Source organism: Capricornis sumatraensis, chromosome 3, assembly GCF_032405125.1.
Source record: "Capricornis sumatraensis isolate serow.1 chromosome 3, serow.2, whole genome shotgun sequence".
In the NCBI taxonomy this organism is placed as follows: Eukaryota; Metazoa; Chordata; class Mammalia; order Artiodactyla; family Bovidae; genus Capricornis; species Capricornis sumatraensis.
Window position 1 is genome coordinate 105,751,180 of NC_091071.1, and position 144,179 is coordinate 105,895,358.

The 144,179-nt window shown below is 39.0% G+C and overlaps 1 protein-coding gene across 1 annotated transcript; it reads left to right on the top strand.

Moving 5' to 3' along the window:
- The first annotated feature begins 53,187 nt into the window (after positions 1 to 53,187).
- Positions 53,188 to 118,166, top strand: DARS1 (aspartyl-tRNA synthetase 1). Its single transcript, XM_068967393.1, has 16 exons — positions 53,188 to 53,343; positions 55,362 to 55,419; positions 59,604 to 59,696; positions 70,444 to 70,546; positions 93,440 to 93,542; positions 96,065 to 96,145; positions 97,133 to 97,192; positions 98,294 to 98,405; positions 99,274 to 99,408; positions 101,704 to 101,851; positions 111,337 to 111,483; positions 112,878 to 112,920; positions 114,049 to 114,129; positions 115,792 to 115,903; positions 116,098 to 116,169; positions 117,485 to 118,166. The coding sequence occupies exons 1-16, from the start codon at positions 53,278 to 53,280 to the stop codon at positions 117,574 to 117,576; spliced, it is 1,506 nt and encodes a 501-aa protein (XP_068823494.1). The 5' UTR covers positions 53,188 to 53,277; the 3' UTR covers positions 117,577 to 118,166.
- The last annotated feature ends 26,013 nt before the right edge of the window (positions 118,167 to 144,179 follow it).

A 144,179-nucleotide genomic window follows, 5' to 3' on the forward strand; every position in this document is an offset into this window, starting at 1 on the left:
TTTTGCAGCTGCTTAAAACAAGTGTGGTCTTCTATGGCTCTAAGAAAAGTAAATGAGCAAATATTACCCATTCCCTAAGACACTATCTGAATATCATGAGGTTCACTTTGTGTAACTATGTTTTAGATTCTGGGCATGTGATCCTTTACTTGTTTTCATAGCAGACTGAAGTTCCTTTGCAGTCTTTCCTTAGAGATCTGCTGATGACTTCTTTCATTATAGGATTCTCAACCAAAGGGCTGTTTACCAAACATTTAACTTGCTTCAGCCTGTCACCTCTACATAACATTAATTTAATCATGTTTGAGTAGGAAGAGAGGAAGATTAATATGCTTTTATAAACATTTAGTAAATAAGGTAATGATATTAAATAAAGCTATCCTTGTAAAAGTTTCTGTTTTTACAGATAACATGAATACCATTTCTCCAAAGAACCAGCTTCTTCATTTTCTCTCTTCCATGAGTTGTCTTTTCTTTCTTGGCACCTCTGAAATTAGTGTCCACTGAGAGGTACAATTAGAGCCTTGTAGACTCTGCCTAGGAGACTGAACACTCTTCACTCTGAACTTAGATTTAACATATAGTTAGAACAGCTCACATGGATGTTAGCAAAGTGTACTTAGCATCATTAGTTTTTTGTATTAATCCTTACTTTCCAACAAAAAATTGTGAATTAACTGTATTGCCACTTTGAGTCTTAATGTTGAACCTATCTAACTCTTGGTATTGTTACTTTTTAAAAATCTTCTTCAGAAGTTACATATAAAGGGGAGTAGAATTTGAGAATATTACATCATCTTACAACAACATGTATGGAGCACTGTCCTTGATGCCAAGAATTGTGCTAGACCTGTTGGGAATACCAGGATATGTCAAGTTGTCACAGAAGTCGAGTGAGATCAGATCGCAGAGGGTTCCCCAGTGCAAGGCGAAGGGGTTTGGACAGGATGCATGCTTAGTTGTTCAGTCCTGCCTGACTCTCTGTGATTCCATGGACTGTAGTCTGCCAGGATCCTCTGCCCATGGGATTCTCCAGGCAAGCATACTGGAGTGGGTTGCCATGCCCTGCTCCAGAGGATCTTCCCAACCTGGGGTTCGAACCTGTGTCTCCTGCACTGGCAGGTGGATTCTTTACCACTGGGCCACCTGGGGAACCATTAAAGGTTTTAAAGCAGGAGGAGGACAAAATGAAAGTCAGTTTTTAGGAAGTCTTATCTGATAGAATTATATAGGATGAATAAATTCAGGACAAACTAGAGGTAAAAAAACAAAACCTAATTAGTAGAGTAGGTAAGGATTGAAGTTGTCCAGCTATGGGATCAAGACAGAAAGAAGTGGAAGCAGTTCAGGGAGAAAGGAAGATAACTATGGGCTGAAGGCTTGATAATGAAAATACAACTTCTATTATTTAAGTCCTAAGTATTTTTCTCTATAATTTTTATTCTTTACTTATATATCTGTCTTCTTCCAAAATAGAATTTCAGAAAGTTTATAAAACTTCATGCAGGATAACATGAAATTTAAAATAAGTTGCTCACAAAATTAGAACAAAGGAACGATTCTGGTTAGAAAGTAAGGGAAATCAACCCTGAATACTCATTGGAAGGACTGATGCTGAAGCTGAAGCTCTAGTATTTTGGTCATCTGATGTGAACAGCTGACTCACTGGAAAAGTCCCTGATGCTGGAAAAGATTGAGAGCAGAAGGAGAAGAAGGTATTAGAGGATGAGAAGGCTGGTTGGCATCACTGATGCAATGGACATTAGCTTGGACAAGCTTCAGGAAATGGTGAGGGACATGGAGGCCTGGCATGCTGCAGTAATGGGGTCACAAACAGTTGGACACGACTAGGCAACTGAATGACAAAGACAAGGTTGTTATAGAAAATGCATGCTGAGAGGAGAACACAATTTGATACTTGAATCATTGTGCAAATAAATGTAAAAAATTAAGATGGAAAAAACCAATTTCTCGGTATAAGCCCAATAGTTTCTGATACCAAAAACAAATAGAAATGTCTCTCCAAGGTGTGCATACAGAAGATACTGTGCTCTTTGGTGAAAAATAACTGTCCTCAAAAAAAATTTTTTGTGTAACTGCACCACACAGCTTTCAGGATCTTAGTTCCCTCACCAGGGCTAGAATCTGCCCGCACCTCCCGGGGTGGGCAGGAGTTCTAACCATTGGACAACTAGGGATTTCCCCTCAGCAATATTCTCAGAGTAAAAACATCTAGTAATGTAGGCACCTGGTATAACACGAGGAGGAAAAAAGTCAAAATTAGTGAAAATAATAACAATGAGAGGCTCCAAAGCAGCAGGATCTCTTTTTGGCTAGTCTGACTGAACTTGGGGATGGATTTCTTTTTTAATCCCCAGATGTCATGTTTCCCAAAATATGACCTACATACCATCAATATAAACTGAGGTACTTGATAAAAAATGTAGACTCCTGGACCTCCCACAAGTTGTAATAAATCAGAATCTCTGGGGAAGGAGCCTCAGGAACTTAACTTTTTTTAAAAGATTCCCAAGTAATTCTGGTACACACTGATGACTGAGAACCTCTGACTAAAGCCAAGCTTTTCAATTCTATAGTTTTTCAGATCTATAGACTTGTTACAGGATGTGAATTCAGTGAGTCATGATAGACCTTTTAAAAAATGAGAACAGAGACTTCCCTGGTGGTCCAGTGATTAAGACTCTGAGCTCCCAATGCAGGGGACCCTGGTCAGGGAACTAGATCCCACAAGCCACAACTAAGAGTTTGCATGATGCAACTAAAGATCCTGCTTGCCATAACTAAGACCTGGCACAGCCAAATAAATAAGTAAATAGTAAAATAAGTAAATAATGAAATAAAAAAACACAATAGACTAGAATATATCACAGTGCCCCCAACTCATAAGGGTATGGAACAAGCATAAGTATTCTTCAGGGTAAATTTTGTGAATATATACATATTATTATATGAAATACATATAATTTAACATAAAAATACTTATAGAGTATATCCATATATATGTATATATAAAGCATGACTATTATATACATGTATGACATCATAACATATATAAAAGTCTTACAGTCATTATATATTTTTTCATGGCAATACTAGTTATAGGAATCCTTCAGAGGATATTTCCTCTGGCTTGTTTTCTCCACTCAGTTTTCATCAAGTTCTGAGCAGCAGTGTGTCTGAACTCAGACCTGAGGGAAGGACCCTGTAGGTAAGTGTCATGTGTCCTAAACCATCAGCCCAACTGGGCAGAAGCAAGTTATATTCATGAGGAGTTGAGAAGTTAAGACAAGAACTAGAAAATAAATAGAAGGCCAGAGATAGCAACTGTGCTCCCGAAGGCCAATCCAAGAATCTCCTCAAGATATAACGGGTTCACCTAATACAGAAGTGGAACAAGCAAGTTTACCTCTACAACTGAACAGTTCTTTTCCTTTTTGACCAGTTTTTTTTCTCTTTCTAAAAGCAACCTCCCCTTCTACTCAAGAAAGAGCTCATCTCTTTGAATACAGGGCCTTAAAGTTGAGGCATCTTTTCCCTGCCTTCTCTACCTAAGAAATATACGTATTTCAAGACCAAGCTGAAGTTCCACCTTCTCAATGGAAACATCACAAACCACAGTCAGGGTTCTTTGCTCTGAATTTCTATACTCATTTATTCATTATGACAATTTGTCTTGTATAAATTCATGCATTCACTCAGAACAAGTGTTTATTAAGCATCTATCATGTGTCAGGTTTCTGTAATGGTAGAAAATGTACTTGGCTTTGAACTCTTCACAGCACTCAGGTCAATGACTTGCATGTATTAAGTACTCAACACACATTGTTGACTAAAATGCATTTTTGCTTCCTACTTCTGTTTTTTTGTCATTTTCTTCTTTTAAAATAGTAACAGTAGATACACAAAAAATACATGAAAATGTGTAGCAAATTGAGTGGCAGCTAACTGTGTTCACATTTTCATGTCTTTACAATACAAGGCTGTTCTTGTGTGTGTAGATATGACTTTCTTAAGTTATATTTAGTTAAATTAAAAACATTTATCAGACTACATTTATCTGAATACATTCCAAGCATCATTTATCCTAAAAAGGCAAATCAATTTTGAATTCACGATAGAATCTTTAATTTGTTTCAATTTGTTCTACCTGAGATGCTTAAATGAATACATAATACTCTCACATCTCCCTGGGAATATCCTAAACCAAAAGCTAAGAGTGACTTGCTCCTTTCTTTGTTAAACAAGCTTTAGGAGTGAATGTATCATCTTATGCATTTTTAAGCAATAAAAATATCTTCATGGAAAAAAATTTTTTTACTCAGTTTCTATGGTTGAATAAATTGCAACAGCTCGGAAGCTAGGTACATTAAACCCACTTATAACAAAGCTTTTAAAATACACAATAATATGTATTAATTGTCGTAATTTTTAGACAATCACCTATAACCCTATTACCTAGGAATAAGTACTTGGAAAATATCCTGCTAGGTTTAAGAAGTCATTCAGTTCAGTTCAGTCGCTCAGTCGTGTCCGACTCTTTGCGACCCCATGAATTGCAGCACACCAGGCTTCCCTGTCCGTCACCAACTCCCGGAGTTCACCCAAACTCTTGTCCATCGAGTCGGTGATGCCATCCAGCCATCTCATCCTCTGTCGTCCCCTTCTCCTCCTGCTCCCAATCCCTCCCAGCATCAGGGTCTTTTCCAATGAGTCATTAGTTTATCAGTTATCTATGAGAAATCTTTGAATTTACTAGCCTTAAGGATAGAACTTTGTCATCCAGCCTTAGACAACAGTGGTAGAATCAAATAGGAGAAAACAATGTGGAATAGGTAGTTTTTTCAGAGAGAATTCATCATACATCTTTCTTCATGAAACTATTAAGATGGGGGACAAAAACAGTTAACAGAAGGTAACTTTATCTCTGAGACAAGATATGTTATTATTGCCTTAATAACCAAATTACTCTGCAATATTACTTTCACTCAAGAATGTTATATGCTTAATAAGAAGTACCAAGATGGGATGTGCTCAGCATTTTCACACTCATTTACTGCAGTACCTCAAAGCATTATAAAATGTTCAATTGAAATATCATTTTCCAGCTGAGTTACAGTTCTGCAAAGAGTTAGGGAAACTAAAACTCTAGATTCTGTCCTAGAGATTGTTAAATTTAATGTTATTATGACTATCTCACATGCCAAGGTAAAGCCAATAGTGTTAACTTACACCCAAGAGAATAGAGTGAAATTATAATCACTGACTGACAACTGACTTACAACAAAAAATCCTCACAGACTTAAATTGCTGCTTTAAAGGAGACATAACTAATGTCAGTACTAGAGAGAGGAAAGCAACTTGATGCCTGCGTATTCATGTCAGTATGTCAATGCATATCTATCTATGATCTCAACATAAAAATGGAAGAAGGTCAGGATATCTGAGCATGGTGTTAAAGTCTAGACCAAATTTGATCAAAGATCAAAGCTACTGCAACTACCAATCTTAACCACATTCTGTTAGGTTTAATTACAATTAAACTCATAATTCATTTCCAGGATCTCAACATCCTGGCTAGTACTCTGGAAATTTTTACCTAACCATACAGGGATTGAGATATTTTAAGATTCTAAGCCTATAATAGTATGTTGGTAGATAATTATATGCTATGGGATGCATAATATGATTCCCTGATCTTTAGATAACATGGGGACCGTTGAATGAGAGCCTGAGTAAAAGCAGTAATTCAAAATTTCCTTCCTTTGTAATTTGTTGGTCTAAATCTCACCATTACTTTTTCATTGTTTGGACCTTATTGTATTAAAGGCAGGGCAAGCCTGATAAGAGCAAAGGAAAGGCTTAACACAGTTTGGAGAAGGCAGCATGGATTTCCTCCAGAACAGGGACCCACCCTAGAGGCCTGGAACCATGGGAATTTCCTGAAGGATGTGCCAGTCTATAGCTTAATTTTCACCCTAAGATTAATGGACCTGGGTGGGTATGGAACATTCTCCAACTCTGGGTGAAATCAAATATCACAAGTGAGAAGTTCAGGTGAATTTCTCTTTTCTATGGATACCAGTATACTGTCAAGGAGACTCACAGACTACATGAAGGGAGAAAAATGTTTTTCCGGCAACTCCTATGAACTGTGAAGAATTGAAATTATATGCTTGAGGACAGCAACAGCACAAAGCCTAAGAAGAAAAAAAAATTTAAGCTACTTCTGAAAACTGATGAATGTCACATATTATGCTCACAGGATATCCTATCCAAAAGGATTTGCTTCTTTCAACTGTCCTGCAACTCACAGCTGTGACTGTCACATTCTTGAGGTGAAGTTATGCTCCATGTCCACTTAAGCATGATCTGCCTATGAAAACTGCCAACCACAAATATGCAGGCATTAGACCATCCTGCCCTCCCATCACTACCACAAACACTTGGGATAGTGCTGGATGTATTAAAGTGATTAAGTGATTCTACTACAGCAGTGGTTCTCAGCAGGGGGTGGTTTTGCCTCCTAGGGGACTTCTGGCAATGTCTAGAAACATTTTTGATGGTCACAACATGTGGGGCAGGGGTGGGTGTTGCTATTGTCATTGAGTGGGTAGAGACCTAAGATGTTGCTAAACCAGGCACACAACAGCCCTTCAACAGCAAAGAATTATTGTGCCCAACATGTCAATAGTACCTAGGTTGAGATACTCCGAACTAGAGTTTTCTTTTTCTCACAGTTGCTCTGTGGAGACGTGCATGGATGTGGGTATGTAAGGATGATAGAGCAATGTATTTGCTCCCTTATTTCTGCATCCTTCAAAATCCTCTTCTCTACCTTTGTGTAACTGCTTACCATTCTGCTTTCACCAAAATCTACAGCTTCTAAATGAAAGACACCAGAGGTCAGTTTTAGCACGAAACAAATGTTTCTCTCTTCCAGTAACCAAATGGTGCATCCTAACTTTTCAAGTGTCTTCAAATGTTTTGATGAATTGAGGTTCTTCTCTAGCTGGCAAAGAAAAACAACATAGATAATGGTCTCTGCAGCTGCAGGGAGGTTTGTGTGTTGTGTACTTTTTTTTGTCAAGGTTAGCTGCCCCGGCTACATTAATTTATGCACTTGACCAAGCAAAATGCCTCATTCCTAAAATAGGGTAGTCAAAGAAACCAGATCAACCTGGAAGGAAACATGAAACTGTGGAAAAGAAGATAAGGCTGACCACTCAATCACCTCATTTTCAGAAGAATCAAAGTCTTGCCATGCCAAGGCCACCTGCTAAAGCTCAGAAAAAGAAACATTGCAAGAAGAAAGAAATGCTGATGCAGATGCAATGATAGGCCAAACTAGAACTAGAGGTTGTGGGGCCAAGGGAGAGCACATTCTTTTCCCATAACTACTTCATAATCATGCTCCCAAGTAGAGGTATTTGCCTGCCTTATGTTAAAAGCATTAAAGGATAACCCATATCCTCTTTTGCTTACAGACCTCATAATCAAAAGGAAGATAACTATTTCCAGGAAAGTTTGAGTCTGCAAGAAGAGTGGTGTAAATAACTAAAAGTCCTTACCTGTTATCAGCCTTTAACATAGAACACATTTTCATTCTATGTGCCAGTGTTGCCGAGAATATAATGTAAGGAGGGGAAAGCCAAGACTTTATCAAAAATCTATTCCCCTTATGAGGAGAATAGATTTGAACTTATATTTAGGCAGAGTGACATAAAGGTGGATCCCTTTCTCAAACCAGGTTTTCCAGTGCCTATCACAAAGCCCATCAGTCATCCATCCTCCTTGCTAATTAAACTCCAGTTATGTAAGGAAGTGTGATTTTTCACACTTAAGGACAGTTTCCTGGCCTCTTTTCCTTTATCATACTCTTCCTCACCATTATCCCCACTTTTGTCTTCCCTTTCTTTAAGATTAGACTCAGGTGTCAGTTTTAGGGAAACTTCCTATGACCCTCTCTCTTCTTTTTCTGTGTTTCTATAATAGCCAATTAATATCAGCACTATTCTTTATGACATTTTCCCATCTACTCACATTTCCAATGGATATCAGATGTTTAGCATTCAAAATATTCACTTGAGGAATTTGCTAAAAATACAAATTCCCTTGCCCTGTGCAGAGATTTTTGAATCTGTAGGTGTGGGGTAGGCCCAGTGATCCTGATGCTGGTTATCCACCAACAACACTGGAGAACTGTCTTGTCTCCACCCAGAGCTCCTTGAAAACTGAGACTAAAAGCCATCTTTAATTATTCTTCATATTCCTAGCTCCAATCCAGGATCAATCCATGGCACAGGGAAAGTCCATGTTTCAAAAAGCTGTTGAATAAATGAGTCCTGAAATATCTCTGGTTGATAAAAAACATCAAATAAATTCTTTATGTAGAGTAGTTGTGAGTATGAGGCCAGGAAGAGAAATTAGATGACAAGAGTGATGGAAAATCTCTGAAGTCAAATTTCTAACTACCTCATATTTTCCCAAGAAACATTACTGAAAGTCTCTTCTTCACTTCGGAGAAGGTGATGGCACCCCACTCCAGTACTCTTGCCTGGAAAATCCCATGGATGGAGGAGCCTGGTAGGCTGAAGTCCACGGGGTCGCTAAGAGTCGGACACGACTGAGCGACTTCACTTTCACTTTTCACTTTCATGCACTGGAGAAGGAAATGGCAACCCACTCCAGTGTTCTTGCCTGAAGAATCCCAGGGATGGGGGAGCCTGGTGGGCTGCCGTCTATGGGGTCGCACAGAGTCGGACACAACTGAAACGACTTAGCAGCAGCAGCAGCTTCTTCACTTTCAGAATCAACTCCCATTACTGAGCCCACCATGCCTAGTATTACACCAATCAGCTACCTGTGGACTTTTATATCATCTTTATCCTGCATCCCGCATCCTTCTAGCATTGCATCAGGAAGATGTGCTTTATGCTAAATGCCCTCCTGTACTTTCTGATCATCCATTCTTAATCAGTAGTGCCCAACCTGAGATAGAAAGTTTTAAATCTCAATTTGAACAAAGATACGGAAAGGGTTTCATAATATTACACCACTTTTAGACAAAGATAAATAATACTCTGTATTCAAACAACAAGTAAAATCAGGACAGGAATAGAGAACCTGGATGTTAGCCATACTTGAAAAGTGTGTGTGTGTGTGTGTGTTGTGTGTGTACATATGTGGGTGTGCAGTTAAAAATGAGCTTTCCAGGAATTTTCAAATTTTCCATGAGAGAAAAATGGAGTTGATTCTTTGTCCTAGTGTCTCCCCATTCTGATTCAGAGGGAGCTGAAATATTCTTCACCCAACTCTTAGGGTCAAAGAGGTCTCCGTTATTGGAACGCTATTTTGTTTTCAAGCTATGTGACGTTAATGGCCTGATTGCCAATATGGTGGTATAGCAGGGGTTTCATTTTAGGAAATCTGCAGTGAAGAATCTGCGTGCCATTCAGGAGACTCAGGAGATGTGTATTTGATCCCTGGATCAGTAAGATCTCTTGGAGGAGGAAGTGGCTGTACACTCCAGTATTCTTACCTGAAAAATCCCATGGACAGAGGAGCTGGCAGGCTAGAGTTCAAAGGGTCACAAAGAGTCAGATATGACTGAATGACTGAGCATGTACCGTATGTCAATGAAACTTTAAAAAAATATTTCTTTATGGCTTCTACACACACACCCAACTCATTTACCCTCTCCCCATAACAAATCCCTTTCCAAACATTCTGTCTAAAAAGCTATGTCTGACGCAGGATACAGCATGCTTGGGGCTGGTGCATGGGGATGACCCACAGAGATGTTATGGGGAGGGAGGTGGGAGGGGGGTTCATGTTTGGGAACGCATGTAAGAATTAAAGATTTTAAAATTTTAAATAATTAATTAATTAATTAATTAAAATTAATAAATAAAAAGCTTGCCGTTTAAATATATTTAAATAAACTTTCAATTTTGGAATTTTAGGTTTACAGAAGAAATTACAAAGAAAGCCCAGAGAGTTCTCATATACCCTTAATCAAATTTTTTCTAATGTTAACATATTTTATAACTGTGGTCCATTTGTCTAAACCAGAGAATGACAAACTATAGCAGTCTACTGGCCAAATCCAGCCTGTTGCTTGTTTTTGTAGGACCTGCACGCAAAGAAGAGTTTTTATACTTTTAAGGGGTTGAAAAAAATCAAAAGAAGAACATTTCATGACACATGAATAGTAGATGAAACTCAAAATTCAGTACCCATAAATAAAATCTTACTGGAAGACAGCCACGCCCATTTTTGTACAAACTGTCTATAGCCCTTTATCACTATTATGGCTCAGTTGAGTGGTTGCAACAAGAGACCACAGAACCCTCAAAGCCTAGAGTTTTACTTTCTGATCTTTTACAGAAAAGTTTGCTGACTCCTGGTCAAATCTAAGAAATTTACAATGGTGCAATACTACTAAATAAACCATAGACTTTTAATGACCAGTTTTTCCACTAACGCTTCAGGATCCAATCCAGGACAGCACACTGCATTGCAGTGTAGCCATGTTTGCTCCACTTTTGTATGGTGAATATATTCACCCACCAGGTGTTATGCATGTATATATTCACCCACCAGGTGCTTGATCCAACTTTGGAAAATATTCCGGCCTAACAAATGGATTTCAGCTGGCCACTTGAACAGGGTTTGTTTTTGTTGTTTGTTTGGGATTGTTTACATGTTTTACACAATAGGCAGCCAATTTAATGCAACATCTGGGCTAGGAACGCTGTGAACTTGAAGATGGAGGAAGAGCTATATTTATTCAAGCAGTCCATGTGCTGGGCCAAGGCAGGGTACCAACTTGGGCCCTTCATAAGGAGGCTCCCAACGTCCACCCACCCTCGTACAGTGTGAGGCCTTCCCGCGGTCCCATGTAATCCCTGTCCTTTGTTTCCTCTTCCACCAGCCTGGCCTGTGAACAGCGCCGCTCTCCCTTTCACCCGGCGGCTTTCAATGGGCTCCGCAGGCACAGGCGGGCGGCGTCCGGTTGCTGGGCAACGGCCAGAAAGGCAGCGCACGTTGCCGCCAGGGCTGAGACACATCCGCACCAGCCCGTCTGCACTTCGAGACTGTGGCCTGATTTCTCCCTCTCCATTGTTGTAGCTCACACAAAAGACTACAACTCCAGTGTAGTCCCGGGTCCTGCATTAAATTACGCGCCAGGCCATTCTTTGAACCCCAGCCTTTGTGGACTGGGATGCGTCCCATTCCAGTGCCAGAACTCCAAGCCTGTCACTCACAAGCTGAAGCGCTTCCCCGAGTGTGGGCGAGTTGTCTCTCTCCCTCTTTCCTTTCGCCATATCCGCCCACCAACCGCCTTTGTTCCTTTCAGCTGGCAGCCAGGCTTCACGTTTGCCTTTTGACTGGTATGAGATCACTCCAGTGGCGCTCTTGGGCATTCCTCCCCACTTGCTTCCTTCTTTCTCAAACTTAAGCGTCGAGTATAAAAATCCCAGGCCTATGTGGTCATCTTTTCTTATCTCTTTCTCAACCATCCCCCTATCCCCCATACCTCACTCTCAAGTTTCTGAGGCTGCAGTTGCCAGGGCACTCAAACAACTTTAGAGATGAAGGGAGCTTTTCTCTAGTGTCTGCCAAAACTCCTCAAACTTCAGAGGCTGAAGTCATCGCTGAGCCCTTGGGATTTGCCAGCGCTCCTCTGTCCTCCAGTCTGAAGAGTTACCTTTTACTCACCACCTCTGTTCCCAATCCATTGTTCAGCACCGTGTTCTGATTTGGGGCAATTCGCTGGTGAACCGAAAAGAGAAATGTTAAATCACACTTAGGAGCAACTGCATGTAAAAGCTGAAAGGGGTCTACTCCCAAGGAAAAACATTCTGAGACAAATCTATTTTTCTTAAACGTGGACAAAGTGCATCCCATTAGATATTTGATACCAGTTCTTACTTGCTGAGGGAGAAGTACATGAAGATAACACTAACTTTTCTGGCTTTTTTTTATACTGTTTATGTGAAATGCTTGTTCAGCGGAGGTTCCCAAGTGTGGGCTCCACCCACAATGCCTTCACAGGCCAGGGGTGGAGGCAGGCACTCAGGTCTCAGCACGCTGGCTACTGGCAGTGCGGGAATGCAGGTGTACCTGCAGCCTCCTGCCATCTCTGTGTGCCTCGCATTAGTACTGCTCCCTTCCCCATCAGTTCATTCAGTTCGGTCAATCATTCGTGTCTGACTCTTTGCGACCCCATGAACTGCAGCACGCCAGGCCTCCCTGTCCATCACCACCTCCCGGAGTTCACTCAAACTCATGTCCATCCAGTCGGTGATGCCATCCAGCCATCTCATCCTCTGTCGTCCCCTCCTCCTCCTGCCCCCAATCCCTCCCAGCATCAGGGTCTTTTCCAACGAGTCAGTTCTTCACATCAGGTGGCCAAAGTATTGGAGTTGCAGCTTCAATATCAGTCCTTCCAATGAACACCCAGGACTGATCTCCTTGAGGATGGACTGGTTGTATCTCTTTGCAGTCCAAGTGACTTTCAAGAGTCTTCTCCAACACCACAGTTCAAAAGCATCAATTCTTCGGCGCTCAGCTTTCTTTATGGTCCAACTCTCACATCCATACATGCCTACTGGGAAAACCATAGCCTTGACTACACAGACCTTTGAGAACAAAGTAATGTCTCTGCTTTTTAATATGTTGTCTAGGTTGGTCATAACTTTCCTTCCAAGGAGTAAGTGTCTTTTAATTTCATGGCTGCAATCACCATCTGCAGTGATTTTGGAGCCCAGAAAAATAAAGTCAGCCACTGTTTCCCCATCTATTTCCCATGAAGTGATGGGACCGGATGCCATGATCTTAGTTTTCTGAATGTTGAGTTTAAGCCAACTTTTTTCACTCTCTTCTTTCACTTTCATCAAGAAGCTTTTTAGTTCCTCTTCACTTTCTGCCATAAGGGTGGTGTCATCTTCATATCTGAGGTTATTGATATTTCTCCTGGCAATCTTGATTCCAGCTTGTGCTTCCTCCAGCCCAGCGTTTCTCATGATGTACTCTGCATATAAGTTAAATAAGCACGGTGACAATATATAGCCTTGAGGTACTCCTTTTCCTATTTGGAATCAGTCTGTTGTTCCATGTCCAGTTCTAACTGTTGCTTCCTGGCCAGCATACAGATTTCTCAAGAGGCAGGTCAGGTGGTCTGGTATTCCCATCTCTTTCAGAATTTTCCACAGTTTGTTGTGATAAGATGCTGCTAAGATCCAGGCACAATGACACAAAATGGGTCACGAGAGGAATTCAACCTATACAATTAAAACTTACTTTCAATGCAGAATTCTTATTATGGGAGTGGGAGAGAGAGAGCAAAAGCCTGTATGTCTTTAGTATATTTTAGCTTTCAGTTGGCTAATGTCAAACTCCAGCTACCATAAATTAATCAAGCAGGGATGATATGCTACTATTTGTCAACTAATGTGTCACAAGCACTGACACAGAACAGATGCCCTAGTAGTGAGCATGGACCCTGGCCAGTAACTTGCGTGGGTATGAACCCACTGAACAGTACTGCTGTTCACCACAAGGATCACAAATCCACGCCAAGCAACTGAGTGAGGGGTGAGTAGAGTTCCAAAAGGTAAAACATTGTCTTTTCTTCGAGGTATTTATTATTTAGTTTTTTTAAAAAATGAAACTAGCATACACTAAATGATGAGATGGAGAAGGAAATGGCAACCCTCTCCAGTATTCTTGCCTGGAGAATCCTATGGGCAGAGGAGCCTAGCAGACTACAGTCCATGGCGTCACAAGTGTCAGACATGACTTAGCAACTAAACCCAATGATACCAATTGATAGAAGACAATAAAATTAACTATTCACAGCTTGGAATTTTTCTTGGTAATAATAATAGCTACATTTTTAAAGCAATCCTATGAAGTTATTGGTACTATTATTCTCCCCATTTTACATATATGGAAATATAAAGAAATATGAGAGACTTCCTCCTCTAGAAAAAGAAGAGTGAAGTCCTTATTAATTGCCTACAGGGTTTCAGGTACAGTTCCAGGCAAGATGGCCATGAATACAGATGACCACACTTTAGAAACCTGGATTTAGTAGCTCTGTGCAGGATGAATAAGAGGAAGAAAATGCTACAATCAAAGGTACTAGGTAGGAGAAGTTTGGAAGAATCTGGGTCAAAGACTGTAAAAAGGAAACCAGGGTGTTGGAGTAAACTATCTTCCGTTATCTAGCAAATTCAGGAGAGCAGATAAAAGATAATCATGTTTTGAAGAAAAAGAGAAGAGAGATGTCAGGGGTATAGAGGCTCTCTGTGAGAAGGGGCCCCAAGGTTCAACCACAGGTTAGAGGTGGCAGTTGTGTAACAGGGCCTTTAAGACAAGCAGAGGAAGAAAGAAAAGAAGTGATGTAAGAGGCACTTGGGAAAGAATTTTAGCCACTGATTTATGTGGGGGATATGAGACCAAGGAGTAAAAAGTGATGGAGGTTTCAAATTTGCAGAAGTTTGTTATAATAAACAGCTCTCGAGTGGTATCCAAGAGTTAACTCGGCAACTCCCAATGTCAAACTTGCCTCTGAGTAGTTTACTGACAGAAAATCTGAGCTAATAAATAAATATTAAATTACTTTACATCATGTAAAGTAGTCCTGGGCACCTAGTAGAAGCTAACTGAATATTTATTGATTGACTGACTCCTAAAATAAATTGAGAAACCAGGGTATGTGCAAATCCTAAGCTTTTCTTAAAATCAGCGTGCTTCTGAGTTTCTGCCCTTGGGACCATCCAAAGGCACCAAGGTGTGGAGGAGCAATGGAAAGGACCAGGAGACCTGGGCTCTGTCTCTAGCTTGGATGTAACCCCTTAACAGGTTATTTAGTTCCTCTGTACTTGGTCTCCTTGCCTGTTAAACATTAAGGCTCAACTAAATAATCGAAGGGATGAACATTCAAATTTTACAAGTGTATATCCATCCAAAGCATATGAAGAAAAGTAAAGCATTTGGCACTGATCAGAGCTTGATCATTTTCTCCAAAAGCAACAGAAATGCATCTTACAAAAGAGTAAAGGATGGTATTTCTAGGCTCTTTTCTCGCAAGAATCCTGGCAATTCTCTAAGTGTGGAAGGGCTTTCCCATCAGTTTTGATTTCCATGATTTCACACCCATGGAAAGTGCTTCCTCAGAGAAGCAGTTTCTCTTGCAGCCCTGTGTTCATGATCTGCTTAGTATCAATGGGAGTTCCGCAGACATGTCAGCAGGGGGATAGGCCTCTTCTGGGCAGTGGGAAAAAGGAGCTGTCTCCTTTTATTACCAAAAATAAATACAGAAGGCACAAAAGATTTTTACTACACTTGTCACATACGGTGGAGTAAGTTGAAGATGGAACTAAAGCCTCCACTATGAAATAAAAGGCTTTTTGTGCGTTTCAAAGGCATTTTATGTTGCGTAACATGGAATTAGCCCCAGCTCCAGCCCCTTGAGCTTTGCATATTTATATAAATATATTGTCTACAATGAAAGAATTTTTAATTCTTTCTTATATTTACCCTCCCAGGAAATTAGAACACCCTGGGGGTAAAAAAAAAAGCTGAAAGGAAACATTGTTTGGGGAGAACCTATCTATAAACAGTGAAGTACCTTCAACAGTAAACCCTTACAACAAATTGTTCCAGTGGTCAAACTCATGGTGTTTAGTACTTGCTATAATTTTCAAATCTAGACTTAGCTTTGATTCATGACTGTTTAGCCCCATGCTCTACACAGTGTGATCCACGGATCAGCACCAACAGCTTCACCTAGGTGTTTGGTAAAAATGTAGAATTTCAAACCCCACCCAGATCCACTGCACCACAATCTGCATTTTAACAATAGCCCAGGTGATTTTATGACCACTGGAAAAGACTACTCTAGTCTATAGCAACCCATCCAGTAGAAGTAATGTTTAAAAATTATTTGCTTGTTTTGAAATGAAGTTTTATTTTCTGGGGAAAAACTTGTAAAAAGTATTGGTTACATCTGTCAAAAATGGGACTAGACCCTCCCTAGAGACAGAGAACAATAAAATACAGAATGCTATCAGCAGTATAAAAAAAATGCCAAGAGACCTACTATCAGTGAGGCTTGCATTTGGGGGCTTGCATTAGGGCTCCTCTATATACACAACCTTCCTGTGACCAAATACACACTTTTGAAAGATGACTAAGGTTAACAGTGTAATCTGGCCACAGAAAGGAGAAAAGCTCGCTGACCCATGCTGGCCTCTGACCTTGACCTCATTAGCTAACCAAATGAGCTGACCAGCCATGGACATCAGAGAGCATTATGTGTTGATTAAGCCAAAGCATAAGAAGAACCAGCAAAAGATCAGTTACACAGATGTCTCTACCTTGATCAGCCATATTTATTAACACAATATACACATATTCTTCCATCCTCTGTTATTTTCCCCTTTGTAATACTGATCAAGCACCTGAAGATCTTCTTCTCTGAATCTTCTTCTCTTTCATAGCTCTCTAGTCTTTTCCTTCAAAGCACTTAAGACAAATTTTAATCAAAATTTTATTTTTGTGTTTATTTTTTTATAACAATTTCCACCAACAAACTCTCCAAGGGCAGAGACCTTCTCCCTCTGGTTCACCCAACACTTAGCAAGATCCCTGGCATCTAGTAGAAGCTCAAGGAACATTTGTTGAGTGACTAAGTAAATGAATAGTAAATATGGATCATATCTCTAAAACCAAACCTACGTAAGCTACCTTATAGCATTCAATAAATGTTGAATATTATATTATGCTAGGGATTAGACATACACATTTGCCCTGCCTTTGAAGATCTTATAGTCTAGTAGAAAAATAGATTTATTACCCACATTAATAGCTAACATTTTAGTCAGTATTCTAAGAATGTTATACTACTAATTTATTGATTTCCAATAATTTTAGGAGTTAGATATTATTATCTCCATTCTTCAAATGTAAAAACTGAGGCTCAGAGAAGTTAAGTTACTTTCGCAAGGTCACACATCTAGTACAGAATGGACCTGTATGTAAACACAGGTGATCTATCTCCAGAAGCCATACTCTTAATTAGGCATGTTGATAGCTGCCTTCTAATAAGCCATGAGAAATGATCAAAGAGGTATGCACAGAATCTAAGGAAGCAGAGAGGGATAACTAGTTCTGAAATCAGCCTGTGCTCTTCAAACAAATAACCAAAAGCAAGCACTTGCTGCCGATGAAGAGTTTCCTAGGCAGGTGTACGCAATGGATGCAGCCCAGTGTTCCTCGGGGGTTGACGTCAGCCTGAAGTCGATCTCATCTTCCCTCAGCTTGCTCTTTTCAGCCTTGGTAGTCACAGAGATCCCAGTTCAATAAAAACACATGTTAACCCTATACTGTGAGCTTGGTGCAGGAATTGAGCAGTGGCTTCAACAGTTTAATGGATTCAGAGGAAGACTGAACAAGGTATCAGTGAGGTCCAGATTCAGAACTTAGGACACAAGGTAATCACTTCCCCAGACACAATGCTTGTAACTGTTTCCCCTCTTGGTCATCTCTCTACTTTTATTCTTCCTTTCTCCCCACTCTGGAAAGGGCCCTACCTCCTCCAGTCTTGACATTAGGGTCTTTCAAGTGGAGTCACTTCCTCTAATTCCTGATAGGTTCTGAATGTGACCTCAGGTTCTGCTTCATGTGTTTCAAGCTGAGATACCATCAGAACTCACATTTCCCTTCCAGGGCTCCACAAATTACTCTGGTGTGCAGGTTACATAAAAATAAAACTCTCAGTTCCTCGAAGTAGTTTAACAGAATTTGGAATTTAGGGGAATTCATGCACTCTGAAGCAATCTTTAAATAATGTGATCAGACCAGTTAAGTTCTAAAAAGGAAGATGCCCTTTAATTCAAGTCTTCTCTGGGGCAGCTATGTATAATTAGCTCCTCGGCTACTGAATTGATTAAGTAGGTACCTTTTTTCTAAGGGATAAACCATAGGAAATAAAATAAACCTTCTACTACATTAAAAGTTACTTTGCACAATCTGCCTCTACCTTCTACCTCTGTTTTTGAATAACTGCATCTCTCAATATGTTTTTGTTTGTTTCTTTTCTTATTTCTTTTATACTTAGACGATGCCTCAGTGTTTTATTCAAAGAAAAATCTCTTCTTACAGTGATTCCACTTACGCTGTGGTGTTTGGTTGGGATTCCCTCTACTCCTCTTTTTTTACTGGCCCCTCCTAAACTCTTTTTCTTCTCTACTTCTCCCTGTCTGTAGGTTTTCCCATCACCACAATTTATCTTCTTTCTCCCCTTCTTACATACCTAGATAGTACAAAATCAACAGTACAAGCTGACTGTTTTTCTATGTGTCCTTCCATCTATCTGCCACTTCCCAGGTGGCACTAGTAGTAGTACAAGAATCCACCTGCCAATACAGGAGACGCACGAGATGCGGGTTGGATCCCTGGGTCAGGAAGATCCCCTGGAGGAGCAATTGGCAACCCACTCCAGTGTTCTTGCCTGGAAAATTCCACGGACAGAGTTGCTGGTGGTCTACAGTCCAATGGGCCGCAAAGAGTCAGACATGACTGAGCGACAGGGCACTGAGCACTGCACTTACACCTGTCTATATTCTTTCCTCTCTGTGGATATGTTATCAGAGAACTTGTCACTCCTTGGAAAACACAGCCAGTGGCTTGCAACTCAGCATTAATGATCCCTATGGTTTGTAACATACAGCCATATCAATTCGCAGCCAGATCAAATAGAACTGATGGCCAGTATGAAGGCCAGATAGTGGTGAGCGTGATCTCCTCACTGCTCAGAGCCCCTCCCTGCAGTGGCCTAGATGAAGGGGCCTATTAAGTGAGAAAACACCGAGTGGCAGTGGCTTGGGGGTAGGGGAGTTGCAGTGCAGCAGTGGCAAATATTCTTATTAGAAAGCATTCTGTTTCATTCGCTCTACATGGCCCACCAGGAGACCCTGAGAGCTTTAAACTTGACGTGAATAGCTAACCACTTATCTGTGATTTTCCAGCCTTGTCTACTTTCTGTGTACCTGAAATATTTTTTCTCTTCCTGATTTCAAACAAGCATTACTTTCAAAGCACAAAAGTTGAGTATGTAAACTCAGTGAAATTGGTAGAAATAATAGTGTAGTCACACTGTGTTTCATTATTAACATTTTGCAGCATTGCATTGTTTTTTAATACTTGAATAAGTATTAAATTTAACTTCCTAATTTTAACTTTCTTAGAATAAGTTCTTCCTAAATCTAGATTTAACGAACGCTTGTTAATAAGAGTAATCCTGAACTGCCTGGAGTTTTCATTAACTTCCTAGCCAAAAGTGATATGACCATGGTTTAACTCTTCAGCTCACCAAAAGCATAAACAAGAATATGCAGCAACTCTACTTTCATTGTGAAATATCAATTTCATTAATATCCAAAGAAAGTCTGGACAAAATAAATACAATTAAGGGGTTGGACTGAGGTGGTGTGGCTCTAATACATCATTTTCTGCTAACAGTATTTCTAAATCTATTACCTTGTTAGTATAAAATATAATTGACAATTTCCTATGTGTGCTATAACAATAGAAGTCAGGCTGGAAGCTTGTTTCTATCATAGGTCTTCTGCACTGTCACTGTGCAAAACAAGATCTCTTTCAACAAAGTGCCCACATCCGACGAGTGGTGTTGAAATGCTAAGTGATTTGTAATTCCTAATAACAACTTTCATTTGTTAATCTCTTTCTGCCCTTTAGCATCCTTCAAGGCTTTAATGATCCATATAATTAAATTATAACTCAGAAGGAGAACTTTCTAGATATATAATACTAGAAATATAGATTTTGTTTAAAATCAGAGCAATACAATATAAAGATAAAAGGCTATATGTGATTGAAATTGGAGGAGCATAGACCTGAAACAAGAAGTACTTCTAATAAAGAAGTGAGTTGAAAATGTGTGAGAGGACAGAGAACCACACCCAAGGGGCCAAGGTCAAGATTAATTCACTTTCTAACCAAGACAGATGAGAATCATTGCACACAGGCTCACAGAGATGAGGGCCATGCATCAAGCCCTGATGCCTATGGATTTCAAATGCTACAAATGGCCACTGAAAACTCATCAATTCCGTTTCAGAGGGGGGCAGTCTTAATGAACAGGGAGCAGGGCTCACACAATCTCCTAGTTCAGACCTGGGGGACTTACTGCCCAAAGAGTAAATGGTGTCAGATTCCTGCTACAAACAGAACTACAAGAAAAAGAGAAAACTGGGTTTCATCATCATAAAATGTGTTGCTATTTTGTCATCTGGAAAGAAATAACAGCGCAACTGCACAGCTGACACATTTGGATGAGGTTCTGCTATCCTGGGAGAAAAGGGATTGTCCCTTTGAAAAGTGTGGCAAGTTTCAATCTGGATTCACCACTTTCATATTTTAAGAAAGGTGAAAAAGGTGAAGGCATGAAGTGAATGTGAGCACAGGTGTGTGTGTGTGTGCATATGTGTGCACCAACCTCACAGTTGAAAGATTCTTATTTGCTAGACAAAGCAAATCAGCCATGCTGTTCCAGGTGGTCAGGGACAAAGAGATCCCCTCTCTACCCCCACTCCTACTGGCAATCAGAAAATGTCTCCTAGACATTACAGTGCAGGAGGCACCGGAGAGGATGATTAGCCTGGTCAGGTCCATTCTAGCATAGCATTTTAGCAGAGCACATCTGTTAGAATTTCTAGACTGGTGCCTCACTGTCTGCTCCCCAGACACTTAATTTTAGACACCTACCAGAGATCAGAATCTCTGGATATTAAGTGCTATCTACAGATCAAAATATTTGGCCATGTAACAGCTCTAGCTCCATCTATCAGTTTCCACAACATCCCAGCTCTGATCCATTATCTGTGGTGCCTAGAACTCAAATTATCTTGGAATTGTGAAGAAGTAGCCACAATTCAGATTAGGCAGAGACTGCCCATTGAGTTTCTCTTTCTATCCCTTGAGACTTTTACTGTATCTTTCTTATATCCTTTTAATCATATTTTTTGAAGTTATGACAGTTCATAGCTCTATGGCACTTTCAAAATATGAGAAAGGTGGTTTTCCTGGACAACTTTGCCAAGTGTGGAGAGTCCACACAGAGGGGCAAGTTAATTTACAAAGTACCAGCTCGATTTAAGCCTGTATTTAAGCCATGTGAGGTTCTCTTTCTTAGACTCAAAGCCCAGACTGAATCATTCTCTTCTGTTTTGATAACAGCAGTGCTGCCTACACAATTGGTCTTCCAAGACAACTTACATATTGGACTATCTGAGAATTATAGAAAGCAGGGCTTCCCAGGTGGTAACATGGTAAAGAATTCACCTCCCAGTGCAGGAAACACAGGTTGGATCTCTGGGTCAGGAAGATCCCCAGAGAAGGAAATGGCAACCCAATCCAGTCTTCTTACCTGCAGAGTCCTATGGACAGAGGAGCCTAGTGGGCCACAGTCCATGGGGTAGCAAAGAGTCGAATATGACTGAGCAGGTATGCACTCACTGAAAGCCAGTTCACTGAAATTCCATCCTGCCTGGAACTCAACCAGAATTGGAAACCCTCTGGCATCCTGACCTTGTTAGTGCCTTTTCCACACCTCCTAGATTTTCTCCCTTCCCTCAAGAGGGAAACATTGAAAGAGAAGTTCTGGGAAACAGCAGAGAGAGAGGTATGCATGTGCCTGGAGGAACTTGGTAAAGAAAACTCTCTCTGTGAAGTGGAATGCCAATAAAGAGCTTATACTGTGTTTGGAATGCCAACTGAACAGGGTCCTCAGGAGAAAGATTTTTAGAATAACATGTTTGTATTCATGTACCCACCATGTGATACTTAAAGTTCATAGGGAAATGCCAAGTGAAAGGCAAATTTGCCATACATTCCCCATACTCCAATTAAATATTCCCACTGCAACTTGTTTGCTCTCTACTTCATACAAAGGAATTTAGGACAATATAACCCCTTCCTTTAAAAACAAGCAGTTTTCCCTTTTGGCTACCACACTGTAATACAATTGCAAGCCTGGCTTGTGGGATAGGCCCCACACAGCCTGCACCCTCCCCTTCCTCAGGCTCTGGGAGCTTCCTCCACACACTGTGCATACTCTGAGAGTTTCTTTGACTTTGCCTGTTTATAGCACTGCGGGAGGAAGAAACAAAGCAATTGTGAAGCTTGTTAAGAGGCAGTTCATATGATATTAAAGGTGACCTTGTCACTTCCAGTTCTATTTATTCCACTTCCTTCCAAACCGGGGCAAATCCTTCCTTTCAGGGCAAGAGCATCACTCTGTGGATGCAGTCTGTGGGAACGGAGAAAAGTTCAAGCCCTCAGAGGTTATTCATTACCCAAATCGGGAAATATAGTATTTCCCATTGGCTCACATGTTAAGTCTTAAATCACTGCTACTTGGCAGAGGGAGTGAACCTTTGTTTGGTGAAAAGTAGTTTTTGTTGTTGTTTACTGATAAAAATAATTCAGTGAGGCTTGATTTTGCCACACTGGGAAGTTAAAACAAAGGAATGGTTCCCCCCTACACAAATTATAAATGTATACGTATACACATGCATAGATTCATGCATACATGTACCACAGAATCCAGAGTGTGGATTCTCCATATTCATAGGAATTTTTTAGATAAGAATTTCTTTTGCAAACTTGGCCATAGCATAACCTGCAAATACCAGTCACCCAAGTATCTAACCCTGCCCCGAGGGGAACCACAATTCACAGTTTGGTGTCAGCTGGCTGCAGTGATGTTTTGTGTTGTAGTTTGTGCATTCTTCAGAAAGTTAAAGGCATTTCCTGAAGGCCCACAAAACGCAGCAGGTGTATTGGTAAGTGCAATATAACATGTAGGCAGGGGTTCTACCAGGTGGATCAGAAAATGCCTTAGCAAGACTTAAGCTTGACTATTTTGAACAGTAGTTCAGCTGCTCAGATTATTAACTTCCTTACTGATAGTGTTCTCATCATCAACATGAATGGCATTTATGCTGTCTATTGAATCTAGAAATGCATAAATCAACGTGTATTCACTAAAACTCTTTCAAATTTCTTTTTCTCCCATGGAAAATATTTCATTTTTATTTTGCCTCTCAATTATCTGAATAATCCTCATTCCTTCATTTTGGTACAAATGTGCTGTCTTTAAGCCCTGCTGATTAAAGCAGATGTTATTGGGATGGTAAATGAACTGAAAGCTGATCAGAGGTGCTTACTTGACTTTGCAAAGGTCTTCATTAATTCCCCCTCTTCCACTTAATGGAGGGGGGATGCATGAGGATGGGGGAGATTGCAGTTTGCTTTATCATCCTGGTTTCCTCTCTCGACAGCTCCTCTCAGTCCTGGTCTTACTATTTTCATCATGGTTCGGATGGAATACATCAGCCCCCTGCCACACAAGAGGGAGGCACCAAAGAGCATCTTTTGTACTTGTGGAGCTCATCCTATGCCTGTGGAGATCCCTAGAATTCAACTCCAAGGGCACTTCTTTCACTCATTCATTGAACAACCATACCCATCATGCTTCATAACTATGGGGGATATAATTCTGAACATGACTGGCCCCTGTCCTCAAGCTGTTTGAAATCTTAACAGGGAAAATAAAATTTATATTCAGATCATTCTAATATAGGACAGAGGTAAAAAGGGCCACCTAACAGGAAGATAACCAAATTCCTATGAAAGGACAGAGAAGGGAATAAACACTCCATCTGAGTGATTTAGGAGAACATCATTGTAACATCATGTAGGGAGGCTTACAAAACTGAGTCTTCAAGACATGGATCTCAGAGATTAAGGTAAGACCTCAGACAGTGTGAAAGGCATGAACGAGAACAGGAAGACAAAAAAAGTGTGCAGGGTCAGTTAAGGACACAAAGAACAAGCGGTCCTGTTGGCCAGTGTACAGAATATCTAAGAGGAGGAAATGAGGGGAAAGGGTTGACCTTAGGGAGACTGACTGACACTCAGGAAGATTTTTTTTCCAGACCATGGTTTCTAGGTTTCCAGGTGAGTGGACCACCACTATTTCCTTCCTAGTATAATACCGTATATATATAACCCTATCGGGAAACATTTATTTCTTTACTGGTTCTTCCGAATAATAAAGCACTAAGGAATATTTTGGTACTTGAGTATCTGCACACATCTGTATTGTTTCCAAACGGTTTCCAGGTGGTTCAGTGGTAAAGAATCTGCCTGCCAATGCAGGAGACACAGGTTCAATCCCTGGGTTAGGAAGATCCCCTGGAGAAGGGAATGGCTACCCACTACAATATTCTTGCCTGGAAAATCCCATGGACTGAAGAGCCTGATGGGCTACTGTCCATAGTGTCAAAGGAGTTGGACACAACTGAGAGACTGAGCACACTTACTGTTTCCTTAGAAAAGATTCCTAGAATATTCATGAGCTGTAGGACATGGACTGTTCTCCAGCACTGATGAACCAGGAGGTACTTCACAGGGAGAAGGAGGGGGCCTGCTCCTCCCATCCTCCCTAACACTTCGGAGCTGTTTAAAATCTTTATCGATTTGATAAGCCAAAACACTTACGGTATTACAGTTTGATTTTCATATTCTTTCATCTTTAAATATTCATGAGGCTAAATATTTTTATCAAATATTAGTGGCCATAGAGCCAACATACAAAACCCTTTAACTTGGATTTTATTAGGAAGAAATGAACTAAAAAAATAAATCAGATTCATTTTCATTTTACTTCCTAAAGTAAAATTGTAAAACTCTTGATCTCGAGGGTACATCTCCAGGAAAATAAGGGAAGGTGCCCTGATTTTCCCATTGATCGAATCTACCCTCATCCTTGGGCTTCACCTGACTGGGAACAGCTGGCCTTTGAAAACTGGCCATGCAATAATGCACTGCACCAGAACCCCAGCTGCACTCCTGATCTTGGGCTTTTTGAACCTTGACCTCCTTTCCTTCCAGCTCTTTGAAGCTTCATTAAAATTTATTCTTCTCTAAAGGCATGTATCATATTTTGCTTCAAATAGGTACTTATATCTTTCCCTTCTACTAGATTACAATTTTCCTTGAGAGCAAGTTACTCTGTCATATTCAGTTTCTCCCACAGCACCGAAGATCCACCTCCAGTGTTTTTGAATGGAAAGAAATGTAACAGCTTAAAAAGTATTTATTTCCTTTTCTTGAAAACAATTTCTTTCGTTGTCATTGGAATCTCTTATTCTTGGAAAAACTCCTACAAACACACACACACACACACAAAATCTCAGGAAAGATATAACCAAATTATTAGCCACAGTGAATTAAACAATGCCTTTAATATGTAACACCTAAGGAGGATATTGTCTCCTTTCTAGAAACCTTCCCCTTCATGGGTCAGCTGCCATTGAATCATTAAATTATTTTGTATTCCAGTGGGTGTAAATAAGAACATATTTTTAAGGGACTTATCTTTTGATTCACAAATAAATTTGGATTTTTTTGTATATGTTTCAGGAATATTAGATTCTAAACAATGTATGTTTTATTTTTCCACTAAAAATATTCACCTCTGTTAAGCACAGGGTTTCTGGAAGGGAACCTTAATAGCATACTTAGCAAAGGAGTAGTTGCCAGCTGACTAGCTATTGATTTAATGTTCCATAATTTCCATGGTTCAATCACGCCTACCATGGTGAATCAGATGGAGCATCCTCAATGAACCAATAAATGAGCAATTTCCCCCACCAGAGGGATATGTTTCCTGTGTGGCAAAGGCATACATAACTTATCACAAACAATGTGAGGCTTCAGTGAAGCATTGATTTACCTTGGATCATCCAGCCTTCTGTTTTCAGTAATGGTTTATTCTTCTAATTAGCGCTCCCCACACACCAGCTTTTTGTTTAAATGTTTGGGTATGTGATCTATCTCTGCTTGAGGTCAGGGACCATTTCACAGACACTTTATCATTTTCTATGACATATATTGGGTGGTCAATAAATATATGTCAAGTGAAAATCATATGTGACCACAGAATAGGGCCAGAGTTTGCTGTATGTGTGTGGCTCTCAACCCTGGATTTCTATCAGGATCACCTCAGGATCTTTTTCGAAAAGACCCAGGCCCCACGCCAGAGCTGTGGAGGTATCTGGTTAGACGTAGGGTCTGAGCATCCTACCCAGAGCCTATGTTTTACAGGTTTTGTGGGTAATTCTAATGGACAGCAGAGCTGATAATCACTGCTGTCATTGTGATACAAGACAGGCAGGCAGATTAGCAAGTAGCCTAATAAATACGACCATTTTGCTTTTTCTCTCTCTTCTTAAAGCCTGGTACCCAGATCAGCAGCTTCAGCATCATCCCACAACTTGTTAGAAATGCAAATTCCCAGTTCCTCCCCAAACCTAGAGAATCAAAAGTTCTGTGAGTGAGGTTCAGCTCTCTATCCGACTCCAGTTTGGGAACCACCACAATAGAGAAATATGTTGAACTAAAAATGACAATGTTGTGGATGTCTTGGGGAAATTGATTTCAAGACTATTCAACTCAAAGCTTCAGATTATGCTTTATGAAACAACTCTCTGGTAGATAGTTTTTCTTAGTATTAGCCTTCTGGCACCTAAAAGAAAGTAAATTTTGGCATATATGGAAAACATTCTGTAAGGTTTGACAGTGGCAATGACTGCAGTTGACATCCCACACACAGTAACACTTGACCAGGAGGAGGGAAGCAATCACATCTCAATCAGCTCCCATCCCGTTTTATGCTGTGTGGTAGCCCTCAGTGCTTGGGCAAGAGATCTGTTACTCAACTTTAGGTTCTACTCAGTTGTAAAATCAAGACAGCAGGAAATTCAAACCACGGGCACAACTTTCCTACCAGGTTACAGAGCTCCTTAAGCAGCCAGGGTCAGAAGCAAGTGTTTCTTTGCTCCCAGACGTGGGGTTGTGAATGCAGGATGAGAAGGACCTCAGCCTGCCTTCCACAACATGCCTCCCTGTATGCTTCCTCAATAGCTCCACGATGGATCTGACTCAGCCTCAGAGGAGGAGGGGCCTGCAGGTGGTGGTGGTTGGTGGTGCCCAGGGGAAGTGGCAGAGGGAAGTTTGACAGTGAGCGGCAACAGCAGAAGTTGTGACTGGCAGCACATGATGTGGTGGGGTCTGACGCCTTGACTGTCACACCCTACAGTGACAGACACCTCCTCTACCACACCTTTATCTGGGACCCATCAGAGAGACAAGGCAGACCTGAGTTACTGGTGTTAAAAAATGATTAAAGGCCTAACATCAAGAAAGGTTGGTGATTCGGACTTGTGAGCAGATTTCTCCAAGGGCAGTCCCTGTGCTGCCCACGCTGAAATCATCCGGGGGACACTTGGTAAAGTTGTAGCTCCCTGGATCCCAGAACCTACTGAGTTGGCATTTCTGAAGGTGGGAGGTTCCAAAATCTTCACATTAAACAAGTCGGTCAGGTGGCTCAAGTTCTGACAAATCTGCCTGAATATAATTTTGTTGATTCAAAATTTGAAGTCACTTAACATTCATTGGGAGAAGGCAATGGCACCCTACTCCAGTACTTTTGCCTGGAAAATCCCATGGATGGAGGATCCTGGTAGTCTGCAGTCCATGGGGTCGCTAGAGTCGGACACGACTGAGCAAATCCACTTTCACTTTTCACTTTCATGCACTGGAGAAGGAAATGGCAACCCACTCCAGTGTTCTTGCCTGGAGAATCCCAGGGACGGGGGAGCCTGGTGGGCTGCCATCTCTGGGGTTGCACAGAGTCGGACACAACTGAAGCGACTTAGCAGCAGCAGCAGCAACATTCATTGATGACTCTGTGCAAGGAAATGCAGGAGATATAAAGATACAGTCCCTTACAAAGAAGAGTTAACCACAAAAAGTAGCAGTGGCAACAGTAGTGATAGATAAACAAATACGTGTTAAACCGTAGCAAGGTAGAGTGAGGTAGGAAAAAAGTGAAAAGGAAGACCTGCGAACATTCAAATTAGATCAAAACTCAGGGTTCAGGAAAGGTGGTAAGGAGATGGCATTTCAGATTTTAATACCTTTTTTCCTAAAACAGGAATACATATCTAATAGTAGTGTTACTTATAGATATCTCAGATCATTCTTGGGGGAATGGGGAAGATTTCATCGGGAAGGGGAAGGACAGCATTCCAGGTAAAGGGAACAGTGTAAGCAGTGCTGTGTATTGATCAGTATTTCTGCCTTCTCTGAATTTCCTCTTAGTAAGAGTCCTCAAGGTCCTTGGAGTTAGTCAGGAAGCTGAATTTCCTTTCTGGCTTACTGATGCTAATCTACATTTATTGTATCCAATGATATTTTTCCAGTAATTATTTCTGGTTCCATAATGTGTATACATTTGGGGTATCAAATAATTAGACAAATAATGATAAATAATAATTAAATAATGACAAAGCATAATGCTGATTTAAGGGAAGAGTGTAGATGTCTGCAGTTCACTTTAAAATGCTTCCAAAGGACTTCCCTGATAGTGCAATGGCTAAGAATCTGCCCACCAATGTAGGGGACATAGATTTGATCCCTGGTCCCAGGAGATTCCACATGCTATGGGGCAGCTAAGCCAGTGCGCCACAACTACTAAAGCCTATATGTCTCGAGCCTGTGCTCCATAATAAGAAAAGCCACCTTAATGAAAAGCCCTTGCACAACAATGCAGAGTAACCCCCACTCACTCAATGAAGACTGAGCACAACCAAAAATAAATAATAAAGTAATTTTTTAAAAAAAAGTAAAATACATCCAAGAAACATCCCTGATGATCCAGGGGTTAAAACTCCTCACTCCCAATGCAAAGAGTACAGGTTTAATCCCTGATGGGGGAACTAAGATCTCACATGCTACAGGGCTCAGCTGAAAAAATAAAATCCATCCAAATAATAAGGTAGGATGACAGGGAGATGGATAAATGAAAAGATACATGATGCAAGAGATGAATAAAGTGGTAATGGTAGAATCTAGGTAATGGGTGTATGGGTAGTCCCTGTAAAAATCATTCCAACTTTATTATGTGTTTGAAATTTTTCACGTCAAAACTGGAGGCAGGGCGGATGGTCTGCTTCCATAGGTCACGTGACCTTGAGCAAGTTTCTACTTGACTGTCTTGGCTTTACTTTGTTCAGTTATCCAGGGAGTTGAACTAGTTAATCTCTAAGTTCCCTTCTGGTTCCCAAATTCTCTCATTCCTTTTGCCTTTCTGACAGGGAACAGAAGGGTTACTACCACAGAGGGGCGGCCATCTAGCCTACCATGACTTAGCTCAACTAATAAAGGTAGATAATCTTCCTCCTAGCATGGCGGAGATGACTTAACTCAGACCCAGACAGTTACACTTCTGTCTGTGGTCCTAGAGCAGGTGCTGTAAGAGTCAGACCTTGAAATTTGTTTTGAAACCTACCACCTGTTACTGTGATTGTGTGGCTGTTTTCCTGGCTTATGGGATTTTACTTCAGCTGTTGTTCTCAGGCGAGAGTTTATTTCCTCTAGGAATCACCTCGTTCACTGGCCCTAAACTTAGCATTTGTGTGCAGGGATCTTCCGGAGACTGATTCAACTTTGCAACACTGAATATTTTGCCAAAAGTCCTGAAGTCACTCACAGACTTGAGTAACAGATTTTCAAGCCAGGGAAGGGGTGGGGATGGTGGAAGGGTGTTAGGAATTCTCTTTCAAGTCTTTTGTTACAGACAAACATCTTTTTGAATTTTGATTTGGGGGGAAGGATTGAAAGAATCAGATTAATAGTAGCTCCTGACTTTTTTTTTCCTGCTAACAATCAGCATTGTGCTGAGTCAGTACTTCCCTGGCCTTCATTGCGTCTCTGAAAATTCTTGTGCCTATAAAATTTTACTGCAAGTTAAAAACTTGGCAGATGAAAATTCAATTGCTCCCTGACAGTTTGAAGGGAATGATACAGTTTTGGAACTAGAATGGATTTTAGTGATTAACTAGTTTCAATCCTTCATTTTGACACTGAGGTACATGAACCTCAGTGACATTATTATAAAGAGACTTGCTCAAGGTCATAAACCTCATTAAGAACTGAGCTAGAAATCTACTTATATTACAGTGTGTGCTCTGTAAAGCAACAATAAAAAGCTTAAAAAGATACACTTACAAATATTGTTATTTTCTTATTAAAAAAAAAAAAGCCATGGTGTTCTAGTTTCCTATTGGTGCCTAACAAACCACTGCAAAACTGAGTGACTTCAAAGAACAACATATCTGTCATGGTTCCACGAGAGAGAACAACGCTTGGCTCTGCTAGGCAGTTCTCAACGGGAGTGTTTGGTGCTGTTGCCATCAGATGGTAGCTGAGGTCCGACACTAAGAGGGCTCTTTGATTACTAAGTCTGGTACCCGAACTGGGATAGCAGAGAAAGCTGGGGGCTGGTCAGACATCTCTCTCTCTCCATGAGGATAAGTTGGGCTTCTCACAACCTGGTGGTTCCAGGGAGGCAGATCTCTTACATGGCAGCTGGCTCCCTCCAGCACAAGTATTTCAGGAGGACATTGGGAGGCTTCTTATGACCCAACTTCTGCTACATTTTATTGGTAATACAGTACCAACCTAGATACATGGAATGTGGATTATAAAAAGGCATAAGGGACTTTCCTGGCGGTCCTGTGAATAAAATGTGACACTTCCACTGCAAGGGCACAGGTTTGATCCCTAGTGGGGGAATCAAGATCCCACATGCCACGTGGTGGGAGTCAAAGAAAGCAGGGAGTGGGGAAGGCATGAATTCATTAGGGACCATCTTTAGAGACTGCCTAATATACATGATTTCACCTCTACTCTTTAGAAATAAATATTTTAATATTCTAAAAACAAAGAGAAGTAATTCTAAAATCTATGGCTCTGCTCCGGAGAAGGCAATGGCACCCCACTCCAGTACTCTTGCCTGGAAAATCCCATGGACGGAGGAGCCTGGTAGGCTGCAGTCCATGGGGTCGCTAGAGTCGGACACGACTGAGCAAATTCACTTTCAGTTTTCACTTTCATACACTGGAGAAGGAAATGGTAACCCACTCCAGTATTCTTGCCTGGAGAATCCCGGGGACAGGGGAGCCTGGTGGGCTGCCATCTCTGGGGTCGCACAGAGTCGGACACGACTGAAGTGATTTAACAGCAGCAGCAGCAGCATGGCTCTGCTCAGGTAATACCAAGGACTGCAGGAGATGGTAAGAGTTTGGAGTTAGAAAAGCCTGAATTCAATTCCAACTATTATCATTTACGGAGACCTCAAGCAAGCAATTAATTGCTTAGAGTCTTGAGTTTCAACATTACATAATTAGAATGACATTGACTTCAAAGGATTCTCTTTAAAAACTAGATAAATAATGGGTGTTAAGCTCTTTGCACATAATAGTTGCTCAGTACATTTCAGTTCCTCTTACCCTAAGCCATCTTGGAATCCAGAAATCTAGCCAGGTATTCACTGAATATGTGTTTGTCCGATTGACCAGGTTCTGTCATTGAATTGTTATTGTATCATTGAATGCCTTATTCAAACATTACTAAGACAAATTTCCTTCCTTCAAGGAGCTCATACTTTGATGAAGGAGAAGAAAATATAAACACAGCTGTAACCTAGTGAGAGGGGTACTATCATGGAGGCTCCGATGGGAAGAGGGAAAGAGGGAAGAGTAGGGAAGAGTCCACACCCAAGAGGTCCTCAGGGAAAGCATCACAGAGAAGGGAATACAGAGCAGTATCATACAAATCGGGTAGGAGTTTGCCATACACAGGGGGTAGGAAGGGAAAATCCGAAGAACAGAAGTCACACGTGCAAAGGCACAGATGGGCGAGACAGCATGAAGAGTGAAAGCAGCTGGGGTACACTGAAGCAAGGAACAGTGGGAAATGAGGTCAGGTAGACGCCTAGGTAAGGGGGCCACCTTGAAAGCCATCATGGTGGCCTAAGGAAGAGACAGTGGAGGCCGGAGGTGGAGCTACAGAGGAGATGAAGAGGAGAGGAATCAGAGAGAGGGAAGACTGGCTATCCACGGGGAGGGAGAAAAGAATCCAGAGGCAATGCCTATATTTCTGGCTGGGATGATGCAAAGGATGGTACAGTCATCAGCTTATAGAGTGTATCCGGGAAGAACAGTGGGTGGAGTGGCAATGACTCTGGATTGGGACTCTCCAAGTCTGAGAAGTCTGTAGGACATTCAGAACAGAATTGTTCCACACACAGTGGAATTTAGGATTCTAGAGCTTATGGAGTGGGTTGGGCAGGAGAGAGAGATTTGGGAGTTACCTGACAACTTGGAGAAGTCTTCTTAAAAGTTAATCTTTTCTTACTAGCCAGGTAAATAAATGATGTCTGAGGTTTAAAAGATTGCTTAAACAGCTGTAGCTTTGGGCTTTTTTTCTTTTTCTACAGTTTTCTTCTTAGTTAGATGTATGCAAAGGGAAGGAAGCCTAGCGGTTGGTAAAGGACTGCAGGTCTACACTATCTTACAACTCCCATAGCAGGAAAAAAATTTTTTAATTCCTGTATCACAAGCTAACAAAATACATCAAACTTAAATTGATGGTCCATTTAGCTAATTCCATAATAATCACAACTAAATCATATACCAAAAATAGCCCATTTTCATTGGACTTGATTCTCCCTAGCTTTCAAGGGTAGCAAACAGAGTCAGGGTCTAGTGAAAGTGACAGAATTATTGAGACATTGGCTTAACTATTTTCACTAAAGGCTAACCATTTGTACTTATTCTTCTCAAGACCCTATAGCAGCAGCACATTAAACATGAGAGACTATATATTCTAATTCCCATTCTTCTATGTTCCAGCATAATCTGTTATCAAATTTTTGGAGCTTCAGATTCTCCCAGGAAGTTTTTTTTCCTTTTTAAATCCATGTTTCAGAGCCTCAGCCACAGTGATTCTCATTCAGTAGATCTGGGGGTAGAGCCAAGGTATCTGCAATTTTAACAAGTTTCCCAGATGATTCTGATAAAACTGTATGACCAGAGGCAAACTGAATTATTTCTTAGGGCCCAGTTTCCTAATCTATAAAATGGCAATGACACCTGCCTTAGCAGTATGGATCATGAACTGGGTGAGCCCTGGTGGCTTGGATGGTAAAGAATCTGCCAGCAATGTGGAAAACCTGGGCTCGAACCATGGGTTGGAAAGATCCCCTGGAGAAAAGAAGGGCAACCCATTCCAGTATTCTTGCCTGGAGAATTCCATGGACAGAGGAGGCTGGAGAGCTACAGTTCATGGAGGCGCAAAGAACTGGACAATATAGTCTAGCCCTTCCCAAATTTTAATTTGCATGCAAATCACTGGAGATCCCCTTAAATAGGGCCTGAGGCATTTCTACCAACCGAGCTGCTGCTGCTACTGCAATTGATATCCAGAACACACTTTGCATAGCAAGAGTATAGAAAATATTAGAAAGTAAAGAGAGAATGTTCTGTCATCCTTCATTGAGAGAGAAGTGATATTTTTCTTGAAAATACAGATGAAAGTTAAAGAGAATGGTAGAAGATGGGGGACTTAGGATAAATCATGATATTGGGGAATTCCAGATGTTGAATATTATTCAGAAGAATCTATTATGTTCCTTTTAGCATATAGATTTAAAAGTTAAAATATTGTCATCAAAATAATCTAGATAAAATCAGAATTCCTTTTGTAGTTTACTTAGAAGCAGCTTTAACAGATTTTACAGAACAAGTTTTTCTGCTCACAGCTAAGTGCTGCTGCTCTGCCCTAGGCCCCCACCAGCCCTGATTTCCCCCGCTTCCAAACATGAAACCGTTTCCACTTCCTCTGTGGCTCCTTGGGATTACTGCCCACAGCCAGAGCTCAGAGCTGCCTACCATGGCCTCTCTCGCGCTTTCTCTTCACTCTTGCTAACCGATGTTGCCAGCGTTCTCCCTCCATCCCCTTGAAAAGGACCCAGGACTTGGCTAGATTGACAGGGGAAGCAGATGACTAAGGACACCAGGGAGAAGGGGTATGGAAGATGCCTGTTGCCTCCATGATGCTGCCTGCTTTGAAGCCTTGGAAATAACAGACAGAATCTGCTTCCCCTACTCCCTACCACTCCCGGCTCTAGAGGCAGGGGTGGGAACTGAGTCGTTTTATGTTATAAACCATATGGCTTTTTCTTTTAAGGAATAATCTTCCTAGAATGCATCCAGAGTACACAGCAGAGTTAAAAAAAAATCTAAAAATCGGATGCCTCTTTGCGTAAACTGCTATACCACACGATAGATCCCTTGTTTGTTATCATAAGCACGTGTTTCCCCCAAATTTCCTGTTTTTTAGATGATTTGTGAATTGAAAATTTTGTGCATGGAAGGAAAGCCACATTATTGAAGCTGTAAACAATAGAATGACTATGGCTTTAATCCTTTGAATACGACTTTGTTTCCCATTGACCAAAAACTTCCTAAAGGAAGGAAAGCTAGAAACATTCAGGAAGGATTTGTATTTTATTTCATAACAGCTTTGTGAAGAGGGAAAATCATTTGGAAACCTTAGATTCCCTTTCCTGGTTGATGGGCATCAGAACACACAGCCGTACTGGGCTCTGTTTGCAGACGGTAGCTTCCCGCCCACCAAAGACTTCCTGACCTCAGTGCCAGCTTTGTTTTATTATTGTCACACTGACACCAACAGACGTTCATCCTGTGCCAGAGTTTCACATATTCCCTGGACACACTAGGAACAGGTGCACCCACCATTCATCTCAATTTATTTACGCAGATCAAAAAATGTTTCCCTAATATAGTCTATTGCATATTCCATAATTCATGGATTATCTGTTAATTAAAGGGATGTAATAATAACAATTGCAAAATTAGTCATCATCCATTGAAATATTATTAATAAATCACTTTAAATCCTCTCCCCTGAGGACTGTATTTTCATTTATTTTATGTACCAACAAACATGCTATTTAAAAATAAGATACAAACAGGGAACTGTACTCAGTATCTCATAATAACCTATAATGGAAAGAATCTGAATATATATATATTTAGTTGTAATATGTATGCATATGTATATACATATATATATAACTGAATCACTTTCTGTACACCCAAAACTAACATTGTAAATCAATTATACTCCAATAAATTATTTTTGAAAATGAGTATATATTACAAGAAACTAGAAAACATTAAACTTAGTAGTGAAATGTTGAAACTTTCCATATTTTTAAAAAAGTTATTAATTAGCTGAATTATCCTTATAATTTGGGAGACAAGGATCTGTGGATAAGAGAAACTAGCATTAAATCCCTAAATGCTGATGTGACCATCTCTGCTTTGTGTGTATTCTGTGCCGGAGGCATAAATTACAGACCCCAGTGCTCGAGCTGTCAGTCCCCACTGCAGAAGCCAAAAGGGCCCCTTGGACACCTGCCCCTTCCAAGATTCTAAGTGGTATCAGCCTCATTTAATAAGCCCCACTGAATGAAGAACACCACACACACTCCTTGTGGCCATCAGCCTTTAGAGCTTTGCCTCAGGTATGTGTCTAGAGATATAATTTAGATATTTGTCATCCTGAAAATTATGTTTCAGGTAGCAAATCCTCATTATCAATCTGCTCCATCAATGACTTCCCAGAGACAGAAGGTGCAGCTGAGGTTAGGCTTTGGTCTTGTCAGTGGTAATTAGGGAAGGCAACACCTCTTCATCCACAAGGTCTTGTCTTTATAGCATTACCTGAGCCAGCAGGAATAGCCAGCCTCCCACTCTGTTAGGGACATACTGGGGAAGAAAGACTGGTTTAAAGACAGGATTCGTTTCCACTGCTTTCCAGAGCAGTGTTTGCTTTGTTTTAAGTCAGGGAAGGCCTCCAAGTTACTTTCAGTAGAAGATTTAAGCAACTGTTTCTGTATGAGTTTTTTAGTCTTTTGTCTAACCACAGACCCTTCTGAGTGTCTGTTGCTAATTATGAACCATTTCCCCCCACCAAAAGTGCACATACATGTAGACACACAGTGTTGCATACCATTTCAAAGAGGTCAGGGACTCTTGGAGACCAGGAACCCTCAGATTAAGAACATGTGATTGAGACTGAGATACTTTTTAAACTTATACAAGTCAGTTTCATAACACATATCTCCAAAGCCTTTATGGGATGAAATTAAAATGAAAGCATCAAAAAAGATCATACTTTTTTAAAGTAGTTGTGACAGTTGTCTTTTTTCCTGAGCAAACATTGTATAGTTGAGCATGAAACACCAAGTCCAACCTTTGCATCTTACACTCTAAGGAAGCATGGTAATTCATGGTTATCTAGATGTCCATATATATTGTGTATAGAAATAATAGGTAGCCTGATTATAGCTTAGTTTACATGAAACCAAGAAGTTTGCCTATAGGATTTATTTAGTCCTCACAACAACCACACAAGGTAAATACCACTAACCCTTTCTACACCTAAGGACATTGATGCTCAGAGAAGAAAGCAATTTTTCCAAAGCCACACAATTAAGCAATTAAGCAGCAGAGACAGGACTCTGACCCCAGAACTGTTTGTCTCCAAAGACCTTGCTCTAAATACACATGAGAATGCAGATCTATCCAATTTTATAATTAGCTTTTTTTATATCCCCCAGAATTCTTGAGGCAGTTATCAGGCAGATAGGGAAGAGAAGGACTTTAAAGCTACTTGAAGCAAAATCACACCCTGTCTTCACAGTAATATCTCTAGAATGTCTGCCTAAGAGGGACCTGAAGGCAGTCATCCAGTTTGGCAAGTGGCACTGGGAGCTGATGTTAAGGCTGCAATTGCATAAGAAACACAGAGGCTACTCCCCGCTTTAAGTATGGCTGGCATCACTTTGGCTGCCCCTGGCTTCTGTTATGAGAAGTGGCAGCTCCCCTCCACTCTGATGAATGATGAGGGACTCTGCTGCACTCTCGCCTGGGTCTCCCTACCTAGCCCACAACGGCACTGCCTTGGTCCTCCCGCCAGCTCTGTTTCTCTACCCGCTTCTCCAGGTGGCTGCCTGCCTGTCACTCTGCTGCCCTCTCTGGTGGCCACATGGGGATGAGAAACCTGTGAAAACTGAGCAAGCGCTCCATACTACCCACTGTGAATGTAGAAATAGTCCAGCATTTAGACTCCTCTAACATTATGTTTTTCTAAATGTAAGTGGCAGCGTGAGACACAGTCCAGAGCCTAGTATTAATAAAAATGAGTGAAGCAGTCAAAGCCTGAAAGAACTTTCTTAAAATGTGAGGATCAAGTAACATAAGTGAAAGAAATTTCACCTGCCTAAGTCACTTTAGGGATAACCTGATGAGCATGAGGCATTTTTTGTGGGAAGCAGTTCGTGGCTGGTGATTCCTTCACTTGCTATTGGACTTCACACAAGTAGCTTCACTTCTCTGTGCCTTGGTTTTCCCATCTGTAAAATGGAGATAATAATAGCATCTAGCTCAAAGTTGTTCTGGGGGTTAAATATATTAATAAATATATTACATTTAAAACAGTGTCTGACACATGATAAGTATTCAAAAATTATTAAGACTACTTTGGTTTATCATTTGGCCATTTTCATAAACAAAGAAGGGTGAACTATTTAGTCCATAGAGCCAAAAGGATATTGTGAAGTCCCAGAAAGTAAGTTACACTTGTCCAGAAGTCTGGGGGTGGTAAGGTAAGCAAGTGAACTTGATGCAAGGCCTCAAAACAAGGTGAGTAGAGCCCCAGCAGTCCTGTTAGGTATTGGACTGTAGCCCGCCAGGCTCCTCTGTCCATGGGCTTCTCCAAGCAAGAATACTAGAGTGGGTTGCCATGTCCTTCTCCAGGGGATCTTTTCGACCCAGGGATGGAACCCATGTCTCTTATGTTTCTTGCATTGGCAGGCAGGTTCTTTACCACCAGCACCACCTGGGAAGCCCTTTACTGCATTACAAACCATCTGAAAAACATAGTGGTTTTAACAGCAGCAACTTATTATTTATCGTTTTTCTGTGAGTTGATCAGGCAGTTCAGAATGTTGGTTAGGGTCCTAAGATGGCCGAAATGTCCAAAAGGACCTCATTCACATCCCAACTGGGAGCTCAGCAACGGTTGCTGATCAATGTCTTCATTTTCCTCCATGAGGACTCTTCACGTGGCTTCTTGGGCTTTCTCACAGCTCACAGCATGGCAACTGGATCCAAGAAAGATCACTCCAAGACATGAAAGCAGAAGCTGCAGATTTCTTAAGACTCAGCCTTGAAAGTTGCAAGGCATCATTTTTTTTGCTGTATCCTATTGATCAGAATAAATCATTGGCCAGCTTAGATTCACAAGTAATGAAAATAACCTCTACTTATGTATAAGGGAATATAGCACAGTCACACTGCAAAAGAACATATGGGATGGGAGATCTTTTTTCTTGCCATTCTCAAAAACATTCCTAGCTCACAGAATAGGAACTAGATTTTCTTAACAACTTTTGGATTGAGTGACTCAATTAGGAAGACCAGTCTGAGTTTGGATCATTGAAAAGAGAAATACATGGAATTCAGTGTTTTAATTTAGCATGACTTGTTTATAAGTGACTAAAAGTTATTCTTCAGAATACAGAAAATAGTTCCTTTGGATCTAAAATTCATACTTAGAATCATTAATAAGAATAGATAAAGGACATTAGGCTGATGGAGAGAATGGATTTGTGGACACAGAGGAAGGAGAGGGTGGGATGATTGAGAGAGAAGCACTGAAACATATACATTACCACATGTGAAGTAATTAATAGATAGCTAGTGGGAAGTTACTGTATGGTACAGGGAGCTCAGCCTGGTGCTGTCTGATGACCTAGAGGAGTGCGATGGCGGTGAGGGGGATGGTGGGAGGAAGGTTCAAGAGGGAGAGGATATATGTATATAGCGTTAGCTGCGCTCAGTCATGTCCGACTGTTTGTGACCCCATAGACTGCCACCCACCAGGCTCCTCTGTCCAGGGGATTCTCCAGGCAAGAATACTGGAGTGGATTGCCATGCCCATCTCCAGTATATATGTATACTTATGACTGATCCACATTGTTGAACTGCAGAAACCAACACAACATTATAAAGTAATTATCTTTCAATTAAAAATAATTTTTTTTAAAAAAGGGCATTAGACTAGAGACCATAATTATCAGTTAAGAACATTTCTAAAAGTAAAACACTTTTCCTTCAAGAAGAGATAGATGGTAAAACTTCACATGCTCCCCGAATGGTGGCAACAGTGAATTTAGAGTGAAAAACTGTATTATGTTAAAGTGAACAAAGCAGAAAACAACAGAAGGGCACCTGAATAATGAATAAGAACAGTCAAACAGCGAGAGGCACATGAGATCCCCATAGTTGCTATTATGGAGAATTTGATAGTTTCCCCACTTCCAACCTCATGTACAGTTCTTTTAAAAGTACGATATACTTTGCATTTGCTTCTTATTTTATATTTCAATTTATTGCAGGGAGGGAGTTTGAGTCCTTTTGTAGTATTTCTGGATATGACTATAGTCAAACATGGAATCACAAAATAAGATTGGACATAATCCAACCAAATGAATTATTATTTACCCTGAACTGTCTAGGTCCCTACAATTGTACAAAGCCTGGTCTTTGAGATAAGTTATAGATGGATAATGTGAAAAAGTCAAGAGCAGATAGATTTGGGTAGATTTTTCAATGTTGGGGAGAAGAGAAAACAATAAGAAATGACACCAAGATTTGGGGCCTGGATGTTATATGAATGGCTATGTTTGCTAGAGTGATTAAGAAGATAAGTAGGAGGGAAAGTGAATTGTGTATTGCAAGAGAAGATTACAAAAAGAAGTTTGAGACTGAAAGAATATTTTAAGACAAAGTAGCAGCTTGCCAGCATTTTCATAACATACTGATATCCTCAGCTTCTATTTGGGAAGGGATCCCCACTCATTCTCCTTTTATGAGACTATAACTTTTTATTATTCATTTTACTGTTTGTCATTTATTGAGTTGTTTCTACCCAGTGTGTTTACAACTCACATAAAATACAGAAAACAATCAAATATACAGAAACAAGCCTGGGAAATGCAACTCACCCAGAGAAAATATCATTAGTATCTAGCGGCAGCTGCACACTGTAAAACAATTGGAATCATCTCAGCTAGAAGGCAAATGAAAAACAAGGGAAATGAGTATCTAGGTGCCTCAATGGAAAACTTTTTTTTTTTTTTAATAGAAGGTAGTTTTAAATGGGCCGTCAGGGAAAGAGGATAAGTTGTGTAAGTGAGAAACAAGACAATCCATCAAGGACAGAATGCAAAGAAGAGAAAAAGGTAAAGTTCTCATGGGAACAGGATATAAAGTTGATGACAATGGGCCTTCACAGAGGATGAAGAGCAACATAACAATGTGTGCTATGTGTTATTTGCATAAACTCCAAAGAACTTGGCACCATCTACATTTTTCACATCACAAACATAAACCAGGAAGTGGGGGAAAAAAGTGTTTCATGCAGCCAAACTAGGAGTGGGAGTTTTCAACTTTACTCAAGTCCCCAGGCCCTCACTCTGCAATAATTCCAATAAGCTTCGCTACTTTTTTAAAACTCAACCATTTCAAACAAGATTTAAACTCAACATCTACATAGTTTCCACTATAATAATAGTTCCCACTTGTTGAGCACTAACTGCACCAGGCATTGTTCTAAATTCTATCTGGATGGACTCATTTATCACTTATTGCAACCTTAGAGATAAGGACTAGGAATATCTTCATTTTATAGATGAAGTGATTGAAACACAGAGAAGTTTTTTAAAGTACCCAGAATCACACAACTAATAAGTGGTAGATTTGGGACCTGAACCTAGATTAGTCAGGTTCCTACATCCTAAATAACTAGACAGGCCCCATCCAAACTTGAGTGCTCATCAGAATCATCCAAAGGGCTTTTAAAAACACAGAGCACTGAGTTCCACCCTCAGAATCTCTGACATTAGTAGTTCTAAAATTAAGCCAGAGCCTTTACATTTCTAACAAGTTTCCAAGTGTATTAATTAGCTAAGGCTGCTATAACAAAGTGCTGAAACCATGCGACTCAGATTTGCAACTTGAACCCTTGTGAGGGGACTCAAACCTGGCCTAAACCCAGACTGGGATTGAACCCATTGTTTTTTAAATTGAGATCTCACAGCTAGTCTCAGGACTTAAAGAAGCTCAGGTTCTAAATGCCTCCTCACTGAAAGAATGCAGTGAGAGATAAAGTGATAGGAAAGAAACAAGATTTATTTAGAGAGAAACACAGATGGTGAATGCAGCCATGAAATTAAAAGACGCTTGCCCCTTGGAAGAAAAGCTATGACCAACCTAGACAGCATATTAAAAAGCAGGCATTACTTTGCCGACAAAGGTCCATATAGTCAAAGCTATGATTTTTTCCAGTAGTCATGTATGGATGCAAGAGTTGGACCATAAAGAAAACTGAGCGCCAAAGAATCGATGCTTTTGAACTGTGGTGTTGGAGAAGACTCTTGAGAGTCCCTTAGCCAGCAAAGAGATCAAATCAGTCAATCTTAAAGGAAATCGGTCCTGAATATTCATTGAAAGAACTGATGCTGAAGTTCCAATACTCTGGCCACCTGATGCAAAGAACTGAATCATTGGAAAAGAAGCTGTTGCTGGGAAAGATTGAAGGCAGAAGGGGACAACAGAGGATGAGATGGTTGAATGGCATCACTGACTCAATGGACATGAGTTTGAGCAAGCTCCGGGGAGTTGATGATGGGTAGGAAAGCCTGGCATGCTGCAGTCCACGGGGTCGCAAAGAGTCAGACAAGACTGAGCAACTGAACTGAACCGAAGAACTCAAAAATCTTGGCAATTCACAAAAAAACAAATATTTTATTATTCCATTTATATCAAATACCTAAAGCAGTTAAACCATGAAAACAGAAACTAACATGATAGTTTCCAGGGAACTGAGGAGGGGGGAAATGGTGAGTTGTTCTTTGATGAGTATACAGTTTCAGTTTTACAAGATGAAAAAGTTCTACAGATCTATTCTATAACAATGTGAATACGGTTAACAAAGCTAAACAGTAGCTTTCAAAAAGTTAAGGGCGTAAATTTTATATTATGTGATTTCTTAATCACAATTTGAAAAAAATTTTGTGAAAAAAATTGCATAGCAAATCTGAGTCATTTAGGCCCACACTTCAGAGGCCCTGAAGACATTACTTTGCTGTATAGAATATGTGCATTGTTCCTCTCACCTTAAATCCCATTGGCTGTTCCCTTGCCTGTAATGCTTCTTCCCCAGATATGTTCCTGGCCTCGTCTCTATCTTTAAATTGTGAAATGTCACCTTCTCAATGAAGCCTACCCTGATCATATTTAATATTGCAACTCACCCCATGCTCCTGCCACTTAGCACTCCCCATTCCCTTATCTTGCTCTACTTTTTTTTCTTATTATCACTGTCTAACATGTTTTAGAATGTACTCATTATAATTTTTTTTATTGTCTACCTCCACACCTCTAAAAGTTAAGATCTACAAAAGCTGGTATCTTTATCTTACTTTGTTCCTTGATGTATCTCAAATGCCCAGATTAATGCCTTTCACATAGTTGGTGCTTATTTGTTGAGCAAATGGGTAAGCATTCACCATGAGCTAAGTGTCTTATATGCACCACATGTGTGTGTGTGCTAAGTTGTTTCAGTCGTGTCCAACTCTTTGTGACCCTGTAGACCATAGACTGCCAGGCTCCTCTGTCCATGGGATTTTTCAGGCAAGAATATTGTAGCAGATTGCCATACCTATCTCCAGAGGATCTTCCCAAACCAGGGATCCAACCTGAATCTCTTATATCTCCTGCATTGGCAGGCAGGTTCTTTACCACTAGGACCATCTGAGAAGCCCCTTACCTGCACTAACATTATAAAATAAATATGAAAAATGGCTTTTGTGTTAGGATGGCAGATCCAGTCTTGCTTCTGTCCCTAGTCCTACAGAAACTAAAATCAAACAGATGGGAGAACAGAAAGGGGGAGAATACCCACAAAATTCGAGGAGCTGGAGAGCAGACAGACCAGTGCTAACCAATTTTGCAGATATGAAAAGCTGAATCCTAAGGCAGTAATCAGGAAAGCTGAGAATCAACCTAATTTATACCATAGAAACCTCAGAATACTCAGGATAAGCAGCACCAGCTACCTCTGCAAATAGAAGTGGGGAGGAGAACTTACAGCGAAAACTGTGGGAAACTACATGAAAAGTCTGATCTCTACATCCCTCCCTACTTCACTATTTTGTCAAGAGTCCTCTTCTACCCTGACATGATGTATTCTCTGGAGAGGGTAAAAGAGTGGGTCCTTGAACTTTAGAACCTAGGTACTCTACCAGAACTAAAATTCAGTGACCACGCGCATGCAGAATGCTGAACTTTCCTAGAACACTAGACGCCTTTATCTTCAGGCAGGAGATTAGAAGCACTTTACACTGAACAGTCTGACTACCCAAAGGGAAAGAACTATAGATATAGACACCTAAGGTTGCCCATCAAATGGGCCAACCAGATCATCACCAGGTAAAACTTGAAATTGGCAAACTCCAGTCAAATGCTCAGAGCTTCTAATTAGCTTTTTAGTGCCCACTTTTAACATGAGCTGACAATCAAAGAACCACCCATAAACAAATGAGTGAATGAATGAATGTTAACATCACAATATACAGGAAATATAAATAAATATAAACTTATTTATGCCGATTTAGCACAGCATAAATAAATAAGGATTCACCAGACAGCTGACGTGTGTCTCTAACATGAAAGAGACCAAAAGAAAACAAAAAGCAACTTGTAAGACATGGGCTATTCAGAGAGAATACTTTAAAACTTACCCCCCAAAATCACCTTATTGATATGCTCAGAAAGATACTTCATTCATGAAAAAAGATTAGGATTCTATTCTTTTAAAACACAATTCAGAGAACAAAATGGTGTGTGGGAAATGATAACATATGACAGCAGAAATGAGAAAATCTCACTTGAAAGATTGGAAGATAAAGCTGAAGAAATCTCCCCAAAGGCAGTTTAAAGAGGCAAGGAGATAGAGAATGGAGAGAAATGATAAGGAAATAAGATGACCAGTTTGGAAAGGCCAGTATTTGAATAATAAGAATTGAAGCGAGAAAGCAGACAGGAATTAAAGGGAGAGAATCATTGAAGAAATTTTCAAGAAAATGTCCCAGAATTAAGTGAGTTTCCAGGTTGAAGTGCCTGCTGAGTGTCCAGCACAATGTTGAATTTAGACCCATAGGTTGGTACACTTTGTGAAATTTCAAAGGGTTAGGAACAAAGAAAAGGACTAGTGGTAACTTACTTGGAAACTTCTTTTTTCCAAGGGAAAAAAAAATCACACACAAAGGATTAGGAATCACAGTGATGCTTCAAACCTTTTAACAGCAATACCTATACTGGATCCATGGGTCTCATAGTTATTTTCCAGGTCTCTAAATGCATAGTTTGGAATGAACACATTTGGTAGTTGGCAAACCCCACATTGGTTCCTGGCAAGACAGGAACACACAAAACAAGCAAGGCCAAGGTCAAACCCTGACAGATTTGATCATTCAAGATATAACAACCACTTTTAGATTTAAACAGTTTGCTACTCACTTACACAGTAAAAAGAATAGCCAAAGGTGTCAGCCCACCTTGATCCTTGCCCTTCATACCAAAAAAGGACAACACTGAAACAAAAGGGACCAGATGACTGCAGTGTGACTTATAGGACACCCTGTTGCTGAGGAGGTTAACACTGGCTATGTAGTTTTACACTGTTTAGCTTCACTAGTGGGGAGTAGGGGTAGGGAGGATGGCAGAAAGTGCCGTACTTCATCAGACAGCCTCCCAGAGGAGACAGGGAAACCAGTGGGAGATGGTTTTCATCCCCTCTGTTACAGGAGGATCACAAGGTATATTTCCAAGACTCAGATAAGCTGCACTTCAAGCCAGCCCTTGCCTACATGGCTTATTTGGATGCCTACAACAGACTGGTTCCAAATAGGAAAAGGAGTATGTCAAGGCTGTATATTGTCACCCTGCTTGTTTAACTTATATGCAGAGTACATCATGAGAAACGCTGGACTGGAAGAAACACAAGCTGGAATGAAGACTGCCGGGAGAAATATCAATAACCTCAGATATGCAGATGACACCACCCTTATGGTAGAAAGTGAAGAAGAGCTAAAAAGCCTCTTGATGAAAGTGAAAGAGGAGAGTGAAAAAGTTGGCTTAAAGCTCAACATTCAGAAAATGAAGATCATGGCATCTAGTCCCATCACTTCATGGGAAATAGATGGGGAAACAGTAGAAACAGTGTCAGACTTTATTTTGGGGGGCTCCAAAATCACTGCAGATGGTGACTGCAGCCATGAAATTAAAAGACACTTACTCCTTGGAAGAAAAGTTATGACCAACCTAGATAGTATATTCAAAAGTACAGACATTACTTTGCCGACTAAGGTCCATCTAGTCAAGGCTATGGTTTTTCCTGTGGTCATGTATGGATGCGAGAGTTGGACTGTGAAGAAGGCTGAGCACTGAAGAATTGATGCTATTGAACTGTGGTGTTGGAGAAGACTCTTGAGAGTCCCTTGGACTGCAAGGAGATCCAACCAGTCCATTCTGAAGGAGATCAACCCTGGGATTTCTTTGGAAGAAATGATGCTAAAGCTGAAGCTCCAGTACTTCGGACACCTCATGCGAAGAGTTGACTCATTGGAAAAGACTCTGATGCTGGGAGGGATTGGGGGCAGGAGGAGAAGGGGATGACCCAGGATGAGATGGCTGGATGGCATCATGGACTCGATGGACGTGAGTCTGAGTGAACTCCGGGAGATGGTGATAGACAGGGAGGCCTGGCATGCTGCGATTCATGGGGTCGCAAAGAGTCAGACACGACTGAGTGACTGAACTGAACTGAACTGAACAAGGAAGTCAAGTGACAAGGCAGAACTGTTCCCTTACAGTTCTTCAGCCTGTGGGTTAAAGCTATCATATTGCAGAAAGCTAACAGGAAAACTTAAATTTGCTTCCCCAGCCTCCAAGTAGGATGATAAACAGTATCACATGCTCAGAGGGGAATAGCAGAGATGAGTGCATCTCTTGAAGACCTGAGAGCTGACAGTCCCCATCATATTCCTGTTTTTGCTCCCGCAAAAGCCAGAACAGTCTGCGAGGTTGGCGGTTGACTACTGCAAATTCAACCAAGTTGAAGCTTTAGTTGCAGCTGTATCTTCATTAAAGCAGATTAACAAGACCTCAGGCACATGATATCAGTGGCCACTGATCTGGCAAATTCTTCTCTTCCATCACAGAGGGATTTCCCTGGTGGCTCAGATGGTAAAGCATCTGTCTACAATGTGCGAGACCCGGGTTCAAGCCCTGGGTTGGGAAGATCCCCTGGAGAAGGAAATGGCAACCCACTGCAGTACTATTGCCTGGAAAATCCCATGGACAGAGGAGCCTGGTAGGCTACCGTCTATGGGGTCGCAAAGAATCGGACATGACTGAGTGACTTCACTTTCCATCACAGAGAGCCAGAAGCAAAAGTATTCCCCCAGGGCTATGTCCTAAATAAGAATAATCTGAGGCCTCACAGGCGATGGAAAGTTAAGATCCATACCCTAGTTAAGGGACAATATATGGGAATTTTGTTCAGATTTCTGAAGAACAGTTCATATATTAGGACTATACCTAACTGAGGGAATAAAAGCTTTAAAAAAAAAATCCCAAGATGGAACAGTTTCATAGACTCACTTCTATATTGGAATGTCATGAGTATGATAGAATGTTTCATTGATCACAAAAATCCAGTGATGTTCCCTCACAAGAGAGTGAATTATACTGCCCTGTTGAACTCATGAATAGCCATGTGACTTGTGTGGGAATGAAATAAGAGTACAATATGAAACGTGTCACCTCCAGGCAGCCATTTTAAGAGCTAGGTTCTCTCTTCCCTGCCTCTGTGATCATGGAAGTGAGGTAGTGTCACTGACACACAAGTCTGTATGTCTGACATACAGTGAGGCCAAACAATACCAAAATGTTGGAGAAGAAGCAGAGAAATGTTTATCACAATGCCATGCAGTGTGATGGGTGGTTCATGCCTTAAAAACCCCAAATTCCCCAAGAGCTTTCAGCAAAGCCCTTTTCTAGGAAAGGTGAGGGAGGGGCGTGGGTAGTTGTTGCAAACTTCTTGGTGTCAGAACCTCTGTTCTTGAGGTCAGGTCATGGTCAGGTAACAATGTTCCTGTAAACCTCCACCAAGTAAGATTATTCCCTGTTCTGACAAGAACAGGCAAGGTCCCAAGGCATAACTCTCACCCTCCAAGGTCCAGGTCCTAGCTGAGAGGAGGCAGATCTCAGCTGACAGCTCCCTAAGATCATGTTCTCAGACTTTGCCCAGCTGTTGTTGCTGAGGGAGCCAGGCGTCCAGGACCCAGCTGACCCTCAGGCTCCTCAGCCACCCAAATGGCAAGGGCCAGGTCCAGAAGACTGCGACCCAGGGAGAGTGCCACTGCCATTAAATCGCAGAGGTGGCAATGGGAGACAGATTCACCAATTCAAGGGCTGTGGGCCCTTGGTGAGTAATCTGCAGCCATGAAGGACACAACCCCCAGCCTGTTCCCTGTGCCTTGCCACCCCCCACCACCCCAGCTCACCCACCAGCCTGAGGCCAGGTAAGCTGGAGGGCCCACAGAGAAGGCCAGGATTCGCCTGTTACCTCACTCTCTGCCTGAGGACCATCACCCTGAGGACTATTGACTGAATGGTCCCATAACAGTTGATCGTTGACAGTTAGTTGCTTGAGGGAGGGGCACACTACAGATTGACCAATGGCTAAGCAGGACCACTAACGGTCACTCATTGACGGTTGCTTGGGGGAGGGGCCCACTGCAGCACCAACCAATGGCTGAGCAGGACCACTAACGGTCACTCATTGACAATTGGTCGCTAACGGTCCTGTGGCAACCACTACCTAGTAATCGGGGTTCAGGTTAATGGGCGGGTGCTGGAGAAGGCAATGGCACCCCACTCCAGTACTCCTGCCTGGAGAATCCCATGGACGGAGGAGCCTGGTAGGCTGCAGTCCATGGGGTCGCTGAGGGTCGGACACGACTGAGCGACTTCACTTTCACTTTTCACTTTCATGCGCTGGAGAAGGAAATGGTACCCCACTCCAGTACTCCTGCCTGGAGAATCCCAGGGACGGGGGAGCCTGGTGGACTGCCGTCTATGGGGTCACACAGAGTTGGACACGACTGAAGCGACTTAGCAGCAGCAGCAGCCCCAAGAGCCAGGCTAGGGACTGCGCACAGCCACCCTCTTGTAGGAGATAGATAGTCCCTGGGCTGCACAGCTGGGGTTCGTCAAGTGGAAAATTGAAGCTTTGCTCTTACCCAGACACTCCAAAGTCAAAACTAATGGCAGAAACTGAGCTCTGCTGAAGTAAAGAGATACAGTGACCACTCCTGAAGTCAAGGAAAACTTCCCTGTCTGTACCTACACAGGAAGGCTCTTTGGGGGTCAAAAAGTGAGGGGGTACCACCCCATAATAAGTATGGCCATGCACCCACTTGCAAGGCCTCTGCTATGGAATCCATCTTAGTAAAAAGATGTGCACACAGGTTGGGAAGTGTCCTAGAACAGGTCAGGTGTAAAAAAGAAACAAGGTAATTGGCCAAATGTAAACCAAGTTCCTGGTGGCTCAGAGGGTAAAGCATCTGCCTACAATGTGGGAGACCTGGGTTTGATCCCTGGGTCGGGAAGAGCCCCTGGAGAAGGCAAGGACAACCCACTCCAGTACTCTTGCCTGGAAAATCCCATGGCCTGAGAAGCCTGGTAGGCTACAGTCCATGGGGTCGCAAAGGGTAGCAAAGAGTCGGACACGACTGAGCGACTTCACTTTCACTTTCAAACCAAGTCCCAGGACTGTTCTGTATGATTTAAATCACCTTTTTACTATACTCCTCCTTGTTATGGGGGATGCCCATACCCTTTGTCTCTGAGTGTGTATTTCTGCCTTGTTTCAGTCTTAAGTAAAATGGTTTCTCTGTGTGCTATCCCACTTAATGTGTTGTGTCTCTAATAATAAACTTTGTACCTGTTTTTACAAGTTTTGCCTCCCTGAAATATTGTTGTTTTCAACAAGGGTAAGAGCCAGGGAAGCTTTGCTTTTAGCTTCTAGCCCCTGGTGGTCTAGCAGCTAGGATTCCTGGTTTTCATTCAGGCTGTGCATGCGTGTGTGCTAAGTCATGTTTCAGTCGTGCCTGACTCTTTGTGACCCTATGGACTACAGCCCGCCAGATTCCTCTGTCCATGCGATCCTCCAGGTGAGAATACTGGAGGGGGTTGCCATGCCCTCCTCCAGGGGATCTTCCTGACCTAGGAATCAAACCCACGTCTCTTACTCGTCTGCTGCATTGGCAGTCGGGTTATCCCTGGCGCCGCCTGGGAAGCCCTTCATCCAAGCTACCCAGATTCAATTCCTAGGCTGGAAACGAAGATCTTTCTTCAGGACTGCTCACTGCCATCTCTCCAAGAACAGAACCATATGTCATGATGGAGCATCTATCATCCTAGGTGCCTGAGTAACTACACGAGCACAGCCCCTTTGCTAACCCGCTGCTGCTGCTGCTAAGTCGCTTCAGTCGTGTCCGACTCTGTGGGAACCCATAGACGGCAGCCCACTAGGCTCCTCTGTCCCTGGGGTTCTCCAGGCAATACAGACCTAATTTGAACAAGAAATAGGTGGTGGTGGTGGTGGTGGTTGTTGAAGTTGCTGAGATTTGGGCATTAGTTTGTTACTAACACAACATATCCAAAGAGTCCTGACCAGATAGGAGGAGGCACTCCCCTGGAGTCTGCTTATCTGTCCAAAGCCCATATCTTCTTGACCTCTAAAATGGTTACTTGGAGTTGCCTTTCCAGAGTCCATTTCCCTGACCCTTAGCTTCTGACAGTGGTTTCCACATGGTTCCAGTAAGCTAACTCTGTTCCAAACTCCAGGGGAAATGCAACCTAGGCTAAGCCAATCAGAATATTCCATTTCCCTGACTGTATGGATTGGGTCAGTAGTGGACTTGTGTCCTTAACTGGCCCAGTCAAAGTGAATCTTAGGGTTCTCGCTGGAAATGCACATACTTACCACTACTACAACAAGTTTCACATTTCTTTATCATTAGTTATATGCTATCTTACTAAGCGGATTATGTATTATTGAGAACCAGGATCCTAATTTATCTCTTTATTGCCAGAACCTGGCATAATTGTTGGCACAAAGTAGATGCCTATAAATAATCATTGATCAATTAAAGGAGGAATAAAATTTACTCCTTTTCGTCAAATTTCACTTCGCAAATTTCAGGCCCACCAATCTATCTACAGAGCCACATTCAGCTGTTTGCATCTCTGTCCTTTCCTTTCCTCCATCTTGATCTAAGAATAAATGATATGTTCAATGTTGGTCTTTCAAAAAAATTACAGGCAAAATTTTCTTTCTCATTTTCCTGGGATGTGTATGGCATTTGCATGAATACTTAGGGCAAACATCTTCTGGGCTCCCTTCTACTGTATAGCATCAGCACCAAAACCTCCACGGTGACTAAAGTAACTACCTCTTTGTGACGGCACATCAGCCATGTGCTACTGGAGAAGTCTCAGTTCCAGGACCAAATCATGGGTCCTTATTAAATGGGTCCTTACAATGCCCGGAAATAATACCAAATACCAAATAACCTGAAGAACTATAAATATTTTAACCTTTTCTAGTCTCCTCAAATCACCAATCTCCCTTTTCTACCTCCCCTGGAAACTCCAAACTCATCATTCATAACAGCCTCCTCTTTTAGAGAAAACAGAAGTCATCACATGGGAGATCTCTCATTGCCCTGAAATCAAACATCTACCACTCTCCTGGCATCCTCACTTCCAGCTGAGATAGAGGAATTGTTCCTCTTCCCCTTGTCCCACCTCCTATCTCTCCCTTATTAAAAAAAAAAAAAAAAAAACTTATACCATCACTCAATCCTTTTCTGTCTTGTATATCAATCTACTTTTTCATGAATCTTTCCCAGTAATTTTTAAATGCACTGAGATATTCTCTTTTTAAAAAAAAGCTTCACTTATTCCTTATTAACTACCACCTGTATTTTTCCTTCTCTCCCATCTTATCTTCTCATTATCTCCAAAAAACAGGAAAGGCAGTGATGTACAGTGGTTAAGAACATGGATCCTGGCACCACACTACCTCCTTTGAAATACATCATTTAATGACTCTGAGACCATGAGCAGATTACTTCACTTCTTTCTGCCTGAATTTCCCCATAGACGAAAAGATTATAACACTGACACTAGTGCTTAGCACAGAGTAAGCACTATATAAAGGTTGGCTGTAATCACTTTTATTTTTCTTTACTTTCACTCACTTCTCAGCCCATCCTGACCCCATCACTTCACATGTTTACTAAGAACACCAATGATCTCTATGTTGCTAAATCCAACAATTCTTCAGTTACTATTTTACTTGAAGTCCAGGCAGCAGTTGACAATGTTAACACTTTCTTCTTGGAACATCCTCTTCACTAGTCCAGGGGCATCAATTACCACCTACCTGGCAGTGTCTTCTTCATCTTTATCTGCCCATCTTTATCTTTTTCTAGACCCCACAAAGCTAGAGGTTTAAGGGGAGAATGTCTAAATGTCTCAAAGGCATTTTATATGCACTACGTCAAAAACTGATCCAAGATCTTTCTCTCCCTAACCCCCTGCCCTGAATATTCTTTTGTCTCTTCTCCTGGCTAACTCCTACTCCTTCCTTAGACTTCAGCTGAAGTATGAGTTTCTCAGAGAAGCCTGAGGTGACTGCCTTCAAAGAAAATTTTAGCACTTGGTACCTCTACATCACACCTGCAATGAGATGGTAAGTTACACGAGGGTTGGGACCATGTGTCTCCTCACTATCCTATCCCAGGACGTGAATGCAGTAACCTCCACAACCCGCTCAGTCGTGCTAGGGCCTAACGGCACTCTTGAAAAGTATAAACTGTGCCACTTTGTGCCAGGTTAAGATTACTAGAATAATTAAAACATGGCAGGGTGCAAAGAAGTCTAGCAGAGGAAATAGTATTTTACCAAGCCTCTAAATTAGTTTCAATCGCAATAAGAGGTTCGTGGATGACAATTAAAAAAAAAAAAAAAGCTTAAATTGGGGAGATTCATTCATTAGACAACCAACACATATATTGCCTCTAACAATGCAATCAGACCAATTGTGTGGCAATCGGTGCAATTGTGTGGAAGGTTTTGCCATTGGGTTTACACCTCACAGGTTTTATCTTCCCCTGGTGGCTCAGACGGTAAAGCGTCTGCCTACGGTGTGGGAGACCCAGGTTCGATCCCTGGGTCAGGAAGATCCTCTGGAGAAGGAAATGGTAACCCATTCCAGTACTCTCGCCTGGAAAATCCCATGGACGCTGGAGCATGGTACACTACAGTCCATGGGGTCGCAAAGAGTTGGACACGACTGAGCGACTTCACTTCACTTACACTTCACATATGACTTGGACACCAGTATTCAATCCTACCTCAACAAGCCATCTACCTATAACCCAGCACTCCTGTGTCCCACTACACGGCAGCTTTTTGCTAAGTCTGCCGTGAGTCCAGGCAGTTACACTGCCGCTGGGGAGTACTGACGGAGAAGTTCAAGGGAAGAAAAGTCCTGAGCGTGTGTGTATGTTTTAGCAAACAGTTTGCTCTCAAAGCGAGGAGTAAATAGTGCTGAAAAGAGAACACAGTAGACTTCGCAGGTAGGATATAGGTGAAAAATGAATAAGTGGGAGAGCGTGCCAACTGGCATGCCCGGGACCCTTCCCCTCAGAGTCGATCTCGCGAAACCATAACTAATTCCCGGGGAATTCCAGGGGATTCCCTCTAACTCCAGGCAAAGTCCCGTAGGGGCGGGGCAAGAAAAGGAGACGCCGGCGCGCGGCCTTCAGCCTCCGGGATCTCGAGAGAACTGAGGTTATCGCGATCTTTCCGGAGCCGACACTCCACGCGGAGTCCGAGCTCGTGTGCTCTGAGTGCAGGGAGGGCGGAGACTGTACGGGAGGGAGAAGCCCCTTTGGCCTGCCCTACGGAAGCCTGCGAGGGAGGGTGGTGATCGCTGCCCAGTCCAGTTGTCCAGATGCCCAGCGCCAACGCCAGCCGCAGGAGTCAGGAGAAGCCGCGGGAGATCATGGACGCGGCGGAAGTGGGTTTCCTCCTTCTCCGGGCCTGGAAGAACAGACCCTTGGGCCGGATCGCGCTAGGGGAGGTGGGGTGGGGGAGTAGGGTGAGCGGGGGCCCTGGCCTCTGGATCCCTGGCGGCACTCTGCCTGTAGGCCACGAGCCTGGGGTCCGGGCGCCCGGAGCCTTCAACCGGGCCTCCAGGGCCCTTGCCCGAGCACCTTAGCCAGACCCACCCTGGATCGCATTTCTTACTGGGGCGCCTGGAAGCATGGCTTTCGAGAAGCGTGTCTCAGAGCTGGAGGGCGGGGGAGGGGGGCGCGGAGGGCGTGAAGTACCCACTGCCCCGGAAGTAGGAGCGGCTGGGCCAACCTTAAACCTCGCTGGTTTAGGCACGTATTTCACGTACTCCGTCTCTTTCCCCGGAAATTTTTAATGTCCACTGATAATCGATTTTTGCTCAGCACTCGTGTACCTAATGTTTTTCAAGTAATGACAGTACTTCGTAAAGCGATCTGCCACTATAATGACCGTTTTCCATGTGACAGCTTTAGAGAAAAGCTGTCATTTTTATTTCCTTTAAGTAACCCAAGTGAGGTAGGTGGGGAAGTTTGTAGGGAAAGCGTTTGAAATGAAGTGACCGCAAAGCGTCTATGTAATTCATAATACCCTGTAGTCCGTCAGTGCTTTTCAGAAATGAATGCTTGAAACTTTTCTACAAGTGATGTGTGCTCTTAGTGAAACTGAGATTTCTACCTGGCTGCTAATTTTTCTGTTGAGGAGACATGAATTTGTGATAATCTGCATAAGGAATAGATCATTTTGAAAACATTAGATGGAATAGGGTTGCTGAAATATGAACAGTACTAATAAGTGACCCCCTTTTTTCTTTTCACATGCTGTAACCTTTTTATGCTGCCCTCCTACTACATTTTGTTACTGTATCTTTATAGTAGGACTGGGGTTATCTTTGTCTTTAAGGTGTATTTTTTTTTAATTCGGAAAAAAATTGTTCAGTAAGCACCTTAACATGTTGTCTGGTTTGTTTTGGTATAAATACAGAATCTAATATCTTCCAAATCTAAAGGAGAGGATTCCAACAGATAACTGTAGTGACAGAAACGAATTGTTTTATTCACATCCTAAATTACCTTGAAAGAAATCATTTTTATGTATTCTTGATCTGAATAAGTATGTAAACTAGCAGTGTGCCTTTGCAAATAGTGTAGGTCTATAGATTATATACAGTTGACATTGTGGCAGAGTTATGTCACTTTATAGCTGGAAGGATCTTAAGAGATCATTTTCTCGGTAAAGTGAGATTAAAATAAAAGGCTGCTTACCAATTTAATAAGTATAGTTTGTTAATAATAGTCTGGACTCTAGGCCTCTTTTTTCCTCTTCCTGGCTTAAAATCTATAATAAGAATTTTGGTGTCATATTGTCAGTGTTGAAGCACTTGCAACCTGATATCATGAAGACAGTTTTAGAACAGGAAGCTGGCAAAAGTTTTGATGATATTTTACAAAAGGAAAGTTGTAGTTAGCTTTTATCCAACATCTCTGATTTCTAAAAACTGGACATCTGGTGCTCAGAAAGCTTATCCCTAACTGTTGGTTCTCTTTGAACATCTCTTCCTGTAATAGGAAGTTAATAAAACTGTGGTATCTCATCATTTTCCCTTCAAAAAGAGGAAATTTATAACCCTGCTTTGAAGTAGTTTAATCTCTTTTTGAAGAAAGTAGTTAAGATGTGTTGTACATGTGTGTAAATTTTATTTGAGAATGCTGTTCTGTATGGTATATCAATCCAGGAGTGGTGATCTTCAGAATAAATTATCCAGAAGCTGGGTGCTTGTCCTTTTTCTATGGAGTGCATATTAAGTGATATGACATATTTCCACAGTTTAAAACTACTAGTTTGAATTAATAAAATAGTCCTGAAAGTTAAAATGAATTCATCTTTTTCTGTTGTGTTTCTGTGTTTATTAATACTATGCTATTAGTGTTTAAATAAGTCATAATGTAAAAACTTTTTTTGTAGGATTATGCAAAAGAAAGATACGGAGTATCTTCAATGATACAATCACAAGAAAAACCAGGTTAGTAGTTATGTGATAATTTTAAAAGGCTTTTTTTACTTTCTAATTCCAGCAAAGCTCTTCATAAACTTTTAAGTAAGGCTGACATAACTGAAAACATAGCTCTGAAGGCATAATTCTGAAAAACTTAAATGGCAAATTTATGCCATTGTTGTTGTTTAGTTGCTAAGTCGCGTCTGACTCTGACCCCACGGACTGTAGCCGGCCAGACTCCTCTGTCCATGTGATTTCCCAGGCAAGAATGGAGTGGGTTGCCATTTCCTTCTCCAGGGGATCTTCCCAACCCAGGGATGGAACACACATCTCCTGCTTGGCAGGCAGATTCTTTACTACTGAGCCACCTTGAAAGTCCAAGCATATGCCATAACCCTGTGCTGACATTATCAATTTAGGGTCTCTAATCTAGAAAAGGATGGATTTCCCTGGTGGCTCACACGGTAAAGCGTCTGTCTACAATGTGGGAGACATTGTAGAAAAGGAAGAAAATACATTAAATTAGTATATTTTAAGCAGTAAATTATATTAGAAAGATATCCCTAAGTGATCATGTAAAAAGATTTGACGCTGGCCTAGGAGATAAAAGATAGTTAATAGTAGCTGCTTTCTTCATATGCAGCCTTTTTTGCATGCCTCATGAAGCTACCTCTTTTAGTACCCTCCTTGACTTATATAAATATTTCTTTGAAAATGATTTAATTGTTTCTCTCAGACCTGTAAGTTTTCTGTTTATAAACATTTGTTTTCCTTTTATTGGTTTCTTTTTTGTTTGTGTCTATTTTTGTTTCTCTCTCTTTTTTTCCCCCTATTTTATATATGCAGTTTCAACAAGTTTATCCTACTCAACAATTTAACAATCATTTTTCTTCTGGTAGACACCCCAAATTATGTCTTTCAAGCTTAGGTACACCTGCAGACCTTTAGATTCTGGCCCATTGGAAGCACCAAGTACTGCTAATATATATGCCTGCCTGTGAATTTTATGCTTTGAAAATAATATACCCCAGGTCAGTTTTAATTGTTATTTTAGATTTAACTCATTGCATGGTCACAACATCACTTTTCCTCCCCAACTTTGTTGGGAAAATGTGCAATGAAAGACCAAAATAGGTTCCTGAGAATAAACCATTTCCAAAATTATCTTTTGTGAAGTAAAATAATTGAGTATAAATTGGGATAGAAGCAATATGCTATAGGAGAGGACTACAACCCCTGCCAGGAAGAGCAGAAGAGGTCATGTGAGACTTTTTCTCAGCTTATCTATCTTCCTGAACTGCACTTCCTTGAGCTCTAACATCAAAAATCTTACTGGAGTTTGACTTCTATGTAAGCCTCAGTCACCCTTTGCCACAATTATTGTTCCCATTTAGCTATCAAATCCAGACTACTGTTATAACAGTAACTATAACAGTTATAAGCTTTCCCTACCAAAAAGTTTACCTATGTAATCTGATTACACTAAATAACAGCAAAATTCTACCCTTGATTTTAACCTCTGTTAAAATCAGAAAATTTTGTTCAACATAAAGTTATCTGTCTGCTTCCATTTCTCCAAAATTCTTTTATTCTAATATGAATGACTTAACTGTGGAGGTAGTAGGTTTTCAAGTGGAAACCCTACTGCCGCTAATCTTTGCCTTAGCCACTCATATTGGTGGCAGTGTGACAGGCACCTCCGCTGTGTGTGAATACATTAAAGGTTGAGAATGCCTATGCTAATTCATTGGAATGCCACATGAAAGAAGGGCCATTATTCTTTCTTTTCCAAAGTACTATTAAAATTACTATAATCATGATGCTTACTTATAAGTCTTATTCTTTTAGACTTATTGTTTTGTTTTGAATTTTGATTGTCTAGTAAGTTGTTTGGAGAAGGCAATGGCACCCCACCCCGGTACTCTTGCCTGGAAAATCCCATGGGCGGAGGAGCCTGGTGGGCAGCAGTCCATGGGGTTGCTAGGAGTCGGACACGACTGAGCAAATTCACTTTCACTTTTCACTTTCATGCACTGGAGAGGGAAATGGCACCCCACTCCAGTGTTCTTGCCTGGAGAATCCCAGGGACGGGGGAACCTGGTGGGCTGCCGTCTCTGGGGTCGCACAGAGTCAGACACGACTGAAGCGACTTAGCAGCAGCAGCAGCAGCAGTAAGTTGTTTGCTCTTTCAATCTTGGCATTTTCAGATCTGTCTTTTAAAATATTATGCTACTATGTCTGTCTTTTCTCTTTCACACTTTCTTCTGAGTTTACACAGCAGACTTGGAAGTTAGCTTAATTTCTAAGGTCCATGTACAGAGTTTTACAGAAAGTCTCTTGTGATGAGTAGTGCTTGAAAATTTCACATTCATTCTCTATGCTTTTGGCAATGAGAACCATGGTATTCTCCTGTAAAGCAAATTCTCTCTAAGCTGCATCTTTACTTCAAGAGATAAATTATGTAAATGCATGTAGGCAAAGTAGGTGAAATATATTTATAATTTGATTTCATTATAATATCCCCCACCTAAATACCCTAAGTATTTTTAGTATTAGGGTAACTAGGTTTTACAGCATGTGATGTTGACATATTTGGTTACAGTCAGGCCACATAACCATTGAGACTTGAGATTTTTTATTATTTGTATTGTTGTGGTATCATTCTATTAGAATATTTTTAATTAATGCCTATATCTTTTTCTTTAATACTGAAATTATTTCATATTTAGAACAATATCAAAATAATTCCTGGATCATGATTGCCTTGTATCACTATCTTCACACCATAGTTTTTTACAGTTTTCCTGTTTGGGGGACTCTAGTACTTTGCTATTAGTATTGGGGGGCATAATTGTTGGGTCTCACTTGTGGTCAGAAGGGGAATTTATTGGTTCATGTAACAGTAGGAAACAAAGTATAAGATGGCATATGCCATGATAGGATTTAGAAGTTGGAGAATTATTGGTGGGGCTTTCAGTCTCTACTTCCTGGCTCTGCTTCCACTGAGCTATTGACTTCATTCTCCCATCCTGCAAATTCAGGTAGTAGGAAAGATGGCAGTCAATACTATCTCAGCCCAGTGACCTGGAGGAAGACAGCTTCATTCCCATTATCTGTATATCACATACCAGAAAAGGACTTTCTAGTTGAATACAGTCACTGTATCCTGGGGAGTGGGGTGCTATGACTGTCCAGGCCTGGCAAAGTGTCCCCTCATGTAGCTAGCTGACTTACATACTGTGACAGGCAAGCAAAAATACCATGTCCACTCAGGCAGAGGCAGGTGAAGACAGGCTGTGTTTGGCTTTATAAGTCATTGAAATGTTCAGGAGGTTTGCATTTTGAAATTATATTGACTCCACTGTAGATTGAATTATCAAAGGATTGCCAGTTAGAATGCTTTTGCTCTCATTTAGGCAAGATATAGTATGTTGGTTTAGAATGGTGGCAGTGAAGATGAAAGAGAATTGGATAGATTTTAGAGATATATTTAGGATATTCATAAAACTTGAGGCAAATTGCATACAGAAGGTGATAGAGAAGGTGTTAACCCTCGTACAACGTGTGTAGGAATGTAAATTGGTTATAGCCACTATGGAAAACAATACAGGGGTTCCTCAAAAAATTGAGAATAGAACTACCACATAATACAGCAGTTCCACTTCTGGGTGTTTATCTGAAGAGTATGAAAGTACTAATCAAAGTATATGTGCACCCTTATGTTACCACAGCATTTTTTCCAGTAGCCAAAGTATGAAAACACGCTAAGTGCCTGTCGATAGATAAATAGATAAAGAAGATGTGGTATATATGTGTGCCATTAAGAAAGATGAAATCTCCCCTTTTGCAACAACATGGATGGAATACAAAAATTAATAAATGAGCAAACCAAACAACAAAGCAGAGAGCAGAGTAGTGGTTACTAGAGGGGGAGGAGCATGAGGGGAGGGGAAATGGGTAACAGGGTCAAATCTGTGGTAATATTTGGAAACTAAACTTTTGGTATTGAGCATGCTGTTAAGTATATAGAAGCTGAAATATAATGTTAAACATATGAAGCATATGATGTTATAAACCAATTAAAAGAGTGTTGCTAGAGATGAGAATCATTTAAGATAATATCAAGTACTTATGTTAGCTATCAAAGTAATTTTGATCTTGATGTCTTTGTAAATTCTGAATTACAGAATTGTTTCACTTTTCTGCTACAGATCGAGTTTTGGTTCGAATTAGTGATTTGACAGTGCAAAAAGCTGGTGAAGTTGTTTGGGTGCGTGCAAGGGTTCATACAAGCAGAGCTAAAGGTAAGATCGATTAGATGGTTACGGGTCTTTTGGTAATCACTGAGTTTTTCTTTTGCAAATTTCTCACAAGGCAAGGCAGATCTTTAAAAACAAAATAGAAACACCTGTTTTCCTTCTTAAATCAATGTAAAATATTCAGTTCAGTTCAGTCGCTCAGTCGTGTCCGACTCTTTGCAGCCCCATGAATCACAGCATGGCAGGCCTCCCTGTCCATCACCAACTCCCAGAGTTCACCCAAACTCATGTTCATCGAGTCAGTGATGCCATCCAGCCATCTCATCCTCTGTCGTCCCCTTCTCCTCCTGCCCCCAATCCCTCCCAGCGTCAGGGTCTTTTCCAATGAGTGGACTCTTCGCATGAGGTGGCCAAAGTATTGGAGTTTCAGCTTCAGCATCAGTCCTTCCAGTGAACACCCAGGACTGGTCTGCTTTAGGATGGACTGGTTGGATCTCCTTGCAGTCCAAGGGACTCTGCAGAGTCTTCTCCAACACCACAGTTCAAAAGCATCAGTTCTTCAGCGCTCAGCTTTCTTCACAGTCCAACTCTCACATCCATACATGACCACTGGAAAAACCATAGCCTTGACTAGACAAACCTTTGTTGGCAAAGTAATGTCTCTGCTTTTGAATATGCTATCTAGGTTGATCATAACTTTTCTTCCAAGGAGTAAGCGTCTTTTAATTTCATGACTGCAATCACCATCGCAGTGAAAAGTTATACCCACATCTTACCCAAAAAGTTATACCCACATCTCATTAAGCCTTTAGATCTAACTACCAACTTACAGGAAAGTTGTAGGACATGTTAAACGACAATGGGGATACAGGCAGTAAAATCTAGACTGTAGTAAACTACCAGGGAAAAAAGGTCTGATCTCTTCAAGAAATAAATTGAACCAGGAGGAGGAGCCTATGGATTAAAACAGATACATCTCTCAACTAATCACTTATTTAGATCCTAATTGAAATATATAGTTGAAAGGGCACTGAGACTGTTGAATATTTGAACACTGACTAGATATTTGGTGTTAAAAAATTGTTCATTTTTTTTGAAGTTGATATAATACTGTCGTAATGTTACTTTTAAAAAGATATCTCTTACGGATCCATACCGAATTATATATGGATGAAATAATAGAGAGTTTGCTTCAAAATAGTACAGAAATTGAGGGATAAGGCTGAAAACAAATGGCCATGACTTGATAATGGAGGTACATGAGGATTATAGGTAGGCATTGATATCATTTACAAATAATCATTTTGTCCTTTTCTTTCAAATGTTTATCTCATTTCTTGTTTCTCTCTACAATAATTAGTAGATTGCCCAGTTTTGCAAGGATTCTCACAATGAAGAATTTTTCAAACAGTAGAGGTATAAACTTCTGCTGAGTTACTTCATGTCTTTAGGTGTTCTGCATACAGTGTTATTAGGAAACAGTACCAAAGTTTAAAAAGTAGGTTAGAAGAAGTTTTCATCTACTCTGAGTTTTCTGTTGTCAGGAATAGGTGTTAAATTTTATCATTCCTATTCCAGAAAAAATTTTCCCACAAAATATCATTGTGTTGAGCATATTTATATGGAGATTCAGTGTAGTCTCCTGTTTGGTTTTTTGTTTGTTGGAAATAATCAATTGATCTTCATTATTCACAGATTGTGTATTTGCAAATTCACCTACTATAACATGTATTTGTAACTCCAAAATCAACACTTGGAGTGCTTTTACTGTCATTCACAGACGTACCCAGATATTCACATGAACAGTGGTGAGAAATTTGAGTCTCCTAATACAACATTTTCAGCTGAGGTTAAACACAGTGAAGCTCTGCCTTGTATCGGCTCTCACAAACAAGTGTCCTCTTTGCAATCTATTTAATGCCACATTCTTCACAGTTTTCTGCTTTATTTTGTTAATTTAACTGTTTAAAATTGCCCCTGAAGCACAGTGCTACAGTGTTCTTTGGTATTCCTAAGTAAAGGAGCACCCGTAATATATATTATGGAGAAAATATGAATTATTAATAGCTAAGTTTTGTCCCAGCATGAGTTATAGTGTTGTTGGGCATGAGTTTTATGTTAATGAATCAATAATATATACTAAATAAGGTGTCTTTAAACAGAAATACACACAACAGATTTATGTATTTTTGGACTAATAAAAATACCGTGACCAGACGTGCACAGAAACCTCACTCTATATTTCCCCTAGGAGCAGTGGTTCAGTACTTGCTAATTCATTTTTCCTGGTGACTGTATAAAACGTGTGTGTATGCTCAGTTATTCAGTCATGTCTGACTCTTTGCAAACCCATGGAAAACGTATAAAGCCACAAGTAGCAAGAACCAACTGTATGTAATTGTATTGGTTTACAATAATGGATTTCTTAATGTTGAACCATTTTTAGATTCTTGTAATAAACTGAATTTGGTAAAGGAGTGGATAGTATTCTTTTAGTATAGTACTAAGCTAAATTTCAGTAATTTTGTTTCTGAATTTTCATTAATCTGGTTTTTATAATTTTTACTTAGAAGATCCTACTTTGTTTTTGTTTTTTTTAATATTTTTATTTTTACTTCATTTTACTTTACAATTCTGTATTGGTTTTGCCATACATTGACATGAATCCACCACGGGTGTACTTTGTTTTAAGTTTGTATACATGTGTGTATGTAAGTTATAAGTTACCCAGGTAATACATTAATGTTTTCACATGGATTTTTCGGAGAGTACAGATATCTTCCTTTTTCTTCTCTACTGCCTATCCTTTGCCCCAGCCTTTTCTATTAATTCTTAATAGTTTGTTCAGTGTCTTTCCCCCCAAATCTTTCTTTTTAATGCACATATGCACACACATATATACATACATGATTTTGTTTTGTATGTGTTTTAATTTGTCTTATTTTATGTAGATGATATTGTCCATGGTTTCTGTACCCTTTTTTTTTTTTTTTTCAATTAACAATGTTTCTTGGAGATACTTCCATGATATCGGTTATAGATCTACATTAGGCAGTATTTCTCCAAAGTAGATTTCTAGAAGTTAAATTGCTGGGTTGAAGGGTTGGCATACGCATATTAAAATTTTCCAATACCAGATTACACTCCCGAAATGCTATACTCAGTTATACTCCCCCAAGTGTGTGACAGTACCACTTGTTTCACACTCTTGCCAGTAATGATTGTCAGCGCTTTTTATTTCTGACAAGATTATTTGAAAAAGATAAATAAAATCTTTGAATTTCAGAATCCTGGTTGCTGCTGCTCCCTTCTTCCTTACATGGAAAAATTATAATGACAATAAATATGACTGATTAGGAATCATTCATGTGTTTTAACTCCAGAAGTAGTAGCACATTAAAATTGGACTTAGAAAAACTACAAATGCTGTCAGTTTCAAGTAAAGTGCTGAAAAACCATGAATAAGAAAAATTAAAGTGTCAAAAATATGACAGCTAGAATTCTGTTAAGGGGGGAGCCTTTAGTCTGTTTATATAACAAATATTTGTATATTCTCCTCAAATTAAGGGCAGTATTTTATAAATTTTTAAAGATTACAAATCAGATTTCTCATAATAGGTTTATGTATCAAATCCCTAAAATCAAGAGTTTCATATAGAAGTAAGGGGAAGTTTTTAATTCTTAATGAAACATTTAGCATTAGTTTCTTTGACTATGAAAGCTTAAGTGCTTATTGAAAGTAATTGAAATGGCTGATTCATGTGAATGTATGGCAAAAACCACCACAATGTTGTAATTAGCCTCCAATTAAAATTAATTAATTAAAATAAATTCTTGAAATGAAAAAAAAGAAAGTAATTGAAATATATATGATTCCTTTCAAATTTTATGCATACTGCATGAAATCATTGGCACAAGATTATTCTTCCTAAAACCTTAACTTATACTTCCAAAATAGCTGATTTATTTAGGTGGTCAGAGAGAATTTTTATTTATTGTTGTATTTAGTCAATAAGTCGTGTCTGACCCTTTGCCACCCTCTGTGGACTATAGCCCGCCAGGCTCCTCTGTCCGTGGGATTTTCCAGGCAAGAATACTGGAGTGGGTTGCAATTTCCTTCTCCAGAAGATCTTCCTGACCAAGGGATCAGACCCACCTCTCCTGCATTGACAGGTGTATTTTTACCACTGAGTCACGAGAGAAACCCTTAGAATTTTTAATACCGAGTCAAAACCTCAACTTATATCCATATAAGAATATTTCAGAGAAAATAATAAATGGAAAGTATTTTAAAACATATAGGTCTTTGTGGTTTATTCCATAATTGATTAACATAAGCAGTAAAGGAAGATGTTAATGTTGGGTGCTAGGAAGTGAAGATACATCATCTAGTAAATTCAAGAGCTTGGCAAGCTAAAGGACAGTATAGGAATAGATGAAAACATAAAATTGCCTCACATCTTTGATAACTGGTTTTTCCACCAAGGCTTACTTCTTTATTGAGCCATCACTGAAGTGGAGATAAGAGTAAACCTTTTGTCTTGACTATGTACCATGTTTGTTGTTCATGGAAGAAAGGAAGGTTTCCAACTTTACACTTTTGTAAAACAGTCCTCTTGTGTAAATTTAAGAATCTGCTTCTTCTAAAAACTTAAAAATAAAAGTGCAACACAAATTTTTAACTGCTGAGGACTTAAAATATTTAAAAATAGTGAATTCATTTTGCTGTTTTGAACATTGGCTTTCCTTTCTATAAACTCACTTCTGACTGGGGCATTCCATGAAGAAAGATAAATTGTTGTTCAGTCACTCAGTCATCTCTTGACTCTTTGCAACCCCATGGACTACAGCATTCCAGGCTTCCCTCTCCCTTCTCTATCTCCCAGTTTGCTCAGACTTATCTATTGAGTCATGATGCCATCCAACCATCTCATCCTCCATTGTTCCCTTCTCCTCCTGCCTTCAATCTTTCCCAGCATTAGGGTCATAAATAGCAATTGATAAATCTGTCATATAAAGTTCTTGTACTAACTTAAGTAATGAAAACTCTTTGGTAAACTGAGAAATTATCTAATTGCTTCTTAAAATAAAAAATAATATATTGCTATAGTAAAAATTAACATCCTATAGTTCAGAAAGACATAAAGTGAAAAATAGAGCTACACTATGATCCAGCAGTCCCACTCCTGGGCGTGTATCCAGAAAAGCCAAAAACTAGTTCATAAAGATAGATGCACGCACCCCATTGTTCATAAGCAGCACTGTTTACAATAAGTAAGACATGGAACCAGCCTAAGTGGCCATCACCAGATGAATGGATAAAGGTGTGCCATGTATCTACCTATCTGTTTTATCTATCTCCCCGTCTGTATTTTGCTGTACACCTGAAATTAACACAGTGTTGTAAATCAACTATTCTTCAGTTTTTAAAAAGGAAGAAAAATATAAATATCACAAATCAGGCTCCAGTCTATTCCTCTCCCCGCCCCCAAAAATAACCAGTGTTGTTTCTTGTGTATTCTCTCAGGAAGAAAAATGCATTTACAAGTATGAGCATATCCTTTGTTTTTAAATTTATATAAAAGGAGTCACACACACTGCCCCTTATAATCACTCACTGGTATCTGTAGGAAAATGCCTTTTGGGACGTTGAACCGAGCAGATCACACTGTGCAGTGTATCACTGACCAGAGTCAAAGAAACAACAATTTAGTTTACTAACACCTTTCAAGAACTTGGTGTCAAAAGCACTTGATAAGAGGGGGTCTGAGAGGACAGCCTGTTTACCAGGAAACCAGTACTGATTTTTTAAGTCTTTAAAAATCTTTTTGAATGTACATAAAGGTTCTAATATTTGAAAGTGCTTTGAACACAGAAAACTTGGGACCATAGCATTAGAGTCACATGTAGATCTGTTCTACTAGTGAAAATTACATAAATATGGGGTGATGTTAAACCTCATTTCTTTAATTTAAATAATGCTGTTATGAACACCTTTGTCAGTAAGACGTCTGTTCCCTATTTAATTTTCTTAACATACATTCTAAGAAACATATTTTTTGAATCAGAACATTTTAAGCCCATTGCCAAATTTATCTCTGAAAGCATTGTACAAGCCTATCTTGCTATTGACAAGTTATGAAAGAACGGTTTTCACTTAATTCTTCTGAGCATTGAATAATAGTGTACATTTCTAAATTTATTCTAGTATGAGAGGTATGTGTCATAATCAGTATTTGTTTCAACTTATATTAGTTTCATTTACACTAACATTTTTCTCCTTATGTTCAGTCGCTCAGTCGTGTCCAACTCTTTGCAACCCCATGAACTGCAGCACACCAGGCCTCCCTGTCCATCACCAACTCCCAGAGTCCACCCAAACCCATGTCCATCGAGTCAATGATGCCATCCAACCATCTCATCCTCTTTCGTCCCTTTTTCCTCCTGCCTTCAATCTTTCCCAGCATCAGGGTCTTTTCCAATAAGTCAGCTCTTCGCATCAGGTGGCCAAAGTATTGGAGTTTCAGCTTTAGCATCAGTCCTTCCAATGAACACCCAGGACTGATCTCCTTTAGGATGGACTGGTTGGATTTCCTTGCAGTCCAAGGGACTCTCAAGAGTCTTCTCCAACACCACAGTTCAAAAGCATCAATTCTTCGGCACTCAGCCTTCTTCACAGTCCAACTCTCACATCCATACATGACCACTCTAAAAACCACAGCCTTGACTAGACAGACCTTTGTTGACAAAGTAATGTCTCTGCTTTTCAATATGCTGTCTAGATTGGTCATGACTTTCCTTGCAAGGAGTAAGCATCTTTTAATTTCATGGCTGCAGTCGCCATCTGCAGTGATTTTGGAGCCCAGAAAAATAAAGTCAGCCACTGTTTCCACTCTTTCCCCATCTATTTCCCGTGAATACTTACTAGGGTGTTTTTCTTTTAGATTATTTGTTCTAGTCCACTACCCATTGGGATCTCAGTGTTCTTTACTTACACATCTTTAAGATCTTTATGTATTAAAGATATTAACTCATATACGTTATATGTCATTCAGTAGATATTTTTCCCAGAGTGGTTTTTTTTATTTTTATGCATAGGCATTCTGTAATTTTCAAACTTAAAAAGTCCTCCCCTTTTCTATTGTATAGTTTAATATTCAGTTCCATTTTTTTATTACTCAGTTTTTAGTTAATTCACACTAGAATTAAAATCTCTTTGCTCTAATAGGACATCTTCTCAGTTCTTTTTATGCTGCATTGATCTGCCTGTTTCTGTACATTTTTACTTACTGTGGGTTTATAATATGCTGATGGTATTGGTCTTGGACGTCCTGGGTGGCGCTAGTTGTAAAGAGCCCACCTGCCGATGCAGGAGACCTAAGAGGCAAGGGTTCGATCCCTGGGTTGGGAAGATCCCCTGGAGAAGGGCATGGCAACCCACTCCAGTATTCTTACCTGGAGAATCCCATGGACAAAGGAGCCTGGTGGGCTACAGTACATGGAGTCTCAAAGAGTCAGACACGACTGAAGCAACTCAGCATACATTGGTCTCACTTCCCCTTTCCTTTCATCTATTGGCTTTTTTTAAAAAAAAAGATTTAAATTTTAAAATTACATAGAGTAAATACATTAAACATTAAAAGAGAACAGTGAACATTCTTTGCTTCACTCATAATCATTGATTTCATGATTTCTGTTTTCTAGCAGGCATGTTGGAGAAGGCAGTGGCACCCCACTCCAGTATTCTTGCCTGGAAAATCCCATGGACGGAGGAGCCTTGTGGGCTGCAGTCCATGGGGTCGCTAGGAGTTGGACATGACTGAGCGACTTCACTTTCACTTTTCACTTTCATGCACTGGGGAGGGAAATGGCAACCCACTCCAGTATTCTTGCCTGGAGAATCCCAGGGATAGGGGAGCCTCGTGGGCTTCCATCTCTGGGGTCATACAAAGTCGGACATGACTGAAGTGACTTAGCAGCAGCAGGCATGTTAGCTCTTAGAAGTATGTTTGCTTCTATGTACTCCTAAGTACATAGTTCTGATTATCTCCTATGTTGAATCTGGAACATGGCCACAATTTTCTTTTAACCCTTACCTTTCTTCTGTACCTTCATCTTTGACTTTATTGGTCTCTTAAAACTTATTTTTTCTGATTAAAAAAATAGTACATGCTTATTGTAGAAAGTTCATGAAATATGAAGAACAGAATAATTCTCCATGATTTCACCATTAGTAGCCACATTTTTTGGTGTTTTTCTTCCTATACAATTTCATATTTTGGTGGTTTTTTTTATGCAGTCAGTTTTAATATCTCTTAAAATTATGATTGGCTTTATCACTTTGTTCACATAACAGTCTGTCATGAGTGTCTAACAAATACGTCCGGCACCCACCATAGTTTTTGGACATGGTGATCCAGCTGTGAAATAGAAATGGTCACGCAGTGCACGCATGCTGTCATGCCCGACTCTGCGATCCATGGACTAGAGCCTGCCAGGCTCCTCTGTCCATGGAAGTTTCCAGGCAAGAATACTGGAGTGGGTTCCCATTTCCTGCTTCATGGGATCTTTCCGACCCAGGGATCACACCTGCGTCTTTTGCATCTCCTGCATTGGCACACAGGTTCTTTACCACTGGTGCCACCTGGGAAGCCAGTTTTCGTAGTCCTCAAATAAGTAGGCAGTGGCAGTAGTGCTATTAGTAACAATAATAACAGTTAAAAGCTAGTAATACTAGTTTACAGTTAACATTAATTGGGTGTTCGTCACAATTATAAACTTACTATAAAATCCTCAAGAGTATAGATGAAAATTCAAGAAAACCCCATGAGTAATAGGCTGTTATTTTAATTTTGCAGATGAATAACTGAGACATAATTAATATTCTGGTAGGCCTCTTAAAGGAAGTAATGGGCTGTGATCCCATATCTTTTGATTTAAAAGCTTTTACTCTTTACCAAACCCTTACACTACATGTCACCCCCTAGTTCTAACCTAAAGACATGGTCACGTTTTGTAAGTACTATGGAGCTCTCTGTTCTCTCCCAGGGTTTTTGTCTGGCATTGCAGTTCATCCCAAGATTGCTTTGTAGTGCAGCCAGGTCAGTGCTGCCACTGTCTGCACTATTAGAGCAGCTAAAATGCTTACTAAGGCATGCACATTACCTTCTATTTCCTGTTAACATTCTGTTCTGAGTGGGCTAACATCTGGCTATAATTTCAGTAGTTCTTGGGATAATGTCATTTGCTTCATCTGCAGATTTCTCTAGAGTAAAAATCTTTATCAATTCAGCGTCTTAAAAATCCCTTTGAATTTGTACAGCTCACGTAATTTTCTAAGATTTTGCTTAGAGCTTCTCTTGAAGTCCAGTGGCTAAGAATCTACCTGCCAATGCAGGGAACACAGGTTCAGTTCCTAGCCCAGGAAGATCCCACATGCAGCCAAGCAACTAAGTCTGTGTGCCACAACTACTGAAGCTGCACTCTGGAGCCCACACACCTAGAATCCATGCTCTGCAACAAGAGAAGCCACCACAATGAGAAGCCTGCACACTGCAACAGAGTAGCCTCCTCTCACCACAACTTGACAAAGAAAACCTGCAGTGACAAAGACCCAGTGCAGCCAAAAATAATTAAATAATTTTTAAAAAGAGAGACATTTTACTTAGCAACTGGATCATACTCCAAAGGAAAGGGGAAATGGTATCTATGTAGTATAAAAATATGTCAATCATACATGATTTGGAAGTCCATAGGTTGTGTCTGTGTTGGCACTCTGCAGCCTATTTTTTAACATCATGATTGCTGTCAGGTTTGCATTTCAAAACTGTATGTTGAAAGTATTAACTACAAGTCTGCTTGCATCTTTTGCTTTTTTAGGGGAGGGAGGGAGGGGCAAAGCTAATTCTCGGTGTAAAAGATAATTCTCATTTTAAAAAGCCCCCAAAATCTTTTGATGTTTTGAAAGACAATCTGATAAGAAAAGTGGTCTGGAAAAGATTTAACTTGTTTTATGAGGAAGTAGTGTCCCAAAATGTGATCAGAGACTTGTAAAAAGAATCTTTTTAGAAAAAACGAGTTGCCACAAGGATAGTGACTGGATCTATTATGAGTATCTTTCAAAAGGTTGATAATATGGAATGACAGTTCCTTATGAAAGAAGAATCACTAGGCTCAGAATTATGCAGAAATAATACTCGTTTTAGGGCATAAAGAGAATGATCTTTTATAGACAAAGTGAATTATTGGGGGTTTAAAAAAAAGTGTAACAATTATATAGGATGAAAGATTAGGAAGATCATAAAAAATGAGTAAAATAGAACATGAGATAAGCTAGTCTGTTATTCTAAATGCTCTTTAAAATGTACTTTGGAAGGAAATGAAAGGAACCACCTGCAAAGAACATTTATGTTCCTGTGACTAAGCTCAGTATTAGTGCTTTCATGGTTGTATCATTTGAGCCTCCTGTGATGGTTAGCACAGTACCTTTGCCTATAGAATATACTAACTTTTGAATGAATGGTGAAAATGATCTGAAGTTATTTGAAATTTGTTTAGTAAGTACATACAATGACAAAATAATTCTCTTGATAAATAATGTTTTTTGAAATTGATGATTTGCCTACATCCTCAATAACATTTTAAAAGCACAGGAGGAACTTGGGTTTCTTTGAAGCCTGTGAATTGAGTATGAGTATTTTGGCTGTCATTTTTCTTCTTTGCAAAACCTGAACTAGCATGTTGTAAAACTAGCATGTCCTTAATACACTTGTATACTTTTTGTCTTTTTCAGGAAAGCAGTGTTTCTTAGTCCTACGACAGCAGCAGTTTAATGTCCAGGCTCTTGTGGCGGTAGGAGACCATGCAAGCAAGCAGATGGTTAAATTTGCTGCCAAGTAAGTAAGCAATTATATCCTGTTGTCAGAATAAACAATGGTGGGAACCAAGACTCCCAGGGCTTTGGACCATTTTCATACATTAACATCAATGCTTCGTTTGTTTAAAAATGTAGTTATTTAAATTGTCAGTTCAGTGTTGTTGAATACATTAAACTTACAAAAGAGAAAATATGGAGCACAAGCTTGAAATTCATTTGGAACTGCTGAAGCAGCACTCTGTACAGACAAGTCACATTTACTTTCAAGTAGAGTAACAAAAAGCCTGGCAGCCTCAACACTGCAAAGCAACTTTATTTTGTTGTGTTTGTTGAGCTTCATTTCCTCCCTCCCGTTCCTAGTTTAAGATTTGCATATTAAGCAACAAGTTTTCTAACTGAATAACAGAAGTGTTTAAAATAAGAGAGTGGAATTTTGCAAATGATTCCATCCTGAAGGAAGTAAAACAATTGTTTTAACATGTCACAGCTTTTAACTTGGACACCAGAAGGGTTTTTGTTTTTTAAATAAAGCTTGCTTTTTTCCCCCCACAGAAGTATTACTTCCTGGCCCAGGGTTCCTGCAGAAGCTTATTGTTTTGTTCAATTTGTAAGGGGCAGGATATAGGATTAGGATATCTCTGCTCTTTATATGTATACACTTTAAAGATGAGTTAACACAGATAGAATTGTCAATTTTAGAACTAGAAAGAAACTAAAAACTGATCTAATTTAATATTTTAATTTATGTTTGACCCTCCCTGACTCCCTCAGCCCAGTGGTCTACATATAGTTACTGCTTAGCAACTGGTTTTGGTTTACAGATTTATTTATCAAATTTAGTTTGATTGTATCATAACAATACCTGCCCTCTGGTTGAAAGACTCCAGCCCATTAATTACATCCATTTATCTATGATGAGCTCAGCCCCACCCCTCCCTATCTCATAGCCCTGCCACTGAAGGACTATCACTTTCGTCTTTTCAGCCTGTATCCTTTGTGGATTCATTTTGCTCTTTCCATCCCTAGTCTTCAAGGGTATATGCTTGTGGGGGTGCCTTTGTCACCTAGCCTTTTCAGATCAATCTGTATCCTATGAAGTAGAACATTAGTAAACTTGGTTCCTAGAAATAATCTATCTATAGTGAGGCTTCTGTAAGAGCTCCTGAAAACCACAGATGTATATGCTTAATTACATTTAATATACTGGAAAATACTGGGGAAAAGTCAGCTTCAAGTCAACAAACAACTTTAGGACTTTGTTACAGGAAGGGGGACCCTTTTTAGGGCCTGAGAATGGGCACTTACGTAACACTTGGAAATGAATTGTCCAAGGAGACACACGTGCTGAAAAAGCAAGAGACTTCATTGGTAAGGGGTACCTGGATGGGGAGCGGGAAGGCAAGGGAAGCCCAGAGGCGTGCTCTGCCATGTGCTTTCAGTCTCAGGTTTCATGGTGCTGGGATTAGTTTCCGGACTCAGAGTGCATTGCTCAGCCAAGAGGGATTCCAGCAAGGAGGATTCGGGCAGGTTGGTAGGATTTGTGGTGTCTCCTTTTGACTTTTCCCGAATTCTTCTGATTGGTGGTGGCTTGTTCCTTACCAAGACCTCCTGTCATAAAATAACTCACGCAAATGGTTACAGTGGTGCCTGGTCAGGGTGGGTGGTTTCAGTCAGTGTTTCCCCTAACAGCTTCTATCTTTTATATATTAAATTGGTTCTGAAAACACATGAAGCTGACAGTTTGGGTTTTGGGGTTTTTGTTTTTGTTTTTTTTTGTTTTGTCCTGGGGTATAACCAATTAACAATGTTTCAGGTGAGCAGCAGAGGGGCTCAGCCATACATAGAGCTGACAGTTTTATATCAGATAAATTTTTTATTTAAACTGCATTATAACCTCAGTATTACATTCTTAAAAGATTCAGTTCAGTTCAGTTCGGTCGCTCAGTCCTGTCCGACTCTGCGACCCTATGAATCTCAGCACGCCAGGCCTCCCTGTCCATCACCATCTCCCGGAGTTCACTCAGACTCCTGTCCATCGAGTCCGTGATGCCATCCAGCCATCTCATCCTCAGTCGTCCCCTTCTTCTCCTGCCCCCAATCCCTCCCAGCATCAGAGTCTTTTCCAATGAGTCAACTCTTCGCATGAGGTGGCCAAAGTATTGGAGTTTCAGCTTTAGCATCAGTCCTTCCAAAGAAATCCCAGGGCTGATCTCCTTCAGAATGGACTGGTTGGATCTCCTTGCAGTCCAAGGGACTCTCAAGAGTCTCTCCAACACCACAGTTCAAACGCATCAATTCTTTGGCACTCAGCCTTCTTCACAGTCCAACTCTCACATCCATACATGACCACAGGAAAAACCATAGCCTTGATTAGACGGACCGTAGTCGGCAAAGTAATGTCTCTGCTTTGGAATATACTATCTAAGTTGGTCATTACTTTTCTTCCAAGGAGTAAGCGTCTTTTAATTTCATGGCTGCAGTCACCATCTGCAGTGACTTTGGAGCCCAAAAAATAAAGTCTGACACCGTTTCCACTGTTTGCCCATCTATTTGCCATGAAGTGATGGGACCAGATGCCATGATCTTCGTTTTCTGAATGTCGAGCTTTAAGCCAACTTTTTCACTCTCCTCTTTCACTTTCATCAAGAGGCTTTTGAGTTCCTCTTCACTTTCTGCCATAAGGGTGGTGTCATCTGCATATCTGAGGTTATTGATATTTCACCCAGGAATCTTGATTCCAGCTTGTGTTTCTTCCAGTCCAGCGTTTCTCATGATGTACTCTGCATATAAGTTAAATAAGCAGGGTGACATTAAAAGATTAGCAGTCTGAAAGTCTTTTGGAAATCCCATTTGCTGTTAATCACTTAAGAGTCATTCTAATATCAAGAGAACAGTAACTTCATTTGATGTCTTTAGAGGCAGACACATTAAAGTAGTCTACAAATAGTTATTTCTTATTTTGGGTCTTCTCGGGAACTCCTAGAACTTGATTAACTGACAGCAGTTGACCATATCAGATGTCAACCAAAGCTTACCAGCTGGAAAACATACTTGCACACAGAACTTAGTTCACTGATGCCCTTATTTGTCATTTAGTTGCTAAATCATGGCCAACTCTTGTGACCCCATGAACTGTAGCCCACTGGGCTCCTCTCTTCATGGGTTTTCCCAGGTAAGAATACTGGAGGGGGTTGCCATTTCCTTTTCCAAGGGATCTTCCTGACCCAGAGATTGAATCTTTCTGCATTGGCAAGCAGATTCTTTACCACTGAGCCACCTGGGAAGCAATGCCTTTATAATGAATGTTAAAGAAAGGCTTTTGTCTAAATGGTATAGTGTATGGGTGACCTTTTTTTTCTTTTTAGAATAAGGGAAGAATTCAGATAATGTAACCTGGATTTCATAATCCTAAAGTGGATTAAATTCAGTCACAGTCTTATCGATAGACCTGATTTTAACCTTTTTCTTTTGTTTTTGTTTTGGCTGCTTGCAGCCCAGGGGTACTGGTGCTCTGACCAGGGATTGAACCGGGGCCCATCAGGCCTATGGCAGTGAAAGCACAGAGTCCCAACCACTGAATCACCAAGGAATTCTCAAGATCTGATTTTACTCTTGATTCAGGTTTGACTATTAACCAGGGCTTCCTGGCAGCTCAATCAGTAAAGAATCTGCCTACATTGCAGGAGACCAGGGTTCAGTCCCTCAGTCAGGAAGATCCCCTGGACAAGGGAATGGCTACCCACTCCAGTACTCTTGCTTGGAGAATTCCAAGGACAGAGGAGCCTGGTGGGCTATAGTCCATGGGGTCACAAAGAGTCAGACATGACTGAGCAACTTTCACTATTTCACTATCATGATGTGACTTTGATTTCTTTTCCTTTTTTTGACTTAATTAATTAATTTATTTGGCTGTACCAGATCTTAGTTACAGTGTGCAGGATCTTTAGTTGCAACATGTGGGATCTAGTTCCTTGACCAGGAATCAGAGCCACGCCCCCTGCATTGGGAACATGGAGTTAGCCACTGGACCACTAGGGAAGACTTGAGTTCTTTTTTAAACCAGAAAAGAACATGTAACTGTTTTTAATCCATTTTAAAAACTGCATTTTATATAATTAGTAATGTGTGGGAAAAGATGGTTTCATAATAGAGCTGCAAATTACAAAGCCTTTAACTGGTTATATACAAGTGAATGAAGCCAATTTTATACAATAGGTTTAACATGTGCTACTTAAGTTGCAATTATTTAACTTTTGGCACTACTTACATGTTAAGGTATCTTGCCTGAGTAAGAATAAATGTGTTAATAGCAGTTGCTACCTAATGAAAAAGGAAAATTCTCATGACTCTCTATGGTGAAAGATGATAAGCTTTTAATTTTTGTGGCTGGTTGATAAGATAATTAATTTTCTTAGGAACATGATTTCTTGATATGTCAGTCAGCTTATCTTTTTTTATGTGATTTTGCTATACTTCTAAGGTAGTTCAGAAATCATGCTGTTTCTTGGTAACAAGTCTAAAGCACACGTCCTTTCTAACAGAAAGCCAGCAGTACAATCTTATATTCAAAGTACCAGTTTTAAAAGAAGAAAATCAACAACAGAAAAATTTTGCTTTGAAAATTACCTGCTCTATTCATGAATAATAATAGATCAGATAAAGTTGTAATGTAAATTCTAAAGAACTTTCAGAACTTTTTTTGTAAAAGATGGGTTGATTTTTTTCTTCATCCTTCAAAATCCTTTTCTTAAAAAGTCCACACATGCCAGAAGTTTCTAAGTGCTATTTTTATCTAAAATTTTCAATGGCTTCCTATTTCCAACTATGTCCAATATTAATTCTGCCTCCCAGTTCCTCCTGTTATTTCCCACCACTTCTCAATATATATGCTTCAGATAGGGTAGTCTCTCCATATCTACAGTGGCCTCATTTTTTAATTTTAAAATAAAAATTTAAAAATTATCTTAAAGATACATAAAAAAATACTATGCCATATCATTTTATAGGCTAACTTACAGAAGAGAACTGCTGTGTAAATTGTGTTCATGCCAACTGAAGCCAGCAATATCCATGTTCTGTACAAATGAAGATTTCATTGTAGTTTGAAAAGTGACCTGCTAAGCGAGTTATTTGGTGGTACTTGGCAGTTACTTACTTCTTAAATACTTCTTAAGTCTGTGCTGCTCAAGCAGACTTATTGAATCCTATTTTCATCTGTATAGAGGCAGCAGATAACTAATAGTACAGTAGTTTCCATACTAGGGAAAATGTTTCTGTTTACAGTTCTCTTATTTATCAGATTAGATACCTGTTTGATTCAGATATCAGTTAACATACTACATTATTAACTCTGACTGGAACACTATGGTTTTATAAAGTCATCTACTGATAAATTGTCATTCTTAGATTGCTCTTTGCAGTACTTTGGTTAATTATGAGGCCTGATTATCCTGAACCAATCTCAAAGTTAATGTTTTATGTAATTGTGAACAAGCATTCTTTATTACTAGTATTAAAAATACAGAAAATTAAATCCAGAAGTGTACATGAGTCTACAGCTTTATACAGTAAAACAAGTGTCAGAAATTTACTTTTAACAAACTTTAAAGTGATATTATTAATTTGAATTTTATGGTTTTTAATATTTGCTTTTATTTTCTTTAAAAATTCACCTTAAGGGGGAGTTCCATAGCAGTCCAAAGGTAGAACTGCTCGCTTTCATTGACAAGGGGCCAGGTTCAATCTCTGGTCTGAAAACTAAGATAATCCCACAGGCCGTGCAGCACAGCCAAAAAAAAACAGACTGTAAAAATTCACTTCGATTTAAAAGTAAGGGCTATGACAATAAGGCATTTACTGCTACTAATTTTATATTTGTATGTATTTAAGTAAAATGATAAAATTAAGTGTTCACTGAAGGTCCCTGATATTGTAAAGAGAGACCACTGATCTATGCCACATTGAGTAGTGCATAATTCTTACCAGCTTACTGTGAATTTAAAATTCCCAGGATTTTGATGAAGAAAATTGAGTTCACAAAATAAGTTATCGTAGCACTACTAAGATGATGTAGAAACCAAACTGAAGTGCCAGGGAAAATGGGGTGTAATAAAGAGCCCAGAGACTTGGCTCCTTACTAATTAGGCACATGACTTCATAAATTGTTTACTTGTATGTTAGTCTTATTTCATTCTTCACAACTAAAACCCTTCTTTAAACATCTTTATTTCAGCTTGCCTGAGAAATACTAAAGTCTGAGGTTGGATGTAGTGCTAATTCACTGTAATTGAAGGAAGTTACTTGACACATAAACCAAGCTTGTGCCTGCCTTAGAATTGGAGTGCAGTTTTTTATTAAGGTAGTTTATTATTTTTAAAAATATATGCACAGTTGATATTGAGGGGGAGGGGTAAAGGGGGTAAATAGGAGTAATGTAGAAATTGTTTTGAAAAATATGAAATAATGCCTGCCTAAAATTATAATTTAGGTCATCACCTAGCTTTCAGCTCTCAACTTTATCCCTACTATTAACAAGTAACAGCATGTATCAATATAGTGTAGGATATCTTACATTTTAGACCTTTATTGTGACAATCTAGTATAATAAAGCTTAAGGGCTTTTGAAGGGCTTAAATCTGTAGTTTTTCAGTTCAGTTCAGTTCAATTACTCAGTTGTGTCTGACTCTTTGCAACCCCATGAATCGCAGCATGCCAGGCCTCCCTGTCCATCACCAACTCCCAGAGTTCACTCAAACTCAGGTGCATCGAGTCAGAGATGCCATCCAGCCATCTCATCCTCTGTCGTCCCCTTCTCCTCCTGCCCCCAATCCCTCCCAGCATCAGAGTCTTTTCCAATGAATCAACTCTTCGTATGAGGTGGCCAGAATACTGGAGTTTCAGCTTCAGCATCAGCCCTTCCAATGAACACCCAGGACTGGTCTCCTTTAGGATGGACTGGTTGAATCTTCTTGCAGTCTGAGGGACTCTCAAGAGTCTTCTCCCAACACCACAGTTCAAAAGCATCAATTCTTTGGCACTCAGCTTTCTTCACAGTCCAACTCTCACATCCGTACATGACTATTGGAAAAACAAAATAAAAGGTAAAAATCACTATTCATACAAAGCTTATTTTGCTAACATTCCATCATTATCTTGTGTATATTAAGAAGATTATATGGATAATGATGGGATACTGTTCGGTGACCTCTATAACGGGTGCCTTAGATTTTGGGGGGGAGGAGTGGGGCATCCCTCAATGGGCATGCCATAGATTTTTTTTTAAAGAAAGGCTATGGAAAAAAGCTCCCTCCCCCACACACATATACCTGGACTTTTATTGCATGTGAAATAATATTTTTAATATTTAAGAAACTTAATCTACAATTAAAATTTAGTATGGTGATTGCTCTTGCTCTATCTTGCCAAGCTTTCCAGTGGCTACCATGAATTTTTATGTTTATGGGATGCACCCCAGTAAAGGTTCAGTGTAGTGATCACCAGTAGCTTCCCTATCTCATGTAAGGGGAAATAACAGATTTGCTTGTAACAGTAGCAGCAATAACAGCTGACTACTACTGTATATTTAGTATGAAGCAGCAAAGTACAGTACTTGGATTTTTCCTCTTGAGCCTCATAACAGCACTGTGAGGTATAGATACCCTTTTGTCTTTTTTTTTTCCCTCTTGTCTATTCATTTTACAGATAAGAGCCTCGTTACTTAAAATACTAAGGTCTCTGACTCTAGGCCCATGCTTCTCCTATGTCATCCTGCCTCTCTAATATTGTATAAAGATACTCGTTCAGTGCCCTCCACAATATATATAGCTCACTTAGAATACAACTTTAATGTCATTGAAATGTGTTGGTGACTGGGAAAAGGAAGCCCTATTGCTTTTTTGCCTCAAAAAAACATTTCTGGAGTGTGCAGTCTATTCTGGTATACATCCTCAAAAGTAGATGGCTGTTTTATTTCTTGAGGGTGATAGTGACTTTTGTTTATTGTCCTCAAGTTATTGAGAACCAAAACTAATGAAAAATAATAATTTTGGTTTTAAAGAGTATAGCTGATACTAAAGTAATAAAAAAGACTTTTGTGTTGAGTCATAAATTCATGCTAGAGACAGTTCCAAAGGAGGAATTAAATGTTTTTCTAGCCATCAGTAATATTAATGAGCTTATCTCCTCTAGCATAAAGCAGTAGTTGCCATTCATAAAGCAGAAATCACCCAGTACCTTAAAAGCATGCAATAAAAACGGGGAAGAACGGGTCGAGAGTTTCATGTTTGCAAAGACAGTTATTTTTTTGAATAATTTCAATATAAAAATATTTGATAGCTATAAGTATAAATATGAGGCCTAAAGCTCACTAGGCAAATTTACATCTGTTTTTGCTTAATCTTTTGGCTTTTCCTTATCATCATCGGGCTTTCCTGGTGGCTCAGATGGTAAAGAATCCACCTGCAATGCAGAAGACCTGAGTTCAATCCCTGGGTTGGGAAGATTCCCCTGGAGAAGGAAAACAGCTACCTACTCCAGTATTCTTGCCTGGAGAATCCCACAGACAGAGGAGCCTGGCAGGCTACAGTCCATGGAGTCGCAAAGAGTCGGACACAACTGAGCGACTTTCACTTCACTTCACTTAGCAGCAGCAGCACTGCCACAAAGGGCATTTTACATGATCTTTTCACTCTTGTAAGAAATAAAACGCAGTCACTCAACAAAGCACGTATGTGATATATGGAACTGATGTGGAAATTAAACCACACTCAGAATCTAAAATAAGAATTTATCCTTTACCAAGATTCTGGACTTGGGAAGGAAATGAAAGAGTTTAGCTGGGTAACTAATGCTGTTCCTTAACATATTAGGCCCTTTGTAACATACTTGTACTGATAGAATTGCTCTGTTGTCAGCAAGGGAAGAGATCTTGGACATTGTGGTATGGGTGTCCTTTTGGGTTAACTTTTTGTAGAGTGGTACTAATATTCAGTCAGTTCTGTTGTTGTAATAAATACTTTCCTAAAAATCACCGTGCTATGCAAAATTATGCAATAAAAACCTCAAGATTTGTGCAGAAAATAGGTATACAGCACAGCGGTCAAAAATATCAGTGATACAGTTTTATAAAAAGAACCTAATTTTAAAACCATAAAATAGTTTTATACATACTGAATGTTGAGAGTTACATAAATATTTCATTTTATCTTTAAAAAGACTCACTGTTTCTGAGTGGAAGTGGTTATCAGAAGAGTTGCAGCTTGTAAATTGTTATGTAATGGTACAAGAAAGGCTGTCTGAAACCAGAAGGAAAGTTAGACTGGCTGATGTGAATGAGTGTGGCTTATAACACAGGTAGATGATTGAGGTGTGTATGTTTTATGTATTCCTGTTTGGCTAGGTTCACCTGAGTACAGTTTCTGCATTGACCTAGTATTTCTCACTGTTGAAATCTGGTATTGGCAAACACAAGTTCTCATTATTCTCAGATTGATATTTAATACATCAGTTGTGCATTGCATGTGTGCTCAGATGCATCCGACTCTTTGCAATCCTAGGGACTATAGCCTGCCAGGCCCTTCTGTCCATGATATTCTCTAGGCAAGAATACGGAGTGGGCTGCTATTTCCTCCTCCTCCAGGACCTTCCCAACCCAGGAATGGAACCCTCAAATCCTGTGTCTCTTGCATTGCAGGAGGATTCTTTACCACCGAGCCACCGGGGAAATCCCAATACATCAATTGGTTAGAGTTAATTCACGTTTTCAAAACAAGTGTTAAAGCAAAACTATACCCTTAAAAGAGATGATGATGCTTGCACAGTGAGTGGGTCCAAATGTAAGAATCTCATCTGTTTGCTGCTGCTTATGTGTGGAGGTAAGAAAAAGAAAGAAGTGGAAAATGGCTTCAAAGTTTCTAGTTTGAGAAACTATGGAAAAGACACCATCAGTCTGGAATCAATTCCCAGGGTGGGCTGGGACTAAAACACAGTTCACTCTTCAGAGCTGGGATGGGCTCACCTTCCCTTAGAACACCTGACCAGGTAAAGGTGAAAACTGAGCTGGATGGGGCTCAGTTAGCAGTGAACAAGGGGAGAGGGATTTGGACAGTGTCTCCTAAACTTGCTCTAGATGATGTTGAGGTAATCGGAGAGAAGTTCCAGCCTTTTGAGTTCATGAAAGCCAAAGACTGAAATGGATTGTTTTACTGAAACCATTTTCTTTTTCTGGCTTGATAGAATTCTATTCCTCCTATTCCAAGTCATTGTCTCATTTTAAATGTTTTCAAGTGACTACCATATGGGAAAAGTTGGCCTTGAAATTTCTTACTTTTCCTCCACCATCTTCGCCATTGCTTCACTTTAATAACTCACTGCTGTGGCCACAGGCTTGATTTTGCTTGTTAGAATTTCATTTTGAACTCCAGTATCTGTTCTCTGTGTGGGTTTCCCAGGTGTCTCAGTGGTAAAGAATTCACCCGCCAATGCAAGGAGACACAGGAGACATGGGTTCAGTCCCTGGGTCAGGAAGATACTCTGGAGGAGGAAAATCTCCCCACTTTCTTCCAGTTTTTTCTGTCCCCTTTTGACTTCACACAACCCCAGTTCCATTCCTAGAACTACTTTGACTGCATCCTTATCCACTGTTCTCTTTGTTTCTTTTGCCCTGCACGTTCTTTACTAACTCCGTGTCCCATATACTACTGTTGCCATAATCTAACACCAGGCTTAAAGAGTGTATTGTGTGTTTATGGCTGAACAATTGATTTTTATTCCTCAGCTGGGCCTAGGAGACTATATTCTACTTTATAATGAAAGTAGAGGTTTATAGGTTGCTTCTATTTTCATTATTTCACTGAACTCTTCAGGATTTCATTCCTCTTTATCCCTTGTTTCCGAGTATAACTATAATAAGAAAATAAAAATTTGGAAAATTCTGTGGGTTCCATTGCTGAATATATTATTCTGTATGTTAGGCACTTAGTCTTGTCTGACTCTTTCCAATTCCATGGACTGTGGCCTGCCAGCCTCCTCTGTCCATGGGATTCTCCAGGCAAGAATACTGGAGTAGGTTGCCATGCCCTTCTCCAGAGGATCTTCCCAACCCAGGGATTGAACTTGGGTCTCCCACATTGCAGGCAGATTCTTTACCTTTTGAGCTACCAGGGAAGCCCCAATATATTATTAGCCTTCTGTTATGACTGAAAACATATTAGCAGCAACATATAAATTTTAATGGATTCTGATACATATTTAAATAAATAAAAAATCTTTATAGATTTTTTTGCTTTAGAAATTTGAGGATCAGTGAAGCATGAAGTAATTCAAATGAATATTTAGTAACATTCACTTTGGCAGACTAGCAGTTTAGTTAGTAAGCCAACTAAAGATTCTGCTAGAATCTATGGTTTAGAAAATAGCATAGCAGAAAATATGCTCATGAGGAAAAGGCCATTTCTAATCCCTATTTAATTTTCATTCTTAGATTTTTATATTAAATGCTTGTAATTATCTTTAGTACGCAGGGAGTGCCTAAGGACTGTTTATTTATTCTCAAGGTGTTTCCATCTTGAATACTGCAAAGATATTGGACATTTAAAACATGTGAACTCCCACACAAAAAAGTGGGAGAAAAATGGTATTTATATGTTAATTCCATGAGGCCCTACATTTAACTCTATTCCCTCTGGCCATATACCAGGTGGAAAAAAGCAAGGACTCCACTATTAAAAATATCAAATCAGATTGTTCCAGCTGGGGTTTCCTAATCATTTAAAAGGCAAACTATGAGGTCACTTTTAATATCTTAAGTAGATAACTATCTTAGCATTTACTTAAGATATTAAATCTTAGGTGCTTATTTTTGCCTTACTGACTAGATTGTACCACTAGCAGTTTCTAGCATTTTAGTATTTTCCTTAAGAGCAACATTAACAATATGGGGTCAGTTGTTTTCCCTATATTATCTTTCCTGGGAATATCCAATTCATCAATATACTAATCCGAAAAGTTGACTCATTAATTGGATTTAAGTGTCACAGGACTCTTCAACACATTATTTTAATCACTTTGTTGGAAGGATCAATTTTCTCATGGTTGAATGCATATAGAAATGAAACAACTAAATGAGTTATATAGGAAGGTTGGCACATCTCATTCCCTAGAGGTCTTTAAGAACAGATTCTTAATTGTGTATCCGAAATGGTTTGAGATCTTTAAATGAAATTTATATGGAAGCAGGAAGATGGGATACCCATCTAAGCCAATGTTTCTGGATCCCCATCTTATGTTGACATTAATGTCCTAATATTTAGTAGCTGGAGTTAGAACTGAGGCACGTCATCCCTTTTTTTTCTTTTTAAAACTACGGTTTATTTAGTGACATTTTAAAATAATGAAAGAGTAATCTGTATTAGTTATGACTGAGTCTTGTAAAGGCAAGTTTTTATAAAGGCAGCCCTGTAGGCCTTTTTGTATTGACTGCTTTTAACAACTGGAGTAAATGTAAACACAGGTTTTTGAAGTTTAAAATTAAAATCATAGTGACTCAGTGCAGAAGCCTACAGTTCATTTAAAGAACATGTTAAAAATTCTATTTTGCTATTTATGTTTATGTAACCCAGCAGCAGCATAGAGATGTTTGGATTCTGAAAAAAAAAAAAAAAAAGTCTTTTCAGGCTGTAATATTTGTTTAAAAAAATGTCTATGTTTTATTTTCTTTTTCTTCATATTAGTCATTGTGGTTAGGTTATTTATTGGTAGCTGGTGAGTCACAAGTGTGTTTCTCATTCTCTAGTGAGTCACCTAGCTACTTAAAAGTTTGATTATTTTCTTTCCTTTCTAGATCTTTCACCTGAAAATAACTATTTTACTTAGTTAATAAGCTAAATCTTCAGTTTGCACATTAATTTTTAGAACTATAAATAGCAAAATAATACTCAGAAGAAGGTTCATTGATTTAGAAAATTTACCTCTGCTCTGGTCCAGGCATTCTGCTAGGCTTAGTTATTTAGTGACACTAAATAACATGTAATAATCACATAAGGAACTTAATTTAGGGAGAGGACAAAAAATAAACAACTTCATGGAGAGATATGTTACAGGTCCTGTGATGAAAGTATTTCTATACATCATCTAAGCTGAGGCCCAGACACTGGTGGGCATTTGGGAACCTCTTGAGCATCCTGTAGATTAATTGATGGACATAGGCTGGGTTGCACACTGTTCTAGATTGCAGCCCTTTGAACAACTGTACTTAGATGGTTTATACCTCTTTGTTGGAATGAGGTACTTAACTATTGGATCAGAAACAGACCTTCTATATCTAGTCCTGTCCAGCTCAAAATTTGTATTCAAAACCTTGATAAATAAGTGCTTTAAAAGTAGGTTAAAAATCTGGTGTCACTAGATCCCAGTTTATGGGATTAATTCTAAGTTATTAAGTAATAACTTAATGTTGTCTTACACAAAGATTCTGATGAATATATGTTGAGGCTGGCAACAGCAGGACCTCAGGATACATCAGCATTACCAGAAAAGGCAGCATGACTCTTGGGCATTTTGAAAACTATTTGTGAAGGGCATGTTATTTCCACTTTCTTTTACACATGCTATAAAGGAATCTGGCAGCTCATGAGCTTCTAAGAATGAGAATGAATTATTTCAAAGTGAGCTGACAATGCATTCTGGAGTATTTAAATTTGGAGGCTGATATGTGAGTCTGTAACAGAACTGTTTAGTGCAGTAATCTGTACATGATCTTACTAGCTGCATGATCTTGGGCTAATTACTTGACCTTTCAGTCTCAGTTTTTTCAACTATAAAATGGTAGTATACCTACCTTGTAGGCCTTTGTGAGGTTTAAGCAAGATGATATATGTGTAAAGCACTTCACATGGGAACTAGAACATAAATGGAAGTTGCTAATAATGGAACTAATGGAAATAATACTTTCCATGGAAATAATATTATGTTAGGTATTTATATGTATTAAGATCAATTGCATTGAAGCTGTAGAAATAAAACTGCTTCCTCAAACTTAAAAAATACAGAGAAAAGGAACAAAACTACTGTAGATGCATTATATATTTTTTGTAAATGAGAAAAAATGTACAGAAGTATAGAAAGCAGTGATTAGAGGAAGAGGTAGTTCAGTATATGATAGGGAACCTGAATTTTTAAATTTACACATTATTGAACATTGCAGTTTTTAACAGTAAGTATATTCTTTTATATATAGAAATAATGTTTAAAAAATAACTTAAAACTGTAAGAGCAAACCCTGCCATTTCCCCATCCCTTGCTGGTGAGAGGCATTGTGAATTGGGGGTGATTCTTTTTTTGTTCTCCAAAAGGATTTGCCAGAACCAGCACCTCACAGTGGGACCCAGCAACAAAAAATGGGTGAAGTACTTCTTTACCAGATCTATTTCTCCACTATTTATATGCAAGATCAGGATCTCTCTGACTCAGTTGCTGCTGCTGCTGCTGCTAAGTCTCTTCAGTTGTGTCTGACCCTTTGTGACCCCATAGATGGCAGCCCACCAGGCTCCCCTATCCCTGGGATTCTTCAGGCAAGAACACTGGAGTGGGGTGCCATTTCCTTCTCCAATGCATGAAAGTGTAGTCACTCAGTGTGTCCAACTCCTAGCGACCCCATGGACTACAGCCCACCAGGCTCCTCCCCCCATGGGATTTGCCAGGCAAGAGTGCTGGAGTGGGTTGCCATTGCCTTCTCCGTCTGACTCAGTTACATGCTATTAAATACATTTTCACCTGCAAATCATCTACCTGTTCCAACAGGCTTTTCTCAGTTGTGATTCTTGTATCCTATCCCAGTGACCTCCAAAGTGTGATTTGCTCAAAATTACCTGCTAAAGGAAAGAAAATAATCCTTTCCTTCCTTTCTTTTTTATCTAAGAGTTATAGGAAAAACTATAATAGTTTTTCTAATAGTTAATTTATAGATAAACACTGGACCTATCACTTGGATCGCACCTCATGAGGTCACACACATGCCACCTCTAGCATGTGAGGTCTCTAAAGGAAGACTGCAGGATTCCAGGAACACAGAGGAGCAAACAGTGGTACCCCAACTCTCTGGTTCACTTTCAGCATATTACAGTTTACTGTGTCTGGTTAAATGGTTTGGGAGATTATATTTATTAAGATAATAAACTGACCATCACACAGTAGACAAGTGGCTTAAAATGATTTCTTATAAGAGACTCTGTTCAGTTCAGTTGCTCAGTCATGTCCGACTCTTTGCGACCCCATGGACTGCAGCATGTGAGGCTTCCCTGTCTGTCACCAACTCCCGGAGCTTACTCAAACTCATGTTCATTGAGTTGGTGATACCATCCAACTGTCTCATCCTCTGTTGTCCCAACTCCTCCTGCCTTCAGTCTTTCCCAGCATCAGGGTCTTTTCCAATGAGTCATTTCTTTGCATCAGTTGGCCAAAGTATTGGAGTTTCAGCTTCAGCATCAGTCCTTCCAATGAATATTCAGGGCTGATTTCCTTTAGGATTGACTGGTTTGATCTCCTTGAAGTCCAAGGGACTCTCAAGAATCTTCTCCAATACCACAGTTCAAAAGCATCAGTTCTTCAGCACAAGTGTTAATGCTAATGGGAAATCTTTGTATCAGCCCCATGATGAAGCATTTTTTTTTTTCTAATGATAATCCAATCATATCTGACAAGATTTTCATACTCCCCTAGCTAGATAGAAATTATCAGGAAACTATGTGAAGTATGGATTTGCTACTACTAATTATGGATCACTGTTGCTAATTATGTATCTCACCCTAAATATATATTTGCCTAAAGATAGCATATTGAAAAGCAGAGACATTACTTTGCCAACAAAGGTCCGTCTAGTCAAGGCTATGGTTTTTCCAATGGTCATGTATGGATGGGAGAATTGGACTGTGAAGAAAGCTGAGTGCCGAAGAATTGATGCTTCTGAACTATGGTGTTGGAAAAGACTCTTGAGAGTCCCTTGGACTGCAAGGAGATCCAACCAGTCCATTCTGAAGGAGATCAGCCCTGGGTGTTCTTTGAAAGGAATGATGCTAAAGCTGAAACTCCAGTACTTTGGCCACCTCATGCGAAGAGTTGACTCATTGGAAAAGACTCTGATGCTGGGAGGGATTAGGGGCAGGAGGGAGAGGGGACGACAGAGGATGAGATGGCTGGATGGCATCATGGACTCGATGGACGTGAGTCTGAGTGAACTCCGGGAGTTGGTGATGGACAGGGAGGCCTGGTGTGCTGCGATTCATGGGGTCGCAGAGTCGGACATGACTGAGCGACTGAAATGAACTGAACTGAACTGAATGTGTAGCTGTTAACCCTATAGCTTGTGTATTTAAATATTCTCTCCTTTTTGAAACACGTTACATCCTTGCACCTCTAATGCCATTCAGTTGTTTTGTTTTTTAAGTCTCTTCTCTACCCCCCAGAGTTCTATTATGATCTTTAGCATTTCTGAAACAAGAGGGATAAGTGAAACTTGCCCCCAAAAAAACTGATTGGTGTGACAGAACCAAAAAATAATTCCAGATAAGTTGTTTTGATTGTTTTAGGCTGTTCTGATTTTGAAATGTGTTTATAACCCCTCCCTCCCTCCCCTGAGCAGTCAATTTGAAGAGGCCACTATTCACTTGCATGGATAAATTCTACTGTACACAATCCTAATGCTTCATAGTCAAATTTTGTGTATCTGCTTTTTTAAAAATCTCTTTACAGTGTGTAATACCCACTATAGGTTTGCAAAGTGTATGTGATGGTACACAACATTAAAGAATAAGGCATAACTCAGTAGTGCATTATATTAGACTGTGAAGCTAGCTTCTTCCTTCAAGTACTAAAACTATTTTGACAACCTTAACAGAATCATTGAAGCCTATTTTATACCTTCTTCGTGTTTAACTTTTTCTTAATGACACAGGGCCATTATTCTGAACTTCAGTTACTATGCAAGGTTATAAGATGGTGTTTGGTGCTTTCATGTCTTTGTTTGTTTTTTAATATATTTTCTTCAGTAGTCAGTTGTTAACTTAACACAACAGTTGTGCCTACTTCTAATCGTTCCAACAGACCTTTTTTTAGTTTGTTGCTTCTTGTGTAATGTGGTTTTAGTTCCTGAGTCAAGTCCGACTCTTGCTACCCCATGGACTGTAACCCACCAGGCTCCTCTGTCCATGGGATTTCCCAGGCAAGAATGCTGGAGTGGGTAGCCACTATTCCCTTCTCCAGGGGATCATCCCACCCAGGAATCAAACCCAGGTCTCCTGCATTGCAGGCAGATTCTTTACCAACAGAGTGAAGCCCCAGTGTCATATAATGTAGACATGACAACTTACAATCACAAATGATAGAACTGTGGGTAATGAGGGTATTCCTATGGCTGATGGGGAGGCCCTAAATAACAAACTGTATGACAGTCATGTTGGAAAGATGGGATTTTATTCCTTCAGATAACTGAGTACGGTTTTTTTTTTTTCCCACAAGCTGTGTTCTATAATTGTTTGAGTTACCCATACATTATATCATTTGTTTAAAAAAAAACTTGAAAAACTCACAAAACTTGATGCACTTGTTTTAGTCACTCAGTCGTGTCCAACTCTTTGCAACCCCATGGACTGTAGCCGACCAGGCTCTCTCCATGGAATTCTTTAGGCAAGAATACTGGAGTGAATTGCCATTCCCTTCTCCAGGGAAACTACCCAACCCAGAGATGGAACCCAGGTCTCCTGCATTGCAGGCGGATTCTTTACCATCTCAACCACCCATAGTCCACCTAAAATATTTTTATAAAACACTTTATATGAAGAATGGTGATTTTTACAATTTTTTTTCTAAAGACAGTTTAAATTAGAAGTTCAGATCCTGGATAAAAGGAGTTAGAAGTAAATTAATTAAATTGAATGGCTGACAGTTCCTAATGTATGACATAAAGTCTGTTCTGCCTATTAAGGTATTTCTAATATCAAGGCTCTATTAATTTTATTTGTAGAGTGATTCCCTATATTCCGGGGCAGAAGGGTAGTTGGAAAATGAAGTATAAAAAAAAAATGATGTGATAGTGGGTTTTGGGAGGTGATGGTAATAATAAAAAATGGCTGACTTAGCTCTTGAAAAGATATATTTAATTTACTTGATCTATTTGTCCTATAATAAAGTAGTTCCCAGGAGTTCCTCTACTTCCATGCCTGCCATATCCTTTATAAAAACCAAGGCTTTTAGTTGCCTGTTAGACATAACGCTCTTTCAGAGTACAAAACACAGTGACATATTAGTTTCAAAATGTAAAGCAAACTTTAATAGGATCTCTTTATGGCAGCAGTCAAGCTGTAGTTTATATACAAGATAGTATTAAGCCATCTTAATACACAGTGTCAGATGAAATCATGTTAAATAGACTTTTTCTACAAAGTGGAATATTGCAATTAACTTATTCAAGTATTCCAGTCTCTCTTGTATTGACTCTATACATACAATACACATCAGTTCAGCTCAGCTCAGTTCAGTCACTCAGTCGTGTCCAACTCTGCGACCGCATGGACAGCAGCATGTCAGGCCTCCCTGTCCATCACCAACTCCCAGAGTTTACTCAAACTCATGTCCATTGAGTTGGTGATGCCATCCAACCATCTCCTCTGTCATTCCCTTCTCCTGCCCTCAGTCTTTCCCAGCATCAAGGTATTTTCATATGAGTCAGCTCTTCGCATCAGGTGGCCAAAGTACTGGGAGTTTCAGCTTCAGCATCAGTTCTTCCAATGAACACCCAGGACTAATTTCCTTTAGGATGGACTGGTTGGATCTCCTTGCAGTCCAAGGGACTCTCCAGAGTCTTCTCCAACACCACAGTTCAAAAGCATCAATTCTTCAGCACTCAGCTTTCTTTATCATCCAACTCTCACATCCATACATGACTACTGGAAAAACCATAGCCTTGACTAGACAGACCTTTGTTGACAAAGTAATGTCTCTGTTTTTTAATATGCTATCTAGGTTGGTCATAACTTTTCTACCAAGGAGTAAGCGTCTTTTTATTTCATGGCTACAGTCACCATCTGCAGTGATTTTAGAGCCCCAAAAAATAAAGTCTGCCACTATTTCCACCGTTGCCACATCTATTTGCCATGAAGTGATAGGACCAGATGCAGTGATCTTAATTTTCTGAATGTTGAGCTTTAAGCCAACTTTTTCACTCTCTTCTTTCATTTTCATCAAGAAGCTCTTTAGTTCTTCTTCGCTTTCTGCCATAAGGGTAGTGTCATCTGCATATCTGAGGTTATTGGTATTTCTCCCAGCATTCTTGATTCCAGCTTGTTCTTTATCCAGCCCAGCATTTATCACTATGTACTCTGCATATAAGTTAAATAAACAGGGTGACAATATACAGCCTTGACGTACTCCTTTTCCTATTTGGAACCAGTCTGTTGTTCCACGTCCAGCTCTAACTGTTGCTTCCTGACCTGCATACAGATTTCTTGAGAGGCAGGTCAGGTGGTCTGGTATTCCCATCTCTTTCAGAATTTTCCAGTTTATTGTGATCCACACAGTCAAAGGCTTTGGCATAGTCAATAAAGCAGAAATAGATGTTTTTCTGGAACTCTCTTGCTTTTTTGATGATCCAGTGGACGCTGGCAATTTGATCTCTGGTTCCTTTGCCTTTTCTAAATCCAGCTTGAACATCTGGAAGTTCATGGTTCACGTATTGTTGAAGTCTGGCTTGGAGAATTTTGAGCATTACTTTGCTAACGTGTGAGATGAGTGCAGTGTGCGTGAATTTGCGCATTCTTTGGCATTGCCTTTGGGATTGGAATGAAAACTGACCTTTTCCAGTCCTGTGGCCACTACTAAGTTTTCCAAATTTGCTGGCATATTGGGTGCAGCACTTTCACAGCATCATCTTTCAGGATTTGAAATAGCTCATCTGGAATTCCATCACCTCCACTAGCTTTGTTCATAGTGATGCTTTCTAAGGCCCACTTGACTTCACATTCCAGGATATCTGGCTCTAGGTGAGTGATCCCACCTTCGTGATTATCTGGGTCATGATGATCTTTTTTGTACAGTTGTTCTGTGTATTCTTGCCACCCCTCTTAATATCTTCTGCTTCTGTTAGGTCCCTACCATTTCTGTCCTTTATTGAGCCCATCTTTGAATGAAATGTTCCCTTGGAATCTCTAATTTTCTTGAAGAGATACCTAGTCTTTCCCATTCTAAGCCCTCATATAAGCTTTTACTAGTTTTAACTAGCAAGTTCTAGTCTAACCCTTTTTGACAAATTTGACTCTTCTTTTAGTTTTGTTTTAATGTTTATTCTTCTGAATTTAGTCGTGTGCATGAGTAAATAGGGACAGATAGATATAGATAAGGCCATAGAGATTAGAATGGAATTATGTTATTAGTATCTAAGTCTGCTCTTCTAGCACATAACTACTAGAAATAAAGGAAGGGCAAAAAAAGTTTATTATGAGAATCTTCTATATGTAGTTAATCCTACCTTCTTTCTCATTTATTCAGTAGACCAATTTGTGATAGCAGAAGTTTAGCTTTGGCCCTAGTTTAGAAATAGGTTAGGTTTTCAGAGTTCTTTTGTCAGTTTATTACTAGAAATGATGTTTAAATGGTGGTAGTTTTCTAGTCTAGGTGATCAAATATTTTAGCACATAACACTATTGATTCAATGAACTAAAGGTAGTCCTCATTTCAGGTCCTGGATAAAAGGAATCATCTGGTTACTTTTCAGAGAGAGAAAGAAGAGAAAACTGGTTTTTTGGATCAGACCTTTAGCTAGCCTTAGGCAGAGTGTATTTGACTACATTCCAGCTTCTTTTTGGAAGGACACTCACTTAGTGCTCAATCCTTAAGAGTAGATGTGTTTAACTTGGCTTGAAGAAAACGTCCTGATAATGGAGTGCCTCCTACTAGGGAGTTGAAGGAGGTGAGATAAGAGAACCAAATGAGCCAGAGACATAGCACACTCTCTCAGGGTGGGGTACTAGTTGGGGCAGGTCAGGTTACTCCATGACACAGTTCACTGATGAATAAGGAAGAGAGAACCTACCCTGTAGTAAGGAAGAGAGAACCTACCCCGTAGTAACATGTAAGATAAGCAACAATTCTTACAATTCTCACGAGCTCTGAATTATATACTCAGGTATCAAGTTAACCCATTGTGAACAAATAAAGCAACGGTAGGTGGCAGTCACATTATAGAAAGATTTCAGTGATCCTAGATTGCCAGTATTATGAGCCCTTTTAATAATAAACTGAAGCCTCTCTATCCCTTCTTTTTTCAGAGGAGCCTTATCTTAGTTCACCAACTACTTCTTTTACCATAATAAGTTTTTTCAGTTTCTTCAGTATACAAGATGTTTACTATAGATATTAGGTGATGAGTCTAGTGCAGATTTATGAGAGAGTGTAAAAGGTGTATATATATATATATGTTGATATTTTTAAGGTAGTTGATAACAGACATTATAGAATTCTAGGTAGTGCAGCAAAGTGAATTGGAAATTTTTCTGTCTCACTTCACGACACTTGATCTATTATATGATCCTTTTCCAACCCAAATGTTTGTTGAAATGGTTTGTAATATAAGTGGTTAGATTTCTAGAATCTTGTCAGATAGCTCCATAACTAATAAGGACCCAGTTCCTTATCCAAATGAATAGACTTTTTCTTATGAAGGTTAAATCTTTTTATTGTTGTTTTGCTTTGTTTAGATTCTGGTCATCCGTCTTGCAGAATTTTGTATAGAGGACTTGAGCCATGAGACCATAATACAAAAGTTAACTAGAGCTTATGATAGCAGATAAACAGGGAGTCCAGGACAGATTTTCCTAATCCATTTTTGCCCTTTCTATTATGCCGACTGCCCCAGGAAATCTACTATCTGTCAGTTGTCACTTTGGCATTTTTCTTCTTTCCTTCTCTTTTCAACTCACTTCTGTAGCTTCAATTACCACCTGAGAGTTTTAGCTAATAGATTTACATGGGAATTTGCATTTGGCCAGTTGAACTGCCATCGTACTGACGTCACTCGCCAAGATCTGACAGTTAAATTTTATCCTTTTCCACAAATGTACAGTGACATGTTCTGTCAGTACAAGAACATACACAGGAGGAGAGCTGATACATTTTGTATGGGAACCACCATTTTAGATTCCACTTTTTTTCCCTTGGTTATATACCAGAGACTAAAAAATCAGTTATCTCCAACTTTGAGTGTCTGGTATTCAAAATTCAAGTTTGTTATAGAATTAAATTGCTCAGGAGATACAGGTTTTTTTACTCATAGTTTATATTTAGCTAGCTTCGGGTAGGCATTCAAAGTACACAATCCAATAGGGTATCTGCCACAAATCCAGTGACAGTGCGTACTCAGAAACTTTAGGCAATGAAGATTTCATTGTAGCACTCTAATGTCCTCTTATTGCCTTGAAATCTTTTCAGTTGACCTTCTTCTATTATTCAGTGTATTTCTACATTAATGTACTTTATTACATACCAGTAACTGCATTTATTGAAGGCAATGTTTCTCTTTATGGGAAATGCTGATCTTAGTAAATTTTAACTGTGGGTAGGGAGATATTCTTTAATAAATAACTGAAAGACTTTTTCATAGTTCAGTGCTGGTCCTGTTATCTGTTATGTCTAGAGTATTTTATAAATGGTAACTAAATTACGAGGTCTGGAAAATCATCTCTTCAAGAGATTTCAGAAGGTGTGCTACATGGTAGCTTATTATAAGTAGGTTAAAGCAACTGGCTTTATCTCAAGTGGCTTACTATGTTAAAGAAGAATTTAATATATTCAGCTCTACTGGTGAAACACCAAACAAGTTCTGACACCTCTGACAAGATGATTAAAGTTGGGAATGTTTTTCTTTTGACAGCATCAACAAAGAGAGCATCGTCGATGTGGAAGGCGTTGTGAGAAAAGTGAATCAGAAAATTGGAAGCTGTACACAACAAGATGTAGAGTTACATGTTCAAAAGGTAATTGTTTTCAAAATATAAAATTGTGTCCAGAAATAGATTTGAATAGTTCTTACGACTCTTGACATCAACTCTTTAATTAGAGTTGATATAAAATATTGAGATTTATAAATTGATTATTGACTGAACTAGTTTTTGTTATATAGCAAACCACCTCAATACTTAGCGACTGAAAACAACATTTATTATTTGTTCATGATTCTGTGCAGTAAGGGGACTAGGGTCAGCATCTGGGATGCGTGATCTGTACCATGTGATATATCAGCTGGGCTCACTGATGTTCCTGGGACATCTCTCCCTGTGACTCTCCTCATCCTGCAAGCTAGCCCAGGCTTGTTGACATGGTACATCTACCATAGCCATGTACGGAAAAGTATAGAATACATCTGAAAAGCTTTATTCACTGTCATGAACCTATTTTGCTGTCAGCTTCTTTGAATGAAGATTGGTTCATTATACTAACTCTTATTAATCATTGTATTGCCTTATAATCATTGTATTTCTGGTATTTTACAGTATAGAGAAGACAAAAGAGATAATACTGTATTGGGCTTAGATTCCAGCAATAACTTTTTCACATAGGATTTATCCCACATTTATTTTCTTAGACATAGAAACTAAAAATGTTATAAGTGAATTCACATATATTTAGTATTTTTGAAATAACCTTGCAATCTTGAACCTACAGTCTCAGATCCAGACCTAGTTTGTATCCACAATATTCTTCATTGAATTTCTCTTATGAAATAGTCCTTTCCCACTCTAACCCATGTGTATGCATGTGTGTGTGTGTGTGTGTGTGTGTGTGTGTGTGTGTGTGTGTGTGTACATGTCAGGTAGATGGACAAAAACAGATGGATGCAGGAAGACAGATTCATCCATCCATGCTAATTTGGGAGTAGAGGTTGTATTTAATTGAAATTTATTGTCATGAAACTCTTTAAGACTTCGAAATTCTTGTATTTTTTACTGACCTAACTTGCCAAATTACTTTGTTCTCTTTTTGTACGTCTTATTTCAAACTAACTGCGCCAGGAAGTCTATAACCTAATATAGGCAAACTGATCTAAAGGTATGCTGACCGGGGGGGAAAAAAAACCCTATCTTCCAAGTAACATCTTTTTCAATACTTGAATAAATAAGATATTAGTGACTAGAGCAAGTAAATATATTTCTAAAATATTTTAATTACCTAGGATCCAATTCAACCTTAATAAATGTTAAATATAAAGCCTAAAGTGCTTGCAGACAAATTTTGCCTTAAGAAAAATAATTATAAAGTATCTCACAAAGCATAAAACACTGTATACTAAATAGAATTTTATAATAAGCATAATGACTTATCATTTACTTATCCAGCCCCCAGTTACTGAGTAGTACCAAGCACTATGTGAAATTCTGGGGATGAAAGTGGTCACAACGTAATGAAGGAGATTTTTCTACTAGTTAGAAAAATGAAAGAGGTAGCTGTCCATATCTCCAGCTTTGCATTGGAGATGAAGTTTCCATTAACTAATCAAAGGGAAGCACAAAAACTTGGGTATAGGGGATAGCAACAAATAGTTCTATTTTACTATGAGTAGGACTGGAGTATCCTTCTGATACTTTTTCTTGAAGTGTCTGAGTTGAATGCTAAATGTGATTTTACCAACTGGAAGAATATAATTTCCTTTCTGTAATTAACTAAGTAAAGTCTGTTTTCCTCTTGTGCTTTAGCAGATTTTCCAGGAATATTTGGGGAAAACTAATAGGGTAACATGCATTTAAGTGGCCGAAAAACCCAGTCTCCTTTATGACCTAACTGCTTTTTAGCACTAAAATGTCCATTTTTAGTTTGAATAAATATTGAGGGATTTTAACACCATAAAGAAACACCTTCTCCAGCAGCTCCCAACCAGGAGAGCAGCAGGAAGTGAGATATACTTGATACACTTGATGAAAGAAGGCAGTGAAGGGATATTTAGAAAATGAATGAGGAAAGGAAGGAGCAGTATAGCAAAGTTGAGCTGACTTTGGTCCTGGTAGTGGAAATGGCCAGATACTGTTAACAGTTACGATAACTTATTTGTTAATGGCGCCTTTATACGATCAAAGTGTTTTCTTATTTTTTATTCCATTTGATTCTTAACACCAACCTCATTTTACAGAAGAATATTGAAGCTCTAGCTAAGGTGATTTGCGTGTGACAAGTTTCCTGTGACAAAAAGAGGCCTGAAGCCAGACCCCTCAACTCCAGTTATTACTTGTTTATGATACTGATGGGCACCTTAGAGTTTGCAAAGTCTTCATACATATGTTGTCTCATTTGACTGTTCCAGCAACACAGGGATGTAGACAAGAAATAACTATTAACCCCATCTTATAGGTGTAGAAATATGTACCATCTTGTTTGATTTTAGCAAGTAGTTTCAGTTATGTATGCAAACAATGTTTCTCATGTTAAGTCAACTGTTGATTCTTTTAAGCAAAAGATAACAGGTTTTGTGTGCTTCTTGATATTTTTGGTAATCTCTCACTTTCAGATTTATGTGATCAGTTCAGCTGAACCCCGTCTGCCCCTGCAGCTGGACGATGCTGTTCGGCCTGAAGTGGAAGGAGAAGAGGTGAAAACTATACTTTTGAAATAATGTGCTTCCTCTGTATATTTAGTTTACAAAGCATTGAAAACTTGATGTCCTGCTTTTATAAGAAGGGTACCTATGAATTAATTTGAGCTTCATTTTCATTAAAAACTACTCTTACATTAAGAGTTCTCAAAGTTTTTGCTCTCAGATTCCTTTACATTTTTAAAAATAACTGACCCCACAAGCTTTTATTTTTATAGGTATGTCTACCACCATTTATAGTATTAGATACAATATTAGAAATTAAAACAATTTTTAATATTTATGACCTTATTAAAAATAATAATATAATTAGATTATATGTCTGTATTCCTAAATAAATAATAAAAACAACAATAACATGAAATGTTTTTTTTAATGTCAAGAGTAACATTGTGTTACGTGTCTATATTCTTGGTAATATCTGGCTCAATACACAACGATTAGATTTTCATATCTGCCTCAGCATTCATTCTATTGTGTCTGCACACATCATTAAGCCTTTGGAAAACTTCTAAATATAGTCAGGAAAAAATGGGTGTTTGAAGATATTATTGTGAAAAATAGGTTTGTCTTCACAGACTCTCTGAAAGTGTCTCACTGGTCCCCAAAACATACTTTGAGAACCACTGTTCTTTGTCAGCTTTTATTTGTTCCTTCCATTTTCAACTAGCAGGTAAACTCCAGGGATCAGTGATTGTGACAGTGTTAATTATTCTGATATCCCAGTAATGAGTCAAAGGTTTGGGTGTGGGAGGTGGATAAAAAGCATTTAGCTTAATTCTTTCTCATTTCTCTTCTTTCAAGCTCTCTTTCTCTTAATAACTTCTCTCTGGCCCCACTTGTTTCTAGGATCTTTGATTAGGGGGTATAATGTGAACACACATGAATATACCTATTCTCATTTAAAAATTAACATGACTTTTACAAATGTTTGTGTCCTTAAAAAAAGTTAATAAAATCTGTTTTTTTTATCTTTTTTTTTAGGAAGGAAGAGCTACTGTTAACCAGGATACGAGATTAGACAACAGAGTCATTGATCTTAGGGTATGTCTCATTTGTTTATTTAGTGACATGATTGTGCTGAAATCAAGGTAGGCAAGAATACCATACCTGACTCAGGTTTATAGAAGTGATTGGCATTTGCCTATATGTAATATGATAATACAAGAAGTAATTTACCTGACCCTCCCCCTAAAAAGAATTGTGGGCAACAAGGACAGTCAAGTAATAGTTCACAGGATACTGACTTGCTTCATTTTAAAATGACAAAGGAGTGTGAAGCTAATAAATGGGCTTGCTTCCAGGTAGTACCTGTTTCAGACAAGATAGTCAGCAAGAAAAAACATAATTTTCACTACATAATTGTGAAAGAAGTTCTGTGCACATTTTAGAATGATCAGGTAGAGGTTAGCAGTTAATACCTCAATCCTTTGAATTTGATCTGAGCACAGAGTTCATAATAAAGAAGCAGTTGGCTCTGGTGGTGTATATAGTAATCCCATACATAGGTCTTCTGTTTCCCTTTCTGGTTTGGTTGCAAGTGAAAGAGTTCAGTGGTTTCATCATAGTAAAACCAATGTCATCTCTCTTTCTTAATATTTTGACCACATCTTCTTCCTCTTACTTAAATAATCTACCTAAAGCTTGAATGCTTTGTCACCTTAAGAGTTCTTTCTAACTTGTCTGCCCTTATTGTACACTCATTTTTTTCCCTGATTTTTTGCTTTTTGCCTGCTTTTTACCTTTTCCATTTTCATTAACAGTATATAGAAAAGGTTAGCAGTAATCAAAAGTTCTCTTAATACTGCCTAGAAACCTCAGGTTTTTCATAATTTTGGCCACAATAGTTAGACATCCTACTGTATTGGCTATTTGTTCACAGGGGTTATTGGTTGTGCCTCTAGCATTTGGCCTGAAAAGCATTTTTCTTTGATTGGAAATAAAAGAGCAAAATTGTAATTCTCCTTCTAGAATATGAAAAATTCTAAAATATATTCCTATACTGATTGTCATGCACCTAACTTTTCTCTCATATAATGAATTATTTTCTCTATGAAGTTTCCAGGCATGTGGCCTGATTAGAAAGTACTCTGTCTCAGTTAATGTGTCAGATTGATTTAATTAGATTTTATAATTGTCTTATAGACATCAACTAGTCAGGCAATCTTCCGTCTCCAGTCTGGCATCTGCCATCTCTTCCGAGAAACTTTAACTAACAAGGGTTTTGTGGAGATCCAAACTCCTAAAATTATCTCAGGTATGCTTTATTTCTCTTAATTTTTTAAAATAAATTGGTTTCTCCAAAGTTGCTTCATATTAGATTTTTTATGGGGGATTTTTTTTCATTTGTTTCATTTTTTAAGAATCCCAAATGTTCCTTAAGGTTTATTGCTATGAGACTGTTTTGAAGACTATGCTATATAGCAGCAATCAGATAGCACTAACACTAGTAATACTAAATTCCCTATTTCAGGAGTCATTACATGATAATGATTATAAAGTAAGGCAGTAACACATAAAGCAAGATTTTTTGGTTAATATAAGGTACATCAGAAACTACTTTCCTGATGTAGATTTCTTTCTAATTGGTATTAGAATTTTGTTTTTTATAAACTGCAATGTCAAGTTACTAGATACAGATACTACAGATGGGAAAACCTCATTAATTTTTATTCTTAATGAGAAGCTTAATCATTTTTAATCATTTAACTTTTTCAGTTACTTAAATAACAAAATGTTATGAATGGATTTTAATTATGTTTAAAATTTGAACATTGCATTATTGATAATTAGGAAATTATTAAGAATATATCTTTTCTCCCATTAAAAAAAAATTGTTATAACTCGAGAGTAGCTTTAATAGATTTAAAATTGATGTAGAAAGAGAGCATATATAGCCAAAGAAGTAAAATGGAGGTGTAGCCAAAGAAGTAAGTCTGTCCTAAATGTAAACTGTTTAGAATCAGATATATGACATATTAAGATGGTAGTTTCTCTGCAATTCTTGATTTTCTAGTTGTTTCTTTTAGTGAAATACTTGAACCAAAAGTATAAACTGTTTTTACTAGAAGTTTGCATTGATAAGTTTACAATTACTTGTAATAACTTAAATGTTTACATTTCAGCTGCCAGTGAAGGAGGAGCCAATGTATTTACTGTGTCATATTTTAAAAATAATGCATACCTGGCTCAGTCTCCACAGCTGTACAAGCAAATGTGTATTTGTGCTGATTTTGAGAAGGTTTTCTGTATTGGGCCAGGTAAGGTTTTTGGCAGTTATGGTTTTCTCAAAATTCGTTAATTGTAATGGTTTTAGAAACACATATTACATGCAGACATTTTGAAAGCTTAAATCTTTTTATATGCTGACTACATAAACACTAGACTTTGGGTAAAAAATGACAATGTACTTAGGTAGACCTTCCAAATAATAAATTTTGTTTGTCCTTGATAGCCCCTTTACTACTCTTGGAAGTTTACAAATGTGCTACCAATTTTATTCCAAAGCTGTTCTATTTTACTGTTATTATTTGTACTGTTCTTAGTATTGTTAATATGCTAAAGCCCATTAGAAAGTAGTACAAATGTATGATATTTAGTAGGTTATACTAACAGTTTTTAAGATATAGTTGCGACAAGTCCAGTATGCACACATAATCATGTGACAGATTCTTTTTTTTTTTTTTTTTACTTTATTTTGCTTTACAATACTGTATTGGTTTTGCCATACATTGACATGAATCCACCACGGGTGTACATGCGATCCCAAACATGAACCCCCCTCCCACCTCCCTCCTCACAACATCTCTCTGGGTCATCCCTGTGCACCAGCCCCAAGCATGCTGTATCCTGCATCAGACATAGACTGGTGATTCGATTCTTACATGATAGTATACATGTTTCAATGCCATTCTCCCAAATCATCCCACCCTCTCCCTCTCCCTCAGAGTCCAAAAGTCCGCTATACACATCTGTGTCTTTTTTGCTGTCTTGCATACAGGGTCATCATTGCCATCTTTCTAAATTCCATATATATGTGTTAGTATACTGTATTGGTGTTTTTCTTTCTGGCTTACTTCACTCTGTATAATCGGCTCCAGTTTCATCCATCTCATCAGAACTGATTCAAATGTATTCTTTTTAACGGCTGAGTAATACAGATTCTTTTACGAGACTAATTATAAGCAAAAACTAGCTTTACTTCATTCTTTAAAACTCACCAAATTATTTTATATATGTAAGTTTTTGATGGCTTACTAAAAATTAAATACCTGCTAATAGAAAAACTGGCAAGATCATTAAGTTTTTTAGTTTTCTGAATCTATTAAACAATTATATGTTGAACACCTACTGCATGTATACAGCCTTGCTCTGGGTTCCATGTACATAAAAGAGGAATCAACCAGCGCTTCTCAAATGTTAATGTGCACATGAGTCACCTGGGGACTTTGTTAAAATGCAGATTATGACCAGTAGGTCAGAGGTGAGGCTTAAGATTCTACAGTTCTCACATGTTCCCAGGTACTGCTGATGCTGCTGATTTGCAGACAGACCATGCTTTGTGAAAGGAAAATCATTCTCCCTGCTTTCAAGACAGAATAAGACATGTATACATATAGCAGTCACAGGGAGTAATCAACTGATTTTCACAGCAGGTAATCAGATTGTGCTGTGCAGTCAGCAGATTGGTGTTAATTATATAGTATAGAGAGTGTAAAAAGGGGAAAAGATGGAATTTGCTAGAGTCACAATGAGAGAGAGTTCATGCTGAAGTGGGCTCTAAGGACAGAGTAGGAGATACAGACAGTGGGGATTGGCGTTCTAGTCAGAGGAGGCGAGATGAGTAAAGAGCATGGGAGGAAATAAAAATAAGACTAGTTAGTGTTAAGAAATGGGAAGTACAGGATAGGACTAAATTATGAAAGCATAAAAATTTTAAACATTTTGTCATTTTGTCTTACTATGGTAGTCATTTGGGAACCATTATAAGTTACTGAGCAAGGATGAGTTATAGAATATATCAATCTTGCAGTGATACGAAAAATGGAGCAGAGTAGAGTCAGGAAGACTGGAGAGGAGGAAAGTGCAGTGAGGATAATAGCAACTGGACTGAGGTAATGGCTGGAGTGTGTAATGTTACTTCATCTGCACAGATTTCATTTAGCTTGAGTCAAGTTTTAATAAAATTAAGAAGTCACTATATTGAATCTATTTTAATTATTGAGAAGGCACTTCAGAATCTTGCATTCCCTTGGGATTCGCATGAGGCTCATTTATTAATTTGCATTTGTTACAGCTTTTACTACTGTAGGAATTTGTAATGAACTTGCCATCCATGAGAATGCTGAGACAGATGACTTATCAAAGATTTTTTTCCAACCCTATAATGATAATGAAATAGTGCCATTGGAGTACTAGTAAATAGAATTTTTGTATTTAAATCCCAATTTATCCAAAATTTAAAACACCATTTACTATGCTATGTAATGTATGCCAAGTATGTATTTACATACTATGTAAACACCATTTACCATTTTCTTTTATTAATGTTACAGTATTCAGAGCTGAAGACTCTAATACACACAGACATCTGACTGAATTTGTTGGCTTAGATATTGAAATGGCTTTTAATTACCATTACCATGAAGTTGTGGAAGAAATTGCCGACACTTTAGTGCAGATATTCAAAGGACTTCAGAAAAGGTAAAAAAAAATATATTTTATAACCTTAGATGAATATAATTTTTAAAGCAGTTTAAGTTCTTCAAAATGAAGCAGTTCTTAAAACATGTAAACTAAGTTTTTATTGAAAAAAATATATATATGAAGATTTGCCAGTTAGATTATCAGTTAATTAGTGGGAAAAGCTACACTCAAAAGAGTACTTCTGAATCTGTCAATTAGGGCTGCAGCCAGTTAACCTAGCTAGCTAATCTACCAGATTGTAAACAGCCTAACTATATTTGTTTTTTCCTCAATGTTTTACATCTTGAATTTCTCAGATATAGAGCCTATGTTACCCTTATAGCAGTTTATTATTTGAGAGATAGTATGAGATAGTAGGACTTCCCAGGAGGCTCAGTGGTAAAGAATCTGCCTGCCAGTGCAGAAGACTCTGGAGACACAGGTTCAATTCCTGGGTGGGGAAGATCCCCTGGAAGAGGAAATGGCAACCCACTCCAGTATTCTTGCCCGGTGAATCCCATGGACAGAGGAACCTGGCAGACTACAAGTCCTTGGGGTTTGCAAAGAGTGGAACATGACTGAGCAAGAGAGCACAGGGAGGGAACAGTATTTCACAGCTTCAACTCAGCTAGGTCCAGGTAGCTTGAGATCGAATCCCAAGTTTGCTGTATATATCTTGTGTGGGCATTTTGGAAGTTATATAACTGCCTCAGTTTCCTCTGCTGTTACAAGTGAAGATAATATTATTACTTATCTCAAAGTTAGAGTCCCTTTAGTCTTTCAGTTTCTAATCTTTACTGAATCTGTGTAAGTTAAGCCTCTGTTCAGTTCAGTTCATTTCAGTCGCTCAGTCATGTCCGACTCTGCGACCCCATGAATCGCAGCACACCAGGCCTCCCTGTCCATCACCAGCTCCCGGAGTTCACTCAGACTCACGTCCATCGAGTCCGTGATGCCATCCAGCCATCTCATCCTCTGTCGTCCCCTTCTTCTCCTGCCCCCAATCCCTCCCAGCATCAGAGTCTTTTCCGATGAGTCAACTCTTCGCCTGAGGTGGCCAAAGTACTGGAGCTTCAGCTTTAGCATCATTCCTTCCAAGGAAATCCCAGGGCTGATCTCCTTCAGAATGGACTGGTTGGATCTCCTTGCAGTCCAAGGGACTCTCAAGAGTCTTCTCCAACACCACAGTTCAAAAGCCTATGTTGGGACTGTTTAATTTTTCGATCAATTTATATTTACAGCAAGTGCTCAGTAGAAATTAGAAACTAGTATATTGAAGGGACTTTCAGCTTATTTGGGCCTGGTGAATTGATACATTTATAGAAATTATTAGGCATGTTCTGGGTGTTCAGAAAATTAAATTATGTAAAATGTTCACTTTCTGTATAACCTTTAAACTGGCAAATAGTTTCTGCCTTAAAAGCGCATTAGAAATTGTTTTCTTACGATAATGTTTAAAATAGAGAAAATAAGAAAAGACAGAAAGCACATTAGGATCAAGAGTATCTTTTTTTCTCCTTTCTTTTCTCCATACTTTTGAGAGTACTCCAAGTATTAAGTTGCGTATGACAGACTTATCTAGTGCTTTGATAACTGATGAAGGATTATATTTAAAATTTCTATTTGAAGACCACTGATTTTTTTTCCTCATGACATTTTATTTTCTTTCTGGTTTTACAAGCAATACATGTTTATTGCAGACAGCTAGAAATAAAAGCATAAAATAAAAATTAACAATCCACCATAATCCTGGCCCCCCAAAGAATAACCATCATTAATATCTTGATACCTTTTTTTAATAGAGGTATAATTGACCTATCCACTATGTTGCTTCCAATGCACAACATAGTGATTCCATATTTCTGCAATATAATTGACTGTATTTCTCATGCTGTACCTTTCATTCCCATGACTTTTGTGTTTTTTTTTTTGTAACTGGGAATGTCTTTTTCTTAATCCCCCTTACCTGTTTCACTCATCACCCAAGCCCCCTCTACTCTGGTAACTACTAGTTTGTTCTCTGTAATTCTATGTCTGTTTCTGTTTTGTTATGTTTGTTAATTTGTTTTGTTTTGTTAGATTCCACTTCTAAGTAAAACCATATGGTATTTGTCTTTCTCTGTCAGACTTATTTCACTTCATATAACACCCTCTCAGTTCAGTTCAGTTCAATTGCTCAGTCGTGTCTGACTCTTTGCAACCCCATGAATCGCAGCACACCAGGCCTCCCTGTCCATCACCAACTCCCGGAGTTCAATCAGATTCATGTCCATCAAGTAGGTGATGCCATCCAGCCATCTCATCCTCTGTCGTCCCCTTCTCCTCCTGCCCCCAATCCCTCCCAGCATCAGGGTCTCTTCCAGTGAGTCAACTCTTCGCATGAAGTGGCCAAAGTACTGGAGTTTCAGCTTTAGCATCATTCCTTCCAAAGAACACCCAGGGTTGATCTCCTTCAGAAAGGACTGGTTGGATCTCCTTGCAGTCCAAGGGACTCTCAAGAGTCTTCTCCAACACCACAGTTCAAATGCATCAATTCTTTGGCGCTCAGCTTTCTTCACAGTCCAACTCTCACATCCATTCATGACTACTGGAAACACCATAGCCTTGACTAGACGGACCTTTGTTGGCAAAGTAATGTCTCTGCTTTTGCTATCTAGGTTGGTCATAACTTAATACCCTCTACATTCATCTATATTGTCACAGATGACAAGATTTCATTCTTTTGTGGCTAAGTAATATTCCAGTGTCTGTCCGTGTTGCTGTTTAGTTGCTCAGTTGTGTCCAACTCTTTGAGACCCCATGGACTATAGCCCTCCAGGCTCCTCTGTCCATAGGATTTTCCAGGCAAGAATACAGGAATGGGTTGCCATCTCCTCCAGTGTATCTGTATATATATGTGTGTGTGTGTATATACACACTACATCTTCTTTATTCATCTTATCAGTGGACATTTAGGTTGCTTCCATATCTTGACTGTTGAAATCATAATGCTGAAATGAACTTAGGGATAAATCTAAATATATTTTCAAATTAGTTTATTTTTTTAATTTCTTCAAAAAATATCCAGAATGGAACTGCTAAATTGTATCTATTTCTAATTTTTTGAGGATGTCTGTACTGTTTTCCATGGTGGTTAATTATAACAGTACACAAGGTATGTTCTCTCTATACCTTTATTGAGAGTTTTTATCATAAATGGCCATTGAATTTTGTCAAAAAGTTCTTTGTTGAGATGATAATATGATTTGTATTCCTGAGTTTGTTAATGTGGTGGATCACATTGATTAATTTGTGGGTGTTGAACCATCTTTGCATTCCTGGGATAGATCCCAGTTGATCATGATGTATGATCCTTTAAATATATTAATGATTTCAGTTTGCTAATTTTTAAGGATTTTTGCATATCATTTCCTTTTTGTCTGGTTTTAGTATCAGTGTGATGCTGGTTTTATAGAATGAGTTCAGAAGCATTTCTTCCTCTGGAACTTTTTTGAATAGGATGAGAAGTAGACCTTTAAATGTTGGTAGAATTCACCTCTGAAGCCATCTGGTCTTGGACTTTTGTTTGTTGGGAATATGTTTTTTTATTACTAATTCAACATCATTACTGTTAATTGTTCTATTCACATTTTTTATTTCTTCCTGATTCCATCTTAGGAGATTTCACATTTCTAGGAGTTTGTCCGTTTCTTCTAGGTTGTTCAGTTTATTGGCGTATATGTATTCATAATAATCTCTTATGACCCTTTATATTTCTGTGGTGTCAGTTGTAACTTCTTTTTCATTTCTGATGCTACAGATTTGGATTCTCTTTTTTTCTAGTCTATTTTATTTCTTTCTACTCTGATCATTATTACTTTTTTCCTTTTAGTAACATTGGGCTTTGCTTTTTTCTTTCCCATTCCTTTAAGTCAGGTTAGGTTGTTTGAGACTTTTCTTATTTCCTGAGGTAGGCTTTTATCACTGTAAATGTCCCTCTTAGAACTGTTTTGCTGCATCCTGCAGACTTTGGATTGATGTGTTTGTTTTCATTTGTCTCTCGGTATTTTTTTATTTCTTCTTTGATATTTTCTGTAACAATAGGGTTGTTCAGAACCATATTGTTTAGCCTCTATGTGTTAGTGGTTTTTGCTGGGGTTTTTTGTTTGTTTGTTTTTCACCTTGTAGTTAATTTCTAGTCTCTTTGAGTGTGGTCAGAAAAGATCCAGGATAGGATTTTTAAGTTTACTGAGGCTTGTCTTGTGGCCTACTGTGTGATCTATCTTGGAGAATGTTCCTTGTGTGCTTGAAAATAATATTCATCCTGCTGCTTTTGGATGGAATGGTCTGTGTGTGTGTGTATGTCTATTAAGTTCATTTCATCTAATGTGTTTTCGAGGCCAATGTTTCCTTATTGATTTTCCATCTGGGTGATCTGACTATGGATGTAAGTGGGGAGTTAAAAGTCTTCTACTGTTTTGTGTTATTGTGTTATTTTTCCCTTACGTTTGTTAATATTTGCTTTTATTATTTAGGTGCTCCTATATTGGGTATATTTATAGTTATCAGATCTTCTTGTTGGATTGATCCCTTTATCATTATGTAGTGTCCTTCTCATTTCCATTTGCATGGAACGTTTGTTTCCATCCTCTTACTTTTGGTTGGAGTGTGTCTTTAGATCTGAGATGAGTCTTTTGCGGACAACATATGTATGGACCTTGTTTGTTTTATCCATTCAGCCACTCTGTGTCATTTGGAGCATTTAGTCCATTTACATGTACTATGTTCTTATTGCTATTTTGTAAATTGCCTTCAGGTTTTTTAATTTATTTTTTGTTTCTCTTTTTTTCTTCTTATGACTTGATGATTATCTTTAGTGTTAATATAAATTCCTTTCTCTTGTGTGTGTGTATCTATTATAGATTTTTGGCCTATGGTTACCATGAGGTTTATATATAGCAACCTATATATGTAGGTTCAGCTTGAGTGATTTCCACCACTTGGTCTTCCAGTATACTAATCTGTTCCTCTGTATCATCTAATCTCCTTAGGGGAGTATTCATCTAATCTACTTATGGGAGTTCCCTTGTATGTAACCAGTTACTTTTCCCTTGCTGCTTTTAATATTCTCTGTCTTTAATTTTTGCCTAATTACAGTGTGATAAGGAAGCTACAGGGCTTCCCCAGTAGCTCAGCTGGTAAAGAATCTGCCTGCAATGCAGGAGACCCCAGTTTGATTTCTGAGTCAGAAAGATTCCCTGGAGAAGGGATAGGCTACCCACTCCAGTATTCTTGGGCTTCCCTGGTAGCTCAGACAGTAAAGAATCTGCCTCTAATGCAGGAGACCTGGATTGGAAAGATCCCCTGGAGGAGGGCATGGCAACCCACTCCAGTATTCTTGCCTGGAGAATCGCCATGGACAGGGGAGCCTGGCAGGCTACAGTCCATGGAGTTGCAAAGAGTCAGACATGACTGAGTGACCTAGCACGCACAGTGAACTTGTGGACTTCTTTGGGTTGATCTTATTTGGGACTCTTTGTACTTCCTGGGCCAGGATATCTTTTTCCTTTCCAAGGTTAAGGAAGTTTTCTGCTATTACATCTTTACATGCATTCTCTGCCCCTTTCTTTTCCTTCTTTGATTTGTATAATGTGAATGTTAGTGTGCTTGATGTTGTCCCAGAGGTCACTTAAAATGTCCTCTTTTTTGTTTGTTTCATTTTTATTGGAGTATATAGTTGATTTACAATGGTGTGTTAGTTTCTCCTGTACAGTAAAGAGAATCAGCTATATGTATACATATATCCTCTCTTTTTGGGATGACCTTTAGGTCACCCTTCCCATTTAGGTCACCATAGAGCACTGAGTAGGGTTCCTTGAACCTCTACAGTATGTTCTCATTAGTTATTTATTTTATACGTAGTATCAATAGTGTATATATGTCAATCCGTATCTCCCAATTCCTCCTACACCCCTCCTCCCGCCTTGGTGTCCACACCTTTGTGCTCAACATCTTTGTCTACATTTCAGTTGGGCAAAATTAATATCTGAACCATTTTTCTAGATTCTACATATATGCATTAATATACAATATTTGTTTTTCTGACTTCACTTTTTTTTAATTTTTGTATTGGGGTATAGCCAATTAACAATGTTATGATAGTTTCAGGTGAACAGTGAAAGGACTCAGCCATACATATACACATATCCATTCTTCTTCAAACTCCCCTCCCATCTAGGCTGCCACATAACATTGAGCAAAGTTGCGTGTGCTATACATTTTTCTTTTTATGTGTATTAGGTAGGTTAATTATGTTTCCTGATCTTGGAGAAATGGCCTTATGTAGGAGACATCCTGTAGGGCCCAGCGACACACTTGCCTCTGTTCAGCAGAGCAATATGTTCTAGGGATACCTGCTATACATGAGCTATGTAGGCCCTCCTGACAGGGCTAACTTCTGTGGGCATTCTGGTGGGCTTGGATGGCCCCCAGCCCAGTTGGTGGCCAAGTGCTGCCTAATGCTGAGGCTTCTGGTTACTGGTGGACAGGACAGGTCTTCCAGAACTGATGCCGGCCCACTGTTTGGTGGAACCCAATCCTGGGCCCTCTGTTGGACATGGCCAAATCCTGAGGTAGCTGAGGTGTTTTGAGCAGGGGGTCTACAGCTGCTACTGGCCTGATGGTGGGTGGCACTATATCCCCGTTGTGACTGACTGCTTGGCCTGGGGCTTCCCAGGACTAGTGCTAACTGGCTGGTAGGCTAGACCTGGAACTTGCTGCAGTAGGCTAGAAGGAGAATTCCAAGATAGTGCTTGCCAGCAGCAGTGTCTTCATGATAGAATGAGCTCCCAAAATGGATGCTGCTAATGTCTGTCCCCAGGGGTAAATCTCAGTTGCCTCCTGCCTCTTTAGGAGGCTCTGCAAGATCAACAAGTGAATCTGACCCAGGCTTCTTTCAAATTACTACTTCTGCCCCAGGTCTCGAGATTTTACATGTTCCCTTTAAGTGGATTCACTGTTTCCTACAGGCCTTCAATTCTCCCAAGTGCCTGCCCCACTGGCCTTCAAAGTCAGACCTTCTAGAGAGTGCTTGTCTTCCTAGTGTAGGGTCCCTAGCCTAGGGAGCCCAATATGGGACTCAGTCCTCTCATTCCTTGGAGGGGATCCCTGCAGTTGTGATTATCCACTCCTTTGTGGGTTGCCTGCCTGGGGATGTGAATATTGATTCTGCCACATCTCTGCTGCTCCTGCCTGTCTTCTTGTGGTTACTTCTTTATATCTTTGGCTGTAGAATATATTCTATGCTTGCCTTCATGTCATTCTTATCGATAGTTGCTGTGTAAATATTCTGATTTTGGTGTGCCCATGGGAGGAGGTAAATTCAAGGTCTTCCTATTCTGTGATTTTGGCCACTCCTCCCAACCTTTTTTTTTTTTTTACTCTTTTTTCTCTGAAGCATTTCTATACAGTTATTTTAAGCAACTTCCATTCAGATAGTCTATAGAACAACTAATGTCTCCCTGTAAAACAAAATATCTTTTGAAACTACAGTTAAGAAATAGAGCTTTTCTCATTATTTATTTACTATATATTTTTAAAATTTATTTATTTGGCTGTACCAGGTCTTAGTTGTGGCACATGAGATCTTCCTTTTGGCATGTGAGATCTTTAGTTGTGGTGCTAGGGGAATCTAGTTCCCTGACCAGGGTTTGAACTGGGGCCACCTGCATTGGAAGCCCATAGTCTTGAGCCACTGGACCACCAAGGAACTCCCTCATTTTTTTAACATTTTTACTTCACTTACATTTATAATTGAAGAAAGTTTATGAAACTCATTTATTGTAGGTATTGATATCTTCTCTACTTAATATTGGAAGTGGAATTTCCACTTTGGTTTTTGTAACAGAGCAAGCATGATTTGAGCAATTGGGATTAATCAAATCTCTGCTTACAAATTAGAGATTCAGACACCATTATCACTGGGCTTAATGGGTAAGCTTAAGATGGCAACTTGGAAATAAAAACCTTCTTCCTGTCTTCTATACATCATTTAGGAATTTTAGGTTTCTGTGTCAGTTGTAAATTGGGTTATTTGGTGGTTGTCTTATCCTTCTCGTGTTTATCATTAGTACTTATCTCTAACAGAAGAATAAACAAATGTATTTTAAAATATTGATATTTATATTTTTTATTACCATTGATTAACATGAATAGGGGTTAATGTTCAAAGCAAAGCACTTTAAAAATTAATTCTTGGGGTCATTTTAACCCATCTTATGTCAAGATGTGAATAAATCAATTATTTCTTCTATTTTCATAGAATATAAACATACTTTTTTCAATTCTGTTGATTATGAAAAAATTTAAATATCATACAAAAAAAAGGTAGACTAGCCTAATGAACCCCCATATGCTTATCACCCAATTTCAACCATTGTCAATCCATGGCCAGTTTTGTTTCACGCATTACTCTGTTATTCTGAAGCAAATCTCAGCTACCATTTCATCCATAAATACTTTAGTAAAACTACATTTTTAATCTTGCCATCCTCTACAGCAGCAGTTTAATGCAATGAACATTAGTTGTATTTAAAAGGTAGACGATGAACATACTATAGGGATTATTAAAATGGGAAAGAAATAGGCATTCTCCTAAACAAACTTATGGTATAATGGGTATAGGGGAAGACAAGACAATATTCATTAATTTGGTCTTCCTCAATGATGACAAATGTTGTTAAAGTATTAAAAATCAGATTTTTTTAGTGCTTCATAAAATGAGTATTTTATGTTTCTAACAGTGCTAGTTGATATGAATTATAAAGGAAGTTTTTCATCCTGTAATGCCACTGTGGTGACAAATAATACAGGATTGAGAAATGATGTTAAATATTTTTTTAAGTATTTGCATTTAATTATTTAACTTAATTTCTTGGTAACAGTTTTTTTCTGATGCATACACTAATTCAAAGAATGATTTTAGGTGACATAAACAGGGACTCAATACCTACTAGATATTTTTTTCTTAGCTGCTGTTTGTACTGCTAATGAGCTTGAAAGTCCCCGAGGCAATTTCTGCACTGAGGCTGAACTTACAGGAAAGAGCTTTGCTCTAAAAGCATTTCCTTTTGTTATCTCTGAATTCAAAATAGTTGCCAGTGGAAACAGGGAAGAGTAGTGCAGTAGGCTCCTGGGTCCATGTCAACTGGCCTCTTGAGTACAGGCTCCCTCAACCTCCATAGGAGGTCTGGTGATGAGTGGGGTGAGCAGGAAAAGGCATGTTTCCACCCTGGAACCTGCTCAGGTGGCCCTTTTCTCATCACTGCACATGTAGTAATTCCTCTAAAATGTTAAAAATGTTTCTTTGTTTTAAAAAAAAATGTGTATCAAGTGTATGAAAGAGAAAAGCTGTATGTTCCTTACGTCAACAGTATTGGTTAAAATTTTTTCTTTATATATTGCCACAGTGACCTCTTGTGTTAAAAACATTTATTTCACATTTTTATTAACTCTTGTACAAATAGGTTTCAAACTGAAATTCAGACGGTGAATAAACAGTTCCCATGTGAGCCATTCAAATTTTTGGAGCCAACTCTAAGACTAGAATATTGTGAAGCATTGGCTATGCTTAGGGAAGCTGGAATTGAAATGGGAGATGAAGAAGATCTAAGGTTTGTTTGTATTTGTGATTTTTAAAACTTTAGTAATTAGATTTAAGATATGAAAGAATGAATATATTGATGAATGTTTTTCACCTACTTGGTAAACTTAAGTTTTATTAACTTTAGTATGATGCTGTTTTGTTCAATGTGTGATCTGAAATAAACTGTTATTTTTAATGTGGTTTGCCTAAGCGTTAATATTTTTGTATGTTAAGGTGTGAAACTTTTAACAATCTCTAAAAGTTATGCAAGTCTCTGTTCTCTATTTGATATACTATATTTTATTATCTAAATTCAGATAAAATAATTTATAATTTTGAAATGATAGTTTAATAAAGATTAGAGATTTCTACTTATATTTTATTCAGGGATTCTTAAGTTAAAATACTTTAAGACAACACAATGATTCATAATTGATATTGGAAGGAAGAGGGGATTATTATTAATTTTTTAGGTTTTTTTTTTAACACATTTCACTCAAAACCCTCATTTACTTTTATTTGTTTAATGAATATATATATGTGTGTATATGTATATACACACATATGTATATTGTTTTAATCCTCTACATTGCTAGATGACAATTTAAGGAAAACCATAAATTCTATAATTTGGATGATATTTTTGTATGTATTTTGGAAATTTTTCTTGAATAGAACTTAAATTGGTTTATATATACACTGTTATATTTTATTTTGAAATACTGATTTTTCTTTTATAAACCTTTAATAAAGAGTAACAGAAAAGAGAAACCATTTTGCCATGCTACTGCTGCTGCTAAGTCGCTTCAGTCGTGTCCAACTCTGTGTGACCCCAGAGACGGTAGCCCACCAGGCTCCCCCGTCCCTGGGATTCTCCAGGCAAGAACACTGGAGTGGGTTGCCATTTCCTTCTCCAGTGCATGAAAGTGAAAAGTGAAAATGAAGTCGCTCAGTCGTGTCCGACTCCTAGCGACCTCATGGACTGCAGCCTACCAGGCTCCTCCGTCCATGGGATTTTCCAGGCAAGAGTACTGGAGTGGGGTGCCATTGCCTTCTCCGCATTTTGCCATAGAACTATTTTAATGGCAAGAGTAGTCTATGTTGGTGTAGTAGACTTTCATTATATGTAATTGTAGGAAACTACTTCATCCATGTTATTTCTGAATCAGTGAATTGCTAAATTCTATTTATACTTTTATTTAAATATTATTGAGTAGCACTGACTAACTGTCCCAGGTATACCCATGAATGGTTTCCAGTAGTAGTTGCCTTTTTTAAAAGGAGCAGAATAGACAGCTGTGTGTTTTGGCTAAATTTTTTTATCCTCTGAGAACTTCAAATAGAAGAGGTTCCTTGTAAACTTAAAACTCTTTTAAGTTGCTGTTTGATCTTCAGACACCTGGTTTCATGTTTCTTTTGCAGTACACCAAATGAAAAACTGTTGGGTCGTTTGGTAAAGGAAAAGGTAGGACTCTTATGCATGCTGGATTTCTTTTTCTAAATCTGAAATTGTCAGATTAGTTAGAGAGGACCTCAAGGTGATTGAAATTATTTAGAAATGGTCTTCCCTGACTACCCTTGCTGACTCGTGGGACTAGAGGGTGAATGAATTTTTTTTCTGCCTTTTACATGAAGGCTACTTTCCTATCTTATTTTTCTATAAAAATCCAAAGAGAAAAGCTAAACTTGGTGTAATCTTTAAAGAAATTAAGAGAAATGTGTAATTGAATAAAAACAGTCCTTGAGCTCCTCCTGCTGGTTGCACTCAAAATGGTTCAACTGACTGGGGAACAAGTCTGTGAAACTGCACAGTACTGAGTTCATACCTTTAAAACACTATTTCGGCGGAGCCAGTTTCAGCACTGTTAACATTCCCTCTACACGCCAATTTTAGGAAAAATGTTTAACATCAAAACAGTTAAAACATGACTGTTTCTTTTTAATTAAATGTAGGTCACATAGTAAATATTCTTTTTAACAAAGATATCATAATTTCATGTTAATGTTATTCATTTCAATTGTTTTCATTTGAGAAAAACTACTAAATTTATTTTAGACATCTTAGTGAAAGTGTAAATCATTGGGGAAATAATCAAGGTTTTTTGAAGATAAAAGACGTCAGTTTTTCCCAAAATAATTTATAGATTTAATGTAGTTTTTATAAAACCCAATGCGATTTAGAGTAATTTAACAAAAACAGTTTTAAAATATATCTAGAAAATTAAATGAGCTAGAGTTGCAATGGAAAAAGGTGAAAATAGTTTATCACAGCATAGTTTTCAGTGGAGGAGAAATTGAGAAGAAAGTACATGTCCAAAAAGAGAAAAAGAAAAATGCTTATGTGAACTATGATTGAATAGTCCACAGCTCCTAAAAATTAAATATATTGGAAGAATATATAACATCATGGCAAAATACTGTAGGACACAGCTGTAGGAAGCAGAACAGTTATTGTATATAGAGTGTAATTATAGTAATTTTAAAGAACAAAACTTACGTATAGAAAAAAGACAATTACCAAATGGTAGCCTTCTTTTTATTTTCATTAAATGTCTTAAAAAATCTGTTTTAATCATATTTATTCTTTTTATAGTATGATACCGATTTTTATATTCTTGATAAATATCCATTGGCTGTAAGACCTTTCTATACCATGCCTGACCCACGAAATCCTGTAAGTAATTTGATTTTAAAAACCTGTTTGGGGGAAGAGGGAAAACTTTATTGTCACTGTGTCACATTATACAGTGGAAGTAATGGTTTTCATTAATAACTTGCAGTTTTAAAAGACACATTACTATATGTATTACTACTAGTTTCTGTCAATTCAGGTCAAAGTGACATTGTAAAATTAGAATATTCTAGCAAATTAGTCCCCAAAACCTGTATTAAAAATAATTTTCATGTATAATTTTTAAAGATATATGAAGAAGAAATACTATATAAACAACAAATAGTATTAATAGACTTGAAGACTTTATCAGATCATTTTATCATTGACCTTGAACTAAGAACTCACATTCTATCCTGGTGAAAGTGAAGTAGCTCAGTCATGTCTGACTCTGCTACCCCGTGGATTGTAGCCTGCCAGGCTCCTCCCTCCATAGGATTCTCCAGGCAAGAATACTGGAGTGGGTTGCCATTTCCTTCTCCAGGGGATCTTCCCAACCCAGGGATCGAACCTGGGTCTCCCGCGTTGCAGGCAGACACTATCCTGGTAGTCAATCTAAATAATGTTTTGTGGCCTTTCACTGGTTTTCCTTTGCATTGGTTCCCCAACTTTAGTGAGTATCAGAATCACTCGGAGGGCCTTTAAAACACAGACTGGGGCTTCCCTGGTGGCTCAGTATAAGGAATTCACCTGCCAATGCAAGAGACACAAGTTCAATCCCTCATCTGGGAATGTCCCATGTGTACAAGCCTGTGCACCAGAGCCTGGGAGCCACAATTATTGAGCACATGTACAAGAACTTGTGAAGCCTGTGTTTTCACAACAAGAAAAGCTGCTTCAATGAGAAGCCCGCACACCACGACTCAAGAGTAGCCCCTGCTCACCACAACTGGAGAAAAGCCCTTGTAGCAACGAAAACCCAGCACAGCCAAAAATAAATAAATAATTTTTTAAAAAAACTTTTTTCTAGGTGGGGCTTGATAATTTATATTTCTCATAAGGTAATAGTGAACCATTGGTTAACTGAAAGATAGGGAAAATAAGTTAAAACCTGATAAAGAATGAATTGAGCTATGGTAAAATTGATGTTCAGTTCACTTTCCTTAAAATTATAACTTTTAAAAATTAAAAAGACTAACACCTGTTGATAATTTGAAGTTCCAAAAATGATCCACTTAAAATCATATCACACTTAAAAACATTTCAGATGATAAAGTGAAATAAGAATCAGCACTACGGGGACTTCCCTGGCAGTGTAGTGGCCAAGACTTTGCTCCCAGTGCAGGGGTCTTGGGTTCAATCCCTGGTCAGGGAACAAGATCCCACATGCTGCAGCTGAGACCTGGCACAGCCAGATAATTTTTTTAAAGAAAGAATCAACACTATGCTACTGCTTAAAAGATGTATTGTTCTGATTTGTTTTTGGAAGGTGTGGGAGAAGGGAAGCATAAAATCTGATAGAAGTAAAGAAGAAGTTATTTCAACCCTCACTAGTTTAATCCCATTTTAGAAAAGCAAATCATGTTTATTGGAGCAGGTTGTATAATTAATTGTAGGAAAGAAATGATATTGTTCTTTATGCAACAGAGAGTGTTTTTCCACATATGTGTGATAGAAATAGGGTGATAGCCTGTTGAGTGGTATTTTTGTTTGTTTTTCCTACAGAAACAATCCAACTCTTATGATATGTTCATGAGAGGAGAAGAAATACTGTCAGGAGCTCAAAGAATACATGACCCTCAGCTGCTAACAGAGAGAGCCTTACATCATGGAATTGGTAAACAATTTCAGTATATTGAGGAGGGTCATGTATATTCTGAAAGCAATACATTTTTAAAACCCTTTAAAGACTTTTCAGAAACACAGTCATTTGTTTTAATTTTCATTGCACGGTAACTGCTTTTGCAATTTTTTTAAGCTAAATAAGAGGATAAATTACGTTTTTTTTTTAATTTTATGTTTGTTTTGTAGATTTGGAGAAAATTAAGGCATACATTGATTCCTTCCGCTTTGGAGCCCCTCCTCATGCTGGTGGAGGCATTGGTAATATTCCTTTATATGATGACAATATTTCCAACCCAAATTTCATTTGGCAGAGTGTTTCTTCAGTTCTAAATGTCCTCAGTATTAGACTTAAAAGTAAATTTTGTATTTTGTTATTACTTACAAATTATAAGTGCTAAATATAATACAAATTTGAATTGAAAGAATTTTTAAGTGAGTTATGACTGAATGAAATTTTTGAGTATCCTCTTTTTTCTCTGTATTTGTGAGTTCATTCCAATTAGTCCAAATTAAAGCTGTCCCTCAAGTCAGCTCAGATGGGTGCTAAATGTTTTTGTTGAAAACATTTCATTGGCTTTTAGAACCATTTCTAGAGTATGTGAAAGATACTGCTCTGTGATTTAAAACGAGTAAATATTTAACTTAACTTTGGGATGTTTGTATCAAAAATTCTTAAAAAGAATTCTGGGGCTTCTCTTGTGTCTCAGTGGTAAAGAATCCACCTGCCAATGCAGGAGATGCAGGTTCGATCCCTGGTCCAGGAGGATCCCACATGCCCTGGAGCAACTAAGCTCTTGCGCCACAACTATTGAGCCTGTGCTAAAAAGAATTCTGAATTTATAGTTTTGTTGAAGGTTTGGTTGTTTCAGGTTTTTTAGTGAACAGGTAATATACAAATTTCAAATTCAAAGCAAATAGAATAGTGTACATTCACCTCCCTACAGAAAACTATTGTTTCTAGTTTTCTCTTTACCTCCACAATGATAATCTTTGCATATGCAAAAGTATATAAAATATATTTTTTACACAAATTGTAGTGTGCTGTATAAACCATTCAGTACCTTGCATTTTCGCTTAGTGTATTTTGTAAGTTGTTTCTTATCAACACTTAAAAAACTTTTTAATTATAATCACTACATAGAATCCATTGAAAGAATTCATGGTAATCTTGGTAACCAGGTTCTATCAATAGGAACCTGGTTAAATATAATAGTAGGCTTATATTATATTTTTGAAAATATAATAGTAGGCTTATGAAAATAAATAGTAGGCTTATATTTTTGTTTGCTTAAATCTTAAGTTTTAGATATTTACATAGATTTGTGGTTCACATTTCACAGAATCATACAGCTTAAGGATATCTCATTTATCCTTCCCACATATAGCATCACCTGTTTCTGAATCAGACCTGGAATGTTCCATTTTAAACTCATTTAAAATAATAGAAGTCATTTCCTTTCTAACAAGGAAAAGCATTTTGCTGATCACTGATGTTATTTTGGTAGTTTTCAATAAGTATGACCCTGAATGATTAATTCTGAAAATGAATTAATGATTATTTTGTTTTCTCCAGGGTTGGAACGAGTGACTATGCTGTTTTTGGGCTTGCACAATGTTCGTCAAACCTCAATGTTTCCCCGTGATCCCAAAAGACTTACTCCTTAAAGAAAATGTTTTTTTAATTCTTTCCAGTAACCTGCTATTAATCAGGCTGTACCTTAGGTACTTAAAATATGCAATAAAATAAATGTCTTATCCAAAGTGCCACTTTTGGACTAATTCAGTGTACGTTACTTTAAAAGAGAAAAGTTTTATAACTTTGAACATGCTTCAGTAGGAAATGGTTAAACATTTTAATGAAAAATTAATATTATTATGTTAAAAGTTCATTTTGCATTACTACAATAAATGTTAAACAACAATTTTAAACAGTTAATAATGTGTAAATTTTTTTTCTATATTATAGTGGCTATAATATTAATGTCTTAAATTTTCAATATTTGTTTTTTTTTAAAAATCTGACATTGAGGTAAGAACAATTTTAGGAAAGTATCGAGGTTTTAATGAATGTATAATTGGCATATCATGGAAAACTAGGAAGAAAATATCAATCTGTAATAATTGTGCCTGTAAATCATGTAAAGCAGGGGAGAATACTGGTTAGAAATGATACAACATAATATTATATTAAATTGTTAACTAATTAAACTTGAATTTCAATAAAATTTTAAAGCTAATTATGGATGTTTCTATGTAACTTCATGGCAGTATGATTTTATAGCTGATTCTTGGCATTTATAATTTGGAGGGGGAGTAGACAACCAGTTTATGTAAATACCTAAAAGCAAATGAAGACTGATATATTCATAGCATGTATTAATCAAGAGATAAATTCAGATGAGTGTGAGGATACAGTTCTTAAAGCTGAAGGCTTAGGTTGCTTAATAGTTTGTTTCATATAGATTAAAAAATATTGAAGAATTTTCTGTTTTTATTTTTAACTGGTAGGCATTTAGTGAATGTCTCTAAAATGCACTCCCATTCCCTCCCCAAAAGAATTACAGTTAAATACACTTTTCCTCTAGATTATTAAATATATCCATGCTAATGTTATTTTTATGGTGAACCACACATAATACTTATGAACAAAACAATTTAATGCAGTTATTTTCCTACAGGAAAAAAAAAGTACAGAAAAGTAAGAAGGTCAGAAAGGTAGGATACTACCCCTGGTTCATAAGCATCTGCCCATTATTTTTTAAAGTTAATTTATTTCACCATCCTAGATTATGAGTTCTTTGAGAGTAGAGACTCAATTTTAAATCTGTCTTCCATAACCCACCAAAGTATCTCCAGATAACTTTTGTCAGACACCCCAGAAGTGTTAAATACATTTAAGCCACACCAAGACCTATTTTTTTCTGTATTGTATAATCCCCAAACCCAAAAATAGTATAATAATAGCCTTAGAGCTATTCTTCTCAAGTTCATAGAATTATAGCTCTTTCGAAATAAATTGTTTATAAAGTCTAAAGAATGATGTAATTTTTTGTTTGTTTTTTAATGAAATATTTCAGACATGTCAACCAGATTAGAGCATAATAAAAAAGGACACCCCTGCACTTGCCACCAAGCTTTGGCAAATCTTAACACTATCATATTTGCTTCAGATGTTTATTTTCTTTTTGGGGGAAAAAGTAGTAGATACAGTTAAGGCTTCCCATTTAACCACCCTGATCCTATTCCTTCCTACCCTAGTGGTAACTACTATATAAATTCTGTGTTTTTTTAATTCCTTTCCATGCTTTTATATTGAACCTAAATATTTGTTTCTATGAACATTGTCTAGTATTATTTTACAGATTTATTTGATATGTATATTCTGGGATTTTGATGGAATTACCTTGAATTTATGAAAAAATTTGAAATTTTCAATCTCTTCAGTCTACTAGTTAGTGAACATGGTATATCCCTTCCTTTTTTGGTATGTTTTCCCTAATTGTGATAAAATATATTGGTGTTCTTTAATATCTTTAGAAATTACTTTTTAAGGAATTCCCTGGCAGTTCAGTGGTTAGGACTCCATACTCTCACTGCCGAAGGCCTTGGTTTGATCCCTGTTTAGGAACTAAAATAACACCAGCTGAACAGTGCAACCAAAAATAAATTAATTAAATGAAATTACTTTTTAATTTTTCATTTATGCTAAAAAACCTTACCATTTTTTTTTCTACTGGAAACAAGACTTTTAAGTATGGATTCTGTGGCTATTCCACCTGGATTAGAATTCTCATGTTGCTGTTTATCAGCTATGTAACCTTGGGTAACTTGCTTCAACTTTCCTCATTTTCATAATTCTGTTTCATGGGACTATTGTGGGGATTAAAAAGCATGAACCCCTAAGAACAACACAGAGAATAGTGTCAGGCAGATAAAAGGAATTTGATCTCTTCCTGTCTAATTTTCATGTCATATTTACTTATTAGTCAAGCTCTTCAGTGGAATGTTGAATAAAAGCAGTAATGGGAGCATGCTTTTGTTTCTGATTAATTTTAAACACTCCTATAGGCTCAAGATTAAGTGATAATTTCTGTAGGTTTTTGATAATTGCCCTTTAACAGGTTAATGAGGAGTCCATTTGTTGAGAGTTCCTGTTAAGAATGACTGTTGAATATGTCAAGTACTTTTTCTGTATTTGCTGCAATTTTTTTTCCTTTAGTTTTGAATATGACAGATGATAGTAACAGAAATTCCTGATATTTTTCTGAAATAAATACTGCTTGAATATGGTGTATTATTAATATTTTATGTATGTACTACTGAATTCAACTTGCTAATATATACAACAAAATTTGTTCATCTTAAGTGTATAGTTTGATGTATTTTGGTTATTTTATATGGTTAGGCAATCTCCACCTTAACTACAGAACATTTCCATTGCCCTAGAAAGCTCCACAATGCATTAATAGTTGCCATCTCCGGCAACGAAGATCTTTTCTAGAGTTTCATATAAATGGAACAATGTATAGTCTTTTGTGTTTGACTTCTTTCTTTAAGCATGATGTTTTGAGATTCATCATGGTGTTGCATATATTAATAGCATATTTATTAGTATTGATCAGTAGTATTCCACAGAATGGATATACAATAATTTGCTTATCTCTTCACCAGTTGATATACATATAAGTAGCATTCAGTTTTTAGTCTGTAGTGAATAATGGTGCTAGGAACATTTGATGGAAAGTCTCTGCAGGCATGTTTTTATTTCTTTTAGGTAGATAGCTAGTAGTGAAATGTCTGGGAACTATGAGAAGTGTATATTTAACTTTAGGAAATACTGCCATTTGTTTTTTCCAGAGTTGCTATTATCACCTTGCATTTCTACCAACAATTAGTGAGAGTTTAAGCTGCTCCACATCATCACCAACACTTAAAAATGTCAGCCTTTTTAATTTAAGCTACTCTCGTGGTTGTGGCTTTAATTTGTAGCCATGAAATTAAAAGATGCTTACTCCTTGGAAGAAAAGTTATGACCAACCTAGATAGCATATTGAAAAACAGAGACATTACTTTGCTGACAAAGGTCTATCTACTCAAGGCTATGGTTTTTCCAGTGGTCACGTATGGATGCGAGAGTTGGACTGTGAAGAAAGCTGAGCACCGAAGAATTGATGCTTTTGAACTGTGGTGTTGGAGAAGACTCTTGAGAGTCCCTTGGACTGCAAGGAGACCCAACCAGTCCATTCTAAAGGAGATCAGCCCTGGGTGTTCTTTGGAAGGAATGATGCTAAAGGTGAAACTCCAGTACTTTGGCCACCTCATGCAAAGAGTTGACTCATTGGAAAAGACTCTGATGCTGGGAGGGATTAGGGGCAGGAGGAGAAGGGAACAACAGAGGATGAGATGGCTGGATGGCATCACGGACTCGATGGACGTGAGTCTGAGTGAACTCCGGGAGCTGGTGATGGACAGGGAGGCCTGGTGTGCTGCGATTCACGGGGTCGCAAAGGGTCAACACGACTGAGCAACTGGACTGAACTGAATGATTAGTATTAATGATGCTAAGCATCTTTCCATGTGCTTTTTGGCCATTTGTATTAATATATCTTCTTTGGTGAAGTGCCTTCCTATCTCTTGCTCATTTTTTTAAATTGGTTGATTGTCTTCTACTTGATAAGGGCTTTTTATGTATTCTGAATATGAACGTATGTCAGATACATTTGGCAAGTGGCTTCTCAGTCTGTGGCTTGCCTTTTGTTTTCCTTACTTGCCTTTCAAAGAGCAGTTTTTGATTTTATGGTTGTGCTTCTGTGGTCTGTTTTAAGAAATCGCTGCTTAATCCAATGTCACAAGTATTTTTTGTTCTCTTGTACAGTTTTAGTAATTTGATCTCTTAGATTTAGATCCATGATCCATTTCAAGTTAATTTTTGTCTATGGTATTTATGGTATTTGTAATGGTCAAGGTTTAAACACACACACACACACACACACACACCCATGTAGTTGATCCACACCATTTGTTGAAAATACTTTCCTTTCCCTGTTGAATTAACTTGGCACCTTTGTGGAAAAGAGTTAAGCATATAAATATGGGTCTGTTTCTAAACTCTGTTGTATTCCGTCGATCTAAATGTCTGTTCTTCCATCAATATCACAATGTCTTGATTTTCACAGTTTTAAGTAAATCTTGAAATCAGAAAGGTTAAGTCCCCTAGTTTTGTTCCTCTTTTCAGGATTATTTTAACTATTCTAAGTCCTGTGTTTTTCCATTTAAATTTTTATATCATCAATTTTTTTTTTTTTTTTAGTTGTCAGTGTACTAGTCTTGTGTACTAATTCATCATATCTTTCTGTAAATCTAACCATGTGCTTTTGGAAAGAATGTGTTAGGTATCTACACTTTTAAAATTGTTATGTCTTCCTAATTAATTGACTTTTATAAAATGCCACTTTATTACTCCAGTAATGCTCTTTTGAAATCAGTGTTATCTGATATTAATATAGCCATTCCCAATCTTCCTGTGGTTATCATTTGCATATATTTCTTTATAACTTACCTTCAGCCCACCTTTGTCTTTATATTTAATGAGTTTCTTATAGATAGTGTATAGTTGGATCTTGTTTATCCATTCTTAGTCTCTACATTTTAATTGGAGAATTTGTCCCAAAAGATTTAATGTTGTTGATTATATGGTAAGATTCGTATCTTCCATTTTTTTTGTTTCCTCTTTGCTGCTTCTGTTTTTTTTTAATCTGTTCTTTCCTTTCCTGTCTTTTTAATGACTATTTCAATAGTTTTTAGAATTTCATTTTTGTTTTTCTGTTGGCATTTTCAGTAAACTATTTCTATTTTTTTTTAGTGATTGCTGTAATGATTGTAATATCCATTCTTAACATTTACACTCATAGTTGCTAACTTTATATAAAGATTTTGTATCTATGTTTATAGCCACTATTTTCTTTTCATGTTCTCTTTCAGTTTAGATATCTACGGCATATCAGTTTCTGTTTTTTGAAACAGTTTAAGAGTGAGTTGTTTTTCTTTCATTTTTTGGCCATGCCATGTGGCTTGTGGGATCTTAGTTCCCCCACTGGGAATCAAACCCTGACCCCCTAAACCGGAAATGGAGAGTCCTAACCAGTGGACTGCCAGGGAATTCCTGAGAGTTTTCTATTTGATGGGATAAGGTTCCCAGTATTCTCATATTTTTTAAAAAAATTAGTCTCATCTTTGTGTGCATTTTCTAACTTTTTAAAACTTCTTTTACTAGACAGTTAGCTTTTAAATCTCTTAGCTAATATTTTTTAGCATTTGATTATATTAATCCTCTCTGTTTTGTTTTTGGTTCATTAATTTCTGCTCTTGGCATCATTTTCCTCCTTTAGCTTTCTTTCAGTTTTGTTTTGTTTTTTTTTTCCATACTGTTAAATTCTCTTGTTGCCTATGAGCAGTTTGCTGTTAGTACTGTATAATTATTTTTCCTTTGTAGATAATCTGCCCTCTTTCCTTGGTAGGTAGAGTTGCTTCTTTATCTTTGATATACTGCTAATTCCTTATGGTGTTTGTTATTCATCTTGTTCATTAGTCAGTTTGCCTATGTCTAAGAACCCATATCTTTTCAATTATGGAAAATTCTTAGCAAGTCCCTCTTCAAATATTGCTTCTTTACTATTTTCTCCACTTTTTGGTATTTTTTTGAAACTCTTAATAGCTAAATATGAGCCTCTAACCATTCTGTTATGTCTCATATTTGTCACCTTTCTCTGTTCTGTGTATGGATGAATTCCTTAGTCCTGTCTTCTAATGTATTTAATTATTCTTCAAATATGCCTAGTCTAAAATTAACCTGATTTGTTGCATTTTTTATTTTGATGACTATTTTTTCACATCTAAAGTTTCTAATTAGTTTTTATCTCATTTATGTCTATTTTTGTTCATACATTCTTTCGTGATTTCGTGACAATTATGCCAGTGACGTATGACAATTATCATTTATGCCTTTCAATAAATTTTTTATTACACTGTCCAACAAAATATTTTTGCCTATGTCTGATTTTGTTTTTGTCTATTCTTGATGTGTTCACATAGAAGGGGTTGTCACATGTAAATTCATTGGACCATCTTGAGGGAGATGACTGTAATATGAGAGAAGAAAATAATGCTTAAACAATGAGTAGATACTCTCTACTAGCACAGTAGTTTTGTGCTAAGCTGTTAGCAGTTGACGTTTGCACAGGCTGAGTGTAGCAGGCTCCACAGGAAGTTCTGTCTGGCTGTTGCATGGAGTGCAAAGGGCTCTGCTAGAGGCAAATTGTGTTGAGGCTTTTGCCATAGACCATCTCTTGCATTGCATAACTTCCTGCATTTCAGATTTGTTTTCTTTTTAACTTATTTATAATAACAGTACTTTCTGAAGTATAACTTCTGTTAACTCACGCTGAAACAGGTTTAAAAAAATTTTTTTCCTTTAATTTACTGTTATATACCATACATTACTATATAGATGGGTGAGATAGGAGTATATTTTTCAACATAGAAGCTTCAGCATACTCTGGAAAGTTTAGGATTTTTTGTTTGTCTTCATTTTTTACCAGCCTTATTGAGATATAATTGACATATCAGGAAGTTTTTAAACCATTAAAATAGTCTTTTCTAAGGAAAAAAAGCCAGCCTTTTTATGAAAAAATTGTTTCTAATGTTTTAATGATTGACTTAGAATGCTAGTTTCAGATGTACAACATACTGACTTGATATTTTTATATTTCACAAAATGATCACCAAGATCAGTGTAGTTACCATTTCTACCATAAAAAGTTATTACAATGTTATTGACTATATTGCTCATGCTGTACATTTTATCTCCATGACTTACTCAGTTTATAACTGGAAGTTTATACCTCTTAGTCTCCTTCACCTACCTATTTCACTCATCTCCCCTTTGGCAAGCCTGTTTGTTCTCTGTATCTATGAGTCCGTTTCTGTTTTGTTGTCTGTTAATTTGTTTCACTTTTTATAAGTTTTTGCTTAGAGTGCCTGATGAACTATGGAATGAGGTTCGTGACATTGTACAGGAGACAGGAATCAAGACCATCCCCATGGAAAAGAAATGCAAAAAAGCAAAATGGCTGTCTGGGGAGGCCTTACAAATAGCTGTGAAAAGAAGAGAGGCGAAAAGCAAAGGAGAAAAGGAAAGATATAAGCATCTGAATGCAGAGTTCCAAAGAATAGCAAGAAGAGATAAGAAAGCCTTCAACGATCAGTGCAAAGAAATAGAGGAAAGCAACAGAATGGGAAAGACTAGAGATCTCTTCAAGAAAATTAGAGATACCAAGGGAACATTTCATGCAAAGACGGGCTCGATAAAGGACAGAAATGGTAGGGACCTAACAGAGGCAGAAGATATTAAGAAGAGGTGGCAAGAATACATGGAAGAACTGTACAAAAAAGATCTTCACGACCCAGATAATCATGATGACGTGGTCACTAATCTAGAGCCAGACATCTTGGAATGTGAAGTCAAGTGGGCCTTAGAAAGCATCACTACGAACAAAGCTAGAGGAGGTGATGGAATTCCAGTTGAGCTATTTCAAATCCTGAAAGATGATGCTGTGAAAGTGCTGCACTCAATATGCCAGCAAATTTGGAAAACTCAGCAGTGGCCACAGGACTGGAAAAGGTCAGTTTTCCTTCCAATCCCAAAGAAAGGCAATGCCAGAGAAGGCTGAAACTACCGCACAATTGCACTCATCTCACATGCTAGTAAAGTAATGCTCAAAATTCTCCAAGCCAGACTTCAGCAATACGTGAACCGTGAACTCCCTGATGTTAAAGCTGGTTTTAGAAAACGCAGAGGAGCCAGAGATCAAATTGCCAACATTTGTTGGATCATGGAAAAAGCAAGAGAGTTCCAGAAAAACATCTATTTCAGCTTTATTGACTATGCCAAAGCCTTTGACTGTGTGGATCACAATAAACTGGAAAATTCTGAAAGAGATGGGAATACCAGACCACCTAACCTGCCTCTTGAGAAATTTGTATGCAGGTCAGGAAGCAACAGTTAGAACTGGACATGGAAAAACAGACGGGTTCCAAATAGGGAAAGGAGTACGTCAAGGCTGTATATTGTCACCCTGCTTATTCAACTTATATGCAGAGTACATCATGAGAAATGCTGGACTGGAAGAAACACAAGCTGGAATCAAGATTGCCAGGAGAAATATCAATAACCTCAGATATGCAGATGACACCACCCTTATGGCAGAAAGTGAAGAAGAGCTAAAAAGCCTCTTGATGAAAGTGAAAGAGGAGAGTGAAAAAGTTGGCTTAAAGCTCAACATTCAGAAAATGAAGATCATGGCATCTGGTCCCATCACTTCATGGGAAATAGATGGGGAAGCAGTAGAAACAGTGTCAGACTTTATTTTTTGGGGCTCCAAAATCACTGCAGATGGTGACTGCAGCCATGAAATTAAAAGACACTTACTCCTTGGAAGAAAAGTTATGACCAACCTAGATATTATATTCAAAAGCAGAGACATTACTTTGCCAACTAAGGTCCATCTAGTCAAGGCTATGGTTTTTCCTGTGGTTATGTATGGATGTGAGAGTTGGACTGTGAAGAAGGCTGAGCGCCGAAGAATTGATGCATTTGAACTGTAGTGTTGGAGAAGACTCTTGAAGGTCCCTTGGACTGCAAGGAAATCCAACCAGTCCATTCTGAAGGAAATCAACCCTGGGATTTCTTTGGAAGGAATGATGCTAAAGCTGAAGCTCCAGTACTTTGGCCACCTCATGCGAAGAGTTGACTCATTGGAAAAGACCCTGATGCTGGGAGGGATTGGGTGCAGGAGGAGAAGGGGATGACCCAGGATGAGATGGCTGGATGGCATCACGGACTCAATGGACGTGAGTCTGAGTGAACTCTGGGAGTTGGTGATGAACAGGGAGGCCTGGCGTGCTGCGATTCACGGGGTCGCAAAGAGTTGGACACGACTGAGTGACTGAACTGAACTGATTTCCACATATAAGTGAAATCTTTCTCTGTTTCACCTAGCATAATATCTTCTAGGTACTCATGTTTTCACATAGGGCAAAATTTCATTCCTTTTTCTGGCTGATTAATATTCCATTATTATATATACCAAATCTTCATTCATATATGATAGACGCTTAAGTTGCTTCCATATTTTCCTTATTATAAACAATGCTACAGTGAACATGCTGCTGCTAAGTCACTTCAATCGTGTCCGACTCTGCGACCCCAGAGACAGCAGCCCACCAGGCTCCCCTGTCCCTGGGATTCTCCAGGCAAGAACACTGGAGTGGGGTGCCATTTCCTTCTCCAATGCATGAAAGTGAAAAGTCAAAGTGAAGTCGCTCAGTCGTGTCCGACTCTTCGTGACCCCATGGACTGCAGCCCAGCAGGCTCCTCTGTCCATGCGATTCTCCAGGCAAGAGTACTGGAGTGGGGTGCCATCGCCTTCTCCACAGTGAACATAGAGGTGCATATATCTCTTCAAATTGGTGTTTTTGTTTTCTTTGAAAAAATACTCAGGAGTAGAATTGCTGGATCATGTAGTGCATGCTAAGTAGCTTTAGTTGTGTCTGATTTGTGACGCTATGGACTGTAGACCACCAGGCTGCTCTATCTGTTAGATTCTCCAGGCAAGAATATTGGAGTGGGTTACCATGCCCTCCTCCAGGGGATCTTCCCGACCCAGGGATCGAACTGTGTCTTATGTCTCCTGCACTGGCAGGCAGGTTCTTTACCACTAATACCACCTAGGAAACCCTATGGTAGTTCTGTTTTTAATTTTTTGAAGAACCTCCATACTTTCTATAGTGACTTGATTAGTTTATAGTCCTGCCAATGGTACACAAGGGTTCCATGTCCCCCACATCTTCACCAACAGTTGTTATTTATTACCTTTTTGATAACAGCCATCTGATAGATATGAGATGTTATTTCATGATTTTGATTTGTATTTCCTTGATGATTAACAATGTTGAGCATCTTTCCGTGTGTGGTGGCCATCTGTATATCTTCCTTAGAAAAATGTCTAGTCAGATCCTCTGCCAGTTTTTTAATTGGGTTGGGTTTTTGTGGGGAGTTGTTTTGTTTGTTTGATGTTGAGTGGTATGAGTTCTTTTTATATTTTGGATGTCAACCCCTTATCAGATATATTAAATATCATCTCCCATTCAGTAGGCAGCATTTCCATTTTGCTAATAGTTCCCTTTGCTGTAAAAAAGCTTTTTCATTTGATATAATCCCATTTGTTTATTTTCATTTCTCTTGCCTGAGGAGACAGATCCAAATATATATATATAGCTACGGTCAGTGTTATTGAACATACTGCTTATGTTTTCTTCTAGGAGTTATGGTTTTTGGGTCTTACATTTAAGTTTTTAACCCAAGTTGTGTTTATTTTTGTATATGGTGTGAGAAAGTTCAGTTTGATTATTTTGGATGTAGCTGTCTAGTTTTTCCACCACCATTTATTGAAGTGGTTGGTTGTCTATCCCCATTGTATGTTCATGGCTCCTTTGTTGTAAATTAATTGACCATGTAAGTGTGGGTTTATTTCTGGGCTTTCTGTTCAGTTGCATGGATCTTTGTGTCTGTTTCTGTGCCAGGACCATACTATTCTGACAATAGTAGCTTTTTAGTATAGTTTGAAGTCCGGAAGCATGATATCTCCACCTCTTAAGATTGTTTTGGGTTCTCCCCTGGAAGTCCTGGTGGTCCAGTGGTTAAGACTCCATGCTTCCAATGCAAGGGGCATAGGTTCAATCCCTGGTTAGAGAACTAGGATTTCACATGCTGCTCAGGTCAGTCAAAAAATAAATGCATCCAAGAATAAGATGATAGGGGGATGGATAGATGAAGAGTTACATGATAAATAAGCTTAATAAAGATAGTTTTAGCTATTCAGGTTTTTTGTGTTGCCATACAAATCTTAGAATTATTTGTTCTGTGAAAAAGGCCATTGATGTTTTGCTAGGGATTGCATTGAATCTGTAGATTACCTTGAGTAGTGTCATTTTAACAATATTAGTTCTTTCAATCCAACTTTCCATTTGTTTATGTCATCTTCAGTTTTTTGGGACACTAGCCCACCATTTCAGTCTGCTGGCCTTCCAAATCAAGCACTATTCCTTGCCCTACCCTGTCCCCAAAAATGTCATGTGTTTGATATTGGTTATAAGTTGATGGGTTTATTTTGGGAGTTCAGGGATGAAGCTATTAATAATTAGTCCAAGGCAAAATGGAGTTTACACAGGAGTTTTATATTCACATATGAAAGTTTTCTGTGTTCATTTAAATGTAACTATGTATATATTTAGTTAAAACACCAAAGTGTTCCCCAAAGGCCTTCTTTAAAAATAAGTCATCCATAGGCTTCCCTGGGGCTTCCCTGGTAGCTCAGCTGGTAAAGAATCCACTTGCAATGCAAGAGACCCCAGTTCAGTTCCTGAGTCAAGAAGATCCCCTGAAGAAGGGATAGGCTACCCACTCCAGTATTCATGGTTTGCCTGGTGACTTAGTTGGTAAAGAATCTGCCTGCAATGCAGAAGAGCTGTGTTCAATCCCTGGGTTGAGAAGATCCCCTGGAGGAGGGCATGGCAGCCCACTCCAGTATTCTGGCCTGGAGAATTCCCGTGGACAGAGGACCCTGTTGGGCTACAATCCATGGGGTTGCAGAGCGTCTGGTACGACTGAGCAACTAAGCACAGCACAGCATAGGCTTCCCTGGTGGCTCAGTGGTAAAGAATCCACCTGCCAATGCAGGAGACACGTGTTCAGTCTCTGGTCTGGGAAGATCTCACATGCCATAGAGAAACTAAGCCTGTGTGCCACAACTATTGAACCTGTTCTCAGAGCTTGGGAGCTGCAACTATTGAACCTCAACTGCTGAAGCGCGGGCACCCTAGAGCCTGTGCTCCACTAGAGAAACCAATGCCGTGAGAAGCCAACGTACATCAGTGAGGAGTGGCTCCTGCTTGCTGCAACTAGAAAAATGCCTGCACAGCAATGAAGACCCAGCACAGCCAAATATAAATAAGTAAAATTTTGAAAAATTAAAAAAAAATTAGCCATCTATGACAAGGAGCCTAGATGAAGAAAATGAGACCTTAGTCCTACAACCCCAAGTAAATTATTTCTTCCAAAAACCTGGACAAGCTTCAATGTAGATGCCTCTCCAAGAGTTTTCAGAGAAGAGGCCAGCTTGGTTGATATCTTGGTTTCAGCCTTATGAGACTCTAAGCAGAGCACCTAGCCAAGCCCTCCTAGATTTTTGATCTATAGCAGGGGTCTCCAACCTTCTGGCTCTAATGCCTGATGATGATCTGAGGTAATCTGATATAATAGTAATAGAAATTAAATGCACAATAAATGTAATGAGCTTGAATCATCCCAAAACCATCCCCTAACTCCAAGAAAAAATTGTCTTCCATGAAACCAATCCCTGGTGCCAAAAATGTTGGGGACCACTGATCTACAGAATTGTGAGCTAACGAGTGGATGTTGCTTTAATTTCCTAAATTTGTCATAAGTTGTTATATAGCAGAAGAAAACCAGTACACTGACTGACTTGTATTCAAATCTTAGTTTTGTCCTTTCTTCAATTTGTGATCATGTGCAAGTTACTTTATCTCTGTTTTCCCATGTGTAAATGGAGATACTAATGCGCAGCAGCTCGGGACTTCCCTGGTGGTCTAGTGGTTAAGAATCCCCAGGCCAGTGCATGGTACTGGGGTTCAATCCCTGGTCCAGGAAGATCCCATGTGTCGTGGAGCAACTAAGCCTGTGCACCTCAACTACTGAGCCTGCAACCCTGTAGAGTCCAAGAGCTGGAACTACTGAAGCCCGTGGGCCTAGAGCCTATGCTCCACAACAAGAGAAGCCACCTCAATGGGAAGCCCGCACACTGCAATGAGGACCCAGTGCAGCCAAAAGATAATAATGATACACAGCCCAGAAAGTTGCTGGGAGGACTGCAGCTACCTGCACTCCCTCCTACTGGCACCGAGAAGCTGCTACTTGTGAGGAAGAATCAGAATAGCCAAAATAGTCCCCCAAACCGGCCACCAGGTGGTGCCACCAAACAGGGATTGTTTTTTTGTTCAGTCGCTAAGTCGTGTCCTACTCTGTGACATCATGGACTACAGAACGCCAGGCTTCCCTGTCCTTTACTCTTTCCCAGAGTTTGTTCAAACTCATGTCCATTGAGTCAGTGATGCTATCTAACCATCTCATCCTCTGCTGCCCGCTTCTCCTTTTTTTAACTCCAAACATGAATAGCTGAGTTTTTATCCTGAACCTCTGGCTGGACTAAGTAGAGGGAAGCAGTGAAGTGGACAATGGAAGTGAGGCTGGCTCTTTATACCTACAACTGTTTACAACTCAGCTGTACAGAATCAAGAGATTAAAGAGGCAAACTTCAGAGAGATGCTCTGCAGTATGTGCAGAAGTTGTAAAATGTGACCTTATGTAATGATACACTTGGGCTTCCCTGGTGGCTCAATGGTAAAGAATCCACCTGCCAATGCAGGGGTCATGGGTTTGATCCTTGGGTCAAGAAGATCCCTGGAGAAGGGAATGGCTACCCACTCCAGTATTCTTGCCTGGAGAATCCCAGGGACAGAAAAGCCTAGCAGGCCACAGTCCATGGGGTCACAAAAGAGTCAGACACAACCTAGTGACTAAAAAACAATGAATTACTTAAAACCTATGTCATTCCAAATGTATTTGAGGTAGTTTACAAAATAAAACTGGGCTTCCCAGGTGACACTGGTGGTAAAGAACCCACCTGCCAATGCAGGTTAGATGTAAGAGACATGGGTTCAATTCCTGGGTCGGGAAGATCCTTTGGAAGAGGGCACAGCCACCCAATCCCATATTCTTACCTGGAGAATCCCATGGACAGAGGAGCCTGGCACGGTGCAGTCTGTGGGGTGGCACAGAGCCAGACACGGCTGAAATAGCTTAGCATGCACGCATGCACAAAATAAAACCATACACCAAGATAATTGTTGGTGAGAAAACTGGGGAAAAGAAAGGGAAACTGGGGATATATGAATGGTATGGTATTAAGATCTTTCACCCATGCTAAGGATGGTTTTTTACCTTCCCAGTAATCACTGAAAACAAGGACACAACGATGGTATACAATTCACAGAGAAATGTGGTTAAAAACAAAAAAGCAGAGACCTGGATCCTTACAAACCAGACACCACATCATACTGGGCAAGAGTTCTTGGAAGATACACCACAGACATTTATATTTCTTCTCGAACATTTATGTTTGTTTGTGTGTGTCTTTTGCATATTTTTAATTAAATTTTAGTGTTTTTCTTCATGGGCTTCCCTGGTGGCTCAGATGGTGAAGAATATGGTTTATATGGGTTTGTTACACAATAAGAATAGCTTCTTGTCACATCTATTGTCTATAATATTGCAACAAATACACCAAGAGTTAATATCACAAATGTACTTATTTATTTTAATTTTGTTGTATTTTGACATGAGTGAGTTTTAAATTTTGATGTAGTCTAATATATGGGTATACATTTTTCCTTATATATGTGTGTGTAAGGAACATGTACACATATGTACCTATATATTATACAGTATCCTATTACTTTATTACTAGAATGCATTTTTCCATCTAGAGACCAGCTAAATAATTACCTTTATTTTCTTCCCATTCACTATGGTTTAATTTTTTAAATTTTTATTGCTAAAGACTACTGAATTTCAAAATGTATCTGAGGTTCAGGCCAATGTTCATAAGAACTGGAATGGAAGGCCTTCACTGGTGGTCCAGTGGTTAAGACTCTGCGCTCTCAAAGCAAAGGGCCTGAGTTTGGTCAGGGAACTAGATTCCACATGCTGCAACTAAAAGCCAGTGCATCCAAATAAATATCTCTTTTTAAAGAACTGGAATAGATAGTGTTCTTTATGCAAATAAAAAGGAAACTTTTTCTAAGAAAATAATTTTAAAATAATAAATCTTAAAAGATAAAAACGCCATCTGGCTAAGAGTAGTAGCTACCAGTTTGCAAGATCTTAACATTTTTTAATATACTCTGTCTTCAAATCATTGTTTGTTTGTACCTTGCTTAATTAAAATGAGCCAGACTATTAAGTGCTGCGCAGAAAGTTGGACGGGTGCTTGCTGCTGTTTCTCATAGATTAAGATGTCATCACGTCCCTGGAGCAAGTAAATGCTCTGTCTATTTTCAACGTCAGTAATCTTTAGGGAACTCTTTTTCCAGATAACTTTTTAAAACCTTATCTCTTAAAGATGTTCAACATCCCTGGCAATCAAACTGAGACACCAGTGAGATATCAAACTGGCAGTGATGATAAGACATGCTTATTGTTTGCAACAGAATGGGGAACTGGAAACTTTGAGACCCTGTGGGTGGAGCATAACCTGGCCCTCAGCCTGCATTTCTGGAAGGCAGTTTAGCAGCACATATTCAAATGTGAATGTGCACAGCCTTTGACCCTGTAAACCCTCACTCTTAGAATTTATCCTAAGAATACAGGTACTCAAAAAAGATGTTACAGGGATGTTCCCTGGCCATCCAGTTGTTATAATGCCAGGCTTCCATTGTAGGGGCCATGAGTTCCATCCCTGGTCTGGGAATCACAATCCCATATGCCTCACTGTACAGCCATTAAAAAAAAATGAAGAAGAAAATGGATATTATAAGGATATTTATATAAGGATATTTATTGCAGCATTGTTTTATATCAGTGGGCAAAAAAGTATCAAATTTCCACTAATAGGTCATTAAATAATTTATACACTTTATAGAATGTTAATCAGTTCTTGAGGAGCATAATACAGGCTGTCCTTGTTTTGCATAGTTCTGCAGGACCCTAAAAATGACCATACAAACCTAAACTGTGCAAAGCAATGTCAGGAATCAAAGGGGGAAAATATGATTGTTCTGTGACCTTTAAAATCTGTCAAATGCTAAAAATTCTCTTAGTGTTGATTATAAGTGTATAAGAAAGTAAAAAATAGTGAAATTAATATTTAATTATATATTACAATTGAAAACATTAGACATATTGAGAATTAAACAGTTTTCGTCCTTTGTTTTAACATTTTGTTAAGAGTGTTTCCCTTCTTCTTGTTTTAACTTTTAGTATGAAGACCATCTGTCCTATGCTTTGGTGAATTGTCATGCTACTTCTTAAGTTCAGATAAACTTCTGACACTTTACCTTTGTACTTTCAATGTCATGAAGTATCTCCAGGAGTTCTTTAACTGTGAAGGTTTTTGCTCTTGTTGCTTTTTCTGAAATATCTTCATCCTTTACATCACAGCCACTTTCCTTGTTTGTGTTAAGTATTTCATCTGGCTGCATATCTTTTTTTTAATTAACTAATTTATTTATTTTAATTGGAGGCTAATTACTTTACAGTATTGTAATGGGTTTTGCCATACATTGACATGAATCAGCCATGGGTGTACATGTGTCCCCCATCCTGACCCCCCCCTTCCCATCCCATCCCTCAGGGTCATCCCAGTGCACCAGCCCTGAGTGCCCTTTTTTCATGCATCGAACCTGGACTGGCGATCTTTTTCACATATGGTAATATACAAGTTTCAATGCTATTCTCTCAAATCATCCCACCCTTGCCTTCTCCCACAGAGTCCAAAAGTTTGTTCTTTACATCTGTGTCTCTTCTGCTGTCTCACATATAGAGTCATCGTTATCGTCTTTCTAAATTCCATATATACGCATTAATATACTGTGTTGGTGTTTTTCTTTTTGACTTACTTCACTCTGTATAATAGTCCAGTCTCATCCATCTCATTAGAACTGATTCAAATACATTCTTTTTAATAGCTGAGTAATATTCCATTGTGTATATGTAGCACAGCTTTCTTATCCGTTAGTTTGCCAATGGACATCTAGGTTGCTTCCATGTCCTAGCTATTGTAAACAGTGCTGCAATGAACACTGGGGTACACATATCTCTTTCAATTCTGGTTTCCTTGGTGTGTATGCCCAGCAGTGGGATTGCTGGGTCATATGGTAGTTTTATTTCCAGTTTTTTAAGGAATCTCCACACTGTTCTCCATAGTGGCTGTACTAGATTGCATTCCCACCAACAGTGTAAGAGGGTTCCCTTTTCTCCGCACCCTTTCCAGCATTTATTGTCTGCAGACTGCGTGAGATGGTACCTCATTGTGGTTTTGAGTTGCATTTCTCTGAACCTAGATAGCATATTTAAAAGCAGAAACATTACTTTGCCAACAAAGGTCCGTCTAGTCAAGGCTATGGTTTTTCCAGTAGTCATGTATGGATGTGAGAGTTGGACTGTGAAGAAAGCTGAGCACTGAAAAATTGATGCTTTTGAACTGTGGTGTTGGAGAAGACTCTTGAGATTCCCTTGGACTGCAAGAAGATCCAACCAGTCTATCCTAAAGGAGATCAGTCCTAGGTGTTCATTGGAAGGACTGATGTTGAAGCTGAAACTCCAATACTTTGGCCACCTCATGCGATGAGTTGACTCATTGGAAAAGACCTTAATGTTAGGAAGGATTGGGGGCAGGAGGAGAAGGGGACGACAGAGGATGAGATGGCTGGATGGCATCACCGACCCGATGGACATGGTTTGGGTAGACTCTGGGAGATGGTGATGGACAGGGAAGCCTGGCGTGCTGCGATTCATGGGGTTGCAAAGAGTAGGACACGACTGAGCGACTGAACTGAACTGAACTGATAATGAGTGATGTTGCTGGTTTCCTATCTTGAGTTTCTTAAATGGTGGCAGTGTCAATACTCCCATATTCTTATTTCCCCTATGAATCCATTTATGTCAGATTCAAATTTTACTTTTTGGTCCTTTGCCACACTTTCATTTTTGTTGGACAATTCCCACTTTTTTTTTTCAATTTTTGTTTATTTATTTTTGGCTGTGCTTGGGCTTTCTCTAGCTGCGGTGAGCGGGGGCTACTCTTTGATGCAGTGCACGGCCTTCTCATTGCAGTGGCTTCCCTTGTGGAGCATGAGCTCTAGGCACACGGACTTCAGGAGTTGCAGCACGTGGGCTCAGTAGTTGTGGCACACAAGCTTAGTTGCTCCAAGGGATGTTTGATCTTCCTAGACCAAGCGAATCCATGTCCCCTGCATTGGCAGGCAAATTCTTAACTGCTAGACCACCAGGAAAGTCCAATTCCCACTTTAATGATCTATTTTTGTAAAATGTCACGAGTTCATCAGTAGATGATGTTATCTGTATGGACTAACATGTGCAGTCATCAGTTACTGACACACTTTGAACGAAGTGAGGTGATTGGTCACTAATCATGATGAATATCTGTTATTTATGGAGGGATCTGTAGACTGAAGAGTTAGCAATGACGTTTGTATTTTCTGGTAACTGAAATCTGAACCATGTGGTTAGAGGACAGGTATAATTTAACAAGATGGTAGAAACGGAACATCGTATTTATCAGAACCATGCAAAGCTAGGACTACATATATATGTATGCATTGACATTGAAAACTCTTCATGTAGGCTGGATATTATTTGCCCCTTCACCTTTCTGCTGTTGGAAGTTCAGCTTTTCTGTGGACTACATCAACCAGGTAATCTTCACAATGTCCTCTAATTGGATTTAATCGTCAGAAGGCACCAACAAGAAATCAGATGGAGGGAGAAGAGAAAGATACTAATTTTCCTCTTCTGCTGGGCCGCTTTGTGGCCTTGGGCTGCTCTCCTCTCCTGAAGGCCACAGCTTCCTCTCTACAACCACAGCTTCTTCTCAGGCCCCACTGCTGCTTCCTCTCTTTGCCCTTCAGGCCTAACGAAGGTGACAGCTTCCTAAGGTTGCTGGCTCTCGGATGCTTCGCTGTCCCTTTATAGTTTCCTTTAAAGCTTCCCAGACCTTTGTTTGGGGCTTCCCTGGTGGCTCAGATGGCAAAGAGTCTGTCTGCAGTGCAGGAGACCCAGGTTTGATCCCTGGGTCGGGAAGATCCCCTGGAGAAGGGAATGGCTACCCACTCCAGTATTCTTGCCTTGGAAATCCCATGGACAGAGGAGCCTAGCCAGCTACAATCCATATATACAATATATAATATGTGCTCAGAGAGAGGTCTGAAAGGATATAAACAGTAACCTTGTTTTTAGCCCTTTGCTTTTTTCCTGTCTGCTTTTAGAAATAATTGGATTACAAGTATTAATGGTTATATGAGCTTCAAATTAGTTATTTATTTCTCTGATTTAGTCCAATCTTTATACAAGTTTCCAGATTAACCACTCAACTTTTTAACGTACTCAGCCAGACATATCTTTGAGTGTGCTTTAAAGCTGTTCCAGCAAGAGTTGATCATGCAGCAGTATGCATTAAGAAATTGCTGAACAGAAACAAGTTTTAGGAATTAAATGAGATCACTTTTCTGCTTTCTTAAATGAGGAAATTCAGATCATGCTTTATTCCCTAACAGGCTCCTGCACCTGGGCTGTCACTAGATCTAATTTAGGATAGCTGACGTTTTCCAATTTGCAGGAAAACTGTCGACAAGCACACATAGCTTTATTGTTGCTCTGGCTGATTATTAGCCATAGCCTCCATGGACCCAATTTAATATTTCCTTCAGAACCAGACCTAATTGAATTTTCCACCTGTGAAAAGCATTAACATGCTAATTCCAAAATTCTTTTGTTTTCTTATTACTGGTCACCAGAATATTTAACAAAGCAAAGCAGACATGGTAGGGCTCAACATATACACAAAATGGAGTTTGAAAATACCTGTGTGACTTTATCACTTGAAATGCTGAAGATTTTGGGGATTTTGTTTTTATTTTTTCAGTTTTAAGGTACTAAGAAAGTAAAACATTTCTTGAAATATTTTTAAGGAAACCTATCATAGAAGAGCATCCTCAAAGAAGATCTGTCACTGGAATTCCTTCCCTTTGCCCTAACAGTTTACACAGCATTATTTGCAGAATGCACCATGCTGCTTTTCTGATTCTAGATTAATGAAATATTTCTCCCATAACATTTTTATGTTTGCCCCACTTTTTATAAGACATTTAAAAACTGTAATAATAATAGTATCCTAGTTTATTTTTACTTTCCAAGTCTAGTAAACATGGAACGAATAACTGTTGAACAAAATACTTCCCACTTTGGTCTAATGCATCTATATGGAATGCTATCAGGTTTGAGTAGTGTCTAGAATAGGAGAGGGATCTTAAGCAGGTTCAGGCTATGGGTCAAGTAGCAGAACCTGTAGTTATTATGGTATCAGTGGTAAGAAAAGGTACCATGTGGAGTTTATAGGAAGCCCCAACAGGAGAATCACAACATAGACCTGTTAACTTCTGGAGCAAGTCTATGCCATCTGCAGCAGAGAAACATATACTATTCACTAAACAACCTCTGTCTGCTACAGGGCCCTGGGGAAGATAGAACATGTGACCACAGGACATCAAGTGACCATGCAACCAGACCTTTCCATTACGTGCAAGGTTCTATCAGATCCACCCAATTACAAGGGTCAGAGCAACCCATCGTAAGATAGTGGGAGGTACATCTGGGACCAGGCATGAATAGAAAAAAGCCCAAGTGGGCTGCATAAGCAGAACTCCCAGAGTCCCCTGTCATCACCACAGTTACTTCCTTGCTTCCCTCAAACTTATGGCCATGTATGGGGGAATCAAGAACAAGGAGACTTCCTTAAGGCCAGCTGGCAGAGGAAGAAAAGGCCATGATTCGTTTCTGGTTGAACTGACCTGGCAAGTGGCTGCTGCTGTTTCACTACCACTCAAAAGTGGCCTTGAAAGGCTTGAAATCCTCCCAATGGACAGTGCCTCTGGCTGTCTTTGGCTTCTGTATGGAAAGAGAAGTGGCCCAAGGTAAGACCATATATAACACTTGTGAGCACACGTGAATGGCTAGGCTGATTAGTCAGAGGCCAATAAAGAGAAAGATTGGAAATTCGAGAATAAGGAGGCTTACAGAGAAGGCAGGGACTTCCCTTGTGGTCCACTGGTTAGGAATCTGCCTGCCAATGCAGGGTACATGGTTTCAATCCCTGGTCTGGGAAGATCCCACATGCCACAGAGCAACTAAATCCATGCGTCACAACTACTGAAGCCCACACACCTAGAGCCATACTCTGCAACAAGAGAAGCCACCGCAATGAGCCCATGCACCACAACGAAGACCCAGCACAGACAAAAATAAATGAATAAATAAATTTTTAAAAAGAAAAGGCATATGGACAGATGTATGGGAGTAGGAACAGAATGTAAAGATCTTAGTACTACATGTTGCTGTTGTTGAGTTGCTAAGTCGTGTCCGACTCTTTGGGGCCCCATGGACTGCAGCATGCCAGGCTTCTCTGTCCTTCACCACCTCCCAATGTTTGCTCAGACTTATGTCCATTGAGTCAGTGATGCCATCCAACCATCTCATCCTGTCTTCCATGTTAATGCCTACCAGAGAACATCCACCGCAGAAGAGGCACTAGTAGACAGTGGGCCAGCTGATGTCGGCTGGGGTCTCAGGAGTTGCAGTTCTCAGGCTCTAAAGAGCTGGCTCAGTAGTTGTGGCACATGGGCTTAGTTGCTTCAGGGTATGTGGAATCTTCCCAGAACAGGCATTGAACTCGTGTTCCCTGCATTGGCAGTGGATTCTTATTCACTGTACCACCAGAGAAGTCCTGCCAGAGCCTTTTCTTCAAGGCTCCATCAACAATGAGATGACCCCTACATCTGCATGGCTTCACCTAACTCTCCACCACTCATTGCATGGGAGAAAAAGAATGGAGGAGTCTGCGTCTCTGGTTTTAGCCTCTTGCTTACACCATTGCAGTTAAGTGCTTAATGGTTTAGCTCTTTCATTTTGGGCTTATTTTATTTATCAGCTGTTCAGACATTTGACAACTTAGCTCTTTCGCAACTCAGCTATGTTCCTGACACTGATCTATTATATACTTCACCCCCAGAAGCTTCAACCCTTATAGAAGGATAGGGGGCCTTTTGAATGCTTGACCAAGGCTCCTCTGTGGAGCCTAACGTGGTCAACCACTGCAAGATACACAGTGCCCATTAGGTAGAATACAAGGGCCTGGGATACAGGAGGTATAAGGAGTGACCCAGATCACCATCTCTTCCAGCAGTCCACCTGGGAAATTAGTGTTCCCTTCCCCACAGAATGAGACTATGTGAATCTAAAGGTCCTGGTTCCCTGAGAGTAAGTACTTCCACCAGGAGACACAAATAGAGACACAACAGAACTTGAGAGACACAGTAGAGCTTAAAACTATAGCTGCTGTCCTGCCATTTCAGGCTCCTCATACCAGAAAGCAGGAGGCATAGAAGAGTCAATACTGGCAAGTTTTGTTGATCTGATTGGCGGGAGGAGGGAGGGCAGCTATCATACAGTGAGAAGAAAATGTTTGGACATCAGACCCAATAGGGGCCTCTCATACATCTGCTAAGCAGTTTTAGCCATGGCCTGAGAAAGGCACCATGACCAAAGGCTTAGGCCCTCAAGTACAAAGTTCTGTGTCACCCCACCAACTAAGCCACCTACAGCAACGGTACTGGCTGAGAGTGAGGGGAATCTAGAATAAGTGGTAGAGGAGGAGCCATGATGAGTATCAGGTGTAGCCTCAAGACCAGCTTCAGCTGCAAGGGCTGTCTTTCATTCTACTAACCTTCCTCTTGTAAGTTTCTCCAAGAAAAGTGCCAACCAGGATCCTGGAAATGCGGTTCCCAGACGCAGAGTTACTTGCTATATGAAAGCAAGTGGATCCGAGGGATGTAAGTGGGGGCTGTAGTGGATGTGCTACCCAGACACCCTCTTCAGGGCCTCATTCACCACCAGCTGAGGGAGTGTGGCTGCTGAAGGCTCACAGCCACATACATCCCTTTCTAGGAATTGCCCTTGACTGAAGGAAGGTGCTTCATTTACACTTCTTTCCCAAGTGCAGCCTGTATTCAATGACTGCTTGATACTGGGGCAAAGGCCCAGCCCCCTGCCTTGATCTGGGATGACTCTGAGGGCACATCTGACCTCCAGGACTATCTGTGGGGTTCACTGAGGTCTCTTCATCACAGTTCAGCTTCTGCCTCTTCCTGGTTGTGCTTTCTTTAATTCTACTAGGTTTTGACCCAAAAATCACTCCCCCTTAAATCTCCTTCACAGAAATCTCTGTGTCAGAGTGCATTTCTGAGGACCAAGACAATCGGGAAGGTGTAGTCTCAGAGCTTCCCCCTCTAGGCAGAATGACCTGAAGAGCATACCCTTGTATAAGCCACAATGAAATCAAAGAAATCCAGGTTCAGTACAATCCACTGAGCTATATTTACTGAAAGCTGGTAAGCTGCCCTAGGAAATAGGATATATGTAAAAACTAAATGTGGTCTCAGTTATTCTTTTTAAATTGGCAAGGAGGGAAAAAATTGCAATGGAACTACCATAATGCCAGAGAGAGTGCATCATTTTTCTGGAGGACAGTTTGGCAGCACCTGTCAAGAGTATTAAAATGCTTTTCCCTTTGACTCATTAATTCCTCAGAAAATTATCTAAAGACTTAAATAAAATTTGTAAAAACATACTACGTGGATGAACTTTATAGTAATCTAAATAGCCATTAAAACAATACTGAGATATATTTATCAACTGACAATGTTCAAGACATATTGTTGAGTTGTTAAAAAAAACAGCTGTACAATAATGTGTTTCATGTGGAAGAATACACATCATCAAAATACTAACCAATATTTCTGTGTGATACAATTTGGGGTGGCTTTTATTTGTTCACTTACTGTATTCCTCTGCCTTTGTCTGTTTCCCTCTGGAATTGTTAAAATTATAATTTACTGTAAAGAATGAATGATTTTTTTGCCTCACAATAGGTTTTCTCAATAGATAATCCCAATAGCTTATACTTTGGCCACCTGATGTGAAGAGCTGACTCACTGGAAAAGACCCTGATGCTGGGAAAGATTGCGGACAGGATGAAAATGGGGCTGCAGAAGATGAGATGGTTGGATGGCATCACTGATTCAATGGACATGAGTTTGAGCAAACTCCGGGAGATTGTGAAGGACAGGGGAGCCTGGCATGCTGCAGTCCATGGGGCTGCAAAGAGTCAGACATGACTTGTGACTGAACGATGAATGATGATGAGGTTATCTAATTTTATAGAAAATATCCTAACTATAATCTCCCGTTTCACCTTTATACTTTGTATAAAGAGAAGGCAATGGCAACCCACTCTAGTACTCTTGCCTGGAAACTCCCATGGACAAAGGAGTCTGGTAGGCTGCAGTCCATGGGGTCGCGAAGAGTCAGACATGACTGAGCGACTTCACTTTCACTTTTCACTTTCGTGCATTGGAGAAGGAAATGGCAACCCACTCCAGTGTTCTTGCCTGGAGAATCCCAGGGACGGGGGAGCCTGGTGGGCTGCCGTCTATGGGGTCGCACAGAGTCAGACACGACTGAAGTGATGCAGCACCGTACTTTGTATATTTTGTTATACTTGAATTTTTCTACAATGTCTATTTATATTCATAATCTGCCTCCATCATTAGGTTGTAAGTTTCTCAGAGCCCTATCTACAAAAACGTCTGCCCACTGCAGGATATCCCAACACACTGACTGATGGACAGGATTCCTACACAGAGCTGTAGCACAGAAGGGAACAGTAGCAGCACAAAACACTATAGCCCTTTGTTCCTGTTAATTGAAATATTTAACAAAAACAACAAAACCCACACATGGCACACACCCTCAGAAACTCTAGTGGAAGTCATGCTAGGAGTCAGACTAGCTGTCCTTACTGTCTCACACACACTGTGCAATGCAATACTTTCTGAAACATTGCTATCAGTCCTAACCCCTGAAGGGAGCATGGGCTCTTTTTGGTTTTGTGCTTCCTTTTTGTTTTGTTTCATTTAATTATTCAGAATAACCTGGTGGACTTGCATTCAGATCAGAAGAACATTTCTTGGTTCCATGTGATCTGCTTGTAAGTGCCTCTTATCCTGAGCTGCCTGTCAACCCACCAGTCTGCTGGGCCCAGGATGAGTCTACAGAGGCTGATAAAAGATGGATGACTAGCCCATGACACCTGCATAGCCTGCCACAACTGCACACAAAGAATACGAATCCCTTTTTGTCTTGAAGAAAGTGCTGTGAAATTTCCTTTCTCAATTTAAAGCCAAGAAGATGTGTCTGATCTCTTTATGAAACACTAGGTAATTATTGGGCTAAACCACAACAGGAAAAGTTTACCTAGTTGAGGCTCAATAGCAAGAAGGAATGAATTCTATCCAAGTCTTCAGTATGCTCCACTTCAGTCTGGCCCTGTAGAACGTAAGCTCCACAACAGACAGCCACTTCAGTATCGCTAACACCTTAGTACTGACACATAATAGGTATTCATTAAATACTTGTTGCATGGTTAAGTAAATGAATAGATGGAGAAAAGTTGGGGGATTGCTGAGATTTTTAGGGATACCAGGTAGCTTCTCTTACACAAATAACTGTTTCCTACTGGCAGACTGTACCCTGTAATTCTAAGGTCAGAACTTAACCCATTTGCCTTGACGTTTTTATTTCACTTAAAATGAAAATGCCCTGTGCGTTGGTAAGAGAATAAAAAGTTTCAAGTCTTTATTGAATTTGTTACAACACTGCTTCTGTTTTATGTTTTATTTTTGTGGATCATGAGGCATGTGGGATCTTAGCTCCCCAACCAGGGATCCCCAACCAGGGATCAAACCCTCATGGCAAGGCAAAGTCTTAACCACTGGACCTCCAGAAAAGGCCCCAGTAAAAGAATAAATTGGTACAACCTTACTGAAAAGCAACTTGGCGGTTCATGAAAATGGAAAACATACATTCACTTTCACCTAGGACCAATCCTTTCAGAAATTTATCCTCCAGAAATACATACATACAAAGAGGTTGATTGCATTATTGTTTCCAATGTGGGGCAAAGGGAAGCAAGATGGGGAAAAAGATCCCTAACCTAACCTACATACCCATATGTAGAGGATTGGTTTGGAGGAAGCAATTTAACCACTGACTCTCCTCTTCCACCAATCAAAGATTCTCTGTGATCTTGACTCCCTCTCTCCTCCAGGGTGTTTCTAAGAGGCATGAGCCAGTGGTGACGAGAGACACCTGAGAGGCACAGAGGACAGGAGACACCAAGCGGCTCAGAGCCTTCATGGAACTGGAACAAGAGACTGGTAAGGAT

Bases quoted from the DNA above. Each gene is read 5' to 3' on its own strand.
- DARS1 (XM_068967393.1), top strand. From the start codon at position 53,278: ATGCCCAGCGCCAACGCCAGCCGCAGGAGTCAGGAGAAGCCGCGGGAG. The intron at 93,543-96,064 runs GTAATTGTTTTC...TCTCACTTTCAG, and splicing joins TAGAGTTACATGTTCAAAAG to ATTTATGTGATCAGTTCAGC. The intron at 111,484-112,877 runs GTTTGTTTGTAT...TTTCTTTTGCAG, and splicing joins GGAGATGAAGAAGATCTAAG to TACACCAAATGAAAAACTGT.